Source organism: Vidua macroura, chromosome 19 (genome assembly GCF_024509145.1).
Source record: "Vidua macroura isolate BioBank_ID:100142 chromosome 19, ASM2450914v1, whole genome shotgun sequence".
Taxonomy (NCBI): Eukaryota; Metazoa; Chordata; class Aves; order Passeriformes; family Viduidae; genus Vidua; species Vidua macroura.
The window spans coordinates 2,331,286-2,445,751 of record NC_071589.1 but is presented as its reverse complement, the minus strand read 5'-3'; the positions used below and the strand labels follow the sequence as shown (position 1 = coordinate 2,445,751).

General features: G+C 44.9%; 2 protein-coding genes across 4 annotated transcripts; one reads left to right on the top strand and one right to left on the bottom strand.

Moving 5' to 3' along the window:
* The first annotated feature begins 2,830 nt into the window (after positions 1 to 2,830).
* On the top strand, positions 2,831 to 23,977 carry GLP2R (glucagon like peptide 2 receptor). The gene is made up of 13 exons (XM_053994880.1): positions 2,831 to 2,935; positions 8,737 to 8,830; positions 9,815 to 9,919; positions 11,788 to 11,913; positions 14,007 to 14,109; positions 14,678 to 14,834; positions 15,619 to 15,778; positions 15,908 to 15,968; positions 17,400 to 17,469; positions 17,920 to 18,008; positions 19,117 to 19,255; positions 23,154 to 23,195; positions 23,660 to 23,977. The coding sequence occupies exons 1-13, from the start codon at positions 2,831 to 2,833 to the stop codon at positions 23,975 to 23,977; spliced, it is 1,569 nt and encodes a 522-aa protein (XP_053850855.1).
* Positions 23,978 to 31,104: 7,127 nt separating this feature from the next.
* On the bottom strand, positions 31,105 to 111,576 carry GAS7 (growth arrest specific 7). 3 transcript variants are annotated; one of them, XM_053994876.1, is made up of 14 exons: positions 111,341 to 111,576; positions 80,933 to 81,056; positions 70,161 to 70,232; positions 68,569 to 68,654; positions 65,190 to 65,243; positions 56,975 to 57,064; positions 54,377 to 54,492; positions 48,906 to 48,980; positions 46,233 to 46,311; positions 45,015 to 45,143; positions 43,112 to 43,235; positions 41,346 to 41,425; positions 39,970 to 40,068; positions 31,105 to 39,265 (listed from the first exon to the last, which is right to left on the bottom strand). In XM_053994876.1, the coding sequence occupies exons 1-14, from the start codon at positions 111,521 to 111,523 to the stop codon at positions 39,152 to 39,154; spliced, it is 1,425 nt and encodes a 474-aa protein (XP_053850851.1). In that variant the 5' UTR covers positions 111,524 to 111,576; the 3' UTR covers positions 31,105 to 39,151. The 3 variants fall into 3 exon arrangements, with proteins under 3 accessions (XP_053850851.1, XP_053850853.1, XP_053850852.1); XM_053994878.1 differs by lacking the exon at positions 111,341 to 111,576 and adding an exon at positions 81,847 to 81,930 and having other exon boundaries at positions 80,933 to 81,053; XM_053994877.1 differs by lacking the exon at positions 65,190 to 65,243.
* Between the last annotated feature and the right edge of the window lie 2,890 nt (positions 111,577 to 114,466).

The window sequence follows — 114,466 nt, the reverse complement described above, 5'->3', positions numbered from 1 at the left end:
TTCCAAATGCTCCTGTGACACTGAACACTTTAAATTGAACACAACTGTGGCTCTTGCTATAAAAAAAACTCGTAAGGAGCTAAAACTGGTTGGTCAGCTGCAGCATTTCACAGCATGCAGCACCAGAAGGGTGGCTGCCTATGTTCAGAGCTCCACCAGTGACAAATAAAAGTCATAAATTACCTGACTTTGCTCTTGATGGTTTCCTGGGCACTGTCCAGTCTGCCCCCATGAACACATTATAAAGGTTTTGCCCAAGAGAGGTGAAACATTAGAGAAAATGCTGAATTATTCTTATTTGATATGTGCATCTTCTCACTCTGTGAAACAGCATTTCTTTTTCCTTTATCTAGGAAACATTTCTCACCTTAGCATGTTATATATATTTTTTTTTTCCTGCCTGTTTGGTGATACAAGTAAGATATGCAAAGAACCTAAAGGAGCTGGGGTGTTAGAGTAATTCACTGCTTCATTTTACAACTGTAAAGGCAAGACATGTGCCTTGGGGGAGAATGGTTCCTCAGGACAGACACTGAAGTCACATACGTACCTTCTAATGAAAATAATTTGGATTTTCAAGACAACTCTCTACCCAAAGATGTCAGAGCTGGAGAAGCAGATGAGTCCCAGCATGAAACTCAAGGATAACAGCGTAAATGCCTGCTTTAGGTTGCTATGAAAAGCTCAGCTTAGAGAGTGCAAGACTAAGCAGGTCTGGTGTACAAAGGCAGAGCAAATCTCACAACCCAAAATCCAGATGTAGCTCCAGCCAGGAGTTATTTTTTTTTCCTAAACCTTTGTCTCGCTGCCTTTTCTCAAGGGTGTAGCACTTGTGAGAACAGGAGTGGGAGCAAGTGTGAGAGCAGGAGGGAGGAAGGGAGGGAAATCCTTCTAAGGATTAAACACTGATCTGTGTTTCTATTCCTGTGACTAATCTGCATATGGCTGTAATTAAATATATTTTGAGACCTGTGAAACCACTGATACCTTCTGGATGACAACTGCAGTCTGAGAGGTTTCACAGAGACAGTTTTTTGCTCATTCCCTAGCAATGCTGCTACCACAACTTTCAAATCAATTTTTCATGCAAGAATGGCTCTGTTTAATAGGAGAAATTTATTGGTAAGTTCTGTCTAAACTGTGAAAAAAGAAAGAAAATAACAGAGGGACAAATAGGTTTGCTGGACCTTCCTTCAAGCAAAGTTGTTACATGCAGTGATTTTTGCTGGAATAAAAAAAGAGAGGTGTGTGAACAGAATATATGCAGGTAACATATCCACCTGGCAGCTGAAGCTTTGAAGAAAACACTGAACATCACAAGAATTGTAGCAAAACTTAACAGCTGGAAGCATTTTTTTGGTTTTTTTTCACATTTAGATTCTCACTGATCCTGCACTGGCTGTGCATGTTTGACAAAATATGATCAAAAAGCAAAAAACCAACTTTTCCTGAGCTGTTTTTTGATAGAGAACCAGAGTCAGCAAGCTGCCTACACAAAGTTTTTCTGTGTTCTAAGGTGTCGTTTATTGGTTTCATGAGGTGCATATAAATATACATACATATATTAAAAATATATACATATATAGAAATATATATATATATGTGTGTATAAATATATATGTGTCCAAATATAAATATGTCTAAAATATAAATGTATAAATAAATACACACATATATATATATATAAATATACATATATCTATATATGTATAAATAGATATATGTGTTTTTGTGAAGCTGGATTGCATTATCTGTATAAATATATACATGTACATGTCTATATATATATAAATAAATATATATATATATCTATATGTATATAAATATATATAAATATATATCCATATATGTATAAATATATAAAATATAAATAAAAAATAGACATATATCTATCTATGTCTAAATATATAAAAAATATATTTATATATGTATAAATATTTATAAAATATATACAGATATCTATATATGTATAAATATATATAAATATATTAAAAATTTATAAATATACACATATATCTATATATGTATAAATAGATATGTGTGTTTTTGTGGAACTGGATTGCATTATCTGTATAAATACATAAATGTATATATACATATATATAAATATTTATTAAAACATATACATATATCTACACGTATAAATATATGTAAATATAAACATATTTCTATATATGTATAAATATATAAATATATAAAAATAAAAAATATATATCTATATATGTATATATATATCTCAATATATAAAATATATATGTATAAGTATTTATAAAATATATCTATATACGTATAAATATATATAAATATATAAATATATAAATATACATATATATCTCTATATGTATAAATAGATATGTGTTTTCTTGTGGAGATGGATTGCATTATCTGTATAAATATATACATATATGTATATAAATAAAATATATACATATATCTGTATATGTATAAATATATATGTGTTTTTGTGGAGCTGGATTGCATTCTGGAAAAATCACTGGCAGAATTCCTGTGGAGCTTCAAGGAACAGGATCAGCCCTTTGATGTTTTAATAGTTTTCTGCCTCCTTATTGGCTGATGGGGAAGCTACAGTAAGCAGAGTTGCTGTGAAGTTTAGACTAAGCTCTCTCTTCCTTTCATCAGAAAAACCAAAACGTAGTTGGAGTCTAGCAAAGCTAAACACTTCAGGAGACTTCCTCACTGGTTTGGAAAGAGCATTCATGGAACAGTGGCATTCATAAAAGAAGACACTTTTACTTCTATTACTTTTTCTTTATTAATATAATTGATCTTTAGAGTGAAATAGCAGCATATTGGGGAGGAATTTATTCGAATGGGCACGGTGACACTTTTTGCTCTCTATTCCAGCATGGGACTCTGGTCCAGGATAGCTCCAACATCTGCCAGCTCTATCGTGATGTTGTTTCTTGTCAAACAGGTAAGCTAATTCAATAATTAATAATGGACAGAATAAAAGTGAATTCCTAGCACGTAGCATTTTAACAAACAAAAAGGCATGTTTGTACCAAAGATCCTTCCGACATAACGATTTATTTTTATTGCTAATTAGTCATGAGAAATAAAGGCTGCAAAGTTATCGAGTTTTATATTAGAACTCTCTCTGACCAGGTCTTTCATTACCATTTTATCCTATTAATCCTCATTCATGCAGTGAATAAATCATGTTTACAACCCCTTTCATACCAGTATTGATCGGGATTGAATTATATTTGTTTTCCAGTTCTCCTACCAGATAAAAATACTGTTATGAATCACGTTTATTTTCTACTGTTTTTTCTCTGTTCTAAACCCAGCTTTGATTTGTTTCTGGCACTGACTTGTGAGCATTGAATCTCCAATTTTTGAAATCTGGCTGGTTTTGTTCTGCACCTCACCTTCATACAGAAAGTAAATAAATCTGTATGAGATTTCTGCCTTTATTTCTTTTACAGATCCACTAAACCATTTTATTTTTATTTTTTCCCCTAAATCTTTACAGAATTCTAAAAGCTTGCTTCTCTCTTACCTTATAAATTGGAAAGGGTTTAGGTATTTAATGAGAAAATATCTCAGTTTAATTCACTTCAAGGAAACTTTCTTGTAGGTGTTTAGTAATTCTTATTTATTTATTAATCTCAATCTTGATTTGAATAAATTTCTAAAATAATCACTGATATTTGGTAAATTTCAATTTTATCTGAATAAAATTCACACATCTATTTAGGGTACATTTCTTTGAAGTGTATGGGCATCAGGGCAACAAACTGAAAGCAAAAAGGTATTTCTATCCACTTAATCTCTATTTTCTTGGGTTTCTAAGAAAGTGGGTGTGCAGCTTTATGTGCTGTAGAGCCCATATCTGTGCTTCTAACATTTTTAAAAAGAAAAAATTACCAGGAGACATATATATATATATATATATATATATATATATATATATATATGAAAGAAAATATTCCTAATATTTTCATATAATTCAAATCTAGAGTTTCTCTGCGTAAAGCTTGTGTTTATAGAACTGAAACAACTCTCAGATTTGTGAGACACCTCGGCCAAAGCATTAGTTCCATCCATGCTAACAGAAAATCTCCCAACTACTTCTGTGAAATCAAAACTTTGCTAGACTAATCACAGTGAATTAATTTGTCATAGTGGTTCTTGCAAATTATTTAAAGAAATATGTGCTGCATTTCTTTATCTTCTGTTTCATAAGAAAGAAACATTTAAAGGAATAACAGCCATAAATCACTATATCTGTATTTTCTAGCAAAAACCTCTATAGATAGGAAAAATCCATCAGACTAAACCTGGATCAGGGCTGGAAGAATGAATAAATATTTTTCAGCTTTTATTTTTAGCTTATGCCCAAATTGAAGGGCCTTTATTCTGTCCATAAGAGCATAGCCTGAATAAACATAAATATTTCATTTCACTGCCAGCTTAGTATGAAAAATTTAAAGGGTGTAATTCTGACTTTACTGTGGTCAGTTATGAAAAACTTAAGTTCAAACTGGTCTGCATCCAAATATAATCCATTTCCTAAATGAAAGCTTCAGGCAGCATTTTCTTCTTCATCCAACAAATGTCTAAAGAGTGGTGTCTTCTTGGTGCAATGTCAGTAAATGGCCAGACACTTCCAGGGAATTCTGATTAAATTTCCTCATGGGTGAACTTCAGTGCAAGCAGGGGGGTCAGGCTGGCGGGCTGAGGCAGTTCCTTTTTTACCAAAAAAAAAAAAACTTCAGACAACCTGAAATGATGTCCAGTGTAGGGCAAAAGATCATGGACTTTCCAAGCTTCTGTCTTGAAGACTGGAGTTCAATTTTCCCCAGTCAGAAGTCCTGTTTCAAAGCAGTGGCCAAATGGCAACTGAAATGTAAAACAGACCAAAGGCTGCATGTTTAATTGGCAATTTCCCATGATCTCAACCAGGCATTGGCTGGTTGGGAAATTGCCCTGACAGTTTGTATTTCTACCATGGAGCTTGCACTGTACCTAGCCCAAAACTTAGAGCCTCACAGAACTCACAGAATTTGCAATCACACCCTGTATTGTGGCGTTTGAGGTGTTTGTTGGGTGTGTCAGGATAAGCCCAAGCCCCACAGCCCCTGGACCCCTGGCAGTGTCCCAGGCCAGGCTGGACAGGGCTTGGAGCACCCTGGGACAGGGGAAGCTGTCCCTGCCGTGGCAGGGGAGGTGGAACAAGATCTTCCTTGTCTCTGAGGTCCCTTCCAACCCAGACCAGTGTGTAATTCTGTTGTTCTGTGACTTGGCCTTCTGCAACGTGACAAAACCAGAAAAAGCCTCCACAAGTGCAGCAGTGATTTCTGTGCTCCTCACAAGGACCCAGCCTGGAGACCACCCTTGTCCTGACAGTGCCCCTCTTTGAAGAACCATGGACACACAGATGTCAGGACACAGGGACAAGCCTGCCTCTGACTTTTTGTTGACTCCTTTCCACTTAAACAGACCTAGAACATCAATTAACTCCAATTCACAAACTGCTGCCATTCAGGTCATCATGGTTTCCTGTTGAATATCTGGTTATTATTTCTTTGAAAACACAAACCTAAGGGGATTTCTTGGTCTTTTAGATCAACCATTAAGGAAACTTCGGGCTGCCACAGCTACACTGTGAAATGTTTCATTCTGATTAGTAATTTAAATTTATTAAATACGTCCTTCTAGCTATATTTAAAATTAATTTTTCAGGTTAGCTGACAGCTCTTAACTACTTTTTTTTTTTTTTTTTTTTTTTTTTTTTTTTTTTTTTTTTTTTTTTGTCAGCTGCAGCTCTGATTCTGTGTAGACTTGATTTTTTGCATCGGAAAGTTTTATGGTAGAAAACAAATTTATCTCACAAGTATTTCCTTCAATAGTGACCAAGTATTGGCTACGTGACCACCAAAACAAATGTATCTCACAAATATTTACACCAGTAGTGACCAGGTATTGGCTATATGACCACCAACAAATTTATCTCACAAATATTTATACCAATAGTGATCAGGTATTGTCTGTGTGACCAAAACAAATTTATCTCACAAATATTTACACCAACAGTGACCAGCTATTGGCCATGTGACCAAAACAAATTTATCTCACAAGTATTTATATCAATAGTGACCAGGCATTGGTTATATGACCACCAAGAAAAAAATTATCTCACAAGTATTTACATCAATAGTGGCCAGGTATTGTCTGTGTGACCAAAACAAATTTATTTCAAAAATATTTACATCAATAGTGATTAGGTATTGGCTATATGACCACCAAAACAAATTTATCTCACAAATATTTACACCAACAGTGACAAGGTATTGGCTATGTGACTTCCAAAACAAATTTATCTCACAAGAATTTACATGAATAATGACCAGGCATTGGCTATGTGATGAAAACAAATTTATCTCACAAATATTTACACCAACAGTGACCAGCTATTGGCTATATGACCACCAAGACAAATTTATCTCACAAATATTTACACCAACAGTGACCAGCTATTGGCTATGTGAAAAACAAATTTATCTCACAAGTCTTTACATCAACAGTGACCAGGCATTGTCTGTGTGACCAAAACAAATTTATCTCACAAGTCTTTACACCAAAAGTGACCAGGCATTGGCTATATGACCAAAACAAACTTATCTCACAAATATTTACACCAATAATGACCAAGTATTGCCTATGTGACCACCAAAGCAAATTTATCTCACAAGTATTTATCTCAATAGTGACCAGGTACTGGGTGTGTGTCGGTGCCTGCAGATTTGAGGAAATGGACAATTCCATCAGGACAATTCCATCAGGAAGTGATGTGGAACTGTCATTTAGGCCGAGCCTGCTCCTCACTCCTGTTGAGTGAACTTCCCCATGGCTGTGGGGAATCACTGAATTCCTCACTTCCAGGAACATTCCTCCTCTCCAGGAATGGAACCAAACCAGCTGCCAGTTGGCCACGGCGGGGTTTCCTTTGTGTTCCCTTGGCTGTTTAACGCATTTGTTTATCAGAACTGGAGTGTTCTCCCTCCAGCCAAGCAGTTCTGTCACAAATGCGTCATCTCCAAGTCTCTGCCTCTTCACATGGGGTTCACTGACCCACGAGTGCCTGAGGAATCTCCCCTGGCTCCCAGAATTTTGAGGCCTGCATGAGGGAAATGTCAAGATGCTTTTTTATTTTGGAAACATGCATTCCTTTCTCATGGCTGCTGTAAATATTTTCTCCTTATCTTGCAAGCCCATCCACAGAAGAATGATTATCGTTTTTCTGCTCCCTCAAGCTTAAAGTGGGTGTCTGGAAATTAGATGAGAGAGACTAAAAGCAGAGTATTGAGCAGGCAATGTTTTACACAGTGAAAATATGCATGAAATAGTGATCCTGCCTAACACCTACTTCACCAGAACACTGTTCTTGTTCTGAAAGTAAATAAATATGATTTTCTTCATTAAAATAAAAGCAAACCACAGGTTTAAAGGAACAAAGGTGAAGTTCACAGATGTATACTGTTCTGGTTATATACCTCAGCCCTTGGCACATCACTGTGCTCACACAACACCAGGACAACCACAAATGTGTTCAAGGCAGTTTCAAAGAAAGGGTGTAGTCCAGACAAAAAGAATTTGACTTTTCCTGGAGAACTGAAAGGCATCTTTTAGTAAAAAGATTATTTAGAAAACTTAAATATTTTGTTTGCTCTCTAAATTTTGCTCCTTAGAATTGGTAACATTTTCAACCAGTAATGAATTTTTCGTTTTTGGTGACTTGCAGTACCAGCAATCTTTGACTGCTCTGGCCTCTGAAAGCCCTGGTGTCAGGAGACCAGGGGGTTTATTGCACACAGGGTGCCTAGGATGGTGTCCTTTTCTATGGATAAATAATGATCAAGTCATTATTTATCCATGGATAAATAATGATCAAGTCATTATTTATCCATAGATACAGCACTGAGCTGTAAGAAGCATCTCCCATTATCCTTCCTAACCTGCTTTGCTCCCAAGAAGGCATTTCTTCACCCAAATCATCAAGTGCTTTTGCATTTAATTCTTCTGGTTTTAGCCATTGCTTTCCTAAACAGCAGTTATCAGCTGTGGCCCTCTTGAAGACCTCTGCAGCCAGATAAAAATGTGTCTGTCATTTTATTGTGTGGGAAATCTAGAGGGCAGAGACTCTTCTCACCTATGGAGACAAGAAGAAAGCAAAGCAGTGCCCTATTGAGGCAAAAAAGGGCAACACGGTGTAAATGGGCAAGTAAAACTAAAATTTACAGAAGTGTTCCTTAAAAAAGAAAAAAAACCCAAAAATTAAAAAGAGGAATAGAAAGATGTCTATGGCACAGTTGCAGTTGCTGGCAAAATAAGTGCTCTGTGAAATGCTGGGCAGGAGGACAGAATGCACCAGAGGAAAGGTGTTAGTAGCTAAATGGCATTGCTTATTCATTTATTCATTATTGTTTTATTCAATCTTTTTTTTTTTTTTTTCTGTACTACTCAACCAGGTACGCTTGATTGTCTTTAAATAGATTCTAAAAGCAAAAAGCCCTTTAGACTTTTTTTACCTACCATTCCTCCATTCTCCTCTCCTCTCCTCTCCTCTCCTCTCCTCTCCTCTCCTCTCCTCTCCTCTCCTCTCCTCATTTCTGTGCTCAGACCACAATTTCTTGTAATGGAAAGAAACTTGTCATTAAGGACTAAAAGGATCTAATTGATTTTTCTCCTGTACAGTATTTTCACTCCCAGGCCAAAGGTTCTCTGCTGGAAAAAACCACTACTGGATGGAACAAATACAAACAGGAATGCTTGAAAATGCTGCAGGAATCATCTGTAGATAGTGGTAAGGAATTAAGCAATGAAGAAATTTATCAAGACTGACAAATATGCAAATATTGTCTCATTGTATGTTTGTTCCTACGTTCTAAATATAGAACAATTCACCTGACACAAATACTAGCCTAAAGTCCCTTGTTTATTTTCCTTTCTCTGTGGTCATACAATCATATAATCACAGAATCACAGATTACCCTGAGCTGGAAGGACCCACAGGGGTCACCCAGTGCAGCCCCTGGCCCTGCACAGACCCCCCAACAGCCCCACCTGGGCATCCCTGGCAGCCTCGGGGCCGTGCCCATTCCCTGGGGAGCCTGGGCAGTGCCAGCACCCTCTGGGGGAAGAACCTTTCCCTAAATCCAGCCCAAACCTCCCCTGGCCCAGCTCCAGCCGTTCCCTGGGTTCTGTCACTGCCACAGAGCAGAGATCAGAGCTGTCCCTCAAAAGGAATCTGCAGACCCTGGAGAGGTCTGACCTCAGCTTCCTCGTGATTTTAAGCAATAAACTGATCTCATACACTGTTGCATCGCTCTGGGGAATGGGTTTCCCCCCACCAGAGACCCCTGTAGCTGTAACCATGTTAGTCCAACCCTTCCTTCCTTTATGGATCCAATTGGCTGGGAGCCAATTATCTCTTCCTGAACAGGAGCCTCGATAATGCCCTGTTCCTTCCTTGTTCTCGCTCTTTCCCTCTTCCTCCCCTGGAAACCTCCAGGAATAAACGTCTTGGAGCACACTGGGGGTTAGACCCTCTTTTGGAATCTTTTGCCTTATCCCTGAAATATTTCCCCCAAAGCTCTCTCAGATCTGGGCTAGCCTTGTAACTCCAGGGGGCTGCGGGGGAAAATATTTCAATACACAACATTCATCTGCGATATCTTGTTACTCTGGAGCAGCTCACAGGTTCCCTGCAACAGTACAGAGGGGTTTCCATGATTGTCCATTGTCTGCACAACCATTTGTAAAACCTTTTCTTTGCTTCTCTCCCCAGGAGTACATTGCAATGGGACATTTGATCAATTTGTTTGCTGGCCTTACTCACCCCCGGGAAATGTCTCTGTTCCTTGTCCTTCATATTTGCCATGGCTGGAAAATGGTAATGTCAAAGTGGTAATGTCAAAGTGGTAACTTCTCTTGGAGTCTGTGCCAGGAATTCAGCCAAAGGACACGTGGTGCGTGTCTCTCTTGCCCCAGTGCCCTCTGCAGTGGAGTCTCACCTCTTTCTACCACTTCTGAACTGAGGCACAAAATCATTTTCGATGTTTATTTGCTCTTTTTCTCCATCTGTGCTTGCCACAGCTCTGTATTGTCAGCTGTAGAGCAGCATTTGCAAGGTCATGTAAACACGTGTAGTGGTTTTGGGCTGTCAATTTGAGATTTTTTGGTTAACGTGCAAATTAGTGGGGTGGGTTTAGTGCTGGTCAATTATTAGTGCACTTGCTAGAATGTAATACTTATTACATTAATACATATTACTTATATGTCATTACATTCTACTAGAATCTAATACTTATCTATTTGTTGATGTGAGGTAGGAATAGGAGAAAGGTAAAGTAGATTTAAAACTTTAAAAAGGTATAGAGAAAAATTTATTAATAGTAGCTAAAAGAGTAGTAAGTATTAGAATAAAATTTTTAGGATACTTTTCTTTTTTTACAATTTTTTAAAATTATAATTTAAAGAAAACTTTAATGATAATGTAAAGAAAAAACCTTAAAACCACTACACCATACTGCCAGGGTGTTATTCAAAGTAACAGATTCAGGGTTCAGTTTCTGAGGCCTTTCATTTAAGGGAGACTACTACCAGCTGCTTATCCCAGCTTTCTCCACCCCAAACCACACATGGTTTGGTCCTTAATATAAATAATAATAATAATAATAATAATAATAATAATAATAATAATAATAATTGTATAATTATAATATGTTTTAATTATATATAATAGCTATTATATATAATATATATGGGATATGTTTTAAATATATTATATCTATTAAATATCTTATATAATAATATATTTACTATAAATAATAATATCCTTTTTTATACATATAAGCATTAAGACACCAAGTTCCTATCTAATCTCCCACATTGCTTCTGCCAACCATTTAGGACAAACCCAGCTCTTCCTAATAAACAAAAGCATCTTGCCTCCATGGAATGTCTGAATTTCTACCAAAGGAAGATTTCTGATCACATTTCATGGATGGTTTAAGGTTTTTTTCCAGTGTCCAGTATTTATACTGATGGAGCTCCTGCTCCATCACAACAAACTGTGCTCCCAAAGCAATTCTCTGAGCTGAGGAAAACAAAATATTCTGGTTGTTGCTATCACCCTTAAACACTTTCAACTCAAAAATGTCAGAAAAAGCTCAGGTCTGATTAGGAATAAACGGCTGGCAGCTGTTAGGGACAGCATCAAACAAACATCATCCAGGGTCCCCACACCACTCCTCTGATGCTGTGGGCAAATTCCTAATTAGTACAAATTGGGACAATGCAGTGGAAACCAAGAAAACTTCATCAGTTCACCCCACCTGCTGAAGGTGCACAGAAATGAAATATCAGCCTGCAACATCAGGTGTTACAAAGATCATTCCCTAATCAAATCCTTGTGTAGTTTTGACTGCACAACCTGGTCAGTGAATTACCCATTCACGAGCTTAATGAGGAAAAATGAATGAAGGGAGATGTAGGCTTCTCTTTTGGATGTACTGTGTGGGTCTTCTTGTAAAAACCAGGTACATTGTGGGAATTTATTTCTGCTGGATTACATTCCTACTTTGTCCCATGTGACTGTAAAAAAAATATATTGACAAAGACAAAAGAAAAATGGGTTTTATTCTTGTTTTTGAGTATGGGTGGTGTAGAGGCTATTGTGGAGGTGGAAATCTTTCAAACGTGTATGAAAAATGAAATCTCTATTTTGACCTTTCAAACTAAAACTCTGTTTACTTTCAGGAAGTGTAGGACATGTATACAGAATCTGCTTGGATGAAGGGATTTGGCAAACAAAGGAAAATTCCACAGACATTTGGAGGGATAGTTCAGAATGTTCTGAGAAAAATCATTTCCAAAAAAAAGTAAGTATGTTTTATATTATGGTTGAAAACTTTAATCTTCTTAATCCTTTCTTGAGTAACTGACAAAACATTTCCATTTAATACCTGCAAAGAATCTTCAGATTTCATTTCAATTACCAAATAGAAAGCTGTTATTTTATTTATAAGAAGCAGAAAAGAAAATATTAAAGAAAGGGATTCCTGCTTTACATGCCACAAGTTATTTTCTGTTCAGAGTCCAGTGTTCACATGTGCTGATTTTCTCCTAATAAAATAGAAAAACACTGCAACTTGTCAAGCAAGTAAACATCCCAAATCGCATTGGTCTGTGAAAGTCAGACAACTTCTGAGCCTTTCAGCATTTAATGAGCTGTTAATTGGTTATTTCAAAGTTAGCTGGTCAGAGACTGGAGGATTCACCCTTATCTAATGCCATCCTTCCTGTATTCCTCATATTGCATCAGGCCAGGGGCTGGACTTTATCAGCCAAACTTCTTTTGCCATGGAATTCAGAATTAGGTCTCTTTGGTAAGCACTATCACCAGTATTTTTTATTTTTTAATACTGACAGGGCGTTGTTTCTCACTTTATCAAGTAACACTGCTTTACTGATTGGTTATGAAACATTATTAGTTTAGTATCTCTGTGTATTACTATGTTTTTTACTTATATGGTGAATACATGAATTTCCAAACTTTCAGTTTATTTATGCAAATATAATAAATATTCAGAAGTGCTGAGTCTTTTCCAAGGTTTGTTGACCATTCTGGATAGCATATTTGTTTCTGCAAGACATATTATTTCATTTTGTGTGACAGCAGACAATTTCTTTGAAAGCTTTAACCAGCTTTCCTACCAACACTAAATGTGGGCTTGTTTTGTTTTATTTAATTGAATAAATTATATTCAATTTGTTTTGTTTTATTTATTTGAATAATATGGGCAATTTGTTTGTTTTATTTAACTGAAACCCCCCCAGCTGTTGGAAATAACCCAGAGCCAGTATCTTCACACATCAGAGGAATCAGCTTGGTTTACCATGTGCTTTGGTATTGCAAAATTGAAATAGCCAAGATGATACCTGGAGATTTCTGCAAGGTTTTTACCTGCTGGAGTGTTTCCATGGATCAGAGTGACCAACAGCTGGGAATTTCCTGCACCCACACTGCTTTCCCTGAGCACTTCCTCCCCCTAAAAGAGAGGCATGGCTCACTAGCATGAAATTATTAGAGAAAACTGCTGGCAGGAAGACACTGCTGGCCAAAGTCCCTGGTGCTGAGTAGCAGAACAAGAAAAACAGCAAAATCAATGAGGAAAAGGCACAGGTTCCAAGAAATATATTAAAAAAATACACATATCCTGTATCTCATTGCCTCTTCAGAGATGCTTTTCCTGGGCTAGAAGTTGCAGCAGCTAGAATGGAAAAAAAAAAAAAAAAAAAAAAAAAGAAAAAAAAACCAAACCAAAACAAAAACTTAGGAAAAATAAATGTTAAATTAGGGAAATTGAAAGGAAATTTGTGCAGGGCCAGGAGCTGGACTTCAACAATCCTGGTGGGTACCTTTCAACTCAGGATGTCCCTTGATAATCTATGCAAGTGTGAGTAGTTCTCTTCCTCCTCTGAGGTCTTAATTGTCATTCAAAGACATTCAAGACAGCTCTAATTTATTAATTATTTTTTTTTCCTTTGAACTCAAGATGGAAGTCAGCCTGTTTCAATAGCTCTAGACAGAGCTGGCTCCCAAAATTGTGCAGGTACAGCTGGTTGGTGACCGTGTGTCCAGGCCACACACACTTGGTGTGCAGGTTCAGTGAGCTGATCTCTGCAGCTGCTCACCCACCAGGATCCCCTTGGTGCACACTACATGATTTGTGACTTGGGCTAAAAATGGTGATTGGGCAGGAGAAATCTGGGAATAGTCTGGGAGTGCCTTTGGATTTAAAAAGGAACTCAGGGTGCAAGAATCTGTGTCACACACGGATTTCAAAAGGCCGTGCAGAGAGCAGGGAGCAGAATCCTGCCCTGGCTCCTTGCAAGTGATCCCCAAAGTTTCTGAGCTGTGTTTCTGCTCTGTCCCCTTGCCTACAAAACACATTTTTCTTTTTGTTCCCAGGAAGAAGAACATAAACTGCTCACCACATTACAGCTGTTGTACACGATAGGATATTACTTTTCTCTCGTCTCACTGGTCCTAGCTCTGCTTATACTTTCTTTACTCAGGTTAGTAAAAATTTGCGTGCATTTTAAACATACAGAGCTCTCTACTCATACTCTCCTTGTTATGAAATTGAAGTTCTCATTTAGTTTCCAGTGTTCCAGTAGCTGAAGGGGCTACAGAAAAGCTGGGGATGAGCTTTGGAAAAGGGCATGGAGTGATAGGACAAGGGGGAATGGCTTTAAGATGAAGATGATAGATTTAGGTGTTAGGTGGAAATTCTTTACTGTGAGGCCCTGGCATAGGTCATCCAGAGAAACTGCCCCATTCCTGGAAGATTTTAAGGCCTTTTTAAGCAACCTGATCTAGAGGAAAGTGTCCTTGCCTATGGCAGGGAGGATAGAATCAGATGGGTCTTAAAATCCTTTCCATCCCAACCATTCTGTTGATCCCATGTAAATAACTTGTATTTTTCCAAGGAGCAATACAAATGCAATTTCTAAGCAGAACGCATTGATGGCAACAATGTGAATAAAACAGTTGTTTTGCTGGGTTTTTGTTGGCTTTTAAAATTTTTATTTCTGCAAATTAGATATATTCTGGAGGGTTCATACATTATTTTTTCTCCCACAGAAAACTTCACTGCACGAGAAACTACATCCATATGAATTTATTTGCTTCCTTTATCTTGCGTGCTGCAGCAGTTCTGATAAAAGACTCTGTGTACTACAATATTTATTCAAAAAGACCAAATGATGAAAGTGGATGGATATTATACCTCAGTCCAGAGGTAATGTGTGAATTCATAGCTAATAATAAATGTGTGCTCCCAGTGCTCATAACAGTTACAGTTTTTGGAAGTTTGCCCTACAGCAGCAGCTGTTGAGGTGTTTGTAAGCTGAGCTTTGGATGCTGGAATTTGGTTGATAAAAGTTGGGGTAATCAAGATGAAATCCTGATTGTAAGAGATTTCTTTTAAATGAGCTGGAAGAACAAATTAATTGATTGTAGTATTTAGAAACAGCCACTTAAGCAAAGCAACTCACACCTTGTAGTAGCCTTGAGAAAGAAATCTCTGTGTTTATCTGGCATATTATATAGATTACATATATCTATATCTATATCTATATAATATATATAATATATATTATAATATATTATACATACATTATATACACAATATAATTATATAAAAGATATATTATATTATATATATAATATAATATATAATATATATTATATATTATTATATAAAAGATATATTATAATTATAATAAATATATATTTCTAATAATTATATAATAGCTATATATTGTATATACATTATATAGTTTTTATATATAAAATATATATTTATAAATAATATATTATTTATAAATATATATTTTTAATACATAAAAACTATATAATGTCTATATATGTATGTTGTTGTAGGACTAGAGCTTGTCCATATCAACAAGGAAAATTATCTGCAAGATAATTAAAGAGAACTATTATTTTAACAGCTCATCAGTAAAAACCCTCACATGCAGATCATGACATCTATATTCACTCCTGGTCTTTCATTCCTACAGATTGTAATCATTTGCAGGACTGCCCAGTTTTTCATGCATTACTTTGTTGGGGCAAATTACTTCTGGCTGTTAGTGGAAGGGATTTATCTGCATACATTGTTGATAACTGTGGTGCTCTCTGAAAGAAGACTGCTGCAGTCATACATCGTGATAGGATGGGGTAAGTCCAGAACTGTTTCCAACACTGATTATCTGGTGCTTTGCTGAGTCACTGGAGGATATTTTGTAAAGGAAAAAAAAAATCTACTTCTACAAGCTTGGCTGGAATAGATTCTTCTTTTCCTTTCAGTTGTTCCAATCCTGTTTGTGGGCCCATGGGGAATAAGCAGATCCAGACTGGAGAACACTGGGTAGGTTATTAAATAAAATGTTCTTTGGAATCCTGGCTTTGTTTGCTTGGCTGAAAGCCCTTGGCAGTTCTTGCCACAAGAACTGACCAGCAAATTATCAGATTATACAGCACCTATGGATACTTGTTACGTTTTCAAGGCTCCCTTTAGTACTTTTACATTAAAAAAAAAAAAACTTCTGGGAAATCTCAAATTTACTTATGCATTTAGCAAGGAGTAGAATGAACTTTCACTGTTCCTGAAATGTTCATCCATTTACATGAAGCAATTGGGTATTTTACCTCAGTCCAGAGGTAATGTGTGAATTCATAGCTGATAATAAATGTGTGCTTCCAGTGCTCATAACAGTTACAGTTTTTGGAAGTTTGCCCTACAGCAGCAGCTGTTGAGGTGTTTGTAAGCTGAGCTTTGGATGCTGGAATTTGGTTGATAAAAGTTGGGGTAATTAAGATGAAGTCCTGATTGTAAGAGATTTCTTTTAAATGAGCTGGAAGAACAAATTAATTGACTGTAGTATTTAGAAACAGCCACTTAAGCAGAACAACTCACACCTTGTAGCCTTACTAACCTGTCAGCAAGAAGAGGAGACCAGTCCTTTCCTTGGAGACCACCTACACTTTGAGTTTATTTCATATTCATTGCCACTTTTTAAAGAGAAAATGGAAATTGTAATGGAGGCTCATGATAAAACCTGACAGTGACTGAGAGCTGATATTTGTGAGGGCATCAGGGACAGTAACATGCACCAGCAAGCACCAGTTCCTGGTCTTCAGTGATGCTCTTGGTGACATCACATAAACCTTGTGCTTTATGTATGGAATCTTTTGTTCTTCTCTTATTTCTCGTGGTTTCTAGAGAATTTTATTTGCAACGCCAACATGGATAACAAGCAGCATCCAGACCATAATTATGGTCTTACAGAGTCAGATGTCAGATAAATTCTAAATGACAAGCCAAGATCCTACAGAACCTCAGGCTAATTAGCAAGAAGAAATAGGACAAATTAGAAGGTTAAAGCAGGAGAAAAAGAGACCTCTTCAGGGAAACTGTATGCATATTTTTTAGCAGATCAAGAAGCATGGTGACAATTCCCAGTGTATTCATTTCCAGTCTCCATTTTCAGACAGATAATTTAAGTAGGCTTTATTCATTATGAGGGTTTGGTGTCATGTTTTGTGGATTCAAAGACTGAGTTTGCCAGATAGTTCAGAAGTTTATGGTCCAGGAAAACCTGTATCAACATTCACGTGGAAAGATCTTCAGAGCTGTTGGTGAAACTCTTCCTAGCTTTATTCAATTTCTTTTGGGGGCCGCCTGAAGAAGTTGAACTTCACCAAGTTCCTTTTGAAATAAATAGATAAGTTATGTGAGCACTCTAACTTTCTTTTTTTTTCTCCTATGAAAATAATTATACTTTAAATTATTCTCCAGGTGCTGGGGAACAAATGAACACATGGGGATCTGGTGGATCATCCGAGGACCAATGTTGTTTTCCATTGCAGTAAGAATTATATAACCTGAATTATTTTTCCCTCCCTGGTCTTTGTAATTAGTGCCATTTTTGTCCTTCAAAATTTTGGAACAAATAAGATACAGTTTCCTACCACAGAAATACCAAGGGAGACATAAAGTGACAGAAGGGATAAAGTTTTGTTCAAAAAAAAGAGGAAGCAGGGTTCTGTGTTAAAAAGAAAATGAAATGTGATTTTGTAGTGGAAGACCATGTATCAAATGATATGTCAGGCTGAAAAAGGCAATGCTAAGTTACTCAATTTTGCATATTTAGTATGTGACAATAACCTGCTTGTATTCCAATCTCATCCCAGCTGCATTCCAGTTATTTAGTGGCAAGTTTTGCAAGTGTTTAATATCAATTACACATTTATTTAGTAGTTAGCTGATGAGTGTAATAACTTTTGCTGTAAGTAAACCATATGTGTTTTCCTTCGAGGTTAACTTTGGCATCTTCTTAAAAATTCTCAGAATGCTGATTTCCAAACTAAAAGCTCAGCAAATGACCTTCCATGACTACAAATACAGGTTTGTAACAAATGACACACAAGTCCTGATAGCTTTTTTCTTGAGTTAAGTCTTATGAGCTCTTAGAGAATTTATCACACTTGAGATAGCTCAGCTACTTCAAATGGTATCAAATTAGTAGGATGTTTTTTTGAGGTAGTGTTGGAAACAGAAAAAGTTTAATAAAAGGCAAAATAACAAAGCTTTTTTTAGAGAAGAACTGAGCTGGGGGTAAGAAGTTTTTGTTAAAACACCCAACAAAAGTGATTATTTCTTTTGTTCTCTTTTTTTGCTAGTGAATTACTTAGGTGGGATTTTTTTGGCCTCTGTCTAATTGGGTAGCTCTAGGTCTGAGGTGAAGTTTTAAAGGTCTTATGAGATGTCTTTTTACGAAATTGAGGAGAGAAACTTTTGGGCTTTTTGTTTTTTTAAGTAGACAAAGAATGATTTGGTCACTTTGTTAACAGAGGGTACATTCCTACAAAGTCCTGGCCCCTATTTAAACATTTTGTCACATCAAAAACTTGTCAGTTTCCCCTAAAGATGTACTCACCAGCGCCAGGTGTAATATATATCCAGAGCATGGGAAATAGCTATATTCTGAATAGATATTCAGATATCTATATTATATCTGAATCTATATTCTGAGTAGATATTCAGAACAGGAAAGCAGGCTCCACAGCCATTTCCATATCTGGGAGGCAAAGGCAGCTCAGCAGCTGTGTGCTGAGATTTGGGGGCATTTTCACAAAGGTTTTCAGTGCACTGAGATCTCTGCTCTCAGGTGTCTCCTCTCACACCTGTGGCCTCTGCTGCTGTGACACATCTTTGTCACCAAAACTCAGAAGAAAAGGAAAAACCCTCTAGCACTATGTTTGTGGCCTGATAGAGAATCAGAATTACTTTATTCTGGTCAGGATGTGCCATAGAAAATATTTCATTTACACAAGCCTTTTAACTAGACTTTCCACAGATTTATGCATACATTATTCTCAAAATCACAAAACTGCTACTACCATTCCAAAGTCAGAATATTGAGGGCATGTTTTTGGAATAATTTCTTTGAGCTTTTGATTTTTGTCACCAAGGATGTTTAAAAAATACAATTATGCAACATTTTCTTTTTAAGATTGGCAAGATCTACACTTGTGCTGATTCCATTGTTGGGGATCCACGAATTTGTGTTTACCTTCATCACTGATGAACAGGTGGAAGGACTTTCAAGACATATAAGACTTTTCATTCAGCTGACAATGAGCTCATTTCATGTAAGTACTGTTTTGCAAATATTGTTTTTAGGGTTCATGGATCCATGTGCATTTACTGCTCACCACAATTATAGTGAATTCTGATTTAATATTATATCCCAACCTGCAATGTCTCTAAATACACCGTTGCAGTAACAAGATAAAACACTCATAAATAAATATGATATTCCCAAACACCAAAAAAAGGAGTCTGACATTTTCAGAAAAAAAGGTGTCCTCTGGTAATAGGTAACAGCTCATCACAGACCTCTGCGAACAGGATTAAAATGGTCCATTTAAAACACTCCCAGCCAAAATCATAACCTTAAGAATGTCTGCCTCATCTGAGGTTTGGGCTCCATTTTCCTAAAGGATGTTTGTTCACCTTACCTGCAAAGTGACACTCCCAGGTGCACACTCACAAAAGTGCTGTACACCTGCATCAAGTTTTAGTTAGTTGTAGGAGAAAATTTGTCAGAGCCCTCACATGATGGAACAGAAAAACAGACCAACATCTGCAGGTGGAAAAGAAGTTTCTCACCCACACAGGCAGGAGTGTTTCACAGGTGTTCAGGCTCCTTAGTTTGGTGTGAGGAGGAGGAAGCTGAGGTGAGGAAGGGAGTGTGGCTGTGGATGTCAGCTGCAGGACTCGGGGGGTGAAGGAGGCACACCCCAATCCAACAGCCAAATTCCAGGGAGAGCTGTTACTGGAGCTCAGGGGTGATTCTCAGATGGCCACTCGTGCACAGGCTGTGCCTCCCTGTAAGCATCTGCTCTCCAGTTTGCCAAGCCAGAGCACTGGACACTGGCACAAAACATTGCTGTCTGCCTGTCTTGAGTGCTGCAGCCCTGCTAAGTAATTAATTTCTGAGAGTACTAATGAACCTGCCAAGCAAAGTTGTCCTTTCCCCACATCTTCCTGCCTTGATCTTCCTGGGGCGCCGGAACAGCAATTTCCAGATCTTTATTTGCTGCAAAGCCCGGTGATCTCCCTGGCTCCGGTGGCTGCTCCTCAGTAATTCACTGCTCTGACACTGCTGCCCTCTCCTGCAGCCTGAGGCCATCTGAGCTGCACTTTTCCCACAATTTATGATAATCCTGGTTTTTACCTTTGCATAGATGCACCTGTGCTCTGGTGTATGTATGCATCAGTGTTTTGGCACTGTTATTGAGGCTACACTTTAAAATTTCCACCACAGCTTGAGGGGAAAAATGTCCTGAGTGACAGCAGAGAATTCCTGGAGAGCCACAACCCCAAAGAGCCTGCTGACATGGTGTTCACAAAATCCCAGAGTTATTTGGCTTGGAAGGGACTTTAATGTTGGAATATAAGTCCCCTAGTCAGAAATATCCTTACTTGGAGAGGTTGCAGTGCCTAGATGTTATTTTAAAAGTGCAGAATCATTTTAAGTGAAGTTTTTATTTACTGGCTTGTACAAAGAAATCTGATATATAAACTAGCTTACTCATCCTTGCTAAAGAACACAAACTTCATTCCTTTTAGAGAAACATGCATGAGCTTGGCAGCATGTCATGCTTTAGAAGCAAAGCTCCATTAAAAAATACCCAGAGATCTTAACCAATGTTTATTGCGGATTCTCTTTTTTAGCTGCAGCATTATTTATGAAAGGATTAGCCAAAAAGCACATAAACTGTACCCAATTACATTTGTTTAGTCTGTAAATCTTCTCAGTAGTTTAAAAAGGCAGTTAAACTGTTTTGTTAAAGAAAAACAATTATCCCTGGGATCTCAGCTGAAGGTTTAACTCAAACATTTTCAAGGAGCACAAAATTAAATTCTAAATAGGAGTTCTGTTGTAGGTAGGATGCTGCTTTGCTTTAGGAAATGGGGCAATCCAAACATCTTGGCTCCCTTGTGCATGGAAATTGTTACCCTGGAAAAAACACTGGTTTCTGGTGGAGAGAACAGTTATTTGATGAGTAATTTATCACATTGCAATTGTCATTAGAACTGAAGAACAACTTTGAGGCTTAGGTGTGCATCTGTCCTTTCCTATTGGTGTCTCTGCTAATGAACATTTCTTCTGATTTTCTGATTCTCCCTTTTCACTCACACTGGGATAATTCTGAAAATGTGTGTTTGAGAAGTCACAACACACTGGGAAGCTTTCTAAGTGTGAAAATCAATTTACTGGGAGAAAAATGAGTAAGCATTAAAGAAAGCAGGATATGAAGCGAACATCAAATATAAATAATCAGCAAAGTTTTCCACCTTCTGGTGGGATTTTGCAGTGCTTGTCACTGCCTGCTCTGACCCTGCAGCAGCAGTGAAGGAGATCCCCAGAGGTATTTCCAAACTGAAATCAGCCCAGGGAAGCTCACAGGCAGCTCCTGATCTGCTGAGCCTCTGCCTTTCTCACAGTGCCTATCACCAGGCTTAGCAGGCTCAGGAGTGGAATTTAAATCCTCTTTCTGCTTGTGGTGCCTGTGAGGCCAAATTTGGAGCTCATACCCATAACAAAAAGGCCCCCAGACCATCCAGCAGAGTCAGGAGCTTTGTACCCCCCCAAAAAAGAGAATTGCCTCCATGAGCAGGAGAAGTGCTGCATTAAAAGTTGCTTTTTAAGCTAGTAAATTTGTATTTAATATAATATATTTAAATATTTAAAATATTAGATGAACTACATTATATATTTGATATATATATCACATAAATATCACCTATTAATATCCCCTATTATTAACTCTATAATCACCTATTATCATTAATATTGCCTATTAACGAATATCACCTATTATTATCACCTATTAATATCACCTATTATTAACTCTAATTAACTATATCCTCCTACCATAACCCAGGTGGAGCATGAAAAATGATAGAAATAAAATACATGGAGAAAGCAATTCTGTTTGCTATTTCTCCTGTCCCCATTTCCACTGCACATATGCTTAAGGAATTAATGACTCTAAATAATTCAGGGCTGCTAGAAAATTAACAGCAGGCTCAGAATGCTATTGGTTAATTCTGGGTTTAATGAAAAATGTTGAAGCTTCTGTGGATGTGGATTTCTTTTTAAACTTTTGTCTGAGCAAAGCAGAAAAAATTCTGGAAAAATACGAGTGTGGGAACAATCAAATGCTGTCAACTGAATTGCACCTTTGTAGCTGTGATATAAATATTGCCTTGGGACTCAGAGTATTTATTCTCTTAATCAGAACTTGTGTCACAGATGCCTTTAGATACACCAAAAAAGGGCATTTCCTGAAGCAGTGGGAATAAATCTGCATGTCTGTGGGGCTGAGATGCAGCCTGTAAGCTGCTTTAGCCTGAGATCAAACCCAGACAGAGAGAGGCAAATGGAAATAATAATTTTGGGTTGGTTTAAAACAAGTTGTATCTGTAGGATTTTTTAAGGGGTTTATCTGAATCAATTTCAAAGGAAAAACAGCAAATGGCCATAACACTCAATACAGCTGAACTTTGAACTAACACTAATCATTTAATATAGAAATCATTTGTAAAAAGAGCCCAGATGAGCTCTCAGTAGAATCATTCACAAACCCAAACAAGCATATAGATAATATGAGAAACCAATCTGCATTTTTTTTTATTTTACCGCATGTGGAAATAGCAGCAGTTGTGGTATAACACAATAGTTTGGAAACCACTTTATCTTCATTTTGAAGATAAAATGAAGATAAAGAAGATTAAACTGGGTTTTATAATGTGTTCTTCAGCATCTGCACAAAATGTGCCCTGCACTTGCCAAGGAACTGCCCAAAAACAAGTGACTGGGTACTTCATTAATTAATAAATGCAGGCAACTACTTTCCTTTTTGAACATTAAGGAATAGTGTTTATATTTATGGTTTTAACACTAATGTCACACGAAGCCCTAATTTAAAGGTATTTCCTGCACGCTGACTTTTTCCTCTCACTGCCTTTCTCTTACAGGGATTTTTGGTAGCAGTTCTCTATTGCTTTGCTAACGGAGAGGTAAGACACAATGCTGCGAGAGAAGTTCTTAGTTCATTAGTAAAGTGTATTAATGACACCAAGAAGGATGAACACCCTGACCAGATAAATGCTTTAACAAAACAAACCAGCTACACCAGCACAACACTTGGGTGAAGCTGCGTGGTTCTCCTTTCCACAGCCTTCCCTCCTCCTCCTCCTCCTCACTGCAGCAGACTGTGAACAGGGGAGTTCCTTGAGCTCTCACACACGTCACATCTGCAGAGGAAAAACTTTCCTAAGTCAGGCTGAAGAGGCTGGACTCTTCAGATTGATTTAGCAAACGAATCTGTTCCCACCCTACAAGCACCAGGTGCAAGGTGACCCCCAAAGGGGCAGGAAGCTCAGCACTTGGCAGTTCCTCTCACTTTACACCTGGTATTTGTGTCAGTGAACTCCAGGGTGCTCACATGCCATTAGCAATGACTGTGTTCTCCTCCCCTCAGGTGAAAGCAGAGCTGCAGAAGCAGTGGTCCCGTTTTCTGCTGGCAGATCCCTTCGGCTGCAAGCTCTGCTTTCTAGGGGAAAACATCAAATACCTCAGGAAGTGTTCGCAGAAACGGAAAAAACAGCACCTCGGCAGCAGGCACCACTTCTGCCTGGAGGTGAGCAAGCCCTGGGACCTGCAGCTGCAGAAGGTGCTGGGGAGGCAGAGGACAGAGGCCAAGGCAGGCCCTCCACAGATGAGCATGTCCGACAGCAGCGAGGGAGAGGTCACCACCGGAGAGACCACCGAGGAAGTCTTCGAGGAAAGCGAAATTTAGGAAGCTGTCCCCTGGGACAGCACCTGCCAACAGCAGTGCTCAGAAAAAAAGGAGTGTTCATCTCTCAGCTGCGGGCTCTTCAGGGCTCTGGGATGTGCAATGCAAGGACAAAGCTGTTGATATCCCAGGTGTTCCAGTTTTCTTGGTCTGGGAAAAATGTTATTTATCTGGACTTTGCGAACCTGTGTGGCTGGGGAGAAGAGGTCTCCTGGATGGAGCATTTTTGCTTTTGTGGAGTGCACAAGGAAGCAGGATTAACTCTGGAAATAAGTAGGCTCTGGAGACACATTTTGTCAGCTTCATCCACATGTGACTGGCTTTGAGTCACGTCATGGGAAGTCAGTTTTCCTTTCTCATAGGAGAGATGTGTGTGGAGGACTCCTTCACAGACTGAAACCATACCCCATCTCAAGAAAACCACCCCAGTTTTAGAACAAACCAGACCAAACATAGATAGATAGATAGATAGATAGATAGATAGATAGATAGATAGATAGATAGAAAACCCAAAAATCAAACTTGGGAAGAACCAAGCTTTTGCTTGCATTTTTTAGCATCTTCACTTAAAGTTTAGTGCTGGAAATGTCATTATGAGGTGAAAACCCAAAATACTTCCATGGAATGTGCCCAAATTAAATGTTCTGACATAATTTTTGTTACCTTTTTTTTCTTCTTTTTTTTTGACACAAGCCACTGTGACTTCTGGCTTGCCCTACACATGTCCTTAATAACAAAACAGTGGTAAGTGCTGCCTCCACCTTCCTCCCAAAATGGATAAAGACATGGGATTGTGACAGCACCAAGAGAGTATTGTGAAATCCTTCCTCCTCCATTTAACAAGAGCCATGGTGAAGTTTCATTTCTCACATCCAAACTCAACCAGAGACCTACGAAATGCAATCGAGTTTGTTAAAATTCTATGATCCCACTTATGTAACTTACCAATGCTTTTATGATTATTTATCAGGCTACAAAGGTTTAGCCATGCAACCTGTGGCATTTATAGTCTTTTATTGCAAAGAATAGATCGAGTCATTGACTAGCACTAGTTCAAGAACCTATTTCTGGCACTTTAAGAAGGTATTTCTTTTATAGTTCTATCTGTGTTATCCTATTTAATCAATACCAAGTTGTATATTTCAGTGATATATTAATAAACTGTAAATATTTGATCCATTTTAAAATAATTTATCTGCAGTTTTTAAAGGTTTTTTTTTTACTAGAATATGAATTCTGCTTATATAGAATTTTACTGCAGTGGATTTCTTCAGCAGCTCCTGGAAACACCAGACACCACACATGCACACTTTGTGTCTTCCTCCATTTAAAAGAGACTGATTTCTTCCAGAGCAATTCTTTAAGCATTAAAGAGATTGAAGTGATTTAGAATGTGTTTTACTTAGGTGTTAAAAACATTGAAATTTTAAGATTTTATGGCATCTCCTTGAAAGAGTTTACTTTTTAATTGCATTTTAAAGATTTTCATGTGGTCAAGAAGCCAGTTTTCTGTGTTTTGAACAGCAGTCCCTCTAGCTGCATTTTCTCCTCTCTATTATGTGTTTGGGCTTTTTGCCTCTTTCAGTTTATAAAAATCAACTCTTGTTATATAAGCAGGCCCTGTTGGCCTGAGGTCTGATCCAGACAAAAACAACCATCACATGGATTCCTTCAGAAAGTGCCTTTCTAAGTAGAAAACAGCAAGAATATAGCATTATTTATTTCACAGAATTATTACGAGCTCCTAATTTCTAAATATTTCTAAAAGACAGCAGCGAACTTCACAATTCCCATATCTTAGTCAGAGCCAGGAATAGCTGACTGTCCTCCTGGGAACTTGAAGGGCAGGAATCCTCCTGGGATTTTCTTTGCACCCACTGTGGAGCCCCTGGAGGGACACTGAAGCCAGGGATGCTGCAAGTGCACAGCCTGGACACAGAAACAGTGGGAAGGTGTCATTGTCACTGCCAGAAGTGAAGGGGTGGGACTATTTTTAAGTTAAGAATGATTTCTTGTTTAGATAAACATCAATCAGTGAGATTTTAGAGGAGTAAGCATTTGGCTATAGCTTAAGAGCAGTTACAAGTTTTTACGTTATAAGGTAATATATAACTTTCTAATAACATATTAGAAATAATATTAGAAATATTAGAAATAATATTAAAATATTAGAAATAATATTAGCAATATTAGAAATAATATTAAAATATTAGAAATAATATTAAAAATGTTAGTAATAATATATATTGCTTTCTTCTATAAGCAACTAATAGCCAGTTGCTACAGGGCTTATTTTACTTTCTAACTTATCAGTTTTACTTACTTTTTCTGCCCTGTGGATACTTTAATCCAATGGGCTTCTAACTCACAGGCACACGTATGCTTCTGTTCTAACTTCTAAACTCTTGGCTTATTCCATACAACCACACCCTTACATTATAAACTTTTTACTATCTTAATACAGTTTCTCACTTACTTAAGGCATATTCTTTCTTACAACTATAGAAACATAAATTGATGATTTTTCTGCTTAATGCCTGTGTATTGTATTTTTACATCAATCTAAGCTTCTCCTAAGGCTCCAGATCAAACTCTTCAGTGTCTGTAGAAGTTTCTGTTTTTCCAATTCCCACAGGAAGGACAAGAAATAGAATCTTGTTCTGACAAAACAAGAGTGGAGGAGACAGCCTGACCTAAAGTGGTGTTGGTTTACAAGTGGAATTTAATGGAAATTATGTATCTAATTTGCACACTGACTAATTATCAGGCAACAGAAAATTTAACATTCCCCCAGGGGTTTATGCTGTGCACACCTGGTAACAAGTCTTTTCTCTTTATCCAGTGGTTTCTCACCTTCACTCCCCAGATTTCCACTGCCTTTGGAGAAAGCCTGGTGGGAGATAAAGGCTTCCCACAGTCCTGGGAGTGTGGGCTCTGCTGAGTCAATCCACTCAGTAAGACAAGGTGGTCTGTGAATCCTCAGGACACCAGAGACAGCCCATGCCCCAACCTGACTGCCACAGCTTTGGAGTTTTCTTTGCCAGGGGTTTTGCTTTCTGTCAAAACTTCCATGATTTAAAAAAAAATAAAATAAAAAAAAAAAATTGCATTCCAAGCCCAGAATAGCCTGTGGGGGTCAGAAGAGCTTTGCCGTGAGATGTGGTGTGATAACTGATCTGATATGTACAAGTAAGATTTATTGATCTCAGTAATCTGTTGTGAGACAGGCTATTAATCTTTGATATTTTACTACACCTAGAGCACAACCTTCCAGACACAGTGGCTCCTCCTACAGCCAGACATGTCAACTGTATGCTAATTATTCATGTGTACTTGCATTCTTTGTTAAATATATTGCTTCTACATGCCAGAGTCTGTGCCTCAAAGGCTCAAACAGTAAAGCACAAACATTCTGTTCTGGAAAGCTCTGTCAGTTATGCCTTGGAATTGATAATACTGGTCCTTCCTTTCATTTCTTTTCATTTGATTCTGGAAATTTCTTCCCTTTTCCCATCAGTCTGCGCTCCCATTAAGGAAAATTCTGTGATCTGGAAAATTCTTCATGATGTTATTTTGCTAACATCATCTTTCCCAACTCCCATAGCAACCACCCTGCTGGAATTTTAACTATTTTTTTCCACCTGCCATTTCAAATCTCACAAATTCTCTGCTGTGCTAAATGTCATCTCGTGTTTGGATATCTCTGCAGTCATTCCTGGAGCCACACACAACTACAGTGAGAAGCAGCTGCTTGTGAGCTTCAGCATTGCAATTAGCTCCAGGAAATTAAAGTTCAGCTGCCACATACCCAGCCCTCAAGGCTGTTTCCTTGTGCATCACATTGGCTCAGCAAAGAGGATGCAAAACACCACCTAGAAGAACTAAGGAAAGCAACAAAACCAACAAAAAGGCACTAGGAAGAATTCTTCAGCTTTTTCCTTTCTCCTTTGCCTTTCAGGGAAGGAAAGGGGTGGATTTATTTGAGAAAGGTATCACAGAGGATCAATTATCAATCACTGACTAAACTGTCCATCTATCTGTCTGTAGGGAGGCAAAAAATCTGTCAAGTGCTGTTTAATTCCAACACTCAAGTTCGCTGCTGTCTTCTAGAAATATTTAGAAATTAGGAGCTTGTAATAATTCTGTAAAATAAATAATGTTATATTCTTGCTGTTATCTACTTCCTGCTGGGGAAGAGTCCCTGAGCAGAGGATCCAAGTGTAATCTAGGGTTGAATTGGGATGTAGTCCATGTAATTCATGACAAAGCTTTCTTCTCCCACCCTTCCCTATGAAACTGGTGCTTATTGGTCACTGTCATGCCAGGACACCTGGCTATGTGGACTGATCCAGAGTTTTACTCCTCACAGGCTTGGGGAGGTGAAGAAATGAATTGGTTTCAGCGAGAGGAAAAGCAGAAAGCAACAAAGGTCAGAAAGGCACCGAGCACACATCTGCCCGTGGTGCCTGCGAGCACCACAGCAGCCAGGCTGTGAGCTGTGCACAGCTGCACACAGTTTGCAGGCACTCCCAGGAGGATGTGAGCCAGCTGAAAGATCCCTGAGAGCTGTGAGCAGTGCTAGGAGGGTGTCTGGACTTAACCCCCACATTTCCACACTCCACCACAGTGCCATCCAGCCCTCCTCCCTTTTACAAACTTGCAGAAAGTGGAAGGGCAGTGGGAAGAGCCCCTGAAGCCCGAGAGCAAAGCTGTAGGACTCAGCTTAAAGACATCCAAGCAGCTGACACAAAAAACCAGCCCCAGTCTCTTTGACCAAAGAACCAGAGACATGTGACACAGTCTTAAAACATTTGCTAAGTCTAAAAAAACAAAAATTAAAAAAAAATCATTGCTCAGTAAATAAAAAGGTTGTAACTTCTGCTGTAGCTCTGGGAGACTTGAGTGTTTGGTTTTCTACTTGATAAAACAGGAAGTCAGAATCAAATCTGAGCTGAAGGTTTTCATCCTCTGCTTTCAGGGACTTGTGAAAACAACAGTGCAAACAGCCTGCAGCACAGACCACTGAGGTTGGACTGTTTGTCCCTACAATAAATACTTCACCAGTGCATGTTTGTAATTTTTTTTCATTTGTATAAGGACCGAGACAGTAACTTCCCCAAGGAAGAAATATGACATGAGTATTTCTGTGGTTCCAGTCAAGCTGGAGGATCGTGACTGCTGAAACTTCCCCTGTGTGTGAGCTTAGCTCAAAGTAAGCTGTGCAAACAGAATTCCCTGGGCCATCTGACCATCAATTCAGAAACTGCCACTTGTTCACTGAAACCTCGTGACACAAATGGTGCTAGTGCAGCAAACCAGGAAAGATGACACGACCTGAGTTAAACCAACTGCTTGAACTTTACACATAGCTTTACTTTTACTTTACACATAGCTTTACTTCTAAGGGCCTCATGCAGAACACAGGTCACACTGACTTCTGAAGGTTTAAAAATCCTTTCAGCCCATCCACCTTGTAGAACCAGTTTTAACTTTTTCAATTGACTCACAGCAGTAGCCATGTCTACTCCTATTTCAAGGGCCATATGTGAATCCTTCCATGAACACTGCAAATCATCATAATAATCATAACCTGTGACCTTCTGCAGGCTGTCTGTCTGTCCATCCTAAGCCCTGCAAGGCAGAGTTGTCTCTTTGTGTGCCCAGTGGCCAACACAAATGAAGACAGATCCAACAGATCATTGTCAGGGCCCCCAAGAGCACCACCAGGACTTACCTGCCTTAGGGCTGGTCCTTGGGTCCAGGAGCTGCTTTAAGTTCAGGCCTGAGACATCTGTAGGTGCAGTCATCTCCTGCTTTTCCCCTTGGATGGCCCTCAGAAGTCAAAGGCTTGATTACATTGTGGAATCCAAGCTGATTTTTTAATTATTATGGCTGCAGAAACCTAGCAGAGATATTCCTGTGCAGAATGGTCTTAAACCTTGGGACCTCTGCATCTAAATATTGCAGGCTGCAAGGCTGCCACCCTGCCACTGCCAACACCTGCTCTGGTCCTCTAACTGTGATGTTTTGCTGGGCACTGGCACTACACCAGCACAGCAAATGGTTTGTTCAGTATCTCCCCAGTTTGGGTTTCCAGGTTGTGTCAAATCTACAAGGAAGTGCTTTTTGCTGTCAGGGTGCAGCTGAATGTACCACAGAAGGTGGAGGGTACTCACCAGCTGCTCTACACCATGCATCAGAATCTGAAACAGCGTTCTGAGAGTTTTTTTAACAGATTTAGGCAACTTTGGACAAGGTGCAAAGACACTGCTGCGAAAACCAAGCTTCCACCTGGAACTTTTTCAATGTTTAACCTTCAGTGTCTCCTCCTTTCCGAGAAGTGTGTGCACACCTCTGCCACCACTTCCCACCTCCAAGCACAACCACAGAGTGCAGGGGGTTGCAGAAACCAGGTCTTAATGAGTTCAAAATCATAAAAATTCCTAGAAGGAATCTCCACAGAGGTTTATGAGATGTATGGATGCCACACCCTGCTGGAAGAGGGGCAGAACTGTGACCCCCAGCTGCTCCGAGCTCCTTTCCACAGGCAGGGGTCGGGTTAGGCAGAGTTTTGGCAGGTCTGATTCTGACTTTGTCAGAAAACCTGTCAGCATGCATGTTAACTCAAATATCAAAAGGAGAAAAACTATTAACAAGGTTTTACAGCAGTGATTTCAACTGAGCTTCCAGCTGCACTTGAAGCTTGAAAGTAAAGGACTGACTGGGTGGGGAAGAGCTCCAGATCACTTAAAACATAAAAAACACACCCATCCCATGGCAGCTGCTCTCAGGCTGCTCATGGTCAGCTTGCTTGCTCAAGAACCACTTAACCACACGTGTTTCTTAAACTGATTTCCAGGAAAATTGAAAATAAAAACTGTAGGAACCATATTTGTCTGAATATCACATGAAGATCTGAAAAGGGTAAGCACAAGAAGATTACACCCCAGTGATGTGGCTGCAAAATCAAGCTGCATTAAGGTAATAGAATAGTAATAAATAAATATAATAATAATTAATAAATAGAATAAAGTCCATGTGGCAGCCCACAGAGTCTTTGATCAAACTGCACTCACGAGATTTGGGGCTGTGGGAGAAGAAAAAGCAACTGGGTAAAGACAATTCCATGCTCAATGTGTCTCTGTACAGTTTATTTTACAGGAGATGAGATGAGCACTATGGTGTATATAAACTTGCAGAACAATATAGGAAAATACAGTTTAACCATATGAAATTGTTTTACAGTAAGACAGAAAAATTACATATAGGAAATGCCTTCAACACTGAAGGACAAGATCCACAGCTGACATCAAGTAGCTTCCACTGAACCCTGCCAGTTTATTCAAGCTGAAGATCTGCCCCTTAAATCTTTTCTTCATTCAACTTAAGTTCAGTAAGTGATTCCTTCATCTATCCTTAGGGAACAAAAGCCATCCCATAATTTCCACAATGATCCAAGATTTACTAGTTACCCAGACAGAGGCTGTGTGATAAATAAACTATTTAAGGGGTCTAGTCAGCCAAAATTTATGGGAAGTTATAAAATTTTGGTTAAGCATCTTTAAAAACAAGTCATTAGTACTGGCAAAAGACAACTTTCCTAGAAATTTAGAAGTATTTAGGAAAACTTACACAAAAAGGACCAAATAAGCAACTTAATTTTGGTAGAAAACTCTGGTTTAGTGTATGACTGGTGTCTGCCTGTGAATCCCTGCTGCTGCAGTGTCTGCAGAACTGCCCAGTGGAATTCTCACAGTCTTGTGTTGCAGAAAACAAGGGAATCACCTAAGGAGAAGAAAGAATTTTTGTCCAACTAGTACCTGCTGTTTTCATAATGGATAGAGGCTGCTGTCCCTAAAGAAAGTTTTTGACCTAAAAGAGGATGGACATCCCAATTCCTTAGGCTGTTCTGATAATTTCAGCCATTTCATCCAAAAACTCCAAAGGAACAAGGGATTTCAGGCCAACCATTCCCAAATTCTGGGATTAACATGACTTTGATTATTTTGTTAGCAGATGTGAGATCCCTGAAATCCCTGAATTCAGCTTTTGAGTTCCAGGACCAGAACACTTCTTCTCTGCAACTGCTGGGATAAAAAAAAAAAAAAAAAAAAAAAAAAAAAAAGTTGTGGGTTGTGGGCTTTTATAATTTTTATTAATTAATTCTATGGAATAAAGTGTAACAACTCTTTTATGCAAAATTATCACTGCATACTATTTTTATGCAGATTTCCCTGCTTATTCTACTGAGACCAAGGATGGGTTCAAAGATTAGTTTCAATGCAGTTGCTTTTTAATAAGACTTTTTAAGTCCTATTTTTTCTATTCCATTTTCAGCATTGAGAACTTAGGATGCCTGAGCTGGACAGCAAATTCTCCGAGCCAAAGGCAGGTCTCCTGGAGATGTGGCTGTCCTAAAAGGGTGCACAGCTCAGAGCAAGGAAGAGGCTGAGAATCCTGCAGAGAGCTGTGCACTCCTGAGATTTGGCAATTTGTAGGGTAAATCTGTATTTTTCACATGCTTGTAGCAGATACTATTTAAAGAGGCACTTCAAGGGGATTTACTAGCAGAATTTTAATAGGGTTGTGATACAAGCCATTACTCAGTTACTTGTTAAATCAGTAGCCCTAAAAGACTGCATATATTCAAAATTATAGTCCTGTCCACTCACTGAACCTGGATAGAGCAGCTGGAAAGCTTTTGTTCTGAACATCCACTGAGTTTGTCTCTTATGACACACCTGAAATAGTTCAACTTAATGTAAGTTGAGGGAATTAAATCTGAATGTCTCAAATCTATACGTGTTTTTTTCTGTTATTATTATGTGGTTAATCTAAGACTTTTTTTTTTTTTTATTTATTGGTCTATGAAAGATTTTATCCACATACAGTTCTTAGACTCAAATGCATCATTAGGCACAAAAGGTTTCTGCCTTGAGGAATGCATGGGATTAGAAATTTAGGTTGAATTGTGCTATGTGTTGGTCCCTTCAGAAAAAACATCCAGGAAGGAAAAAGAAACTGCAGCTAGCACAAAAAGAAGTTATTACACTTCCAAACCTGTTGGCAGATTAAAAAAAAAATCCAAAATAAAACCCAAAATAACCTCTCCAAAAAAGCTCTTAAAACTCTCAGAAAACAGCCAGAAGTGTGAAGTTTGGTTAGCACATTGAAATAACAGATATGCTCTATGGAATTTCAAAATTAAAGTGTTGTACTTCACTGATGAAGAGCTGGCTACAATAACAACAGAGAGGGGGAAATGAAGAGTTGAAAGATGCACCACTCATATGAATAAAATCTACTGCAAGACAAAGCAGTGGGTGTTATTCTTACAACAGTGCTTCTCAGGAAAAGACGAGGACTTGCTGCCAGGAAAGACTTCATTCCCACTGTGCATCAGCAGGGCTGTGTGCTCCAGGCTCCTGAAGCACAGCAGGCTCAGCACACCTGACCTGGGCCAGCCAAATGCCAGAGCCCCTCTCCAGCCCCCAGGGCAGCACTGGCACCTACAGGCCTTCCATGGGTGCAAGCAGGTGTGAGCTGGACAGCTCTGTGTCAGCAACAGACACGTTCCAGCACTGATTTTCAGGTTCTGAGCAGGACTGGGACAGTGATGGGCTCCTTACTCATCATTACTCAATGCCCATCAGGGTGTGGGAGAGATGCCACTGAGGTAACCATCTTCCTGCCCTATGTGTCTGCTTTCATCTGAATTTATCTGTGACTCCTGCCCACCTGGTTGAGATAGATGTGGCCAGCAGGCTCCTCTGGTGCACACAGGATGCCTGTGGGCTGTTCCCCATCCCTGTGAGAGGATGGCAGGAGGGTCCACACAGCAGCAACTCCTCAGAGCCAATGCTTCAGCAACCTCTGCCACGCCACTCTGCTATTCCAACACACACTGGGGAGCAAAAAGCCTGCAGGCTTTCCAGAGAGGTCTGTGAACTGAAAAGCTCATTATTTTGAAAACTGCCGTTTTGACCCTGCCTTTTGGAGATGTAATTGCCAAATGAATGTCAGAGTGACCAGGAGTCCCCTCAGGACACTGCTGCCATCTCTGGGACCAGACACAGCAGGCTGCACCAGTGGACAAGAGCACAGGAGATACTGTGAAACAGTAAATCTGCTTTCAGTGCGGAAGGAAACATCCAATAACCACATCAAGAAGCCACATCTACTCATTCCAGGGGGACCTTCAAAGTGCTTGTCTGGATTTCTTAAGGTGCTTGGTAGTGAAGGACCCACCTGGGTAAGCAGTGCCCTTTCTCTCCCTGTGTGTGACTGAAGAAATAGATGGGCAGAGCTACTTTGTCACTGAATTATGGAGTTTGGAGTTTTTATTTTGATTGGAGTTTTTACAGCTGCACCAGCAGGTGACCTGTGGTTCCAGACTCCAGAGGTGTGTTCTGACTGCAGCCCCACACAAGAACACTACTGGAGCTGCTGGGAGCTGCACAGAGAGCAACTACACCTTAATTATTTTCATTTCTTAATATTTACTTCATCCATGTACTTGAGTACGAATAAGGAAAGAAGAGGCTTGTGCATTTCTGTTTGTTAGCCTGATTTTCAAAGACTCTTAGCTCCCTGTTGTATTCCAAGAAATCTCTGAGTGCTGAGCACTTCCAAAGAACAGGTGAAGAATGCCCATTTCTATATAACAAGCCTAACTTGCAGCTGATATTTCAATAATGACATTAAAAACAAGGACAATTCTAGGAAGTTCTAACAAAGCCCGAGAAACTACGACCGCTACAAGCATAAAGAAGTTTCCTGTGAATGCCCCACAGAAAATTCCTGTTAGGGGAAAAAAAAACCCCAAAATTAACCCAACCAAAAAAAAAAAGCTGCATAAAGGGAAAAAGAAGCAGTGCACAAGGTTGCATGCTGCCTGTCAGGCACTCAAGAAGTGTGATTTCAGTGTTTATCTGTGCAATAAGGGGGAGCACAGCTGCCCCCCAGCAGCTCAGAAGGAGCTGCACAGGGGGAAAGGAAACATAACAGGGATTTCTGTACAATTTTCACTGCTGTTACAGTATTTTAAAATAAAATTTTAAAAAATTAAAGCTATCTTCTACAATTCCAGTGTCCAATAATGAACTAATGTCCCTATAAGGGAGCAACCAAAGTCTTTCAAAAGATGTCCAACCCATAGAAGTGATGAACAAGTGTGAGTTACAGAGATGACTGAACCTGGAGCAAACTGAGAATTACGCTTTTTTGGGATATTACTCCAAGAAAGAAACTGGAATCTTGCTGCTAGTGGGAGAAGAGTGCATTTGGCCCATGTGGTAAAGGACTCACTGCTTTCAGCTCATAAACTCCAACAGGAATCAGCCAACAGCACTGGATCCAGAAGGAGTTCTGGCAGGAAATGAGCTGAAAGAATACCTTCGAGAGAAAGATGTTCAACTGTGCTTTGAAGACACAGGCAGGAAGGTCTGGATGAGGAATAAGAAGCTCTCGTTCTGTAGGGCAGCTGAGGGTACAGCTGGCAAGCACCTCACCAGCTCTGGCACTGATCTGAGGCCATGGAGTTCAGGAAGCCCAGAGAAGGGCCAAAAGGCTCTGGCTGAAATGGAAAATGCCAGAGCCCCCTCCAGCACAGGACAAGAGTGTGAAAGCATCACTCAGACCAAGAGGGAGCTCACAGGTGTGGCAGCACTCCCAAAACATAGGTGGCTTAACAGATCTGGGCAAGCAGAGCTACCTGCTAAGGACCTGAGGAAAATCCCCCTTGTTCTACCTTTGTTCTACAGTGCTAGCTGAGAACTGACCTGCTCTGTGACCTCAGAGCATGCAGAGATGAGAGAGAACCCTGCCAATCTGACCCCCACAGTGACTAAACCAGCAAAAGCTCACACCAGGCGTGGGAGATGCCAGGTGAAATGAGAGGATGCCTAAGCTCAGTACTGGAGGTGAGGGACTTCCTTTGGTATTCCATTAGCCAGTGACACTGCAGCAGCATCATGCAGCACCCACACATGCTGGGATTTCAATAAAACACAAGTTTCATCTTGTTCTGGAGAAGCAGCTGTTTAGGATGAGCATGAAGACAGACTGGGCTCCACTGCATATTTGAAACTCAGTGGAAGACAAACAGAGCAATGCTGAAACTCCCAAAGTTACCTGTGAAAGCAGGGACCCACGCTCTCCTTTAAATGTGCCACTTCTCTCTTTGAAGATGCTGCCTGTTAGAAGCAAGGGAAGTCCAGCACAGCCTGACCTGTAAGGCATCACTATCCAAAATCCATCAGTCAGAGAGGGGAATGAGCCAGGCCACACTGATCTGCACGGTCAGATCAAGAGGGAATACCATCTTTTGAAAGAAATGAGCTGAAAACTGTTTACAAGCAACAGCAAAACTTGCACTGAATGCAGATGGAAGTGTTGTGGATGAAGCATCTCACCTGTGGTGGAACAGGCCTCCTGGGGCTGGGAAAGATCAACAGCCAGGTACCTGTGCTCTCCTCTGGTCACTGAAGTGAAAAAGAGACACAGCCTCCACCAAGTAAAAAAAAAAAACAAAAAAAAACCAACCTCAAACAAACAAAACCAACAAACCCTCCAACTAAGAATTTAGAGCAGCATAAATACACCTTAGCAGAGAAACCAAAACACATTACAGTTCCCAGAGAAACCTGTGCTAATGGACAGTATTTCCAGTCCAAAATAGATAAAGTAACAAACATCTTTAAAGAAAGAGGAAAAATAAAGTGTAATTGCTAACAAATTATTTCAGGTATTTATTAAGGAGAATACTGTATAAAGTGCACAACTAGCTTTGTTTTGCAATCAAAACAAGAACGTGCTGAGGCATTGTCAAGATTGCTCATTTCAATTTACAATACAGCCTAGAACAGAGGGCAACCTGAAATGCAGCTTTCATGTATTCACATTATTTTGGCCACTGAAGTTTTCCAAGTTCAACCTGCACTTGTGGCTTAAAAAATAAAAAAAGTGCCTGTCCTCTGAAGTGCAAGGCAAGAGTTAGAAGTACACACTGATACGGCCAAGAATTAGTAAGACAGAGAGTGAATCAGCAGAAAGACTGAAAAGGAGAGATCATCAACTGCCCTGCTTGAGGGCAGAAGAAGGAGAAGAGGATTCCAGGGAGGCTCTCACTAAGCTCAAGGACACTCAGGCAAACCAAACACTTCAACTGGTGCTGCAGTGCTCTGTGCAGGAACTTAGGTGAGGCTCACACCACAGTGTGCTCTTCCAACACCAAGAATAAAACTGGAGTCCAAATTCCCAAGTGTGCAGCACAGAAGTGTCACAGCAGGAGCAGTGATCCTGAGCACACAGCAGCCATGGCACTCCAACTGCCAACGTGCAAAGGATGCTAAAGGTTTGTAAAGGTCAATGAAGCAGCAGAGGAGTGGGTTGTGAAGGCATTTGCAAGACAGGAATGAACCTGTGCTAGCAAAGAGATGGCTGGGGAAAAGGGAGCAACAGAAAAATGCAATAATAATTTAGAAATAATAAACCAGGAAAATAACCACTGCAGCAATGTTACAAACATGCTTCAGGTAAGACTTTCCTGTGTCTCAGTTTGTATTTGTAAAGAGGAATATTGACTCCCAATGATCCAATCCCAGCATTTGGAGGATGGTGAACAAAAACCTGGAATAGTAGTAGAACAAAAGAAGGATGCAGTTCTGGGGCTGGGGAGAAAAGGACAGTAACAGTGAGATAAAATGGAGCAAAACTGTGGATCAAATGAAATAGTATGGTTTGGGATATTGTAGCTAAGACCACAGTAAACACTGAGTAAAGGCCACAATGGTGAGAATCAAGATTTCTCCTGGATCTAAAGCAAGAATCTGAAGAATCTTTGCATTGTATGAAATGCTGAAAAAATACATTAACAGCAACACTGAATACTCAATCAGAAATAACAGCAGAAGAAAATAAATACCTTTTCAAAACCAGTCTCCAAACTACATAACACTATTTGCTAAGAGCAGTGTTGAATTTTTGGTGGTCTGCAGTAAGGGTAAATGTCCTGGGGTGACTTTATGATGCTCATAATTTGCCCTAAACCAGGACAGTAACACAGAAAAAAACTCAGGCTAAGACTCTGATGGTACAGAAGTGCTGGGCACCTACATCTACACTGAATGCAATCTAGCATCACACAGTCATGGCACCTTTGAAAATCAGGCTCCAAAAAGATAAAAGCCAAAATTTAGCGGGACAAACCTGGTGATTAAAAATACCTAAAGTCTCTGGCATTCACCTGAAGAAACCAACAAAGGAAATTTAAACCTGAATCCCAAGTAAACTATTAGAGGACTGTCTTTAAGGAGATTCTGTGGAAAAACACCTTGCATGAGCAGGGGAGTTTTTAAACATCTCATTTATTCCTTGGAATACGACCTCCTTCTGTCATTGAGGGCACTCTGACAGCTAATGAGGTAGGTATAGTACAACCAAGTCTTTCCTGATAAAAGATTGCGATGGTAACACTTTCAAACTTACCGACTGGCCGACAACAGAAATCATGAAAATGGGTTTATGTGTCCCTGAGAGGGAGTATAAAACAGGAAGAACAGGAATCTTCTCCACAGATTTTGGGAGAAGGGCCATCACTTCACTGCCATGGTGAAAAGACAGTGTTGTATGAAAGCAATGTATTCACACAACATTGCTGCAGGATACACAGATTTGATAAATGGGGGAGCCAGGAAAGCTAATTGACTTGCCTATGGCCATGAGAGCAGTCAGTGACAGACCTGGGATTCGTGATCAGGACTTCCTTGCCTCCTGCATCATACTCAGTTATCTCCTTGCTGGCCAGAGGCTCTCTGCCTGCTTGTTCTAACATACTGTATAGAGATAGTCATGCAAGGGGTGGAGCACAAAGTCACTGAAGAACAGGGCACTTTCTGTGCCAGGAAGCAGATTTCTCCTGGAGGCTGCGTGCAATTGGGAACCTCTGGTGGGAAGCACACATCTGTTTTTTTCACCCTGGAATGTCTGGTGCTTAAGGCTTAGCACAACGAGGACCATTGTAATGACTAAATGGAACAGAGATAGCCCATACAGGCATAAATTACAAGGTGTCTGTCTGGTAGTGAAACAACCTTTTCCCTATGCTCTTTTGACCCTTGAAAACAAACGTTAGCCTGCTTAATTCAGTGGACTCATCACATCCAACCACAGATCAGTCTATATTTCCATGTCCACAGGTCGGATATCTCCAGTTTTGTGTTCTTTTACCCACAGTTCCCTGTCTTTGGCAGGATCCACTTTCCGAAGCAACTGATCCACAAGTTCTACTGTCTGAAATGAAGAAAACAAGAATCCAAATGTCAAGGGCACACTTCAAGCAGAAAGCTGTTGCTCTGACACGCAGAGCAGCTGTGGGCATGCCTACACTGCACCTGCAGACAAGTGAGAGCTGCACGTACGTGAGACTGGATGGACAAGACAGGTCTGAACGTGCAGCCTTGTGGTAAGCAGAGAGGAGGGAGACTTAACATGAAGAAGCAGAGACAGGTTTCCTGTGCCAGGCAGCAGCCAGGCAGCCTCTGACTCCTGTCCTGCAATCTGCACCTTACACCAAGCGCAGCTGTACTGAGTCAGCGTGCATCCCCCATACTTTAATATTTGATAAAAGGCCAATTTTTAATAAGGAAAATATATATACACTCCCCTTTCCAGCAGTGAAACAATTCAGCACAAACAGAAGAGCACATGGAGTAGTGCATCATGCTGGGAGAGCTAATAATGGCTCATGCTGGCCAAATGTACTTCAGCTGGCTGTGTCTCCCTCAGGAAAGAGCTGTGATCCAGCAGCATGAACTGTGATCAGAGAGTCCTGGACTGCAGGGAGGCACCACAGCACTGCTGCAGACTAACAACCTGCCTGCTGACACTTCCCCCACATCCTTTGACAAAAGCCAGTCAGAGCAGGTCAGGAGGGACCATTCTGCTCAGCTGGAGGGCACTGAAGGGCACAGGGAGCAAACAAAAAGCACACTTACACTTTGGTTGAACATGTCTGTCTCGTGCCGCAGCTGTGTGTACTGGCACAGATGCTGCCGAATCATCTCCACCCTTTCAACTTCTAGTCTCTCAAGCTCCTGGACATGAAGAAAAACAAGTCCATATTTTTACTGGAACCTGAGCTTGGAGGCCCAGAGAAAGGATGACACACAAAAGGCTGCCAGTAGGTGCGATACTGCCCCAGGGTCATGCTTTGGAGCTGGACTCTGTGGTTGCACATTCCTCTGCTCTGCAAAGAATAAGAAACAGCAAGCAACAGCAGTCATCTCAGCCTAGCAACAGAAAAGAAGGTCAAACCTTTCCAAAAGGTTCCAAAACTGAGACAACCAAGGCAGAGAGTGGAGCCACTGCCTTCAGAGACGCTGCAAGCAAGAGGGAATCTGTTTCCTGCAAGAAGTGTTGTGGGCTTTATTGCTAGCTACAGAAATCACAGTGATTCCCTGGGGCAGCAGAAAGCACGCTGGGGGGGATGGCTCAGACCACCCCCATTCCAACCAGATACCTGTCACAGCACAGTTCACCAGATGATGAGCTGGGACAAGCTTCCACCTTGCTCAGCTGGCAGTAGGCAGAACCCAGCAACACTTCAGTTGGAAAGGGAGGTGATTTCTGTCTTTCCTCTTGATATTTTCTGCCTCCCTCTTCTTCTGGATTCTGATATTATACCCTAAAATCGGCATTTAGTCCTTCTGGACTGAATACACTGAGCATTGTGTGCAGTTTGGGGCACTAATATAAAAAAAAAGACTTTAAGCTGTTAAGAATGTCCAAAGCAGGGCCACAAAGACAAAAAAGGGGTCTGGAGGGGAAGCCTTAGGGAAGGCTCTGGTGAGATCCCACCTGGAGCACTGCAGCCAGCTCTGGGGTTGGCAGCACAAGAAGGATGTGCAGCTTCTGGGTTAAGTCCAGAGGAGGCCACGGAGATGCTCCAAGGCAGCTTGCAGCAAACCAGGCTGAGACAACTGGGGCTGTTAAGTCTGCAGAAGAGATGGCTCTGGGGAGACTTCAAAGAAAATTGTGAAATTGTGGAATAGAAAAATTCGTTAAGGTGTAAATGGATTTGGTGATTTGTCGTGTGTTTTTCTGTGTTTTTCTTATGCTTTACTTCATCCTTCCTAAGGACAATTCAAGTGTTCTGGCCCCTAAGCAGCCCTGAACTGGTTTAATGCCTTCTGCAAATAAACAATTATTTCTTCTTTCCCCTATTGATGAGTTTTTCTTAGGACTGAGAATGGGATAAACAATGTGAGATTCATCACCCAATTTTCCCCACTGCTCTGCACTGAACTAGCTGTGAATGATGAATGCTGTAGGCTATGACAATTCTGCCAGGGTAGTTTTAGATGTTACATACCAGAGTGGTGGTCACCATCTCCTCAAACCACTTGGACTGGGCTTGATTGTAAAGATCCACACAGCGCATCAGGTCATCCCCTGAAAGAGTCAGAGCAGCAACATGTCACTCTTGTCTAGCCAGAGCTTAGAAGGAAAGTGCAGGTCAGGTTTTATAAACCCCAAGGATTTGAAGATGAACCCTGGTGGAGCTCAGAGGAGTTGGACCAACATTTCAGCTAAATGTATGCACTTGATGTCTGGTAAAAAAGCAGGTGACTGGGGTGAGAATGAATAGGGGGCAAAGACAAGAGTTTGAAAGAAAAATATAAGCATTAAGAGCAATATTTTACAAAATGCCCAGAAATACAAAAAAAAAAAAAGGCAAGTTACTTCAGTTAAAAAAAAAAAAAAAGCCATAGATGGAAAGTTGTCTTTGAATAATAAAGTAATTAAAATGGGAAATCAGCAATGGTGAGTTATGGAACTGCAGGGTAGCACTCTGCAGGTGAGACTGCACTCTAAGGGGTCTCTGTCTCAAAGGGGAGGGATGCATCAGGCCCCAGCTGTTGGATGAAGGGATGCTGATTTGCAGCCTCATGCATTCTCCAGCCCCTGGAGATGCCCAATTCCAGCTGAGCTCCAGCTCCTTCTGTGACCAGGGCAGCAACACAAGAAGCTGCAGTCCTTCCCATTTTGTTCTTTGTTGCAGGACTCTGTACTGACAGAGGGGGAAAGGCAGGTGGCAAATTTGGAAAACAATTCTCAGAGATTGCTGCTTTCCAGCTAGGAAATTCTCTTTGTTCTTTAAATGAGGCTCAATTTCTCTTTCCCTCTCTGATCTTCAGCTTTTCCTTGCTAGCTCAATAAAAATCAATTATGAACAATTTCTAAGGACCCAAGGAACAAAGAGAGACTGTGAATTTTCAGGTGAATAAAGAACATCTCTTACAGAGCCTCCTGTTCTTGAATCACAACTTTGATTTCTCCTCAAATGATTGCCTGTACACATGGTGACACTGCCAGGGACTCTTCCCAGACTCCTTAAAGCCCAGACACATATCCTGAAGTTTTAAAAACCTCAAAACTCTGAAGCAGCACTCTGCCAAGGAACAGCCATTGTTGAAGGGATGAAACATGGAAGGCCTAGCTAAAACTTATTTTCAGACAAGGTACTGAGCTGCATGTATCAGCTTTGCAGATCTCAGAAAAGTTCCTGATGGATCCTGCAGATGTGGCTTGAGCCTCTGTAAAACATGCACAGGTCACAGCAACTGGCTGTGTCCTCAGCACAGCACAGCACACACTACTAAATCCTCAGTATTCCTAGAAGAGAAATTATTTTAGTCACTGAGTAGCAGTGGGAAAAAAACCCAAAAAAATCACTTTCAAGGAAAAAGACAGTAATAGTAAGTGTAATAGGCACCCACAAAGTTGTGGGTGAGTGTGATTTAGGAAAGAACCAAGGAAGGAGCTCTGATTTATGGAAGAAACACCCTCAGCTAAGCTTCTCTGAATCTGACATTGGAAGTTCCACAAACATTCAGTAATCTAAGGGCACCTTCATGAAACAGATAACTCACCCTACTTTTGCTGTTCTCACCTCAATTATCAATAATTTGTGACAGCTGAGTTGGAAAAACTAGGCTTGTTTCTTCTGGGGATTTAACACCATACAGATTTGTAGCATGGTTCACTTTGACTTTGTTTTTACAATACTAAAAACAAGCACCATGTGGATGGATTCCACCTGGCTCTTGCTGTGTGCTGACAGGCACAGGTACTCACCTGCCTGGGTGGACTTCCTTCGAGCCTTCTTGATTTCCTCTTCTGTCTTGTTGCTGAGTTTCACCTCCAGCTGCTGTGTTTTCATTTCCAGATCCTTCTGCCTCTCTGTCAAGGCTTTCCGGGCCTTGGAGTAATGAAGAAGAGTCAGAAGTTACAGAGAAAAAGATCTGGCAGCTGCTTTCAGCCATCTAGGGCTCCTTCACACAAGTGGTTCTCAGCAAGGAGTCAGTAACTTTGCATGGAACTGGGTCCTAACAGGGATTCAGGTTCTTACAACACCACGTGGAGCTCACAAAAGTGTCCTGTGGCCACAAAGGAGTCACCACCAACAAATCACAAACACATCTGAACTCTTCACAAAGTCTCAGAAAGGCAATGGACTAATGGCATCATCAGGCTCTCCTGTTTCTTAATAGTTTTCTCATTGTTTCTGGAAGAAAAGAGAGCTGGAGCCTCTTTCAAATGTCTTAAACAGCATCATTACCAAGATACCTCTTCCATTAGGATCTGAATCGTTGAAGTAATTTCAAGTATCTTACAAAATTTGTCTTTAAGTAAGTTCTGGACTCAAGGTACACCTATCACAAACTAACAGTAGGAACTTAATTCAGAAAAACTTATTCAGGCTCATGCCAACAGAAGAAATCAAGCACCTGAGGTCTGGTTGCAACTGATGACTTGAACCACTTTACTTGGAAGTTCTTCAAGCTGTTAAAGCCTGATTTATCAGTACAAATATATATTATACAGGTAAATTAGTGGAGTACCTTAACAAATAAACATTGTTACATGCAGGCTGATAAACACATAAAAATCACTTGCTCTGCATGGATTTGTTATAAAACATGCCACATTTGTTCTTTATACTGTACTGGTGTTTCAAACTAAATTGGCATGACTGTATTTTCTTAGAACTTCACAGTTTTTTACAGTCACACCAGCCTAAATGTTACAGGTCTGCTGAAGCATTCCTGGAATTTTTTCCATGTGCAGTTCGGAGGCCCTGGTGGGTCCTGGAGATCTGGAGAGGGAGCTGCAGGGAGTGCTCCTGCAGTCACAGCTCTTCCCTTCTTCCCAAGGTTATTCCTAATTCACTGTTCCCGATATTGCTACTGAGTTGCTTTGCAGATTAGAGAGTGAAGAACTTCGTGTTTTGCAGAAAAATGCCTTCCTTGCAGACACTCAGCCTAACGACCTTGTGTATCCTGCCATAGCTCTGTCCCTGGGGAACTCCTGCTGAGCTTTAGTGAAAGCACAAACAGCTTCAGGGATGACTGGGAATGGTATTTTCCTTTCTAATTTACACCCAAAATAAACTCATGAGGACACAATTTGGCAGCTGAGACACAAGCATCCCCATTTCTGCCAGCTGCTGCTGGGAGATCATATTTTGTGGGTCCAACTCCCTGCACCACCACAACCTCAGCCACCTCCTGCTTGGTGCTACATCAGCCCATTACTGGGTGCCTCCTGCTGTCTGGATTTTTTCAGTGAGGATGTTTCTTGTGAAAGGTTTGTGATTTGCCAGGGCAGGGTCCAGCTGCTTTTGGCCACTGAGCCAGGTGAGCCTCTGACCTGACCCTGCTGCCATTCTAAGGCAAGGTGCTCGAAATTTTGAAGACAATAGATGCACACTAATAAGAAGTACTTGCATCAAACTTATTGCCCCAAGTTGGCAAGGGGAGGATGAACCAAAAAGCCACTTCAGCAGCAGGGTGTTTGCCCCCCACTTCCCAGATCTCAGCTAAACACCAAACTATTTCCGGGGCTGGGCAAAGCACAGCTAAGAGTGAAAGCCCTCAGCAGGAAGGTCCTTTGTGACAGAGCAGAAACTCTTCGTGGGGCAGCTGCTCTTCTCAAACCAGCAGAGTCTCAGAGCCTCCAGGCTGTTCCCTGCTCCCACCTTCTCCACGGCCGTGTAGCGGCTGGCCAGGTGCTTCCGCAGGTCCGCGATGTGGTGGTCACACTTCTTCATGTCCTTCTTGAAGTTCTCTCTGAAGTTGAGCAGGGGTTTCTCTACCTCGCTCTGGAGCTGGCAATGAAAACAAAGGAAGAAATGGCACTAATGAGGAGCCAGGCAGTAATTCCTGGCTCTTCACAGAACCACAGAATCGTTAAGCTGGGAAAAAAACCTCCAAGATCATCAAGTCCCATTGTCAACCCAGGGCTGCCAGGTCCACCACTAAACCCTGCCCCTAAAGTGCCACATCCTCCTGTTTCTTGCACACAAACAGTGGGGAGGATTTGGAGGATGCTACAGGAGTTTCTGTGCAGAGTTTAAGAAGTAAAATAATGGAAAAGCCCCTTTCAACCTGGCCTGCCTACACGCACACATCACTCCAAGGTGCATTTTTTCCTTTTGGAAAACAATACAGGAGGACAATGGGGAGCAAAAAGTATTTCACTAATTACAGCCCTGATGTGGAAGTTTAAGGCAGAGCAGTGGGTTACCAAGGCAGCAGCTGGTTGCCTGAGTAACCTCTGCTGAATGGCTTACAAATGGTGCAGAGCTATAATTTTCCTCCAGAACATGGCTGTTGTGCTGAGATATCTGCCACTGTATTGAACTTGAACACCTACAGAGGTTAAGAGAATGTAACAGGATTCAAGAGCATGTCACACGTGGTGGAAAAAACCCAGATAAATACCATAATTTGTAAAAGAAATTTCCTTGGGCATCACTTGAGATAAAACCCAAAAATAACATGATGTTCCCAGCAGACTTCTGAGCAAGGCTAATGATACAAAAAAAGCCAGAATTCCAGTTCTCTTCCTTCCAGACAGGTAGAGTAGATTCTTGTTGAGAAGCCAAATATTGCTTTTCATTTCTTCCTTTGCAGAAATGAAGTGTACGAGCACTAGTTACATTTACTGGCTGGAACACAGAGCCCAGGTGAACAACATCTAGAATCAGTTTTACTTTTTTTTTAATGAAAAAATTAAAGCTAGATATGTTTTAATTTACTCATCAGGTAGACAAAATAAACTGATTTTGGGAGGAAGACTGGACAGAGTTTCAGTAAGTTTGTTCACCAACGTGTATTTCCCCCACTAACATGCACTGAAGGGAGAGGCCCACCAATTCAGGGCAAAAATCTTTGGAAAAGAAAGAACCATTTACCTTAGAAGAAAATTTGAGATGAACCTCTGCTTCATCAGCTAAACTTTTCTTGAGCTGAGCCCAAGCTTCTCCCAGTGTGCTGAAGGAAGAGAAGGACAATGATCAGTCCCTTCCCCATCCCTCCTCATGGAATCTGTCACAGAAATCTGGCACAACACTTTGTACCATATCTTGATCAGCAAAATCATGGAAAAGGGTAATAGAAATCTGAGAAAACTTTGTGTTGGCACTGAGAATTGTGTTGGCATTGTTTGCAGCAGATCTTTGAAAACCCAGTTCATGACAATCTCCACTTACAGAGACACCAGAGCCTCCCAAAGCAAGACCCTTCAGTATCTTATCCTCACCATAACAAAGTTTCCACCAATGCAGTTTTTCTGCCTCCTCTACTTTACACCCTACTTCAGAGAACAGATTTTCACTTCAGCTGAAAAGTCTCGGAGAAGCTTTTCAGCACTTGAAAATTTCTCTGTTGTCTTTTTCTTTCAGAGTATTTCCAGGACAGTGACAGCTGAGGCAGACTCCTCCAGATCCTCTACGACAGCCCAGACTCCTCTTAAAGCATCATAACCAAAACTACACTGTCCCCAGCACAGAACAACTCCAGGGGCTAAACTGGTAACAGATTCTTTTGTATCAGACACTCTTTCTTCTACATATTTCAATGTGATTGCCTTTTTAGACAACAGCATGAAGTTGTTGATGAATAAGCTTGTGATTCACTATAGCCAGATCCTTCTCCCACAAACTGTTATGTAACTGCATCTTTCACATCCTGTGAAAGTATAAAACCCGCTGCTTTGTCCTCATTAAAATGCATATTTTTTTTTCTGTTAATTTCTCCGTTTTAACATGAGAATTCTGAATTGCAACCTTTTCTTCAAATTACACATTCCAACCCTCCTAGCTCTGTCACATCTCTGGATACAGTAAATCCACTGTTTCTTCTATCATAGGTTGTTCATTACAAAAACATTTTAAAACCCCCTGGACTTAGGACAAACCCTCTGGGATCTCATTCCACAGCTACTTTCTGCAGTTTAGTTTCTGTAAGCAGTGGGTTTTTCCTACCTAGTTTTTTGCAAATTAGGCTTTATTTAGGCCACCATTTCTCTTGTCTGCCTACGAGAATCTCCCATCACAAAAAGCAATACTAAATTAAGAGCTGTGATGCTTGACCTACTCTTTCTTACTCCATCACTGAAGGAATTTAGGTTGGCTTGGCATGGCTCTCTATGCATATACAACAATTGTTCATCATCTTATTTTTCCCCTAAGTGAATGTTTGATGGTTTATTCCACCACTTTGCAAAGGTTAAATAAAGTTGAGTGATCTACAGTTCCTGGCTACTTCTATCTCTTCCCTATCCCCTTTTCAAGGATAATGAGATGTGACTGTTCCTGATAGCCTGAAAAATCACCTGTCACCTGTAATCTCAAACTAATGATCTGTCACCTCTGATGCTGCTGCAAGGACTTGAGTCCTCAAATATGGTGTTCATCAGCTAAACAACTTAGATACACCTACTGAAGTGCTCCCAATATTTCTCCTTCCCTGAGGTCCTCTCCCACTGCCCAGTTCCCACTGACACTAACCCTGTCATCTGATCCAGAAGAGCACCACTGGACAGTGCTTTCAGCTCCATACACTCTGCACCATGCCCTTTCCAGCTCCCTACTTCAACATTTCTTAGGCTTGAGTGCTCATTTTCTCTCTTTTCACCTACTCTGCCCTAGTTTCCTTCCCCTTCATTGTTTCAGTCATTCCCTTCTTTTCCCATTGGGGGTTGGAGAAGGTGGAAGGAAGACGTGGCAGAAAGTGGGTTTAGTTTTGCTAGGATCAGCTGAGCATCCAGCCCTAAGGAGAAAGGAGGACAAAAACCACTGCCACTGTAGGTGCTCAGGGCAGTAACAGCCCACTTATCCTCTTGCAATTTCTGTCCTTGCCTCCTGGAAGCTGAGCAAAACACCTGGTGCAGCTTCAGAGCTGGCAGAAACACACTGTGTCAAAGGTGAGGACGGTCATTTCCAGCTTTGGCCTTCAGTGCTCAGAGGGTTTCTGGTGAAACAGACAGAGCTACCAAGTTCTGATCCTTCAGGAGTGGTGCCTTTGCATTATTACTGCAATTCAGTCTGAACTGCACTGCCTAATGTCTTCTTAATAACTTCTCAAGTGTGAAAATGTTGGAAATAAGCAGCAATGTGCTGCTTTTCTTGAAGGGCCAGAACCCTGATGAGAAGAGACTGCTTTATTCTCCCTCTTGTCTGTGCTGCTCTGATTGTACCAGCATTGACCTTACACATCTACTCTCAGTAGTGTATGTATATATATATATATGTATTCTATATATTCTTCCATTTTCAAAGTAGTTTAGTACACATACATGCTAATCCTGGAAGGAACTAGTCCTGGCTACAACAAGGACAGCATGTAAACCTGACTGGAAAGGCAACATTTTATACACATATTCCTAAAACACTTCTCACTAACAACCTAAGAAAAAAAAACAAACCCCAAACAAATAACTCCAGAGCAATTCCATCTTCCCCAACATGCCCAGGGTGCTAATCTAAATAAACCTCTACTCAGAGGAAAATTACTTGTACCTGCGTGGGAGAAATGCCTTTTATATTAAAATTCGTCTTCTGTGAAAGTCACAGAGACACACTTACCCTTCTTCCTGAGCAGCCAAGGAATTCTGAGACAGTTTGGACAGGTTCTTAGCATATTCCTCCTCAATCTTTATCCTACACTCACATACACACAGAGAGAAAATAAAAAGACAGCAGTAAGTAAGCTTTAAGGCAGAAACCCACACACATAATTTGAAGAAATTCTCTGCATTTTAACAGATTTTGCCACAGGAATTTTCCTTTCAGTCTCCAGGGCTTGGCAGCACCAGTTTGATGAGCCGTCTTCTCCCCCCATATGCTAAAAATGCAGAGGCAAGAGCAGGGCTATATGCAGGACGGCATGTGAGACAAAATTAGCTGAAGAAGCTGCAGTTCTGGAGAGCAAGTAACAAGGACAGAGTGTTTCTGCTGTGCAACACGGGCTGTCTGCAAAACCAGAAGCACGTGGTTCAGTCTGCTGTGAAATGTGAGGCTGCACATCCTCGAGGCAAAAATGAAGGAGTGCGGCGACCCAGGAAAAACCCAAGTGAGATTTGGGGGGCTGAGGTGCACCTTTCTCAGGGACACCAAAGGCTTCCTGCTCTCTGTTATGGGTGGCAAAGCATGGCAGAGATGTGGCAGGAGCTTGCACACGGCTGGTGCAACCCCTTCCTCCCACTCACCCCACTCATCGCCCTGGCCTGGTCTTCACCCACTTGGAGGCACCAGGAACAGGAGCTGAGCTTGCCAGAGGCAAGGGAGCAGAGGAGGAAAGGTGTTGGCACACAGCTGCTGTGGGAATGACTGCAGGGAGGAGCAGGAGCTGTGGAGTGAGGGACAAGGTCACATGCTGACAGCCCAGCAGGGAGGAATGAGCAGCTGCTGGTGCAGAGGTGATGGGCACCCTGTCTGAAACCATCTTCTGCTGCCAGTGAAACAATTGCAAGGTGCACATGCTCCCAGGCACAGCAAACAGCTGTCTGTTCACTGGTTTTCAACCCAGCTCGCCTGACAGAACATTTCTGACAGAGCAGTGTGGCCCCCAGGTAGGAAAACTCTGGATTCTGTACCAACTATGCACGAGCAGGGGCAAAACCTACTCTGAAGTGTTTGTCCATGAAGACTGAGAAGGTGGGGTATTCCTGGCAGGCCCACTTGCAGGAGCTAGTTGAGCAAATGCACTTTTGTGGGGCACATCTGAGCTGAAAGGGGTCCCCTGAGATAGCTGAGAGAGATCTGATGCTCTGGGCTGCTGAAAATATCCCGATGGTTGGTGTGGGAGGGGAAGTGCCACGCTGCTGTTATGCTCACAGGAGCTCAGGGAAGGAGCAGGTCTGGGTGCCACAGCTGACAGCTCCACAGCAAAGCCACTGATTGGGATGCTCCATCCAGCTGATTGGGATGCAGCTGGCTGAGGTCCAAGGTGATAGCCAGCTTGGTGTGACACAGTACTGCAGACCTTACCCAGAGCTGGGGTCCTCTTCTTCCCCCTGCCATGAGGACAAAACCAGCCAGCTCCCCACGCCTGCTCTAACAAGACCAACAAACACAGGCATCAAAGGCTCCACTGTCTCAGGACCTCACTAGGAAAAGGGCTTTATCCAGGCACATTTCACCTAAGGTACTTTAAAGACCTGCTTCAGGATGAGATTAATCTTGTCTCAGAAGTGACAATTTCTGTGGACTGGAAAGAGAGAATGGGTCAAAAGTAATAAAGGTGCAAATGTCTCTCCTCAGAACCAAGGCTCACTGCTTTGGGCTCAGTTCCCAATTCTAATCCACAGCCTTCATCACGAACTTCATTCCTGCTGAATTTTTTCTTTAGGATGCCTTTGAGTGATTTTCTGTGGATGCTGGATGTTCAAAGGTACAACAGCCTGCTGACTGTTCTGAGGAGCAGACCCTCACAGAACCTGTGTCTCAGTGCTTTGTCTCATGTACAGAGGAGTAGCTGACCATCTTCCACCAAAAAGGTCTGCTGTGAAAATATTGAATTGAAAATCCTGCCAAGTTCTTCCCTGCTACTGCTGAAGCTCGGGGATTATTGAATGCAGTAGGACAGAAGCAAACCTCATGTCTTCAGAAGGGAGGAGAGTAGGTTTGGATGAGATATTAGGAAGAAATTCTTGCCTACAAGGGTGGGGAGGCCCTGGCACAGGGTGCCCAGAGCAGCTGTGGCTGCCCCATGCCTGGAAGTGTCCAAGGCCAAGTCAGACAGGGCTTGGATCAATCTGGTCTAGTGGAAGGTGCTCCTACCATGGCACTGGGGAGGGTGAAACTGGATGAGCTTTAAGGTCCTTTCCAACCCAAACCATTCTGTGATTCTCCTGATTTCACAATTTCCTGGTTTCACTGGTGTCTGGTGCCATCAGTGCCTGTCCTAAACGTGGCACCAGGCAAGCAAAGCCACTGGCTTTGATGGAAGGCTTCCTCACTGGCTCCAGCTCTGGCCTTGGCTCCAGGATTTTTTCAGGGATTTGAAGTGTTACTTGTACTGCAAATGGATGGCACTACTAAAAGGGCAGGCTGCCTGGCAAGGAGGAACATCAATAAAAGATAAAAATAAAAAGGTGAAATGTCTATAGTGAAGAATGCCAAATATAAGAAATAAATTATTCTACCCCAGCCTGGCTTCCTGTCACCATCTGTAGCCAAAAGGGGCTAAAACCCAAGATAAACCTCAAAGAGGGGGAAAAATCTGCCTCTTGACCCTGCCTGATATAAACACACTGCAAACTCTGGATTGTGGTGGCTGTGAAACACAAACATGCCACAACTCCTGAGTCCATTTTCAGACATCCACGTGGCTGTTTGGCAGTAATTCCACCTCCCTAACAACAACAACAAAAAAAAAAAGCTACAAGCTCTTGTTTCCAACCATTCGTTTGAGAACTTTCAGGATTTCACTCCCTATATAGTCAGAAGCATTTTAAAGTGCATTTTGACCCATACTGACTTTACTAGTTCTAGTTGATCTTTGGGTGTTTATTTCCTGTTCCCTTTTACTTTTTTTTTTTTTTTTAAAGCACTTTGTGTGCCCACACTCAAATAATTTCAGTCCTGACATATTATGGTGGATGAAGAAAAACCAGAGAGCTGCAAAGGGAGGCAAAGATGATCTGATGTGACTGCCATGCAAGAAGAAACTAAATAGATTAAGACAACAGGGGGAAGGGGGAGAAAAGGTGGTAGAGGATATCTGACAGACAGCTCCACAACTGCCACTGAGGGAAGACTCTGAGTCTTTTTACACTGCTCCCCCAGATGAGGAGGGAACAATGAAATTATCAGACATAATTACTTTTCCTGTAGTGCAGAGACTGCAGAAGTCTTCCACAAATTGCTGCAGACAAACAGTGAAAGGTGCATATATGGATCTGCTGAACATGGCAGAAGCTAAATAATCTGCTATTTAACTTACATTTTCTAAATGTAGCACTGCTTAATTAAAAAGTGAATAATGGAAACACTGCTTCTTACACCTGGTGCTTCTCAGGGCAGTGTGCAGATATTTTTGGCTGTTTTGGAGCCTTTCCTGAATGCAAATTCTGGACCTTATTTTCACTTTTGATTTAAAGTAATACCTTCTTTCACACCAACACCCTGGATTTTTCAGTTCAGTATATTTATAAATTACTTTCCTCCCTTTCTTGAGGTCTGTCTTCCTAAAAGTCCAAGTCTCTGACTATTTGACTTTCATAACCCCACCTCTGTCAACAAAAACTGAATGAACATATAATTGCTCAGTCTGAGATCATATATACAAAAAGCTCATGTAAAAGCATCTACTTGATAAACTAAATTTCAGTTAGCTCCCCTCTTGCTGGATATTTGATGAAGAAATCTGTCATGTCTTATACCAGCTCCTATTGAAGGGTTGTTTTTAACAGCTGCCTGAATCTCTCCTCCAGCAGGCTGATCTTACAAAGAGAATTTTCTGGACATGAAAATTCCCAGTTAAATGTGGTCTTGTGCTCCCCAAGGCACCTGGTGGTCATCATGAAAACCTTATCAGTATTTCAGCCCTCTTAGCTGGGAACATAAGAGGTTTCCCTGATGGCCTGAGCTCGGTTTCCATGAGAAATCCCTCCAGTGTTCAACACCACCCTCCTCCTTTTCCACACAGAACAATCCCAATCTTTTGTTACAAACAGATGAAAAATGTAATAATCTTTCTGTAACTCCCATCCAGACCCTCTTCACACTCAATTCCCAACCTTTTTATGTTTCCAGCACACAGATCCAGTGGATGTTTTCTTTCCTCTCCAGCATGCCTCCTTCTTCCTCTGCTGAGGACAGACACGCCTCCCCACAGTGTCAGAGCTCTCTCCTTGCTCTCTCTAATTTCACACCAACTTTCCTTTCCTCTTGAATGCATCCTGCTTTTATTTCTGTCAAATTTCATTATATATTACTTCCTCTGAAGCAGCTTCCCCCTCTTTTCCCTTGCTATCATAATTCTGTTTGCCTTCCCGTCCTCTCCCTTAGCATTTCTATTTCTCTATTGTATTTTTAATGTTGCAGGTGGTTCTTTCTTCTACCTCTGGTCACACTGTAACTGCCTCTTGAACTATCTGATGTCAAAGGCTACAGAAACCTCATGTGAATATATCTGCTCACCATTACTGCCTGTGACACTTTGCATTTTCCCACTGCTGCCATATGCCTAGCATGAAAAAAAAAGGTGAGAGGGAGAAACAAAACAAACTATAAATGAAGGAATTATCTACAAGTTCTGCCCAGCTGAGAAGAGAAGGCTCTGGGGAGAGCTCAGAGCCCCTGGCAGGGCCTAAAGGGGCTGCAGGAGAGCTGGAGAAGGACTGGACACAAGGGATGGAGGGACAGGACCCAGGGAATGGCTCCCACTGCCAGAGGGAAGGGATGGATGGGATACTGGGAATTAGGAATTGTTCCCTGGGAGGGTGGGCAGGTGCCCAGGTGCCCAGAGCTGCTGTGGCTGCCCCTGGACCCCTGGCAGTGCCCAAGGCCAGGCTGGATGGGGCTTGGAGCAGCCTGGGACAGTGGGAGGTGTCCCTAAACATAAAGATGAGAAGGGGCTGGAATGAGATGGTCTTTAATGTCCCTGCCACCCCAAACCATCCTGTGGTTCTATAACTGAGCTCAAGCCCAAAGTGATGTCTTTTTAAATCTTCCTCTAGGAAACTGTGCCTATGCTCCATGTGGACAAGTTGCTTCTGTACTTTTCAGACAAAATATTTCCCTTCTAAACATCACCTCCACTCTGCTTCTCTCCTGTTTATGCTTTCTCCTTGAATCTGCAGCTTGAAACCTTCTTGGTTCCCTCTAAACAGACAGCCTTTGTGCAATCCAACTCAGACAGAGCACGAGAGACAAGTGAGAGCTGGAGAAGGCTGGAAAGTGTGGATGAACACTCAAGAAATAGGAAATGTTCACTAAGAACTTGTAGCATATCTTTTATGCAGTTTAAGCTTTAATATATTTAAGGAATATCTAAACTGGGAAAAAACAATTGTAATAAATATTGAATTTGATAGCCAAGTGCTACTTACCTTTCTCGAACAAACTCTGCCATTTCTTTCTGCATTTGTTTCCCTTTAAGTTGCTTTTGAAGAAGAATTTCAAATCCTGACACTGTGTTGTTCCCTTGTGAGTCCTTCTTATCTGCCTGAAAGAAATAAAAGGAAGTTCAACAAAAAGCTTTGGAGGCCAAACCCACAGAGATGTGGTTCCCAGCAGTGGCTACAGCACCCCAGACCCTCTCAAAGAAATAGCCCAACACTCTCCTGCTCCTCTTACTCATTTTTGGTTTTTTTTTTTTTATAATTTAAAAAGGGAAGCTTTACAATGATCTTTAGCCAGAAAAGGAGGCTGTGGGGGCCAAAGCAGCAGCCCTTGCTGTCATTTCTGCCCACCACCCTTCACAGCTGAGTAAGGGTCAGCCCCAAGGGCTCAGCCTGCCAAAAACAGGAATCCTGGAGGCAGCACAAGGGAACTCTCCTGGGGCAGAGGGGAGGACAGGGCTGCTCCTTCCAGGGAGAATGCAGCCCTAAAACACCTCTAACAGCCTGCCAAGCTCAGCTGTGATTTGTACTAAGGAAAACAGAGCCAGCCTGCAGAGATCTGCTGTAAAACAAGGCAAACTTATCCCACAGATTGCCACCACACACCCCATTCTTCATTGTCTGTTTCTCACACAGCCCCTTGCCCCACTGGCTTCAAGAACCAACTGAGTTTTCTCTCTGCTGCCTCTTTTCTCTCTGCTTCCCTATTTCATTTCTCACCCTCTTCCAGCAACCAAATTCTCAGAGAACATTTCCCTCAGTGCTGCAGGTTTTGCTCTGATCCCCCACGTGCTGCAGAAGCAGCCAGAGGAAAATGCCAGATCAATCAAAGCAGGAGACTGGCAGGGTGCCCTGCCAGGCACCAGCAGGCTGACATAGTGGGAGAAGTGGAGATGATGGAAGCAGGAGAACGAGCTGTGGGCAGACCATGACAAGGCCAAAGAGGAAATTCCTGCAAGCAGAGTTACGGGAGGATAAAAGTCTGCAAGAAGTAAGGAGCTGCAAATAGAGTTTCACCGAAATCAAGATGTGACCAACCCATGGAACCAAGCACTGGCTGAGCCTGAAAAGGGAGGAACAAACAGGGCAGGAACTTTTGTAAGACACATGCAAAAAAACCTGCCTATACACCATTAATGATTTAGGGCCCACTGGGATCAGAAGACTGGAAGGAACTGAAGAAATTTTGTGGTAATGTGACCATTTTCAAATATGTCAGTGTATTTTAGCAATGCCTTGCCATCAGCACTGAGCAAGCACAAGGGGACATGCTGGGCCTCCAACACTGACACTTTTTTTTTTTAAAGGGAAATACTTCAATAACTAGTAACTAAAAACACTCTTGAGATTTCTAAAAGCTTCTCTGTTGATTCCTTTTGTATTATTTATTGATTCCATTGTGGTTTTCCTTTCACTGCCCAGAAAAATCTTCAGGTGGAAGGAAGTTTTCCACTGGAAGACCATTTTCTATCAGCTTCACACTCCAAGGACTAGTGCATCATTTTCATGTGATTCGGGAACCCAAAAACAGACCTGAGCACAAGGGGGCACACACAGAACCAGCCATGGAAGACTCTGGATGCTCCAGGCTGCATTAAAACTACTCAAATTAAGCTACAAATGGGCCTGTCCTTCACACACCTCACCCTACAAAGAATGCATTTATTATCTGACCTCTGCAATATCCTGTGGAGGGAGCTGTACAATTTAACAAAGGGTTTTTAACTATCTGCTTGTTCTAGACGGGGCACCCCCTGCTTCCTTGTGTATGCCTGGCTCTCGTGCTCTGGGAACCACTGAGATCATAATCCCTGCCAGCCACCTCACTATCCTATGGACCTGTGGGTCTGTTGGAGTGAGTCCAGAGGAGGCCACTAAGCTGGAACACATCTGCTCTGGAGCCAGGCTGAGAAAGTTGGGGCTGTTCAGCCTGGAGAAGAGAAGGCTCTGGAGAGACCTCAGAGCCCCTTCCAGGGCCTAAAGGGGCTCCAGGAGAGCTGGAGAGGGGCTTGGGATAAGGGATGGAGGGACAGGACACAGGGAATGGCTTCCCACTGCCAGATGGCAGGGTTAGATGGGATATTGGGAAGAAATTCTTCCCTGGGAGGGCGGGCAGGCCCTGGCACAGGTGCCCAGAGCAGCTCTGGCTGCCCCTGGATCCCTGGCAGTGCCCAAGGCCAGGCTGGATGGGGCTTGGAGCAACCTGGGATAATGGAAGGCGTCCCTGCCCATGACAAGAGTTGGGAAAGAGTGGGCTTTAAGGTCCTTTCCAACCCAAACCAGTCTGGGGCTCTGTGATTCTATTCCCTTCCTCCTGCACCGCCCTTTTGCCTCATGGCTTGTCCTACATCCTCCCTATTTCCTGAGCAAATCCATCTCCTGAGAACTGCCCTTGCCTTTCTTTCTCAGACTGGTCAGATATTTCCAGGAGATCCTCACTGGCATCCCCAGTCTCTGTGGTACTCCCTGAACACATTGTATCTCAGCCCAAATTCTCCTTTACCTTGTACCACAAATCAAGCTGTTTATTCCACTTTCTTGGAAGCTCTGGAGCTGCATGTGGCATGTGGCTGGCTGCCTACTTACCCAGAAATAATCACAGTAGCTCCACTCTGAAGGTTTCAGCAACTGCTGCTCTGGCATTACGTCAGGGTGGGGGAAAGTCACACAGTTGATCTGTTAAAAAAAAAAAAAAAAAAAAAAAAAAAAAAGAAGAGTTAGACAGTAATGAAATTTAGCTGTTAATGAGAAGTACGTAAATAAAAATTATATCCATCAGAAAATCCGCAGTGAATGCACGCCAGGGAAGAAAAACTGGCTGTTGCATGGAAACAGCAGCTAAGTATTCCCAGAATGCTATTCTCTGCAGGCAGGAGTGCTGGCTCAGAGGGAAATAAACTACCCATTTCACATGAGGAAAACCTCCTGGATTTGGAAAGCACCACGCAGGGAGTTCTCCCAGATCCCTGAAAACTGTGGTGAAAAACCTGATGTGAAACACCCTGAGCACACAAACACAGCGAGCACCAGAGAGCACTGCAGGCACTGTCGGTGCAAAACACCCTTAGCTATGCCAGTCCCCTACAGGATGACAAAAAGAGGAATTATTTTTTCAGTGCACAGCCCTTCAATCTATCTCTAAGACCTTTTCAGATGGAAGTGATGCTCTGTAGAAAGGAGCAGGGGCTCTCTGGAGTCAGTGAACCTTCAGTGTTCACAGCGATCTGTCAGACAGGACTCATCACACGGTCATTAAACAACAGCATAAAAAAGTCCAAGTGCTCATTAAGTTATCTCAGTGGAACACTGCAGCCTGGTAAGAGCACAGTGAAGGCAACGAGCACCAGAGCTACTGCAGAACAACCCTGCACACAGCTGAGCCTTTCAGAGGAAGCACCAGCAAGAGTCAGAGCTCACTGCCAGTTTGTAAGGCTCACCCCAAATCCCTGCTGGGCAGGTACCCTAAAATCAGCCCCTCTCAGGGTCATGGGAGCACAAAGAGCACTTGAGTATTATTAATCAAGGGATCAAGAGATACTGGGGATGGGAGACTCACAGATGTATGGGGGTGGGGGTTTGTTTTGGATCAGTTAACTCTCACAGGAAACCCACACACAAATCTGTGGGTAGGGCTAGCACAGCTGCACGGGCAGACCCAAAGGCACGCAGTGAATCTGCCTTTGGGCTATCCAGAGAGGATCAGAAAGGATGTGGCTGCTGACACAGCACAAACCCACCACGCCAGAGCACAGCAGGCAAAACCTTTAGCTGATACAAGCTGCTCCTACAAACCCACACTGGCTCTGCTGCCTCTGCCCAGGCTGGAGGTTCAGCAGCTGTCCTGTAACAGTGCAAGAGCTTGCTCCACATAAATCACCCTGCCCAGAGCTTGCCAAGCCCATCCCAAAGCAGGCTGAGGACCCCGTACCTGTGCTGTCTTTGGCTGTCACCTCAACTAGATCCTAAACCACATGTTTTGCTTTCCAGCTCCCACCAGGCTCCAAACTGACCTGCAGGGCAGAGATCTGGGCTTTGCAGGCAGTGGCCATGCACTGGTGACCCTGCACCTCCAACAGGAGCCAGCCTCTCCAGCTAGAGCAAGAATGTCAGTCAGAGCCAGCACCTCCAACCAGAGCTGGCACCTCCAACCAGAGCTGGCACCTCCAATCAGTGCCAGCCTCCACTGGCCACAGGGTCCCAAGCACAGACAGCCCTGCAAACACCCTCCCTGTTCCCTCGTGATCCCCATCAGAAGAGTCATGCAGCAGGAGTTCCAGAATATCAGCTCAATTCAGAGCAGGATGGCCATGCTCTAACCAACTGCACCTCCCAGGTGTGTTCTGCAGCCTTTAACAGAGGTCTGGGCATCACAGAATAACAGAAACATAGAATATCTTGAGTTGGATCATTGCATCGTGGCACTGCACACCAGGACAGGGAGGTGATCTGCATTGGGGGGCACGGGAGTTGTGTCCTGCAGCTTAAAAAACTGCTAAGAGAAAGAGCATGGGAAATTCCCACTCCCTGCTAAAGGCAGTGCCTGTTCCACAAAAACAAAATCTGTGTCAGTTGGAAGCTGCTGATTAGAGATGCGACAGTGAGTCTCAATGTCCTGAAGCAATAACCAGAGTCACTGGAAATGCCAAGGCTGCACTGGTGACAGTGTCTCACTGCAGTGGACAGAACTCCAGGAATGCAGCAGGAAGTGGAACAGTGAGTGTGCAGATCAGCAGGTGATAAAAGCAGGGTTAATTCAAGTGTTTCTCAAAGTTTCAGGAATAAATTGAAATATTCTTCACTTCTCCAAAGACTGAATTGTCTGGAAATGATGCTGAATTGTCTGGAAAGAGTCATGAGGCCATTTGGGTCTCACTTTCAAAATGGAATTAGTGCCAGAATTAAAAATTCAAAAATGCAGAAGCTTTTACAATTTTAAAAACAAAGTATTATGATGAACAGAATTTAACAGAACTTACATCTTTTTACACTAAGTCCCACCAGGGGGCATGAAAATTTTCTAAACTCTAGAAATACTACTAAAAATTCCATATGACTACATAGGTAATCCTGTGATCTTTCTTTCCTTTCATTACTCCAGATTTCTTATACTTAAACAAGAGCTCTTGGATTGGTATTTCCTAGCATTTCTAAAACCTCTCAGGATTTCCCAGCAGGAGGGGAACACCAGGCTGGCACTGAGCAGCAGTGGCATGATGGCATGGCATTCCCCCCTCCCAATCCTCCCTCTGAAATGCTCCTTTTCTTCCTTCTAAAAGCAAAGAGAGCTGAAAAAAACAAAAACAAAAACAAAACAAAAAAACCAACTCTGCTTCACCAGCTTGGTCCCACTGATGAGCTGAGTGATGCTAAGGACAGCCAAAGCATCTCGTGGTGATGTCCCCACGTGTGACAGCACTGAACAGCTCCATCAATCCCCTGGCCAATGATACTCCCTCCATGCAAAGGAGCACTGCCCTCACTAATTTTGAGAGACCACACTCTTCTCACATCCCTGAGAGCTGTCTAGGCTCCGTGCAAGCTCCAAATCCAGACCTGTGGCAGTGTGGATATTTCAACAAAGCTGACTTACCAGCAAGGCCTAACAAAAGCTTGCAGAAGGTGACTATTATAGCTGTAATTGCCAGGAAGAAACAAAACTAATTAAAACACACCTCTCAGATAATGATGGAATCACAGAACAGGAAGAGAAAACAAGGTGTGATGACCTGCATTGCATTCCCACAAGCTCCACTGGGACAGCTGAGGTGATAATCAGCCTTGCCATGATATTAAGTTCTTATGCAGGCTCTTTGTCAAAATAATGGCTATTGTCAGTTTGAAACAAAGCAAAATTAATAACAAGGCACCATCAGGGCAAAACCCCAAGGAAGAGCTGAGCAAACCTGCCAGAGGACAGCAGCTTGTCTTTCCAGCTGCCACTGGCCAGGAATGGCACCAGAAAACCTGTCTGGGAGCCACTGGATTAAAGAGGACAGAAGGTTCAGAGTCAGAGAAGGAAAAACATGGTGACAAACAAAGCTTGGTGGAGGACACACACAGAGGGGATCAGAGAAGCAGCACAAATTGATGCATTTCTCTTGACAAGCTGTGTGCCAGACTCAATGGATTAAAATATTTTTGCCTGTGTACTGATCATGAGCAAATGCAATTATACTCTTAACAGCTGAATATTCCAGCTCCTATTTCCCACGAGTACATTGGCAATAATGACAAAATGAGCTGTTTACATTGTAGGTGACTCTTAATTATGTCTGAGACACAAAAGGGTGACAGAAGAGGAACAGACCCAGGGAGCCAGGTGAATGCACAGGATTTGCAGAGGAAAAACAAACTTTGTTGGGCTGGACGTGCACATTAATCTCCTGGATTTCAGAGTCTCTACAGGCTTTGAAGTAACTCACCAGTAAATGAGACATTGCCAAGCAACACGAATAAAACAAGAATAATTTGATCAAAGCTTAGATAATCAACTACATGTTTATTACATCAGGCACAACATAAATAAATGAGCAGAGAGCAGGAGAACTTACTGTGCCACACTCAAGTGACTAAAGCAGGGCAACATTTTTGCTTATCCCTTCAACTTAAAAATGCACATTATTTTTTTGATTTCTACCCATTCTCAGCACCTTAAACACAGAGGAGATGTGCCAGACTGCCTCACTTCAGTATCTCCTTTACAATTTTAGCTGAAACCCAGAAAGTACATCCAACATTGAGTTCATATGGCAAATGGAACTATTTGGGTAAAAAAAAGCCAAATGCAAAGGCTGGAGAAGATCTCAGAAAAGCTTGGGCAGCCTGAACTTGCCCCAGAGAGGGAAGCCCAGAAATGCCTGGGCAGCTCCAACACCATGAGTTTGCCCTGGGTTTTAGCTCTGGTTGGGTGATGCTGCAGCTATGGTACCACAGAAGGGAAGAACAGACAATTCAAGTCCTCACTGTTAACAAATCCATTGATTCCTTCCAATTCCAAAGGAAATATTCTGCCAAAAGTGTGGAGGAGCCCTCTTTACTTGGTCTGTCTGTAGAAAGGTTCAGAGACTATTCAGGCCCCTGAATAACCAGGGATTTTCTGACAGTATCTACCACAGTCAGCCCCAGGCAGAGGGGGGAACTGTGCTGAACATGCAGCCTCATGCTGTGCTCATCACAACCCTGTGTGTGTCACACTTATCAGACACAGAGCACAGCAGCAGGAAATCCCAAATTCCGGTGCACAGGCTGCCCATCTTCCCATTGCAGCACGTGTTCACTGACGTGTCCAGCACATGCAATCCAACCACCAGCTTTTCCTGGTCCTGCACTATCCTAACAAGAGAATTTTTAAGAAAGAAACCCACGCTCAGAAATACCTTATAATCAGGCAGCTTTCCTGCTCTTCCAAGTAAGACACAGCTCTGTTCCTCAGGTGATATCCCCCTGTACATTCTCCATTTAACACTCCCTCACCTACTGTAAGTATCTCCAGCATCCACAGACAACTCATGGCCAGAGGCTTCAGGAATCAGCCAGCAATCCACCCAGCCTTAAAACAGCAAGTGCACCCTGAAATTAATTGTAAAACCAGCACAGACCACACACCTGCAGTTTCATAACAGCCTCTGATATACCCAGCTGGAGTTTCTCTTCCAAAGAAGATGGAAGACCAAGAGAGTAACATTCACTGACCAAAGAGAAAACGCCAGATTATTCTTGTTGCTTGCACACAGATGGGAAATACTCCAGCTCCACCTGCCCTCAGGGTTTCCAGAAGCTGTGCTACTAAATGCCACTTGGATGCAGAGGAGGCAGATGCATCCTGAGGAAGATGCTCCCACTCCTCTGCTGAAGGCGATGACGCAGCAACAGCTTGGCTGGACATCACCTGATGTCTGCAGCTTGTGTGCCACAGGATTTTGGTTTGAAGGGAGGTTTCCTGCACCAAAAGCCTTGAAGTAAATCGCAGAATTCCCCTCTGCAAGAAGAGGTTCTGCCTGAGCACAGCTACAGACCAAGGAAAAGCATCTGACAGCAAGCTAAGCACATGCCCTGCAGCTCTGCTAGCCAGAACATCTCCACGTCAGCTTGAGTGGCACTGAGCACACAGAACCTCCTAGGAGACAGTGAAAACACACTGTTTTACAGTTTACACTCCTTATGAGATTTATTTTTCACAATGCTGCCTTGATGGAGGCAATGGCTTGGAGCAAACAGCTGTTAAAATTAGCTTATTTTCGTCTATCTGATTCATCCTACTTGAAAGCTTTGGGCTTCTGCTGGAGAAACGCACCCCCAGTGACCCTGACATAACACACAGTTTGCTCTGCAGATGTTACCTGATGGCACATGGGCCAGCAAATATGGAAAACCACCCTCAGAGAGCAGCCTGAGCCCTCAGCCCTGTAAGCAGCAGGGATTGCAGGGAAACCAGCACTCCTGCTCTTGTGCTCATGCAGCCCAGTGCACCCCACCCTGCGTGGCCACGTCTAGTCCCTCTGGACACGATGTTCAGCCCATGATTTACCTCAACCCCCCAGTGTGAGCAGGCAGGGGCTGCATTCAAGGGTTGGGACACGTCTCCTGTCCCAGCCATGCAGCCCTGGAACAGCTGATTCTCCCAGACATCTGCAAAAATGTCTGAACATACAGATTTATACTGGCTTCAAAGAACACCACACTCTCAATAAACCAATTACCAGTACTAACATTGGCAACAACCAATTTTTATAACTAAAATCACTGCTTGAAGTGTTTTTTTTTCAAAAACTGTTGAAGGTTTCTCCCTCCTGCCCTAGAACGCTCTACCTGCATGGCAGTGGCTGACTCACATCTCAGTCAGAGGCACTTCTGTGTGCTTCTTTTGAACCCTGGTCTCTGTCACCAGCAGTCCAGCTTTCCAATGAATAAATCTGCAGGCTGCACGTGACAATGCAGACAATTTCATCCTCACAGTAACAATAACAAGGATGTATAATATTAAATTACTCCTTTTGTTCTCAGGGACTTGATACCCTGCCAATACTTGCAGCTGCAAGAATTGCCTCTCCTTTATTGCTGAAAATTAATTTATCTGTTCATTTCTTCTGATTTCCATTTAAATAAAACTTTCTATCACTAGCCACTTTCATTCATCTATTCTGATTTCCTTTCTGGTTTTAATCACCTGTCCTGCACTGAAGAGCCCATAAGTGCTAATTGTGTTCCAGATGAGGTCACCAAGCACACAAAAGTTATTAATGTCTGTAAACTGAGATAGATCATAAAACTGAGAACATTTCCATTCATAACACAGAATCATAGGATGGCTTAGCTTGGAAGGAACATTAAAGTCCATCTTGTTCCATCCCCCTGCCATGGGCAGGGACATCTTCCACTATCCCAAATTGCTCCAAGCCCCATCCAGCCTGGCCTTGGACACTTCCAGGGATCCAGGGACAGCCACAGCTTCTCTGGACAGTCTGTACCAGGGCCTCCCCACCCTCACAGGGAACAATTCCTTCCTACTAGCTAATCTAAATCTTCTTTCTTTCAATTTTAAACCACTGTTCCCTGTCCTGTCACTATGTTCTTGTAAACATGTTCTTGTAAAAAGTCTCATCATTGAGCCAGTTACACTTAATTATAAAGACTAAAAGTAAATGTAAGATTAACTTCACACTGAAATATAAAACCTTTGCCTATACTTTCCACCAGAAATCTTTACTTGGACACTCTGCACAAGAAACCTTCTTGACACCTCAAATACAGATTGGGAAAAAAAAAGATCTTGCTCTGTCTGTCTTCCTCTAACTCTTCAGTAGTTCTCCCAGTACAGATGCTGTTGTGGAGGGGGGATGATCAGGTGAGGAAGTTTTTTCAGGACACCTGGATCACAGTCCCAGGCACCTCTTAAGGCACAGCGTTCCCTCCTGCTCCTCCTGGAACCACCATCATGCCACGGAAAACCGCGCCGGGACTCCAGCGCAGGGCAGAGATCCCAAACCCTCCGTGGGCTTAGCGGCGTTTGAACACCAAAACGCCGCGGGGGCAGCATGCTCCGGGCACGGGGTGCCCAGCACGGAATCCCCGTGGTTCCCCAGCCCCGGTGCTTAGCACGGAATCCCCGCGGTTCCCCAGCCCCGGTGCTTAGCACGGAATCCCCGTGGTTCCCCAGCCCCGGTGTCCGGTGCTTAGCACGGAATCCCCGCGGTTCCCCAGCTCCATTGCCCGGTGCCCATCACGGAATCCCCGCGGTTCCCCAGCCCCGGTGCTTAGCACGGAATCCCCGCGGTCCAGCCTCACTGCTCAGCACAGAACTCCTGCGATCCCCCAGTCCCGGTGCCCATCACGGAATCCCCGCGGTTCCCTAGCCCCGGTGCCCAGCACGGAATCCCGCAGTTCCCCAGCCCCGGTGCCCATCACGGAATCCCCACGGTCCCTAGCCCCGGTGCCCATCACGGAATCCCGCAGTTCCCCATCCCCGGTGCCTGGAACCTCCGCAGTTCTCCATCCCCGGTGCCCATCACGGAACCCCCGCGGTCCCCAGCCCCATTGCCCGGTGCCCATCACGGAATCCCGCAGTTCCCCATCCCCGGTGCCCATCACGGAATCCCGCAGCTCCCCGGTGCCCATGACGGAACCCCCGCGGTCCCCAGCCCCGGTGCCCATCACGGAATCCCGCAGTTCCCCATCCCCGGTGCCCATGACGGAACCCCCGCGGTCCCCAGCCCCGGTGCCCATCACGGAATCCCGCAGTTCCCCATCCCCGGTGCCCATGACGGAACCCCCGCGGTGCCCAGCCCCGGTGCCCCGCTCTCACCGTCAGGCTGCTCTCCTTGCTCTGCCGCCGCGGCGCCGCCGGGGAGCCCGGGCTCTGCGGAGGGAAGCGGAGCGCATCATCGCGGCCGCTCTCGGAGCCCAGCATGGCTGCGCGGGGCGGGGAGAGGCGGGTCCCATGGCACGGCTCGGCTCGGCTCGGGAGGCAGGGATGGAGGGAGGGGGAGCTGCGGGAGGCCCCGGCTCGCTGCTCCGCCTCTCTCGCCTCCGCCGCACCGAGCGCGGCGCCGGGGCTCGCTGCGCCGTGGGACGGTGGCACCCGCTGGCGGGGTGGGAAGAGTGCCCTGCCCCGCCGTGGGATGGTGGCGTCACACCCCCCTGAGGACCGGGACAGGAGTCTGGATGTCCCGTGGGGTGGCACTTTGCTCTGCTGGGTACGAGAACGGGGACGGTGACATCCACTGCTGGGGACGCCGGTGGTGGCAGCGTCCTGCCATCAGGCAGGTCCTACCTTTCTGTGGCATGGTGGCATCATATCCCCCTGGGGACAGGGACACAAAGGTGCCCCAGAGTCCCCCCAGGGGGGCAGTGCCCCCTGTCCCTGTCGCAGGGTCCCTGGTGGGGCTCAGATGCTGTGACTGCTCTGCAGCACGTGAATCGCTCCTGGCATCATTTAGGTCTCCCGCCCCAAATCCCACTGCTCGGGCACCCGGTGCTCGTCCTGGGACTCGACACCCAGCAGCAGCAAAGTGCCAGCACCACACACGTGCAGTTCCATGGCTGTTCTGCTGTCCCCTTGGTGGCAGTTGTGACAACTTGAACGGGCAGCATTAAGCTGCTCTCTAGGAAGCCATAAACAAGGTCTGGCCGAGTGCCCAGCACAGCATAGCTCCGCGTTGTTCTCAGTTGTGGCTTTTCCCCCCACCCCCTGACCTGTTTCCAAGAAATGTGGCTGAGCTTGCTGGAGGGATCTTGCCAGCATTTGTTTGCATGGTGGCTGCTGCCCAGGTCCAAGAAAGCATCCTGGCCAAAGCCTAGGAGCTGCTCCGCAGTGGGAGACAGCCCGTGCCAGGAACAGACAAGGAAGCAGTCAAAGCAGAGCAGCTTAGGATGGCCCAAGACACACAAGAAGAGAGAGAGACAGGCCAAAAAGACTTTGAGGGTATGCAGAACAGCTTCTTGCAACCACGGGTTTATGGTCAGATGCTTTCCTTACTAAGGACTCTTCTGCAAAAGCTGCCACAGCCCCCAGGAAAAGCAGCTTCCCAAGCGGGCGTAGACACAAGCTGTTCTGAGAATTAATGCCACCAGCAGCCAGTTAAGGATTCAGAACTAATTCAAAGCAGGTTCAAAGCAGGGATGAAGCCAGGAGTTGTTTGGAAAAACCTGTAACAAAGGAGTAGTGGAAAGAAAGTACCACAGAGGTGATGAAGGGACTGAGAAAAGTCATGAAAGGGATTTCTGACAGGCTGATGGTTGAGTCAGCTGAGCAAAGCACTGCAAGGCATTGAAAGGCTGAGAGAGCCTGGAGAAGAGAAGGCTCCAGGAAGACCTCAGTGGAAACTTTCAGTACCTGAAGTCAGCCTACAAAAAGCTGGAGAGAGATTTTGGACAAAGTCCTGGAGTGATAGAAAAAGGGGGAACGGCTTCCCACTGACAGAGGGCAGGGTTAGATGGGATAGTAGAAGAAATTGTTCCCTGTGAGATTGGTGAGGCCCTGGCACAGTGTGCCCAGAGAAGCTGTGGCTGCCCCTGGATCCCTGGAAGTGTCCAAGGCCAAGCTGGATGGGGCTTGGAGCAACCTGGGACAGTGGAAGATGTCCCTGCCCTGCAGGGGTGGCACTGGGTGGGCTTTAGAGTCTCTTCCAGCTGAAACCATTCTGGGACTTTATGACTCCTCATGTATCTCAGATGTGAATTTCAGTAAAAAAGGTGTCTGTGAATTTGAGTAAGACTCAGCACTGTAAAAACAGAACGTGGCAAATGTTGCTACAAAGGAAATTCTGCAAAAGTTAGTTAATCTATGTTCCAAGCCGACTACAAAAACATGGGAGTCAGATACCTTGAGAATTTTTTTTTTTTTTTTTTGGCACAAAGATTCACAAGGGACTTTTTGAAAGAAGTCACAGCCTACAAGTTTATTTGGGTTCTCTGAGGGAGTCACAGAAGATGTGTGGACAGGGATGTCTGGTAATGTACTACATAAAATTCTAAAATGCTTTTGACCTAGTTTAGGTGCTCACTGTCTCCAGCCCAGACAAATTGCTCAGAGAAACAGCAGCACAGGGAGTTAGTACAAGATGTTTGATGTGGAAGAAACAGGGAATCCAAAGAGCTGGACTGTATCATGAGAAACGCCATGAATCTAAACCAGGAATACTGACCTAGGTGAAAGGCTGAAGGGAGCTACTTAAAGAGGCAGCATATGAGAAAGAGGGTCAAGGCAAAGTGGGACAGTTGTCAGACAGCACAAAACTTAGACCAAGAAACAGAGAATGTCAGAGACACTGAGAGCACCAGACAGGCCAGGTCCACACGGCAGCAGCACACCAATCAAACACACATTTCCCCAGGGATGTTTAGCACTGCAAAAGGACTCACCACTTTCATACAGAAAGGAAAGAGAAAACTCAGGTCTGGGACCACTGGGGGAAACGCCAGAGGGTGGGGAAGCACAACTGGAGTGTGATGCACCAGCTGTGGCAGTCACGTGGTCATATGGTGATGTTTTGGCAGGGAGCAAAGAGTTTCATGGGAGGAGCTGGAAGAGGGCCCTGTGCTGCATCTGCAGACCAGTGGGGAAGAATTTCCCAGGGATATGACGTGTTGCAGGCAAAAGTGCAGAGATATTTATTGGAAATTTGGACAAAGGCAGGGGAGGCCAGCTGTCCGCAGGTCAGCATCCTGTAGGTTAACTCGGGGTGATGTGCTGGGTGAGGCACTGAGGAGGGGCTGTGAAAGGACAGGCCAGAGTGGATGAAGTCATTGAGAAAAAAGCTTTGGATGAATTCTTTGTGAATACTGTCTTTGGGTGGGAAAGCTGGAGCTGCAGGGGAATACAATGAGATACAGACATGGGCGGATGTGCAAGTGTAAAGAGAAGACTGTGCTGGACACAGGCCCAGGGTTCAGGCTGGAGTGACAGGAAAATTCATAGGGTTGTTAATAGTGACTGAAGTGGCTTGGTGGATTTTTCAGAAAGAAGTGACAGGACAAAAAAATCCAAAGGATCTTGGTTTTTTTCACTGTTTTACCAGCTGGACACAAAGACTAACTATGCTACATGCAACAAATCTGTCTGATCTGAGTTTCTAAAAGAAAATGACCTCTTGACTTCTTGCTCTGGGTGGATTCCTAAACTACTTAAGTAGAAACCCATTTATTCTTGGATCCTGCAGTTTGGCTTTTTCCCAAAAACTTACCTGGGGGTCCCCACTGGGTTTTCGGAGGCTCATGTGACCTGAGTCGAGCTGGTGTCCTGGGGACCCAGAGATGTAGTAACCATTCACTGTAAGAACAGATGCAGAGTTAGCAGGCTTGCTGATGATAGCCAATGCAAAACTGCACAAATTTAAAAGCTAATCCCATAACTGAATATGCAGATCTAGATCAGTGTTTTAAGGCTTAGTTGTACTTCCCATTACCCTACTGTGATTTGATGGGTAATAGATTAAACATTTTCCTGACTGGAGTCTGTTTTGCCCGTGACCATAATGTGTGATGTCTCCCTGCCCTTATCCCAACCCTTTTGTTGTAGTTTTCACCTGAGGAGGAGAGAGACCGAGTGGCTTGCTGGGCACCTGGCATTAAAAATACTGGTCCAAGGGAGTTGAGTTTTCATGTTAAGAAGGCAAGCCTTGCAAGATGCATATAGTTCCTGCATGGAACTATAAATTGCCCTTTTTTTTTTTATTTTTCATATACTGAGCAAAGAATAATGGTCAAGGTAGTGTTGAAACAAGATACTCAACTACATTGTAAATCCTTTGGTCACAATAAAATGCACAATCTTCACACAGATTACCCACCCAGTTCTGCCAATAAAGAGGGACATCTGTTCAAAAATTTCTAAGGAAAACATCCTCTAACCTGCTTTATTTAAAGTCAGCTGGCAGCAATGGCCTTCACATTTAACACTTTTTATTCTAGAGTAATTTTTGCTTTGCTTTGTCATTCTGCAGCACCCAAGAGCTTTTCAGTACAGTTACACATCTGACTCTGTTACTTGCTTCCCTGCAACCTCAAGTCAAGACAGAGATGATCTATATGGTCACCCCTGTAGCCATCACACACTAAAACTCTTTGCTGTGCAGATGTTCTGTGTGGAAGAGCATCAGCCAGCCCACACGTGTCTGCAGCTCTTTGATTTCCCTGCCCTGTCACAAAGCAGAACTGAGGAAGTGCTTGTTGGGCCCCTCTTTGCCTCTGTGCACCCAGAAGGAGCCACCCCAGCTCCTGAGTGGAGACTTCAGACACCCACAGAAGATGGAGTGGCAGGAAAACAATAGTCCAGAAGACGTGTCAGGAGGGAAAGCCCCACCATGTTTGCTCTGCTACACTCTCATGACCATGTAGCCTGGAGAAGAGAAGGGTCTGGGGAGACATGAGAGTCTGATAGGGGTCCAGGAGAGATGGAAAGGGACATTAGGCAAGAGTTGGAGTGACAGGACAAGGGGCAATGCTGTGGGAGGATAGACTGAGATCAGAGATTAAGAGAAAATCTGTGAGGGAAGGCAGGCCCTGGCTCAGGGTGCTCAGAGAAGCTGTGGCTGCCCCTGGATCCCTGGCAGTGTCCAAGGCCAGGCTGGACAGGGCTGGGAGCAGCCTGGGGCAGTGGGAGGTGTCCCTGCCCATGGCAGGTGGAACAAGATGATCTTTAAGATCCCCTCCAACCTGAACCATTCCATGATTCTGTATGTCCATCAAGTCGCTCTCCCGCTATACCACAGCACTTTGCTTTGCTTTGCTGAATGACAGAGAAGCAGATTCACCCCAGCACAGCATCAAACAGTACCTGCAGAACTCTTCTGTGCCACAGGGCTCTTGGGAGTGCCAGGCACGCTGCTCGGCCGCTCCCACGTCGTTTCTGTTGAAGGGAAACGCCAGTGTCAGGGTGATGGAGGCTTTTGCACACATGCCACAGTTATGACTATTACACATAAACCAGTGGGTCTGACCCTCACTGTCCTCTCAACCAGGTTCTCACCCCGTGAGGAAGATGCCTGCACCTTCCTGCACCTCCCCTCATCTCTTCCTGCCACAGCTGCCAGCTGGGATGGGTGGAGACAGAGCAGACTGGAAGCTGAATCACTGGTTCTTCCAGGTCACTGCCTGGGAACACTCACCTGGCCTGCACTGACTGCCCTTCCAGGTGCACTGAAGTCCAGCCCAGCGTGGGCACTGCCTGCAGCACACTGTGGGCATTGCCACGTGCCAGCTGTGGTCCTCAGCCTGGGGACAGAGTGCCTCCGCCCCTGCTCTCTCCAAGAAAGGCAGCTGTGAGTGACTCACAGATGTGGTTTCAGTCACATTTACACAAGCCTTAGCACTTTTTTTCTGCCTAAAAAATACTTCCCTGGAAAATTCCCTTTTTTCCACTCAGGTCACTTAGCAGGTGGAATATGCAAATGTTTGTCACACCAGTTGTGACACTCCAAAGACTGCTGCTCCTTTCCCCCCTCAGTTTCCTCTGTAATTTAACCATTCTGCTCATTTTCTCAGCAAATGGAAAATTGTTTTTGACCACATGCTGAAGAAAGAAGATTTAAGTGCAAAACTTTTTAGAAGTTGTGAACAGAAGACGGGGGGGTGGGGGTGAGAGCAGCAACTTCCACAGAAGTCCAACTAGAAAGCCCAAGGAACCATTCCTTTTGAATGCACAGGTCAGTTCCAAATCAACTAAACAACACTGACTGCCACATGGTATCAATAAGAAAATTAGCAAGTCACTGTAATCAAGTCTGAGGACCACTTTGGCTGCTTCACTTGAAACAGCTGTTTCCCAAATCTCAATCAGCAACCATCTAATTCTGCCCAAGCCTGAAATCCTGCACCTGTGTCACCATTCTGGATGACCATGGTAAAGCAGTGATGGAGGAGAGCCCTTGTGGATTAACAGTTTAGGGTTGGCAGTGAGCACCTCCCTCAGGGCACAAAAGGCCTCCTGTCCTGGGTCAGTGCTTATTTGAGCATCAAGCAGGATGTTAACATGCTTCAAGAACCATAAAAAGCCTATTTTTATATATAGATTCCTGCACATATGTATATACATAGATGTATCTACATGCATGTAGATGTCTATGGGTATATATATGCAGAGAGATGTCCTCAAGGGTTGTGTTAGATTCCTTATTTCAGAAAGAACTCAGGATTATAGATCCCAAATGGAAGCAGGTGTCACACCTGTAATGTTCCTGAGACACATGCCCTGCCCCTCTCCATCCTTCCCCTCTCACCCCCTGCCCAACCCACAGCATGCTTTTGCCTGCAAAAAAAAAAAAAATACTTTGAGCTTTTTATTCCATTACAAGTGCAAAACCCAAACTAGAAGCTCTGCTGGGCCACGGGGGAATATTTAAATTTTAGCCTGTTTTTGTGAAATGGGTAGTAAGTAAATAAATTCCATGCTAGGTCAATACAGAAGCACTGAGAAGTGTCTTAACTAAACAGAAGCAAAATCAAATGTAAAGAGTCGTCTTCTATGAGTCAACTTGTCTTGGCTTACAGTCCACAAGTGCATGGTTAAATAAAGACAAATTCTAATTTACCTTTACTGTGTGTCTTGAATATTTTAAATTGTTAATTAATAATAATAATAATAATAATAATAATAATAATAATAATAATAATAATAATAATGTGAGTTGAGATCTGTGGGAAGGGACTGTGATGCCCACTGATGCTGAGCCCCAGTGCAGTCAGTGAAGTATTGGTTTTTTTGCCAGCACTGACTTTGATGTTAGCAGTAAAGCAAGCTACCTTCATATTTGGCTTGGGGGTTTCACACAAGCATATCTGTCTCCAGATTTTTGAGACCCTGCAGAGGAATGCACCTAAAAACCTACCAAATATATATGAAATGTAATTAATTGGTTAAAGAGACGTGGCTCAGTTAGCCAGAGCATGGTGCTAATAAATGAAGGTTGTGGGTTTGGTCCCTGCATGGGCCATTCACCCAAGAGCTGGACTCCAGCATCCTTGTGGGCCCCTTCCAACTCAGAATGTTCTGTGATTCTGTGAAAATCACCAGCTGCTTCTTCTAACTGCTCTCTGCTTTGCCTGCTGGCTCTTGTGGAGCTGCTGTGCAGTGCCTCATTCTTCCCCTCTGCCACACAGAGGACCCAGACACATAACTTGAGGGCAGAAAATTCACACATGAAAGAGCAGTGCCCAGTGGTTAGCAGATTTGTGAATCCAATCCAAAACACTCAGTCTCTTGACAAATTTTCCAAAATAAAATGACTTTGGAGTTAAGCACATTGAAAAATAAAGAAAAAAGCCCAATGCTATAAAATGCATTAAATAGAAAAAACATCTTTAATTAGATAGGAAATGAACAAAAGTCTTTTAACTCCATTTATTTTGAGCATTAGGAGGAAAAAAAAAGCCCTTCTGTGCAGGGATTATTCTGGCAGCTCCAGTAGGGACAGGAACTAATCTGGATCAGGATTGCACTGCTGGAATGCCATCTACTGGAAGCAACTACGTTTACCAAGGTAAAAGTGTGACATTACAAATTTCTCTGCAGCTTAGTCATGATTAGAAGTGAGAGTGGGGATTAGAAGTGAGTGGGGGGATGACTTTTTTTACAAAGAGAAGGCTTGTTGAGAGATAATGCACTGTCTGATCCAGCAAAGGCAGAGTCTTGTCTGGGAGTACCACATGGAGCCTTCACGCCTGGTGCTTGGAAAATCAGAAGGCTACTTGTAACCCTGTGGTAAAACAGTGGTCATGGCTTTTAGGAACAGATTCCACACTGGCCCAGATTTTACATCCCACACAGTTTTCCCTAGAGGCTGTTCCAGTCAAGCTAAAGCCTTGTACTCTGGGTGCAATCTAGCACTGGCAGACCAACACCAACAAGTTCTGTCCTCCCTTATCAGCCACGTGTTAATTAGACATTTAGGCAGTGTGGGGAAGGAATAACCAGCAGTTTCCTTGAGAGAGATGACCTAGCAGACAAATGCAGACAATTCTTGACTCTGAAGAAGGGCTGTGAACAAAAAGAAGCACTGCAGCCCTGGGAGACACCCAAGGCCAGGGCTAGGAGCCATTTGGTCCAGTGGAACATGTCCCCTGCAGGGAGCTGGCACAAAGTCCCTTCCAACCCAAACCATTCCGTGGTTCTGTGGAATTCTGTTAGTGAACAGCGAGGCAGGAGAAAACCACTTGTTAAAACTGAAATGACGTAGTAAAAGGAAAAACAGTTACAAGATCCAAGCTCTACTGCCCAACGGAACCAGAGAGGGTTTTCACAGAAGTGGTGAAACATTTCCTACCAGAGGAAAAGTGGAAACCTGTGGTGTTTGGGGGAAGCAAGTTCACTTCTGTTTGGCAGAATGAGAAATGACATGATGTGTCAGAGAACTACACACCCTGGGACGTTGTGTTAGTCAAGAAACACAGCTTCTGAGAATATCCTGAAGCAGACAATTTTTGTGATCACACTGAAGAATGAATTGTTGGTCCCTCTTCCATGAATTCAGTAGCTCTCTAAGGTGAAAGGAGCTGCTTTCCAGTTTGAACATACATCATCAGCCAAACGTCAGGGCTTTATGTACCAGCAATCCCTCACGACTGTGCTCATATTCCTTTCATTTTAGTACCTCAGCATGGTGTCATGTGTAGTTCTATTTTTGGAGCTAAATGCTCCATAGTTTCATTGTCTAAACTATGAGAATGAGGCAGATCAAGCCAGTGGACCTCTGGGTCTGCTTACTGTGCAGAAACCTCTCCTGGTCTTAAGGATCTGTAGCACCTGCCCTTTGTCACACAGCTACTGGTGCTAACTCACATATTTATAAATAGGTTTGGAGTTTATTTTGGCTTTAACTGCAATAAATCTGTGATGCTGAGCAGCTCCAAACCCAGTTTCTGCCCTGAATAACCTGAAGCTGTGCAGATTGCACAGGCCAAGGATGAAGGTGCACAGACAGGGATGAAGAACAGCAACAGAACATCTCCCCCCTCAATGCCACAAGAAGAAACCCCAAAAACTTCTCCCAAAGTGGTCCTGAGAAAAAGCAGAACTGGAAGTCACATCTGCAGAAGGGTAGGACAGACCCACACAGTTTTAACTCCTCCTTTTTGGATTCACTTTAGCCAATGGCAGGCAGGAAACACCTTGCAGACAGTCTGCAAACCCTCCATAACTTTTCTGTGCTTCTCCACTGCATCTCCATAGACTCTCAGCAAGGTTTGTGGCCTGTCCATGGCTCCCCAAAGGGTAAAGATGGGTTGGCCCTGTGACTCAGAGGGAGGGCAATCAGCCCTGCTTTGGAAACAGGTTCCAAAGGTTTTCTTTAACAGCCCAAACCTCCCATCTGCCTGGAGCACCGTGCTCTGAGCATCGCCTCACCAGCCAGGAGCAGAAAACTGTCAGGAGTGTCACACCTCATGCTCCCTTTCTGGCTAAAATCTTCCCCCATTTGTGAGGAATTGGCAAAGTTTTTAAAGCATTTAATTTCTTGATACTGTGTGTGGTAGAAAGAAGCCCAAAGGAATGGTCAAGGGAGTGTGAGGGTTTGGGCACACAAGGAGGGCACTTCAGTCACAATGCCCTGAGACTGGTGTGAACCCTCCAGAACTTCTGAAGTAGAAGGAGTGTGTGAATGAGAGTGCAATGAAAATATTTTCCCTTCTGTTCCACAGAGGATGTGCAGCACAAGATTGTTTCACTGGAACGAGGAGGTCTCACCTCTGCATCAGTTCACAGAAGTGACTCAGAGCAGCCCTGATCTCCTGCAGACCAAAGGCTGTGGACTCTCTTTATTCAACACAGAAGCTTCTTCATCTTTGTGCTCCCACATTTTGGTCCACTGAGCCCTGCAGTACTGAATCCTGCATGGGTCACCTGTACCAGTGTCAGCTCAAAATGCCCAAACCACCAGCCCATGCATGAGCCTCTGAACTGTGACCTGGTGACCTCACACTCCTCCATGGGCCTCCCAGGACTGTGGCTTTTACTTCCCTCCTTATACCTAATAAAAAGAGACAAAAAAAAGCAGATAGAACTGACCAATGCAAATCTCTCTGCACCTGCATCAAACATGAGAGTCAAGCACACAAGTGCACAGGCAGCAAATGAACTTGGTCAGCAGAAGCTGAGGTGTAGGAACTGAAATCCACTTCCATCCCACAGGCAGTTCAATAAAAGAGAGACTGGGGCTGCCAAACAGCTTTTGACCTCAGTCTTGAAAGACACACCATGGAGACAGGCACCATCCAGGAGTTCCTGAATTGTTCTGTCCATGCTGAATGGAGAGGTGCTTGTCACCACCTCTACAGCCCAGGAAAAGCTGCTGACAAGAGCTCTCACTTGATCTTTCAAAATGATCACTGGGATATCTACCCATGTCCTTCCTTTTGCAAACACCATGTGACAAAAGTGAGCCCTTCACTGCAGGCTTAGCAGTGATAATAATGCTATTTCCAGCACTTTCTGAGACACGCTTTGTTTTTCTAGGTTTTAGGCCACTTCACCAAGGCAGGCTCCTATACCACCCTTTAGCTAGAGCATCCTGTATCAGAGGGGAATTGTCACTGAAACGTTTTAACTGTATGAGAAAAACCATGTAATAAAAATGCTTGACATCTCTTTGGTGTCTCCAGAGATGACTTTTTGAGCTGCAGTTCATAAGTTTGGTTGGAGTAGGAGCTGACCATAGCTGTTGTGGCATGAATAAAACCCCTCAACTCAGAGACCTTTCAAGAAAATGACCTCTTTCAACCACACAAAATTTCAGGATTGCTCCAGACCTTTTGTTGCAGGTGGCATTTCACTAATGATGCTTGTGATTATAAGAATATAAGGACTTTAATTAGGATCAAGATAACATGAAAGCAGAAGTTCTGCTTTCCAGGAGATAAAATGCTGTTTAGTAAATGGGAAGGACCTTAGGTAAAAGACAAGAAAAGGCTGGAAATCAGAACAGGCCACATTATGCTGGCCTCAGCTGTGAAAACAAGGTGGCAGTAAGCCACACAAACACTGGTGTCACAAGTACATAACTCATTTTTAATGTGATGGGCAAGGTAGCTGGAGTGCTATTGTTTGACTAATGCAAGAAGTATTGCAGCTGCAGCCCATCAGAGAATTTCTTCAGCATAATGAAATATTTTCTTGCTGAATCTACCACCCACACACAACTGAAAACCCCTCCTACAGACACTGAGTAACTCGTTAACCACGTAGTGGCTGTGCATTCTGGGCACTCTGCCTTGTGCTTTGCCATGGCAAGCAGGGATGTCTCTGGATGTTGCACAAGGCAGATGCCAGGCACCCAGCTGTAATGTCACTGGTGCAGACTCAACCTTCCTGTGGCAAGGCCATGCTCAGAAAACCCTGAGTACACTGAATTTTTCGTGGGCTTCATTGTGCAGGTTGTATCCAGCTCAGAGGCCCTTACAATGGTTTTGGGATTGAACCTGCTTCAAAGGATGATAAATGTGAAGTGTTTATCTGATGGGATATCAAGTGGAGACAGACAGGAATGTGCTGTTTGTCACCTCTGCACATCTGTTTGTTCCAGGGTCACCCCAATTTCTTCATTACTGATTTTCCTAACATTCTTCTTCCATGTAAGAACACTGTCTCATTTATATTCTATTTCTTTCTAGTTAAGAACCAATTCCTTGTGTTTTTTCCTGTAAAGACAATGAAAATTAGACCACACAACAACACACAGTGGAAATACTGTTACAGTCAGATAAGATCACAAAATCACAAAACAGTCTGAGAGTTGGAAGGGACCCAGAAGGATTATGGAGTCAGACCCTTAGATGAATGGCCCATATGGGGTCAAACCCACAGCCCTGGCATTATTAGCACCCTGCTCTGACCAACTGAGCTCATCTCAGGGTCAAGATGTACAACAAAGGCAGATAATCCCAGCGTGGAGGACATCAACCACTGGAAACAATGGTGACAGTAACAGTAATGCCTCACAAGAAGGGAGGTATCTCTGTATTTTGAAGGCTCAGAAGAATCAAGATTTTACTTGACCCTAAAATCTCACTTCCCCTCCCCAGGAACGTGAGTGGATACTTGTGTTACCACTTCTGAATAGTTCAAGCACTAAGAGCAATAAAACAATTTAACCCCAAAACAGAATTCTGCACTGAGTCAGAGAAGATGCACCACCAGGCATGTTCAGAAAGACAGGCTGCTGAACAGACAGGTCACCCAACACCTCCTGTCTTTAGGAGGAGGGCACAGAACTGCACACAGGGCTCATCTGGGGAGCAGCACAGAGCTCCACCACACCAAATCTTGTACAGCTTTAGCTTGCTGACCTTCTTCAAAGGCTGTGTCCCCCCATGCTCCCATCCCAGCAGATCCTGTGGTGTGGAGCCCACCCTCTGCTGCTGCCTGGTGACACTCCTGGCTGATCCTGCCTTTCCCTGAAGAGCTCAAGGGCAGGACAGTCCACGGAGGGGCAGGACCTGCCCCAAAACACAGTGGGAAGATTCAGCACAGCTGCAAATGAAAAGCACAAATGAAATGCTCCTCTGAACTCATATTAAGAGTCTTTGACTCAGACAACCAGAAGAAGCAAACCAGCAGATGAGTGACAAGAGCCTGGTTAGACATGATGATTGTAAAAATCGGGGAAGTACAAAGACACCAAATAAAGAAAAACTTCCATTGAGTCCCAGGCATTTGACAGTTTCTACATTGATAAATACTTTTCATGTCGTTTAGGCTTTACAGACTGAAACAAACAGGGCTGACAGGGATTTCAGGAAGTCACACTGCCCCTGCTCTACACCAGAGAAAGCCAACCATGAATTTTCATGGCTTTGCATAACCTGCTCCGGTGCTACAGACTCCCAGGCAACACTGTACTCCCACACTTCACTTCCAACAGAGCTTGGAAGGGTTAGCTGTCCTGGTGGCAACTGAAATGTGTTCTAGTGATGAAAACTGAAATTGAAATCTTCTAGTGATGACAGGCACTGCAAACAGCCTTCTCCCAAATGGCATTCGATGCACTTTAAGCCTGCTTTCACGACCCTGCACACATCTTTGCTTTCTAAGGGCAGACATCCCCAATCTCTCAGCATTTACCCACAGGCTATGTTTTCCACATCTTCCATCACTTCTGCTACTCTCTTCTGGGCTTTATCCAGCTGACTCACATATTTCCTGAAGTATAGAGTCCAAACAAGATAAAATATTCCAGCTGAGGCATTATAATTTCCTTGTAAAGTTGCAGGCTTACTTCATGCCTCACAGACAACACTCCTATTTATACAATGGAAAATGCTGGCTGGTTTGTACTAGCACAACACTGCTGGCTCTCACTCAACTTCAGATCCTCCAGAGCCCTAATGTCTTCATCTGTAAACTGTTCCATTGCCTGTCTTTGCCACTTAATTATTTCTGATGAAATCTCTGATCTTAAATGAATCTTTACTGAACAGCATCCTCCTATTCCAGGGTGATTGTGAATTCTGAGCCTGTTCTGTGCAGGAGAGAACACCGTGTTCCCTCCCAGCTCCAGTTAAAAGTTATTTTTTGAGTAAGTGCTCTCAATGTCAACATGCCATTCATCACTGGAAATACTGCCTAGAATGGATTCTCGGGCAGATCACTGCAGGATTCCCTTCAGTACAAACCCCCTTGGACAAGGGACCATTGATGACCATGCTCTGAGGATGAGCTGGCAAACAGTTTTGCAGCAGCTCATTGCAATTTAACTATGGCCCCTGCTTTGTTTTCCCTTTGGTCAGCTTTCAAATTGCCTTTGCTGCTCTTTGGATCTGTTTGCCCATCAGTGAAATGCCTTCCCTCACACAGCTCCCCTACCCCCAGACCCTGCCTGGTTGCTGGGTAAATGTTTAGCCACAGTCCCATACCTCCTCTCACCACAGCCTTTCAATGATGGAAGTGCTTTGGATTAGTCTGGTGAAGAGATTCTCATCTAAACAGAACTTGAACAAGTGATCCCTAAAACAAGGCTCAACACAGAAACCCCACTTCTACCCTCTCTTACATGCTGTTATTCTGAGAACCACACAACACTGTAATGGTTGAGAGCACAGCCACAGGTGGTTTGGGCATTCTCCTGAGAAAGACTGGTTGGAAGCGACCTCTGGAAGTTTTCAGCCCAGCTATTCTGAGCAGGATCACTGCTAACAACAGATCAGCCACAGCTCTGTCCAGCCAGTTTCTGAGATTTTCCAAAGACGAAGATTCCCCCGCCTCCCTGCTCAGCCTGTGCCAAAGTCATCCTCCCTTCCTAGAGGAATCAGAAATCTCCTGATTTCTGGCCTGAGCTCCCAAGCAGGATATGGCAATTGGCCCTTGTTATATTACTTGAAACTTTTGGGAGGGAAGTACAAAACTGCCTGACATTATGGAGAAATTTAGTTGCAGTCCCCCATCTTTCTGAGGCAGGGTCCCTGCGACAAGAGCTCTTCCACAAAAGAAACAGGCTCTGCCTCTTACTGGTTTCACCTGGCCAGTGATGGCTCAGAAATGAGTATCATCACCTCCTCCCCTGCACTTGAACTGCAGTGGGGATGGGGTATCTAACTCCTGCTCATCTCCTCAGCTGTGCAGGGGATGCTGCCCACCAGCAAGAGAAAACTGTGCTTGGAGATGGAGGCAGGGTTAAATGGAAATGCACCTTCTGGAGAGAGGGTCCTATAGGATGTGAGTGCATCAAACTCCACTAAGTAATGATTTGGCAAAGTTCTGGGCCAAAAGCTTCTTGAAATAAAATACATCAGCCCCTGAACAGCCCATGAGGTGCCCATGGCTCTCCTTTGTGAGATAAAGGAATGCCAGAGGTCACTCCTGATGGCTGCAACTTCCCTGTGAACAAGGTTAGCTCCTGCTGTCCTCTCCTTCATGTCACTCTGGCATTCTCTTTGCTAAAGAAATGTGGATTTGCTGGTCACAAGACCCTGTTTTGCAATGCTGCTGTGAGCTCATGATGAGAAGAGCAGGTTGACACAGAGTCTGGGGTAAACTGGAGGTGGTACAAGTTTGACAGGTCTTGAGCAGGTGATAAGATCATGAGTTAGGTCTGCTTCTCAACATGACAGTGACTAGAACACACCAATACAGACTGAAAGCTTTGTCTGTGTTGTCCTATTACATGTGTTTGTCTTTCCTTGTCTCCATGGACAAGCTGAGTCTGAGCAGTTCACTGTTTCTGTTTTCCCCAATGTGATTTTAGTGATATCTGATGCTCTATCAAACTACTTTACAGGTATGTGTATATACAGACATAAATATCTCCAGGCAAAGGACATAGGGAATGTGGTAAAAATTGTATCTTTAACAGTGTTTCATATGCCAAAACATTTATGACAGGGGCATTTCTACTTTACATTCTCTGTCTTTTGTCAACGTTTCAGATGTCTTCTCATGATCAGAATTAAGATGATAGAGTATCATAATCTTCTTCTATTTTCTTTCACATGGATGTCAGGATCATATTAATTACTTTGGCTCTGCAGCTACTTTTGTTATCAAAATCAACTGGCAAGATGATTTCCTGAAACACATTTGTGCTGGTATGGTGAAACATGTACTGGAAAGCCACCCCCACTTACCATTTGTGAAGGTGTTCACGTAGTACCTGCGACCCTGGGGAGACATGTAGCTCTGCCAGCCAGGGGGAAGGTGGCCGTTCAAGGTGTCTTCTCCTGGCTGAGGAGTTGCCTTTCGGGGTTTCTGCTGAGAAAAGAAAAAAAAAAAACCAAAAAAACAACTTATTAAGTCAGTATCTAGATAATGTAAAGTCTAACCAGACACACAGCTGGAAGGAAATGACGTGGCTTGGCATTCTACAGATTCCAATATACCCAAAGAATTTCAGTCCATTTCTCCCTCCATCTGTGCTAGCTTCATCCAGAACAGGAAGCAACACTGCCCTGGAGAAATCACCCTTTGGGACAGAAATGAACCCCTCTGTATTTAATATCCCAAGAGCACGTGGAGCTGTCCAAGAAAATTACTCTGAGCCGTAAAATGCAAAGCATGAAATGATCAAGTGTCTGAGAAAGAGGGGCAGGTACCTGGCCCTCCTTTACCTTCCCATGGATATACCAGTGGGTCAAAGCACTGATCGTGGAGGTGCTGTCACAATTTATTTTACAGAGGCACCATCACCTGAACCACAAAACCAAACTCTCTCCCAGTAAACTCCATTGGATGGCACAGAGTACTGGAACAAATCCCGGGACAACTCCTCCACCACGGGATCAATGGTCCCCTGTTACTGTTTGCAAAGCACACTGAGGAAAAGTAAACTGTGCAGTGTGGGAGTGCACCAGCTCCGGAAGGACATGGCAGCAGGTTGGCTCCCTTGTATTCCCTTCACAGATATCTGGCCTTGAAAATAACAAAGATACACCAGACTGTCTGTGCTGTGCATGAAAACCTCATAAAGAGGAATTTAGGGTAATCCAGCCCTGAGCTCTGTTTCAGAAGATCCAGATTTCACACATTTTTGCTGCATGCTCACCGTTTCTGTACCCAACACCTTCTTTCCCTTCTGGAACTGAAGTCCCTCCATTCCCACTACCCTTCCTCCTCAATTTGATCCTACAGTGATTCCATGTGCCAAGCAGGTCACCATTAAGCTCAGATCACTTTAGGGGCCCATGGTATTCCTCCACTTTGCACAATCAGCACCAGAGCCCTGCAAGGACAGATATTAGCAGTTTGCTTAAGGGAAGCTCTGAATTGCCCCAACATCCTTTCAGTCACATTTTCAGTGTGCTTCATGTGTCTCTGCTGGACTGCAGGAGGAGCAGAGGTCTTTCACAGGTGAGTGCCATGCTGTATTCTGAAACAAAGGCTATGCCAAGAGACAGATGAGGATGGTACACAGTAAACACCAGCAAATGTTGGATGGAAACAGTATGAAAAGCAAAGTTAACCCAGTGTTTCAGCTGTAGTCCCTGCCAAAATGTGCACCACTTCAAAAAGCATACAAACATCATGTTTTGCAGTTGCTAATTCTGTTTTTTGGTTACTAATATTTCTACTTTTTCTTCTGATTTTGCCAATCAAGAAGTGCTGTGAGCACTGCAGTCTCTATCAATGACAGTCAAGAGGGAATCTCAGCACTGCCAAATGCTGAAGTTCTTGCACACAGTGGGGAAACAGTTTGCTTGTATGTGCGTGTATTGTGGTTTAACTCCAGCCAGCAACTCAGCACTACACAGCCACCCACTCCCTGCCTCCCACCCCTGGGATAGGGAGGAGAATCAGAAAAAAAAGTAAAATTCGTGAGAGAAGAACAGTTTAATCACTGAAATAAAGTAAAAGATAATGATAATAATAACTATAATGATGATGATAACAAAGAAACAGGAGGAAACAAAAAGAGAGAGGAATAAAACCCAAGAAAGACAAGTGATGCACAGTACAATTGAACACCCATACCCAGCCCTTCTCTGAGCAGCATTCAGCCCCTCCTAGCCAACTCCCCCAGTTTATACACTGGGCATGACGTTCTGTGGTGTGGAATATCATTTTGGACAGTGTGGTCAGCTGTCCTGGCCTTGCTCCCTCCTGGCTCCTTCTGCAGCTCCTTGCTGGCACAGCACAGGACACTGATGAGTTCTCCACTTAGGGCTGGCATTGCTGAGCTAAACTAAATCAGGCTGTTATCAACATTATTCTCCTACTGAATCCAAACTTGGCACTGTACCAGCTGCTAGGAAGAAAACTAACAGTACCTCAGCTGAAACCAAGACAGCATGGAGTATGTGTGGATCTCTTCCCTTTGTTTTAGACAGGAATTTGACTCAGCTCACTATCAGGCAGGACTCATCCCCCCATGGAGACTGCAGAGGAAGATCCACTGAATGCAAGGAGCACTGCTGTGTTAGAGCCCCCAACTGGTCCCAGTGCAATCCCCTCCCTACAACACTTGGGCTCTGACTCCTACAGCAGCTTTTGGGGGAAAGAGGAACTGAAAAGCCATAGGGGAGGAACTGAAGAAAAACCAAAACTTGACTTCATACAGGTTTCCTAACCACCCTCCCCTCACAGAATCACAGAATCACCAACTGGTTTGGATTGGAAGGGACCTTAAAGATCATCTCATTCATCCCCCTGCCATGGCAGGGACACCTTCCACTATCCCAAGCTCCAAGCCCTGTCCAGCCTGGTCTAGGACACTTCCAGGGATCCAGGGGCAGCCACAGCTTCTCTGGGCAGCCTGTGCCAGGGCCTCACCACTTCCACAGTAAAGAATTTCTTCTTAATGTCTTGACCTCAACCTACTCTCTCTCAGTTTGAAGCCATTCCCCCTTGCCATATCACTACAAGCCCTATTCTCCTCATGTAGGAGCCCAGGATGCTCTGGCATAGATAGTGTGGGATGATGAGATCTGGGATAGATGCACATGGGCCTGGGCATTATAATGCACAACAGATTAAGTACCTCTTAGTTTAGGCACACTCAGCAAGCCATCCTTTCAGAAATGAGAGTGCCAGAGAGGCCATCGTGGGTAGCACATCGTCCCCTTTCTGCCAAAACAGGAGATCTGAGGAAAAGGAGAGATCTTCTTGCTCTATTTTTCTCAGCAGACATAAGCCTGTTCCAGCCAGGCCATCTGCAGTCCCTTCTTCTTTTGTCAGCACAGTTAAACCAGGACCATGTTTGAACACCTCTGTGGGAGAAGTTTTGGTTACTGTGGCATGTGATGACAGCAATCCTGCTGCTGGGACACAGCAAGGACGGGGCCATGGGACTGCACAGGGAGCACAGGCAACTGGCAGACAGTGTTCCAAGAAGCCAGCTCCACATCTGGCACAGCTCCACATCTGGCACAGCAGCCACAGACAGGCTTCAGAGCTCTCCCAAACCCAGCTGCCACCAGGGCACCCCTGTTCCCAGCCACATGGAACAAGGAAAGCACTTAGAGGTACCCATGTGTAGATGCACCTCTTCCTTAGATCAGCAAGACTGGACTGTTACTTTGATTTCTTGTTCCTGTTTTAGGGGAATTATTGCCAGGATAATTTCTGAGAACAGTAAATCACAACAGAGGATGTCTGCATGGAGAGGAGGTTCCCTGTCAGTAGAGAGCATTGCAAACCACCAAAGAGAGAGCAGCAGGCAGGGACTGGGAGTGAAGAAAAGCTCAGCTTGAAAAGAATCTGCCAGTCATGAGGATAAGTATCAAGGCTTACCAGGGAGCTGTGCACTTCTTGTGGTTCCTCCATGAAGATTAAGTGCCTCTTTCTAGGAGTTCTGCTGTATTCCAATAAAGAGAAAAAGGCAGGACCCTGACACCCCTGCCCCAGCTCAGGCTGGGTGGGCTTGCAGTCCCTTCTGCTTTCTAAACCTTCCAACTCCCACAGCGCCTTTGAGCTCAGAAACGTTCAGGCCACTCCCCTCACTGTCACTGCTGGAAGTGTCACCAGCTGCTGTCCCCATGGTGGTGGGCAGGCAAATCTGGACCCAGAAAGGATGTCTGCAACACATGCTCGAGGAAACAGGAAACCTGAACAATGTGAGCAGTGAACGTGTGACCCCAGTGAAATCCTCCTCCATCTGTATTGGATGCCTGGAAAAGGGATCAAAGTGTCTCACAAAACATTAAAATCCAACAGCACAAGCACTTCTCTCCCACGAGATTTCCTAGGATCAGAATCCTGTGTAGCAGGGGAACATTGAAGAGCCACCCAACAGGTCTGCTTCTACAGACAAGGAATGGTTTTTGTCTGCTGCCTGCAGAAACACAGGGATGGAATTCTCCTGATAAATGCACAGCAGAGAGGAAACAGAAATGAGCAGCAAATGCAGAAAGGGCACTGGTGCTCTTCAGCACCAAAGAGAGATGAGAGAGAGAGATAGCAAAGGCAAGCATGTGGAATAACAACAGATCTATGGGTTTAACTCCCCTAATCCAGGAGAGCAGCACTGACAAGAGGCAGAAGGATTTGCTGTTTAGGTCAGAGCACACAAACCTGACCGTTCTCTGTGCTTCTTCCCTTGCACCCATGGGCACTGGGCCAGCGATGGCAAGAAGAGGACAACCTGTGTGGGCCAGAGAGCCACCCCACAGCACCACAACCCTGACCAGGAAATACTGCTCCATCTGAGTGCTGCTATACACTGATGGTCTAGAGGCATGTCTGAAGAGAAGGACACCTGGGTCAGACATCCTGGATGCTTCACGTGAAGAAGAGCAGCAGCCTGTCAGAGCTCTGACACTTTCTGTCTGGCTGGGCCAGCTCAGAACAGGGCAGCACAGCCAGCAGGGAGGTGGTGAGTGCCTCTCTCACTCCACCTCTTCTGACTGTTCTCTTTTTCTTTTCTTTCTTGGTCTTCTTGATCAAGTTAGCAGCAGTCCAACTCATTCTGTTCCTTTGGAAAAGCCCTTGGCATTGTGATTCTGTTCCAGTGGTGGGAAAAAAGCCAAAGAGAGTTTTATGTAGCAAAGTGGGGCTAACAGGGAGTAACACACATCAGTTCAATCCATGATGACTTGACCCTGAGGCAAGTTCTGCCTTGCTCAATAGAGGAAAATGACTTCCCATTTTCAAACTGCAGGAAATCCCCATTCTCCTTCAAAGAGGGATCCTGGGAGGAAACATCTGTGTGTTGACAAGCCTGAGCTCCCTGAAGATGTATGGGCTTGCACAGTGCTCCAGCAGAGCTCAGTCCAGGGGCAATTCCCAACACACAACCCCAGGGAAAGGAAAGAAAAACAATCCCAAACCCACAAGTTCAAGCCTACAGCAACCTGATCTAACTCTGAACAAGGGGCTGGACCAGAGACCTTCAAAAGTCTCTTCCAATTTAAATTCTCCTGTGATTTTATGATCCTGTTTCAGCAGAGCATGCAGCCTTGGAGCAAACGAAGAGGAGCCTCTGGCTGTGGGACAGGGCTGGAGGGCAGATCAGCACACTCACCTGCTGCTGCCACCTGTCCAGTCCCACCTGCAGACCCAGCAGCACCAGGAAAGGCTGCAGTGCCCAAACAAGCAGCTGCCCTGCAGTGCTGGAGGATCACTGGTGACAGAAAGATGGGCAAACTATGGAGGGGAAGCTCTCTGCAAGGAGCAATGCAAGGACACAGCATGAATCTGCCCCTGCAGCAGCCTCTTGTCCTGTGGGGAACAGCTTGTTCTGCACTGACAATACTGAGCTTTATCTTTCTGTCCAACTGCAGTTTGCGTGACCACTGAGCTTGGGAAGGGTGTGTGTCAGTCCTGGTGCAGAAAAGGCAGAAGCACAGAATCACAGAATGGTTTGGGCTGGAAAGGACCTCAAAGCTCATCTCATTCCACCCCCCCCTGCCATGGCAGGGACACTTTCCACTAGCCCAGGCTGCTCCAAGCCCCACCTAACCTAACCTTGGACACTTCCAGGGATGGGGCAGACACAGCTTCTCTAGGCAGCCTGTGCCAGGGCTTGCCCACCATCAGAGTGAAGAATTTCTTCCTAAAAGCTCATCAAAACCTGCTCTGTGTCACTGCAGGCCCTTGTCCAAAACCCCTCTCTAGCTGTCCTGGAGCCCTTTTAGGTACAGGAGGGTGCTGTATGGAGCAGTTAAAGAAGTGGGGTCTGTGTTTGGTGCCTGTACCAGCCTGTGCCCTGCCTCAGGAGAAGGCCTGGGGCACCCACAAACCTCTCAGCCCTACCCACAGCCTCGCTCTGCCTCGTACTTTGAGTCATTCTGTATTTTGTTCATTTTTATGCAATCTTCCTTGCTCAACATTTGGTTTCCATGGAGTCACATACACTGTGTGAAACACATTTATATATAGAAAGTGGAACGGGTCATATGATCTGTCCTGGTTGTCAGGGCAACCAGCACAGCTCCCCTCGGGCTGAACAGGATGGCACGTTCTGCTGGGGACAAGCCACCCTCCCTGGGTGGCCCTGCCCGTGCCACTGCCCTGCAGCCCTGCTGTGCCATTCCTCTGCTCCGGGCGCCAGCCTCATGTGCCACCAGCCCTCGTCCCCCAGGGGACAGCCCCTTTCCTGTGCTGAGTTGGAGCATCTCAGAGTGCTGAGCTTGAAGCTGTGGGCTGAACTGTGCCCACATTCCAGCTGAGCTGGGCAGCTCGCATTTTTCCCAGTTTTAAAAACCTCCTTGCGCTAGTGAGTTTCCTCTGTGCCATGCCACTCTGCCTCACTCCTGCCTAAGTAACTCCTGTATCTCCGTGCAGCTGCTGTTTCCTTGGATGCCATCTCTGCCACCTTCCCACCAGCTGATGGTGGCTGTGGCCAGGAGGAATGGGTGGCCAAGTCTCCCATATCTCTGCACTCCTCTCTGTCTCGTTTGGCTCTGGAACACAGCGTGCATGCCTCCCACCCAGCTCTGCCTGCTCTCCAGCCAGATCCACAGCTGCCAAAAGCCTCCCTTCTCACCCACCCAGGTCCCTGGCTGTGGCACAGGCATGTGCCCAGGACTTTGCTTCAATGTAATGTACATGAAAAGCACTGTGCTAGCAGAGAATGAGCCTTCTGGGACTAGGATATTTTTCTCCATCAGTACTATAAATGAGGGAGAAACAAGCTGTTTCTGAAGGATACATGACCCGGGGAGACAGAGTGGGTGATGTTTTCTGCCTCAGTGCTGTGTGAGAGACCAAAATATGTGGGAAGAGAAATGCTCTGACCTGTGAATCCCACCCTGACCCCTTCAAAATAGGGGCTGTCAAGCCAAAAATGAAAAATCTGAGTAACTCCAGTGCAGCTCAGCCTTCTCCCTTCCTTCCCAACATGTGCCTGGTGCACAGAGCCATGTGCCAGACTGGGAGAAGTCACAGCACTGAGCTGCAGCTGAGCCTGGCCCCCGTGGTGGGTGACGTGGGGCTCCTGGCACCAGGTCTGGTCCAGATCCTACCACAGACGATGCTCACTCCCTGGCAAAGCAGCAGCTCAGGGAGTGCTTGGCTACAGCAATCAGTGGGTTTTGGCTGAGGAGGGAAGCTGGGCAGGTGTAAGAAGTAGAAAGCATAAGATAGATGGCAGAATTGAGATTCAGTGTGGAATCTGAGGATTGAGATTCGCAGTGTGGCCCTGGTTTGAAGAGGGTGGTTAGCAAAGAGACAATAAAAAGCCTTTGACAGCAGGGATTTGGGGAGTGGCAAGTGAGCAGGAGGGTGAGAGCAGCCTGCAAAGGACAGCCCAGCTGTCAGCCTTCTCTGCCTCTGGCTCTGCCTGAGCTCTGCTCCCTCTCCTGTGCTCCTTTCTCTGGGTGCTCTCAGGGGGTGACAGCATTCAGCACTTCGTGACAAGGGTGCAGAGATCTGGCACTGAAAGAGCAACCAAGGAGGGGTAAATCAAGTACCACCCTCTCACCAGGTGCCAAGGAGCCTGGACAGCCAGATGGGAGTAGTGTCTGCTCTGAGAAAGCCCATCTAGAACACAGTGACCACAATGCACCCACAGGGAGCTCAGGGATCACCCCCAGGAAAACACACAGTTGTTTTTCCCTTCTATGCTAACAGAGAAGTCACTCAATGGACAAATCTGTCCAATTCCCTTTGAGCAGCCCCTCTCCTGTATCCAGCTGAGCCATGCATGGACAGGTGATGGCCAGACTGACACTGGACAGGAAAAATGCTGTGGTCACAGCAGGCAGCCACAAGGATGCAGCTTCTACAGCACGGCCTTGGAAAGCCAAGGAGGTGTCCTGTAGACAGACTGCTGCCATATTAGAAAAGAATTCTTCACCAAAAGGGTGGTCAGGCATTAGGAGAGGTTGTGAAGGCAAGTTGTAGAATCACTGTTCCTGGAAGTGCTCAGACAATGAGCAGATGTGGTGTTCAGGGACACGGCTCAGTGCTGGACTTGGCAGCGCTGGGTTAGTGGCTGGACTTGGTGATCTCACAGGGCTTTTCCATCCTTGGGGAATCTGTGATTCTGTGAAGGGCCCAGCTCCACACACAACGGAGCAGAGAGGATCGGGAACAGCACACAGAGGGACAACGATGGGAGCTGAGATAACCTAATCTCACAAACACAGCCCTCTGTGCAGTCACCCGCATGGTGAGAGCCATCAGGCCCCTGGTCTGGGGTGAAAATCATCACAGTGAGTCACAGGAAAGGTTCTCTAGACCACTGAGAGACAGAGGGATGCAGGGAAAGAGGTATTATACAAGACAAGGGATGGTTAGGGGTAGATGGTTAGAAGAAGAAACAAGGATGGGGGAAGGGATGAAACCAGTGAAGGGTAAGAGGATTCAAGGAACCAGTTAAATAGGCAGCTGGTGATGACATTTGTCTGTCCATGCCCTGACTGATGACTGCAGTCTGTCCTGTCTAAGAAACAGGTACTGAAGAGAAAAGGGGCAGATCTTGGCATCAACACGTGGCCTTGGACACCCCTGTGGGAAGTCAGCACATGAACCACCCAGAAGTTAAAAGTCCAGTGAAAGAATGCCAGGAAGGACTGGGCTGATACCTCTTACCCATTCCCAAGCATGTCCGTGACCAGCTGCCTCCCTGAAACATGGAGCAAACCCTCCCAGCAGCCCGTAAAAGCCCAGGGATGCCTTTGTTCAAGGTCTCTCCCCAGGGCTGTTTCTAGCACTGTACCACTCAGGTACTAAGTTTTCTTCTTCCCAAAATTGGATGCCTGAGACTCTGCTACGGGAAACCTGGAGCAGAGAAGTTTTTTACAAGCCTCACCCTTCTCAGGAGGGATGTGCCACTCCGTCTCTGACACCAGCATCTGGTATGAGGCAGAGCACCAGGGCCAAGTACTCTGAAGGGCTGTGTTGTTCTGGGCATCCGGGGACAACAGGGCCATTGTTGAGCAAACCTTGTACTGTCAGAGTCACCCCCAGAAGCACAGAGAGTCACAAGCCCAGACCAAGCCAGCTGCTGCATTACTGCTTGTCTCCAGTTTGAAATGACCTGCTGTGGGGACAAATCCCTCCCTGAGTGACTGCAGAGCGTGGCACACCAGCTAGATGGTCAGAGGCCCGAGAGGCAGGCAGGGAGCTGGGGGCATGCTGCCTGCTCCAGGTGCTCTGCCCTGGAAGGGTGACTGGAAGCAGTTAAAAAAAAAAAAAACTTCCCACAGACTTAAATTTGCTGTCTGACCCCTCTCCCTGGGCCGTGGCATGAAAAAAGGGGGGTAGAAAAGTCACCCTCAGCAGGCTTGAGGGCAAACAAAAAGCTGGGCAGCACGGCTGCCTTCTGGAATTCTTGTGCCTGTGAGTGCAGCTGGGCTTGGAGGAATGGAACATCTGGGAATAAAGCCAAACGTTTTAATGTGGGGCCTCCAGCCTGTGCACTGCAGGAAGCTCAGCCTGGCTGAACGCTCTCTCTACCTGCGCTGCAATCTTCCTGCAGCATCCTCTGCAATTCCAGCAGCTGGATGCAATTCTGAACAATGCAATTCCAGCATGCTCTCTCCCATCTGTTGCTAGGGTATGCCTTCATGTGCTTCATTTCTCACACATCACTGGGGTTTTAACAAGCCCCATTCTATTTTAACAAGCCCCATTCTATTGCTGGGTTCTGCAGTTTCCCAGACACAATAAAAATCACTTGATAGCAACTAATAATTAGTGTCCTTTCAGGAAGGAAGGGATTTTCCCTTAAAATATAGAAACTCCCTCCCACATGCACACCCAAGTATGCATAGCAGAGCTAAGGCACAGCAACCTCAAACCTTGCTGCAGTCATCTGCCAAAAACATGGACTTACAGAAATATTTTGGAGCAAGTAACGTGTCTATAAGTTAGAAAAGCAAGTAAAAGCATCATAGATAAGCATCTTGTCGGATCTCCAGAGTTAGAGTATTCTTCCCATGAGAAATTAATAAAAGAACATTCTGTGAGTGTCCAAAGAATAATCCCTGTTAGTTGTCTGTATTTATCACAGAATCGCAGAATGCTTCGGGTTGGAAGGGACATCAAAGCTCATCCCACTCCAACTCACTGCCATGGGCAGGGACACCTTCCACCAGACCAGACTGCTCCAAGCCCTGCCCAGCCTGGCCTTGGACACTTCCAGGGACAGGGCATTACTTTAACTATAAAAAAGCCTTTGACTAAACTTTTCTCTTTCAGGAAGAATGTTGGACAAGGTGCCTGAGAACCTTATGTTTAATGATCAGCATTTCTGATGATTTTATTATGAGCACTATCTAAAAACCCATGAAATTAAAACAAAATTACAATAGTTAGCTCCGATTCTGTTCCTGGCCCCAGGCCTTAAGCAATCTTTTGGCATATTACAGCTACACTTTCCTCTACTTTAAAATGAAATTTGCTTCCTCCTGTTGCTGTGGTTGGGCAGATCCCTGCCTTACGACTTTTCCAAGCAGCAACCTTTTACTTACAAACACCCTCAATTTTTCTTGAATGGTGTTTCCCTGCAGAGGAAATCTGTTCCCCGGATTAAATGGCCCTCCATGACCAAAACTTTGGGAACCTCAGATGCAGAGAAAGCAGTGAAATGGCCAAGATACAAAGTGCTGCCAGATGCACATTCCTGCGCCCTCCCTTGTAATCTCTCTCAGGCGTGGGGAATGTGACTGTTGTGCCTGTAACCCCGCAGCACAATGCACTCACACAGACACACCACCTCTATTTTCTCATTTCTGCTGCTGCTACAAATCTTAATAAACCAGCAAACAAACAAACAACAAAATAAGGCACGGGAGGAAGGCCATTCTGACCACTTGGCACGCCTGAACGAGGCTGCAGGAGCCGTAGCTTACCCTGCCTGTGCTGTGGCCAGACAGACGGACAGACAAGCAGCCAGGCAGACAAACAGGGAGATGCACAGGCAGCTCTGAGAGCAGGGCCATGTGCCCACGCCTGCTGGCAGGACAGGGTGGCACAGGAAGGCCAAGGGACTCTGGGGGCAGTGCAGAATGCTTGGTGCCGCTGGCAGCTGGGACACAGGCTGCAGGCAGGCTCAGCAGGCAGGGAGAGCCCCACTGACACCAATTACTGCACCTGCAGCATTCTTCCAGGGCCCCTTCTCCAACTCTGCCAGTGTGGGGCTGCATCTGTACCCTGACAGAAGACTGAGATGTCCCTCAGGAAAATCTCCCTTCACCAGGCTCAGCGACTCTGGGGGTTGCTCAGGCATGAGCACACGTATCTCTGCCTGCCTGCCTCAATCCTGTCCCACAGCAAGGTCTGGACAGCCACATCAGAGCTGTTTGCTGGGCTGAGATCAAGGCCAGCCCGTGTGTGACATCCAGGTAATGCAGCACCCTGAGAAGCTCCTGGTGGGCAGAGCAGCAGAGGGTCTCCAGTGCTCTGCAGGAGCTGACTGGTCCCCTCTTCCCTGTGCTCCTGGAAAGAACTGAGCTGGCTCTCATCAATCCATCAGCACCAGCAGCTCTCTGCAGCTGCTGTCCTTTCTCCAGCACTCCTGCACAGTGGTTCTGCTCCTTCTGGCCTTTCTGATTTGGAGGAGGACACAAGCAGAGGACACCTGTGTGTTTCTCCCACATGCAACCTTCCCAGGACTGTAATGTGAGCAGCCATTTCACCAGACCAGGCAGCCCTTGGTGAAGTGAATACCTCTTATCTATGGCTGAAATTAAAGGGTTTGTTCACGTTTAGCTTCTAATTAGTGGCCTACCTCTGAGGTAAAAAACCTGTTTCTTGTCCTCACAGCTGCTGCTCCTGGCCCTCTACACACTGAAGGGAGCTCAGATCTCCTTTTCCTGGTTTAGCTCTCTTTAATGAAACTCCACCATACAAACATTTCATCTGAGAAGAAGAATATCCAGATCATCACATTTGTGCAGTGGAATTCATTCAGTCCTGGTCCATATGCAAGAATAACATTTAAGGCAGCACACTGCCAGTGGTGGGGAGGACTGCAGGGGTGAGGGATGGCAAAGGCAGACCTCAAGGAAAGGGCTGGGACACAGCAGTGGCAGCTGAGCAGGAGACCTGCTGCTGGGACATGACCAACTGCTGATGGGTCAGATGCATGCAAGAAAAAAAATGGAGCAGACAGAAACACCCAGGAAATATCAATTCAATATTCAGCTTGGAAAAAGTGCAAGTAGGAGAAAACAACCCCCAAAAAAGCCAGCAGGGGGAAATCCCTGGAAACTGTTATTGATGGATTTTAATTTGCCCTGTGCAGTAACTGAGCACCCTCAGAAGAACACAATGAATATCACTGGGTCCTCTTCACCCCCTCTTTTTTCCCAGTCAGTCTCCTATCTCACTGGATAAAGATGATGAATAAACTGGCCATTTTAAAATTGCCTGGCACTTCAATCCCTGGGACTGTCCTGCCCAGAGGATGCATTTCCAGACACTGTGACCTGCTGCATATTCCAGATTCATCAAACCACACTCTCGAAGCAGATAAAGAAAATACATTGGTTTGATTGCTCTACACCTAGCAAGTTAATCTTGTTTACGGAACTGGGCATTGCAGTATCTGTCTTCCTCCTATGTCCATTACAGCATATAATTACCTGCTACTGCATCAGTGCATTTGAATAATTGTCATATGGAAACATCAGAAGTCATTGGGACTGGGAAGCCTTTGTGCTCAGCACTAGGCATGTAAGAGAAGGAACCTTTTAGACTGCTTTTAAATTTAAAAAAGCTGCCAGTTATTCCTATGACAAGTACAGAAGTGTAGGCGTAAAAGTAGATAAAATCAGCAGAAAAACATTAACAGTAGCAGGAAATACTTCATAAATGTGTATTAAGAGGAACACCAAGTAAAAGAACCAGTGGAAGCTCAGCAGAGGAGAGCTACCCATGAATGACCATGTTCAGGATATTCAACAAGATGTAATTTATTAATGAAGTCCTCCATCATCAAGAGGCTGCCACAGTTAATACCAGCAACAAAGATTTCAGCCTGCAATAGGGAAAGAATAACCTGGAGAACACTGAGATTGATAGACTTTTGAAGAACTGGCTCATAAATCCCAGAGCATTTGCTAATCTTCTCTGAGAATCCATGGAAATTCTAGTCCAAAAGAGAGTAAAAACCAGAGAGCTAGAAAAAAATGACCTGAACAGAAGAAAGAGAAAAAAAGCAGCTTAATACAGGGCAGAAATAATGAATGAAAGGGGAGTGTCTTGGATATGCCATCAATCTGCTGAAAAGAAAAAGGGGGGTTTATTTTCCCATCCCTCACAGGAGAGAGAAAAATGAATTTAACTTGCAGAAGGGAAGCTCAGGATGAAGGTGGTATCAAAGCCACAATAAAGGCTGAACTTCTTTAAAAAATACCAAATAACTATTGCTAAGAAATGATGTAGGTATTATTCAGCCTTTCTGAAGCAAAGGAGTGAGCCTGAGGCTGGAGTATGAGGTACACATATGTATCCTCAGCAACTGTTCTCAAAGATTACACCATGCTGACATTCCACTGGGAGATGGCTTGGAATGGACATGTTTGATATGAAAATAGAAATATGATTTAAAGTATGACATCATGTATTAAAAAGAACATAAAATCTAACAGAAATAATCTCATAATCTAATAAGAAAATGCTACTTAGGAAAAAGATCAACACTTGGAGCTGAAAGTTAAGAATTGGGGTGGGGATGGTACAATCTTTCTGATGGCATTCACAATGAAATTTTTAATAATACCAGCACAGCAAAGGTGCTGTCTGGCCACCCTGCACTACCTGGACATCATCACCTCAAAGACACATAAAGAAATCATTCCTAGCCTTTAAACCCTCTCCAAAGGAACCTCTGCAAGCTTTTGCATGTGAATTACAGTAGTATTTGCAGCTGAGGTATTTTAAAGCCTGGGATTGCAAAAAAAAAAAATTAAACCTAGGGAAAACAAGAAAGTTCTGTTGAGTCTGATGATTATATTCCACTACTTTAGATGGGATTTTTAAGTCCATGGGGGTTTTAAGTCATATGCTTTCATGAAAAAGGTAGAACTGATTTTTTTAATCTACACTTAACGTAAAAATAAATGGTCATAAATTTCCAGATCACAAGCTGCTACCCTGTGAAGAGCAGGAAAAAAACAGTATTGCAGCACAGCCTCTGGTACAACTAATCCAGGAGTCATGGAAACACTTTTTGGATATTACCCAGAGCACCAAACTCCTACAGGGTCCCTTCTGTCAGGAGCTTGTCCTGCTCAGGGCACTTCACTGTTTGTGCTACTTCCCTTCTGAGACTTCCAGTGAAGTGCTGGGGAACCTCTCTGTGACACCTGTGGTGCTGCACCCAGCTGCCCGAACACTTGTGCTGGGCTCAGACAGATGCAAGGTGGGGGAAAAAAAAAATCTGGGAAAATTTAATTCAAACCCAAGAGCTGCTTTCTGGGCTGTAAAAGTCATATTTGCACCTTCCCGCTGTGCTGCAGCAGCCTTGTTTGTGGAGGAGGGAATGGGGAGGCTGAGCACAGCCCTGCATTTGCAGGCAGGTCCCACCTCCTGGACACCAAACCTTGGCCTCACGCCTGGGAAAGAAGCAGGAGGATGCAGAACAGATGCTGAATTCAAACTCCAGATTGATAACAACACCCTCAGGCTCCTGCTCTCTGACTTAGCAAGGGAAGAACAGCTTGGCAAGACATGAAAACTACATCTCAGTGCAGTTCCTTGTGGGGATTGCCATACAGCCTGTTTGAGCATACACACAGGCAGAGCTGCTCCATGCTCTTGCCTCCACTCAGGACTGCAGACCTCAGCTGAGCAGGTGCTCACAGCTCTCTGATCACCAGGGAGAAAAAGAACCCAGCTCCTCCAGCCTGGACATCTGAAAAAGCACTGGGAGAGCCTGACCTCAGGAGTTTCTCTTCCTCAGTTGGCTGTAAAGGAATCAAGAGTGTTCTGTCCTTTTGAAATAAGGATGAACTTGTTCTTGTCTGCAGGACTGAGAAGTTCCTGCCCCAAGGCTACTCACCTGTCCATGCTGGAACACAACAGCACAAACAATCCTTGAAGCTTATGAGAAACCTGCCATGCCCCTGGACACCCTGTGCTGGCACTTCTGATGGCCCCCTGGGGCAGCAGGACAGTCACAGCACGCACAGCAGCTCCTGAGGAAGTGTGTGGTGCTCGACTCCACGCAGAGAAGAAAAAACTGCAGCCATGTCTGTCAGTTTCTGCCCTTCATCTGCTCACCTGGCACAGGAGGTTGGCTAATCCTCCTCTCCTGGAGACTATAAATGAGACTATAAACACACACAGCCCCCATCAGGCACGGAGGAGCCCTCGCTCACCCCATGCCAGGAGTTTTCCACTGGCAAGCTCTGGGCAGCTCCTGCCAGGCATAAACCAACACTCACCCGCTCTGGAGAAATCAGCATCTCCTGAATCATCTGTACAGAAGGGCTGGACTCCTCTGTCAGGAGGTGGCCCCATCAGTGACCAGCTGAGCTCTGGCTCTGGTGCCATCTGTAACACCTTCCCACCCGTGTGCTCCAACTGCTCCATCCCCCACCCAGAGCAGCACGGGACACACTCAGCATTCCTGGAGACCAGGCTGCTGCAGCCACAGGGCAACAGGGCAGGCACTGGCTGACAGCAGGCTCTGGCCCCTCTGCCCACCCTCAACGTCCACTCTGAACAGGTCCTGCTGCTCGGTGGCCACGGGAGCTCACGCCACACAGAAGCCACCCTGGGAAAGCACCAGCCCTGAGAGCAGCACCAGTGCATGGAGGGAGGCTCAAGAGGGCCTTCCTGGGGCTGCTGCTGAGAGCAGATGGGGTTAAGGAGGCACCAGAGGGTTGAAGGGGAGACCAGAGCAGCTCAGCTCTCCAGCGTTGCCATGTCTTCACCTGCCACAGCCCAAACATCCTCCTCACAACTCTAAATATTTCTGTGCCTGCTGCTGAACTGGAACAGTCAAAGCTTCCCCAACAGCTGGGATCTGCAGGATGGCTGTGCCTGTGCACATCTGCAGCCCCCACAGAGCAGTGTCTGCCTCCCCCACCCTCACTGCTGCTTCAGAGGGGTCGGCAGTGCAGTGCTGCTCTTGCTGCAGCAGCTCTGTGCTGTTCATTCCACGTTCCTGTAATTGACTGGATTAAGGGGGAAAAGTTGGTAGGATTACAGAAGGAATTTTTTTGGTGAGTTTTGCACAGCTGCAGGATCTCGCCATGTGAAGAAAAATAATACCTGTTTTATTTGAGGGAAATCTGAGAGGTTATCTTGGTTTTGGCCTCCCTCTAGGAGGTGTCTTGCATGCTTAAAGGTATTGAATCTAGTGCCTGATTAATCACACTCTGCTACACAATGGCAGCACACTTCAGTGAATTATTTTCTTCAGAACAACATTGTTTAATAATATAGAGAACTGAAACTATGCTGTAACTTGTGGTTGCTGTTCCTCGGGCTGGGCTCCTGAGAGAGGGAACCTCTGGAGCTGAAGGGTATTTTCTCAGCATGCTCTGAGCAAAAGTAGTAAATGTATCATTTCATGATCTCCACTGAAAGAGAAAAGTCTTTAGACAGGAAACAGGGCTGAGATCAAAATTACTGTTACAGGAATAGCTTTCAGATCTAGCCTGCTCTTTTCTGGGGTGGCATTAGTTAACTCCTTCTGCTGAAGATACTGCCTTACTACTGCTGGAGCTGCAGCCTAGCAGAGAGAGGGGGAAAATGAATGATAATGAAGAATTTATACATTTATAAATGCATCTATTTTATTCAGTAATAAATAAATTTCTTGCCTTAAGAAGAAATCGTGGAAGTTGTCAAGGAAGGCAACATCATAAATAAAAGAAAAAGCTTAAAAGAGAGGAAAAAAATGTGCCCTACATTGTGATGAACAGGAATTCAATTGTACTCCTTAAGAACATTCTGATAAGGCAGCTGAGGTAGTCATATGTGATAAAGAGGGACAATTGTTGCTCTCCACAGAGCAGAATGAGACCTCCTAGGTGTAAAGGCAATCAAAAGCCAATCTGTAACCTTATTTATTACAGTTAGTAAATACAAGGATAAAGTACTTTGAAGGATTTTAGCTGCACTGTACCTCAAACCATAAGAAGCTGGTGGGCATCTGCCCTTTGAGCTGTGTGCCACCCAAGCAGAGAGACAATGACAAACCACGACCTAAAACCAGACTGGTGCCACCCCTGGCAGGCAGAACCCCTCGTGGCAGCTGTCTGATGGTGCCAATGCTGCTTTTCTACGGGGGTTACAGGCGTGCACCCCAAGCAGGCACCACCCAGAGATGCTGAAAGGAGCAGCCCCAAGACCTCCCTGACAGCAGCAAAGCTCAGCAACCACAATCATTGCTATTTGCAAGTAAAAATGATGGCTCAGATTGATTTTGACTCTTCAAAGGAGGGGTGGGCCCCAGAGGATGAAGGTGCATGGTGGTTGAAGTGTGACTCCTCAGAGCTAAGAAAAGAGCAGAAGACTGTATGAGGCTCTCTCTTGGTGGTGAGGAGCAAACATCCCATCCCTGCACAGGGAGGGATGTGCAAGTCACATCAACCTCCCCAGAACACGTCCCTGCCATGGGGAAGGAGGAGTAAAAGGTTTTCAAGCTCACTTTTCTCTAACCACAGACAAACATTGGATCTTCCAGCACGGAAAGCAAAAGCAAATTCCCTACCACAGAAGTGAATGTTGGGATTTGTACACCCCAGGGCCTGACTCCAGGCTAGATACAGGCTGTGGCTTCTGAGTGGCTCTTCACAGGCTGCCAGGGCACAGCTCTGACCCCAGCCAGGGCACTGGAGCTCCTGCAGCAGGAGGCAGCAGAAGGGAGGAGAGGGTTCAGCCCTGCAGCTCTAACACCACTGCATACATCAGGACACATACACAGAGCACTAATCAGTGACAGGGACTACAGCCATTCCTGCTTGTCTATTTCTGATTCTAAAATCACAAAAGAGCCATTTCCCGAGACTCACATCTTGCCCAGCAAAAAGCTGCTTTGTTCAGTGCAGCCAGCTTCATTCCATGTGTCACCAAAATCACTGTGTGCAAGCTTAGAAGACTGTGACATAAAGACCTTGCTGAGCATCACTGTGTGGAGATCACTGATCAAGCTCTCTGACCTAAGTGACAAAAAAATGTAGCCAGAGTTGAAGCATTCAGCAGTTCTCAGCTCCTTTCCCCTTTCACATGCTATTTGCAGTTGGTGGTCTCTGTGGGTTCCCTGTCCTCAGTGTGGGGCTCCAGCATGGCCAGCAGACCTCTCCTACTCCAGCAGAGTCCCACCTCTGAGATGGGACAGTCCCAGCTCCAAACTGACAAGGTTCCTGAGGAGGGTATCAGAGACATGCTGGAAGATGCCCTGTTCCATGAGCAGGCAGCATCCTGCCTGGGGCACACCAGGCAGCACAGAGCACTGGCCACAGTGATCACAGCGTGCTGGGAACAGTGATTTGCAGCAGCAAAATCTCCTCCCCAGCACTGCCAGCAAGTTGCACGGCAGAATTTGCCACGGTCCCATCCTGGAGATGAATTATGTTTCTGGCCCATGATTATGTTTCTGGCAAGCACTGAGGGAAAGCTTTGTCCCTTATTGAAGATTCAAATTCAGCCTTAGTAAATGGTGCTGGTCTAGAGCAGAGGAGGGAGCTGGAGTGAGGGAGTCCCCAAACTCTGGGGCAGTGCAGCTCAGAGGAACTGTGCACAGGGGTTCACTGGCTCAGGTTCATTGCAAAATTATTGTCCAAAAGATGATTTAAACATAATTTCTTTTTGGAAATACCTAAAGTTCTATTCTTCATTCTGTAACAGACTGAGGTTATTCCCAGCTTTCATTTGGTCTCAGTTATCACTGTGATGATCAGCAGTCTGCAGTGCAATGAGACAAGTCATAGGCTCTCTTCTAAATCTTGCTATTGAGAGTGATTACTTGGCCTTGGGTAATGAATTAGTCCTATTATACAGCAGCTGGCACAGTAGAAGCTAATCTGCTGCTCAGGCAGCTCATTACATGGGCAGGGCTGGAAGTGCTCAGCTGTGTGCTGCACACACGGCCCTCAGCAGCATTTTTAAACTGAATTCTGCACACAGTTCTTCAGGACTACAAAACAAACTACGTCTATCAAACCAGTTTCTGTCTGTTCCTTTCTGAGTTAAGCATTTGCTCACTCCTTGGAAATACAATTCCTCTTCTGTGCAATTTCTACATGGCACCTTGCCATATCTGTATCAAATACAAACTCTGTTAATTCTTCATTCTCTGTCAGCCCTTGCAAACTCTGTCACTCCTCATCTCCATTTTTCTCCTCCAAACTCCTCTGTACCAATTATTCCATCTACCCCACTACCAAAAGCTTGCCAGCTCTGCCTCCTGTACGACCAAGTTTCACTTCTCTAGCAACTGGAACTGCTCCTGTACTGCACTAGCTTGTCACTCTAGGTCTGGCTTTGTGGTTTTGTGGAAATGGCTCAAGGAGGAGCATTTCAGCACAGGCCAACTGCAGGGTTTCATTCTGGAAACATGAGCAAAGGGCTAAATAAGTGAATTAGAAAGGATCAGGAAGACAAAGCAGATCCAGGCAGCCAATTTAAAAGAATGTTCTGAAAGTGCTTAGATGACCACAGTCAAACTAAGCAGAATGACAGAATAAACTCACTAGCAGTGCTGTAGCCATGGTGGCACGAGCATCTCTGTGTGGTACTCCTGGGAGTGCTGATGTCTGCCCTCAGACCAACTATCACAGGTACGCTTGTGAAAGCTTAAACTCCTTCCTATGAAGACTTCCAGGAGAAAAGAAGCAGGCAGGGAGTGAAAAAACTACTATACAAAATAAGAACTAGATAAGCCAGAAGGCAAAGAGCAGAAGCAAAAAGAGCCTTCCTCAAACCAAAGGTCAGCCTCAAAGGTCTGGTTATGTATCTGAGGAGTGATGATGCCAGCGACTCCTCAGACAATTCAGGATCGTGAGAAATGTGTTGTAAATATGTTCAGGTTATACATGATTGTTTACATGAGCTCTGGTAAGTCTTCAAACAACAGGCAACAACACAGCAAACAAAACACACTGGGAATAAATGCAAAGTATTACATATGGAGGTAATAACTGAATTCCTGTTGTACTTTTCATGTCCCAAACAACGTCAAGCTCAAAGATCCTTGTTTCTTCCCTCAGACTTCCACAAAAGCTGGTCTTTCAGCAGCCCAGGGAGCTGTTTCATGTTAACCCCTTCCATGCTCCCCATTCCACTGCTGCATTTTTCTCAGGCAGTCTCAGAGCTGCTGGGCCTGTCCCTGGTGAAAGGGCTGTGAGGGGGTGAACAGGAGCCACAAGCAGGGCTGAGCTGCCAGGAAGGACACTGCAGGTGCAGTAAGCAATGACATTTAACTCTCAGCTAGCAGATTTCAAGGAAGTTTTTATCGTGATTCAAAGTAAAACACAGGGGCAAGTTTGGGAAGATCAAATGAACGGCTTGAGACTCTTACTTTTGTGCCTTTGATCCCTCACCACTCTCACACCTTTCTCCTTTTTACCCCCTGCTGGACTTGCTGAGAGTGAGAGGGCATTTCAAAGATGAAAATTCAGTACTTATGGGACAGCCTGATTATTCCAGATTCCATTTCCAGCCCAGAGGAGCTCCCGCTTTCTCTCTCTGTGATGGGCTAGAGCCTTGCAGCTTGCCCCTGCTTTGGCATCACTGGGCAGGGCAGATCCTCCGCAGCTTTCACATCTGCTGTGTCCCTTCCTTGCTGAAAATCATGGAATATCTCATCAGAGCACTCTGTGGAACATCACACACCTTCCTTATGGACCTTGGTCTGATCCATTTCACAATACAAAACCCCAGGTCTTCCCAAGACTTATTACTTCTAATTACCTGTTATTGAGGGCTTTTCCACAAAGAGAGGCAAAGAACTGATGGGTACGGGCACATGAAGTGATAGCCAGCAAAGGAGTTAAAGTTGGAAAGATTTTGCTCCTGGAGACTGCAGCAGCAGAGGCCATTCCAAGTGCCACAGAGCTGGGAAAGCCCTGAGAGATCTGTGCAGTAAACAAACCCAGTGTTCAAACAAACACTGGAAGACCACGGTGCTTTTGCTGCCAGCATCACAGTGGGAATATCTGTGGCTCAAGAACAGTCTGCACAGTCTACTCTTACCAACCACGAATGTAGGAAAAATGCCAGACAGGTCTCAAAAAATGTCAAAGGAAGATTTGCAACCTTTGCATCTGCACCTGTTGAGGAGCTCAAAGATTAGTGACCAAAGTCATCTGTCAGTCAGCCTAAATTAACTGCAGAGTGCCTCATGCTGATGGCTGAGTACTGAGGGGACTGCTCACAAATGCTGACAAAAGTGGATGTTAAAAGATGCTGGCCTGTTCTGCTGCCAGATACACTCTACAAAATGCAGAGGGGCAGCTCCTGAGTAACCCATGGCACCCCTTTCTGGAATGTGCCAGCAAAAAAGCAAACCACAGATGTACTAGCCTAGTACAAAAGCTATTTTGATAGCATGATGTGGAAAACTGGATTACTAGTACAAGCAAAAAGCTTTCTCTGCTATTCCATATGCCTGCAAAAGGACTGCTCCCCAGGGCAGTCACCACAGCAGGTACTGAGAAGGCACCACAGCAGGGAGGGAGTCTGTATCCCAGGAAAATGTACAGCCTGCTCTCCCTCTCAATCACAAGTGCACTTCTGCAGCTATGGCAGGTATGCAAGGGGCTCTCCCATGCCTAACCCCGTGCTACAGAGACTCAGCCTGCTCGCCTGCCCTGCAGGTACAGGGCAAACCTGTTAACAGCCCTCCCACATACCAACCCTGCACAGCAGCTCCTCTCAACAGGTAATGTTTTACACAGTGGCGTGGCATAAAAAATTTCAAATACGCTAAGGCATACTTCAATTTTTCAAGACAAACACTACTTGAGGCACAAACTTGGAAAACAGTGGCTGAGCAAACTGCTGGCCCTGGTTTCACACTGCTCTGCATACTCAAGAGCTCATACCAATAAAATGGAGTGTGGTAGGTAATTAAATATGGCAAATGACACTTTGTAGTGACATGAACTGATGACAGCTTGCAAAGCAGAGTGTGGGGACCACCAAGTCCATTATGCTGCTTTCAGGTTTCCCCAGGTCCTCTGTCCCTGTCTGCAAAGGCAGAGCTGTGCAGTTCCTGGAAATGAGCACACAGGGAGCAGCCACTGCAGCCCAGCCCCAGCTTCTGGGAGACTTCAGCAAACCTGCCTTGCACAGGGAGCAAGGCACAGTGCAGAAGTGCAGGGTGCTGAGAAAGCTGCCCAAAATGAGTGCTCCCTGGGAGTGTCAGAAATCAGAGACAGAAATATCAGTGTCTTATGTCAAATACTCCAAGACACCAGTTAGTAGTGGCTGGCTCCCTTTGCTGATGGGGGGAACAGGATGAACACATGTAAAATGAGAAACTCCTCCTGCCCTGAGTTGTAGTGTGGCCACAATGAAAACAACTGCAACAGACCCAAATATTTTCAGAAGAGAGACTACCTGCTGCTGTTATTTGGGAGCTTCTCCAAAACAGACAATATCCTATCTTGGGGATACACTTGGTGTCAGCAGTCATCAAAATAACAAAAACAACATAACAAAATAACAAAAAAACAAGTCCTGAGAACACACTCAGACACTTCAGATTCTGATGATGAGCACTGGGGCACATTACTGATAATAATGTACTTCATGGGCATAAGCAACCATGGAAGATAAGGAATCATGGAGCATAAAACACAAGTTTAATCTAGTTAGTTAAATGACTAGTTAATGCTACCTGGTCATTTATTATCCCACAAGTAAAAGTGAAATAAGTAGAGAAAACCAAATCCTATCGAAGCTGCCAGAATCTCCTGGTCTTGATTACAGAGCCAAATTTTCCATTCTGGACACCAAAGTAAAGCTTTGCTTTTAGAAAACAAGCATCTGACATTTTGTCATTATTCCTACTGTGTCTTTTCAAACTACACTCAGTATAAAGTTCTGTGTGGTACATTCAGCACTGGTGTTTGTGGCAAAACACTTAAGGCACTGAAGGTGCATTTTGCACCCAAACTGGAAAGTGAAACTTGAGTTCTCCACGTTTGCTGCTGCAGAAATCACTCTTGTGTTTTCCTACAGGACATGTGCCCCATTCAGAGCACAGAATGAGCCGGAAATTCTTTAGGGAGCTAAGCAATCTTCAAGTGAGTCTTTAAAAGATCCACATTTTTCATGGTTGCTCTGTATCCACCCTTAAATTGCAGGTGCAGAGCAACTTAATGTTACATTTTAATGTGCATTTTATCATGCACATCTAGAAGGCAGACGTCTGCAGGGAGAGTGTTTTTAGACTCTTTTTGTAATCCACAGGCCCTAAGAGATACTCCACTTTAAGCCTTCCATGGCACTTTTTCATCTTTTAGCTAAGGATAAAGGAAAAACCTCTTTTAAAATTGTGTCCTATGCAATTTTTGCGAGGCCAACAGTGTGACTGTTCTCACCTGCTACAGAAGCAGCACCTATGAGCCCAGGTTCTGCAACACCCCAACTTCTGCAGGGGACAGAAGAGCTCATAAAAAATACCACAACCATCTTTAAGACCCTTCTCTGCACAAATTTTGGCTATTTATGGTACTATTCAGTTTTTACATTTTATCTGTAAGTTCAACAGAGCGAGACAGCTATTGCTAGATGGATAACAGGGATTGTGAACTACAGCCTCATATCCCCTTCACATTCTCCTGGGTCTTTAAATTCCCTCAGAACTTGATTAAAGAGCGATTTTCTGGCAGCAAAACATAATTTCCTCACCCTTTTCTATTTGATTTCATTCACATTTGCCAGAAATATCAGTGGTCAGATGATCACAAGTTTCAACTCTAAAAAATACAGAAAGTCAAAGAGGGAAAAAAAGACTGTGTGAAACTAAAGCACAAGGCAATACCATAGGATTCTCATTGTCACTTCTCTCATGAACACTTTGAACAACAGTTTGCTGTTGAATCATGCAGAGCAGGCCAGCTTCAGCACCTGTGAGCTTTGGAAACTGCACCTTTTCCCTGAGACAACACCCACAGCAGGTTCCATCTACACCCTCTGCCTTCATTAGGGACACAGCCCTGCACCAAGAGAACGAAAACCAACCTTCTACACCAGGGGAAATGCCATCCCCACTTCAGCTGTGGTTGCTGCCCCAGTACCACCTCCCAGGGGCAGCAGAATGGCCAGAACACTCAGGATGGTGTCACAAGCACCCCTGGGCAGGAGATAGGAGGTAGATCACCCCAGCCTGGCAGAGATGCCACCCACTCTTTGGGTTCAGCATTAGATTAAAGGCCAGATTCCTTCCCCAGCACCCAAGACTATAGATTGGAGCATTGCTTGCTCCACAGAATATCCTTAGAAAAAAGCAGTGGCAGCAGTCACATCTGTGCCTGAGATCATCACACATCCCCTCAGTTCTTGTGGCTCTTCCATGAATTTTATGTTAAGCTGATTTTTGAGTGGGGAGCTGGAGGAACAAGAGAGAGTGAGACAACGAACTCCAAGGATGTCAAAGAACCTTCTGAGAAAGCAAAGTACCATTGCTGCATGCAGGAGATAAGGACACCATGTACAAACAGCTCAGGGCTCAGGCACCCACAGGCATCCAGGTGCACACACAACTTTATTCTCCTCTGTGCATCAGGAAAAGCTCTGCTCCAACAGGTACCAACACACCCTCCCTTTTAATACATATCACACACATCATACAGCCCCCATGACAGCAGAGAGCAGTTTAGCACAGAAATCCTCTACACATTCTCTGTTATTACAAAATAAATTAATAAAAGCCATTTTAATTTCTGTGTATTCATTTCATCCTTTTCCTCTACGACTCCCGAGGCACCATGAAGGAAGCAGTTTGTGCCATGCCATGCCATGCTTCCTGCAGCTGGATGTTCAACCACCTCCAGGCTCAGCTGTTTGCACATTTCCATCTGTCCCAGGCTGGTTTAGGTGAGGTGAGTTACCTGCTGAGTATTACACGGCAGTGGAAGCAATCTGTCTGACAGCTGCAGGTGAAGCCTGCACCAGGGAGAAGCACACCATTCCTTCCTTCCTAAGTGCCTCACAGTTCTGGTAAATCAAGCTGTGGAGTGCAGATAAGATCAGTGGCAGCTCGCAGTCCTACTCAGTCCAGCCCGCTCAGTCGGATTCCAGAGCCACCTCCATCCATTCTGGAAGCACACGCTGTGCTTCATACAGAGACTTACATCTGTGGGATGACTGAAGCTATAAAAAGTGCTGACAATTTCCAGCAAATTTGCATATGTTGCTGCTGCTGCTGCTTATATAAGTGATTTCTAGTTAACTACAAATACAAAAATCAAGGCCCAAAAATAGGTTTTCAAAGAAACCACTTGCAAATGCGACTGAGTGATACATCTCTCCAACACTCCAAAATGCACTTGTCTAGAGAAAGCAGACGCAACAGAGGTTTCTCCAGAGGGTCCCATGCAAAGCACCTCCTGGAATGCACACTACCCCCACTTTCTCAGCACCTGTGCTGCCCTGCACCATAAAGGTTGTCACAAACTGGAGCACCTGAGCCTTGTGCCAGGTTGCTCTTACGTCTGGAGCTGTACAGATCTCTCTACACACACCATCAACCCAAGCACCCTGATGCAGCTGGGGTGAGGAGGCAGCCAGCCTTAGGATAAGAAACATGAGCTGTTGAGAAATCCCTCAGTGCATCACACACCTCACTCCATTGGCTCTGTGCTCACCACCTCCTCACCTGCAGCTGCACAGATTCCCTCTTGCTCCAGGCTGGGAAGGCCAATTGCTTAACCTGGGGCTGCAACAGTCTGGTACCAAGGGGCCCTGTAGGGCTCTGCTCAATGGTCAAAAGGTCAGGCAAAAATATAAAGCACACAGGAGGGAGGAAAGGGTCAGAAAATCCCTGATTTTCAGGTCTCACAGCTGCCACAGCTATTAATCACCAAAACAGAGGTGAGAGTTGAAGCTGATGGTATCTACTCAATAGGCTATGGACCAACAACATCTTCCTTCCCCGAGCCCTTCAGCTTGCAGAAGGGTGCTGCGTGCTCATAGAGCAAGCTCAGCCAAAGCAAAACCAAAGTGTCCATGCATTCTCACACTCAGGAAATACTGCTTAGGAACCATTTATCCATCAGGCTACTATCTACAGCAATGTAAGAAACTGTGCTTGGTTTTCCAACATAAGGAAGACAAGGACACACTGGAGGGAGTCCAGCAATGGGCCATGAGGATGATTAAGAGTCTGGAGCATCTGTGAATATGAAGAAAGGCTGAAAGAACTGGGACTATTTAGCATCAAGACAAGAAGGCTTGAGAGGGATGCTATCAATGTGAATAAAAATCTATGGGTGGGACAGTAAAAAAATTATATAGACTGTTCTCAGTGATGCCCAGGGAAAGGATGAGCTGCAATGAGCACAGATTAAAACACGGAAAATCCCTTTAAAGGGACACAAATTCCTTTAAAGGACACAAGAAAAAACTGTGAGGGTAGTTAAACACTGGAATACATTGTCCAGAACAGTTGTGGTGTCCACCCTTGCACACACTGAAAACCTAACAGACATAGCCAGGCAAGCCAAACCAGCCTGATCTCCAAAGGTCCTTTCCAACCCAGTGGTTCTGTGATTAAAACCACAGCAGCCTCCTCAACTGCTCCCAACCAGCCCAGCCTCAGGGAATCCATCTGGAACCCCACCACGAAGCCAATACCCTCCCTTCCTCCCTCTGCTCTCTGCTTTTGATAGTTTTTTTTGTTTATGCTATCACTTTTGCTCTCTGACAGTGGTATCCTCTCCAGAGCTCACAGAGACATACCATTTCTGGCTTGTCCCTACCATGAACTCCTCCAGTCCTCCTCCAGTTCTCACTGCTTCCATCACTGCCTTGAACAGGAACCTCCAGCCATCACTGTTTTCCTCTAACCCTCCACTGTGAGCTTGCAGCAGCCACAGCAGCAGGAAACAAAAGGATGCCAAATGTCATTATCTCTTTACCTCTTTATGTCTCTCTTGCCCCAAGGTCCTTTCCTTGATCTCTGTGATGAATGAATTGAAAACACAATTTCCCCTCTCTGGTGTTCTTCACACCTTTCTCACTTCCCTCTTTCAGCTCAGGACCAAAACTCAGCACAGACTTTTGAACCAGTGCTGTCAGATGAGATCCCTGGATTGCCAAGTGTGAAGCCCAACAAATCAGAAAATCCACCCTTCCTATCTAAACACAGTGCAGGCTTCAAGTGACAAAGGTTTCAGAAGGATGCTCCCAACCACTGATGGGCCTTGCTGAGAGAAGAAAAGGTGTGTGCTGTGGAGGCAGGCAATGCCACGAGGCATGTTCAGTCTCTGCTGTGGCAGAAAATGCAGCCAGCTCTCCTTCAGGCTCCAGAGAGAGCAGGAGTGGTTGCTGGGGTAAACTGGGCACAAGGAAATGAGGGCAGGACAGAGGGAGAGAATAACATCTTCCTCTCCGAACAACAATGTGTGGGCAAGTTCAGCTGAGGACAAGAGCACTGAATCTTATTGAGAGATGCAGGGCAAGGGCCACCAAAAACCATAGAAGGGCTGGCTGGTACAGAAAGGAAACTGATGTCCATGGTCCCATCTGGACATGCACTGTGACCACCTCCCTGACATCAGTTCCCATCTCAATGTGGCTGGGCAGAGACTTGGATCAGAGAACAGAGACGGAGAGAATTCCTGTTGTGGTGTCTTTCAGATTGATCAGGTCCCTGAGCGAGCTGCACACAAGGCATGAGCCACCTATAGAGAAGGGAAAGGCTACCTGAACAGAGCCATGAGAGACAGACACACACAGAGCTTCCTTCTCAACCATCTACTCTGATGTGTGCCAAGTACCTGTGATCTCATGGATTTGGTTAATTAGCTCTCATTTGATGTATTTCTTAACTCCAGCTCATAGTCCTTATTAGGTACCATCTCTGGAGAAAAGGAAAACATGCCAGAGTGAAAACACTCAGCCCTTGCCATTTTTCTTGCCTTCTTTCTTTTTTCTTGCCCAAGAGAAAAGGGGGCCAGGCTGTGTGGACAAGTGGTCTCCATAAAAACTGTCAGTGGTACACGAGCCAAGGGTCAGAAAGGCACATTTGTGGGGCTGTGGGCACTGATCTGAGCATGGTGAAACTTGCTCAAACTTAAGCAGGGAAACAAGAATTTCTGAGAAGGAGCTGACAGGAAAGCAAAGTTATGATATTTTGAAGCAATTCCCCACTGCCTTTGCTGAGCAGAATCTTTCACATCTCATGATACATTTTTCCTCAAACAACTCCCAGATTCCTAGATGTGTAAACATTTAGCAATTTGTGAAACCACAAACATTCTCGTATCTCAATAAATGATCTTGTAGGTGGCAAAACTGACAAACAATAGGACTCTTAGATTCTGAAACTAACAGAAGAAATCCCAAGCACGTCAGTCGCACGGGAAAGCCCAAGGCCTCACTCTTGTAGCACTTTGTGGGCAATTCTTGCTTCTACTTCCCTGTCTTTCCAGGAAAAATAATAAGAAACAGGAAATCAATGGAAACATCACAGATTTTTTAATTATTTGGACAAGAGAAATGAAAAGGCAGCGCCAGATTTGTGGGCAAAATGCCTTTTTGCACAGAATCTTTTCCTCACAGAAACGCTCCACATGCAGCTGGTGGGCAGGTTTTGCTCAGGACTCTGCTTCCTGCTTCTCTGGATTCCCTGGGAGGTGTGCATGGAAAACTGGGGATGGGCACTGCCTGCCTTGCATATAAGCAAAGCAGGCTGGCTGATTCCCCTTGGAAGGGGAGGACAAACAGAGGCTGACCTGAGAAATGTGCTGTGAATGGCTTCAGCCCAGTCCCCTGCAGGGACTCCTGGACACCACTGCCATGCCCCCCAGCCTCGGTGTAAGTTCCAAATGACAACAGGGCATGGCCAGCAAGGAGAGGACTGATGGGGTCATGGCAAGTTCTTGCTTTAGTGCATGAGATGTTTCAGAATTCACATGCAGAGATATTGAAGGCACTCTTCATGGACATATTTTTTTACCCTCTTATGGTGTCTTGTTTGCATGAATTGAAAGCCATAAACACATTCAGGCACAAGCAGTGCCGAGGTGGGAATCCAACTGTCATCCCAGCTGTCAGGGCCCTGAAAATGACTGAAGTCGACAGAACTTTTTACTATCCTGACAGAAACTCCATGGGTCTGCACAACCTGCCTTAACCCTGCTGGGGCTCCCTGAGCCATGCCACAGGTATGGCAGCGAGGTGACTGCACCTGGCTGGGGAACTGCTGCAACAGAGGGAGAGAAGAGATGACTCCAGGGAGAACCTAGAGAATCTTCCAGTACCTACAGGTACTGGGGAAGGACACTGGGGAGGGGCATGGAGTGAGGGGAGTGAAGGGGGAATGGCTTCAAGTTGAGGAAGGGCAGATTTATAATAGACATTAGGAAGAAATTCTCCTTTGAGAGGGTGGTGATGCCCAGAAAACCTGTGGCTTCTCCTGGAAGTGTCCAAGGCCAGGTTGGACAGGACTTGGAGCAACCTGTCTAGTGGAAGGTGTTCCTGCTCATGTGAGAGTGGGTGTAATGGGATGATCTTTAAGGTCCCTTCCAACCCAACCCATTCTGTGACTCCGTCATTCAATACCTGAATTCCCTCTTCCACAACAAAAAGCCACGACGTGTTCAGTGAAAGGTAATGAGAAGGAGCGGAACTAGCCCAGCATCCGACCCTCGTGAGCGACTGACAGGGGCTGCATCACCGCAGCCACTGACTTCTGCTGCTGTTCAGCGACTGCGAAAACCCAGGCGTCCGGAGCAGCCCGCAGCTCGCCACGCACCTGAGCTCTGCCTCTCCATGGCTACAGCTACAAGCACCAAACGCTCTGGCTGCCGGGGCGAGGCCGGGCAAGCGGATTCCGACAGCACCCGGCAGGCTCAGCCCGGGCTGCCGGGACACCTGCCCGGGGCAGGGTACAGCGATGCCGAGGGCTGTCCAACAGCAGCACCGCGACGGCCCCGTGTGCCCCCGGGACCGCCGGCTCCCCCGCGGGACATCCCCGGGCCGGCCCCTCCCGCCCGGCGCGGCCCCGGCCCCGGCCCCGGTCCTACCTCCAGCAGCTGGACGTAGCTGGCCGGGAACCAGCCGCGCAGCCCGTCCTCCTTCTGCCCTTCCCACCAGCCGCCGTCTGGCACCTGCAGCACCGTGATCAGCTCACCCGCCGCGAAGCGCAGCCCCTGCCGGTGCCGCTCCCCGGAGAAGGGGTACAGCGCCTGGCAGCGGGTCCCCGACATCCCTCCCGGACGCGCCCGCAGCCGCCGCCGCCGCTCCGCGCCCGCCCCGCTCGGCTGAGGGGGCCCCGCTCCGGCCCGGCGGGCGCCAGGCGCGGGCAGCGGCAGCCGAGCAGCCCCGGCGCCGGGCGCCCACGGGCACCGCCGGCTCGGGGTGGGGCGGGAGAGGCGGGACGGGCAGGGCGAGGGGAGGAGGGCGAGAGAGGGAGGAGGAGTGGTGGGAGGAGGGGGAGAGGGGAGGAAGCGGCGGGAGGAGCGGCCGTGCGGTGCGCGGGGCGGGCGGTGCGTGTGGCGCTGGTGTCGGCGGGACAGCGAGAGGGACCGTGTGTGAGTGACCCGAGAGCCGAGCGGCAGGGCGGGGGGACTGCGTGTGGGCGAGTGCGCGGGGAACACCGCTCTGTGCGACGGGCACCGCTCCGAGGGACGCTGTGTGCTGCCTGTGTGCCCCACACCCCTCTGTGTGCGACAGGCACCGCTCCGAGGGACGCTGTGTGCCCCACACCCCTCTGTGTGCGACAGGCACTGCTCCGAGGGACGCTGTGTGCTGCCTGTGTGCTCCACACCCCTCTGTGTGCGACAGGCACCGCTCCGAGGGACGCTGTGTGCCCCACACCCCTCTGTGTGCGACAGGCACTGCTCCGAGGGACTGGGACTCTCCGTGTGCTCCACACCCTCTGTATGGCAGTGTGTGACAGACACTGTTCTGAGGGACTCTGTGCTCCACACCCCTCTGCGTATCTCTGTGTGACAGACACTGTTCCGAGGGACTCTGTGCTCCATATCCCTTCTGTACTGCAGTGTGTGACAGACACTGTTCCGAGAGACTCTGTGCTCCACACCCCTCTGTGTGACACTGTTCCGAGGGATGCTCCGTGTGCTCCATATCCCTTCTGTATGGCTGTGTGTGACAGACACTGTTCTGAGGGACCTCTGTGCTCCACACCCCTCCGTGTATCTCTGTGTGACAGACACTGTTCAGAGGGACCTCTGTGTGCTCCACACCCCTCTGTATCTGTGACACTGTTCCGAGGGATGCTTTGTGTGCTCCACACCGTTTCTCTACGGCTGTGTGTGACAGACACTGTTCCGACGGACTCCGTGTGCTCCACACCCCTCTGTGTATCTCTGTGTGACAGACACTGTTCTGAGGGACTCTCTGTGTGCTCCACACCCCTCTGTATCTGTGGCACTGTTCCGAGGGATGCTCCGTGTGCTCCACACCGTTTCTCTATGGCTGTGTGTGACAGACACTGTTTCAAGGGACTCCTGTGTGCTCCACACCCCTCTGTGTGACACTGTTCCGAGGGATGCTCCGTGTACTCCATATCCCTTCCGTATGGCTGTGTGTGACAGACACTGTTCTGAGGGACCTCTGTGCTCCACACCCCTCTGTGTATCTCTGTGTGACAGACATTGTTCCAAGGGACTCTCTGTGCTCCACACCCCTTCTGTATGGCAGTGTGTGACGCTGTTCCGAGGGACTCTGTGTGCTCCACACCCCTCTGTATCTGCGGCACTGTTCCGAGGGATGCTTTGTGTGCTCCACACCGTTTCTCTAAGGCTGTGTGTGACAGACACTGTTTCAAGGGACTCCTGTGTGCTCCACACCCCTCTGTGTGACACTGTTCCGAGGGATGCTCCGTGTGCTCCATATCCCTTCCGTATGGCTGTGTGTGACAGACACTGTTCAGAGGGACCTCTGTGCTCCACACCCCTCCGTGTATCTCTGTGACAGACACTGTTCCAAGGGACTCTGTGTGTGCTCCACACCCTTCTCTCTGTGTGTGTCTGTGTTGGGGGGGACAGATGCTCTGTCACCCTGTGGGTGCATTAGTGATGCCCACCTGTAGGTCTGTGAGAGGCAGCCGTGTGCACGAGAGTCACCGTGTTTGTGACTCTCAAACACTGAAAGGCACCAGTCTCACTCAGACACAGAGTGTGCCTGAAGCGTGTGTGACACTGTGTGTTTGTCACCTCCGTGTGTGTGTGTGTGTGTGTGCAACGCCTGTGTGCCTGTGAGATGGTGGGTGAAGCACCGTGCATGTCTAACAGCTACACGTACGGCCCTCAGTGTCAGAAGAGAATCATGTCCATGAGAGCGTGAGACATCTCTGATGTCTGGGACACTCACTGTGTGCGTGCACTTGTCACACACAGTGTGAGAGAAAGACATGATGTGACACACTTGAGCACGTGTGAAGTGCGTGTGTGACACATCCTCAGGTGCTTGTGTCCCTGCAGCACTTGTCTGAGTGCACACCTTGCTTCGTGTGTGTCTGACTGTGGCTCGTGTGAGAATTTCACGTGTGTGAGGCACCTCTGTGTGGCACTCTGGTTTGTGGCCTTTCTCCTAGACCTTTCAGGAGGTGGCTTTCAATGTAGCTGTCCTTCATTTAGCACAGATCAGACCTGAGCTCTGCAGGGTTTTTTATTAGGATTCTTTCAGCAATTTTCAGCTTTTTTTGGCAGTTCTGTTTTTGAGTCTCTGGATTGTGATGAATTGCTTAAAATCACCCCCTTTTGATATGTATTTAAGATGATAACTACTGTTCTGTGATCCATTATATGGTATTATCACACCAGCTGTGCCTTGCTTGGCAAAACTGCACAGACCTGATAGCATGGCACGCATCCAGGTACATCTATCAGCAGTATTCTCTAACAATGCCATTTATAGATGGCAAGAACTGAAATCAAAACAAAATCCTGTCTTTTTCTTCTACAAACCCAGTGTTGCTATGTTGCAACTCAGATCCACATAGAGAGTTCATGTAAAACAATTAATTTTGGTTTAAATACTGCATTTCTTATGTTTGATATTGACAGAATGCTTCAATGTTTTCTTTAGTTTTTTCTTTACTTACAACTTGTTTTTTTCTCACTATCTCCCTTTCTAATATTTTTGCAGGCTCCTGTTCTTCTTTGCATGAACTCTCTTGATGGGAA

Coding starts and splice junctions, on each gene's coding strand:
- GLP2R (XM_053994880.1), top strand. CDS start 2,831: ATGGGCACGGTGACACTTTTTGCTCTCTATTCCAGCATGGGACTCTGG. Junction 14,835..15,618: donor TATTATACCTCAGTCCAGAG/GTAATGTGTGAA, acceptor TCATTCCTACAG/ATTGTAATCATTTGCAGGAC. Junction 18,009..19,116: donor TTCCATGACTACAAATACAG/GTTTGTAACAAA, acceptor TTTCTTTTTAAG/ATTGGCAAGATCTACACTTG.
- GAS7 (XM_053994876.1), bottom strand. CDS start 111,523: ATGTCGGGGACCCGCTGCCAGGCGCTGTACCCCTTCTCCGGGGAGCGG. Junction 81,057..111,340: donor GCTACGTCCAGCTGCTGGAG/GTAGGACCGGGG, acceptor TTCTTTTCTCAG/CAGAAACCCCGAAAGGCAAC. Junction 46,312..48,905: donor TTGGCTGCTCAGGAAGAAGG/GTAAGTGTGTCT, acceptor CTCTTCCTTCAG/CACACTGGGAGAAGCTTGGG.